This window comes from Palaemon carinicauda, unplaced genomic scaffold (assembly GCF_036898095.1).
Source record: "Palaemon carinicauda isolate YSFRI2023 unplaced genomic scaffold, ASM3689809v2 scaffold12, whole genome shotgun sequence".
NCBI lineage: Eukaryota > Metazoa > Arthropoda > Malacostraca > Decapoda > Palaemonidae > Palaemon > Palaemon carinicauda.
Window position 1 is genome coordinate 103,199 of NW_027168704.1, and position 120,493 is coordinate 223,691.

The following is a 120,493-nucleotide window of genomic DNA, read 5'->3' on the forward strand; positions in this document are numbered from 1 at the left end:
CTTCTGGTCTGCTGCTTATGCACCAGTGAAACCCTCACTGAGATAACCTAGCTTTTCTCGGACATGGTTCCTGTAGATGAGAAAGTGCTGTTCTCCCTCCTTCTGATATTCCCTTGAGGACTCTGTCATTTGGAGAGGAGCCTTAAGCTGCTTAGCCTCCTAAGGACTTTAATTAAAGCATAACATGCTTCCAGGGAGGGTAAATGGTTCCGCTTCAGTCGCTAACCCCGTCTGTTGCCACACCTGCTCCCATAGACCTTGGGCTTTGTTGCAAGACATGCAGTCCAAGCTTAGTCCTTGATAGAGGATTTTTTACGGAGAAGAACCTTCTTGCCAACAACCTTCCTACCGGTTGGTTGTACGCCCTGTTGACGCTGAGATTTCCTACTCACGTCCGCCAGTTGAGATGGTTCCTCCTCCGGTGCGACCCAGTGTGGGTTGCCAGTCGCACGTTGACGTTAAGCGACTCTCGGAGGTGGTTGTGGACGTTCAGTGTGTCACTAGGAAGACGTTCAACAACCAGCAGAGGTGACTTGTTGTGACGCAGTGCGGCAACCTCAGCAACCCCGATAAGGGGTTGTCTGCACAACCCAGACAGTCTAGACAGTTTCGGGTTGTCGCTGTACTTCCTCGCTTCCCCATGGTTGACAGTTCACAGACTGTGCAGCAGTACCATGATCTTGTGTCCGGCTCCGTCACGCATCCACCAGTGCGACCGGATTCAGCGAGTCAGACGTTGCCCACTCCGTTGCCGTTTCCTCATCAGTTTCGGATGAGGAACCCTCTGATGAGGACATGGCTGAACAAGACGATCAACCCCCAGCCCTGCTATCCATCCAGAAGATGCTGAAGAAGGAACGCGGCCCTGTCAGGCTGTGGATGAGTCTGGTTAAGACACTGTCATCCGTGGTTCAATTGGTGTCACTTGGAAGACTACACCTCCGTCCTCTTCGGTTTCATCTAGCTCTTCACTGGAAAAGGACAAGACGCTAGAAGCGGTCTAGATCCCGGTTTCCGGAAGATAAGTCTGGTCTGACTGGATGAAAGGACTTTATCAACCTTTGATAGGGTCTTCCCCTGACTGTTCAGACTCCCAACCACGTTCTCTTCTCAGACGCATCGGACGTAGGCTGGGGTGCGACCTTAGGCGGTAGGGAATGCTCGGGATTATGGAACTCGAGTCAAAGGACAATGCATTTCAACTGCAAGAAGCTTCTGGCAGTACGTCTAACCTGGAAAAGCTTCAGGTCTCTCCTTCAAGGCAAAGTAGTGGAGGTGAACACGGTCAACTCCCTGCTTTGATGTACATCTCCTAGCAAGGAGGGACCTACTCTCTGACATGGTACGAGTTTGCAAGTGACCTCCTCTCCTGTTCAACAGGTCTAGACTTTTCACTAGTAACAAGTTTCTTCCAAGGCAACTTGAATGTCTTAGCAGATTGTCTCAGTAGGAAGGGACAATAATTCCAACATATTGGACCCTCCACTAGGATGTATGCAAGAGACTTTGGGTCACCTGGGGCCAGCCAACCATAGATCTCTTCGCAACCTCGATGTCCAAGAGGCTCTCAATACTTTGTTCACCTATCCCGGACCCAGCAGTAGTTCTTTTAGATGCCTTTCTACTTGATTGGTCTCATCTAGATCTATATGCATTCCCTCCGTTCTAGATTGTCAACAAGGTACTGCAGAAGTTCGCCTCTCACGAAGGGACAAGTGGACGCTAATTGCTTCCCTCTGGCCCGCGAGAGAATAACTTACCGAGGTACTTCGATGGCTAGTAGACGTTCCCAGAACTCTTCCCCTAAGGGTGGACCTGCTACGTCTGCCACGCGTAAAGAAGGTACTCCAAGGCCTCCACGCTCTTCGTCTCACTGCCTTCAGAGTATCGAAAGACTCTCGAGAACTAGAGGTTTTTCGAAGGAGGCAACCAGAGCGATTGCTAGAGCAAGGAGAACATCCACCCTTAGAGTCTACCAATCGAAGTGGGAAATCTTTCGAAACTGGTGCAAGTCAGTATCCGTATCCTCGACCAGTACCTCTGTAACTCATATAGCTGACTTCCTCTTATATCTGAGGAAAGAGCGATCTCTTTCAGCTCCCACTCAAGGGTTACAGAAGCATGTTGGCATCAGTCTTCCGTCACAGAGGCTTAGATCTTTCCAACAATAAAGATCTACAGGACCTCCTTAAGTCTTTTGAGACCACGAAGGTTGGAATTTAGACGTGGTTCTAAGATTCCTTATGTTAGACAGGTTCGAACCACTTCAATCAGCCTCCCTGAAAGATCTCACCTTTAAGACTCTTTTCCTGATATGCTTAACCACAGCTAAAAGAGTCAGTGAGATTCATGCCTTCAGCAAGAACATCGGATTCTCATCCGAAACGGCTACATGTTCTACATCTTGGTTTTCTAGCCAAACACGAGCTTCCTTCTCGGCCTTGACCAATATCGTTCGATATTCCAAACTTATCGTATGGTTGGAAATGAACTAAAAAGAGTATTATGTCCTGTAAGAGCTCTTAAGTTCTATTTTAAAACCTTTACGAGGCTCGTCTGAAGCTTTATGGTGTTCAGTTAAGAATTCATCTTTGCCTATGTCAGAGAATTCTTTATCCTATTTTTATCAGACTGTTAATACGAGAAGCTCATTCCCTTCTGAATGAGGAAGACCAAGCTTGGCTGAAGGTAAGGACACACGAAGTTAGAGCTGTCACAACTTCCGTGGCCTTTAAACAAAATAGATCTCTGCAAAATATATTCGACGCAACCTATTGGAAAAGCAAATCAGTGTTCGCGTCTTTTATCTTAAGAATGTCCAGTCTCTTTACGAGAACTGCTACACTCTGGGACCATTCGTAGCAACGAGTGCAGTAGTGGTGGGGGCTCCACCACTACAATTCCCTAATTCCAGAACCTTTTTAATCTTTCTCTTGAAATATTTTTGGGTTGTCCGGAAGGCTAAGAAGCCTTTCGCATCCTACTTGATTTGGCGGGTGGTCAAAATCATTTCTTGAGAAGCGCCTAGATTAAAGGTTTTGATGAGGACCTTTAGTATGGGTTGCAACCCTTCATACTTCAGCTCCTAGGAGTCGCTCAGCATCCTATGAGGATCGCGAGGCTCAGTACGGAAGACGTACTTAAAAAGGCAGAGTAATTGTTCAAGTCGTCTTTCTTACCAGGTACTTATTTATTTTATGCTTGTTATTTTGAATAACTGCTAAAATAAAATACGGAATACTTAGCTCATAATGTCAACTTGTTATGCTGGTCTCTACCCACCCCCTTGGGTGTGAATCAGCTATATGATCATCGGGTAAGTTTGATATTGAAAAATGTTATTTTCCTTAGTAAAATAAATTTTTGAATATACTTACCCGATGATCATAAATTAAAGGACCCACCCTTCCTCCCCAATAGAGAACCAGTGGGACAGAGGAGAAAATTGGTTCGTTTTTGACATCGAGTACTTGAGTACCTACTTGACAGATGGCGCTGTTGATGTACACCCCCACCTGTATAGCGATCGCTGGCGTATTCCTCCCGTAGATTTTTTCTGTCGGGCAGCAGGGATGCAGCTATATGATCATCGGGTAAGTATATTCAAAAATTTATTTTACTAAGGAAAATAAAATTTTTATGATAAAACAAAGTTTTATGAATACTTACCTGGCAGTTATATATATATTCGAAGGCCCAGCCACCTCCCCTCAGGAGACAGGTGGGGCATAGATGAACTGAAGTCTTGGACACGGGAATGATTCCTTGGACCACCCTGTGACGGGTGTTACCACCTACCTCCCAACCACCACAAGGCGGTTGCCTCGTTTTGAAAAATTCTGCCGATTTAGAGATATCAGCTATATATATATATATATATATATATATATATATATATATATATATATATATATATATATATATATATATATATATATATATATATATATATATATATACAGTATATATATATATATATATATATATAACTGCCAGGTAAGTATTCATTAAACTTTGTTTTATCATAATAACTCCATATTTAGTGAGGTTTAACTACCCATTCCGCTAGTTAGCGGGCGTAGGGGGTTAGCTTGCTACCGCTCCCTCTCACTCACCGGTGATTTAATTTACTTTGCTTCTGGCTCGGATGGTAAACAGTTGTTGCTGTTTTTCATCCTCACCAAGTTATATTTTGAACTGCCATTAGTGCTTTTTGTTTATGCTTTCTCTTTAATAGTGTGTGTTTGTGTTGACTTTTGCGACCATGCATACTTGCCCTGGACTTGAAGGCCAACCCTGCCTTACCTTCATGTCAGCCATGGACACTAACTGCCACACCCTTTCTCCCACCTCCAGAGGTCAACGGTGTGATTGTGGTAATAAGTGCAATGAGCATCGGAAGTGGGCTGCCTCCCAGTGGGAAAGATTTTGGCGAGGGCGAAAGAAGAAGTCAAAGCGGGATATTTCTCTTTCGAAGGTTCCTTTGTATGAAGGGAAAATAACAAGATCTCTTCTTCTGTCTACCGAACTTCCTCCGAAGCTCCTACTCGTTCGGGTTCTTCTGAGAGACCGTCGAGCAGTAATGTAGACTTTAATTTTTGCCAATCCTCGTCCTTGAGAGAAGGTGTTGCTTCCCCTAGCGAAGTGGCCCCACGTCTCCCCCCCTGGGTAAGGCCTTGTCTATGGATTCTGTGTTACAGGTGTTGTCGTCCTTGCGGCTCCCGGGTCCGCAATGCGAGTGTGCAGCCGTCGTTGACTTCTGAGTTGGATCCTCTAATTCTTGTTGATGTTGTGGTGTCAGAGGCGTCTTCTGTGGCCGCTGTCGACGCCCCTGACCTTCTAGACTCTCCTGCTGTTGCCGACGACTACGTATCCCCTGTTCTGTCCATCCTTCGAGGGGGAAACTAAGTCCATCGTCTGTCTCTCATATGAGTGGTTCTCCCGTCGGGTGAGTTTTCTCATAGAGACTCCTCTTTGGAGGACTGCTGCTCAAGGTCAGCTTGCTGATCCCACGTCGCAGAGCTCGCCCTCTGCTTTGACCTAATGGTTGCCCTTCACCATCATTGAAAAGGCTCTTCAGCCTCGTCTTCACAGCCGTCGCCCACAAAGGAGCTGCCACCTCAGTGGTCTTCTGGCCCTCGATTTTCGCCCTTTCCTGGTCTTTCTCCTGACGACGCTGCGGCTAGTCCTCGGACTTCAGCCCTGGACTCTTCTGCATATCGTTCGCGATCGCCATTGGTGGATGTTCGCCCTTCCAAAGGGCACATCCCTGTTCCAGTTCGACATTCCAGTCGACCTCCTGACCCGTCGTTACTGTTCCCATCTCCTGTACATCCTCGGATGCTCTACCTAAGTGTAGCGGAGCGCAACTCTCTCCAGCTTGCCAGCTCCTTGCAGTGCACCTGTGCTCTCCAACAGCACGTCAGCACCAGCCTGCACTCAAAACTCTTTCCAGAAAATCTTTCTCTCCACTTAGTCAGCGCTTTCCAGAACATTGACGTTCCCTTGACCGCTAGCCTTCTCCTTCTCATCCTCAGCCCCCTCTAATGCTCCAGCGATCTCCCGATTGCCAACGCTCTCAAGCACAGCCCTGTCCTTCCAAAGAGTAGTGTTTGCCAGCTCGCCAGCACTCGCCAGTGCAACTCCACTCTCCAGCTCAAGCTCGTTAGTGCTCCCTGAGACATCAGTGCTTTCATGCTCAGCTTCGGTATCAGGCTCGCCAACGCCCTCCTGCACAAAAGTTCTCTCTTGTACGTCACCCCACTCCCAAGCGCCAGTGGTCAACTGTGCAACAGTGCTCTCCTGTGCCAAAACTCTCTCCAGCTCACCAGCACCCTTTGTCTCGCTGGCACTCTCCAGCTTGCCAGTGCTCACATGCGCGTCAGAGCTTTCCTACGAATTTACCGGAAAATGTGCGCCAGCATCCTCTTATGTGGCGTCATACTGCGCGTTCTCTAGAAACCGCACCAACATCATCCTGCTCAGCGTCTTACTGCGCGCTATTGTTCTCCTGTGTGCTCTCCGGCCCGCTAGCGCTCACTGTCCCACTTGCGCCATGGCCATGAGCAGGTTCTACAGGCTCCTAGGTTTTAAGAAACATGAGTAGACGGTTCACCATCGCATCATTCCCCTCCCTGCAAACGCATTACAGGGCGACCGCCGAGGAAAGGAGGAGGGGTTGTGGAGGATTAATTTTATTTTAATTTATTTTTTTTGTTTTGCCAAATCGAGAGAGAGAGAGAGAGAGAGAGTGAGTGTGTTTATTTACTTAAGTTTTGTCAAATCGCAAGAGAGAGGAAGTTTTTATTTGCTTAGTTTTGTGAGAGAGAGAGAGAGAGAGAGAGAAAAAGTGTTTATTTGCTTTAGTTTTGTCAAATAGAGAGAGAGAGAGAGTTATTTGCTTTAGTTTTGTCAGAGAGAGAGAGAGAATTTCATTTGCTTTAGTTTTGTTAGATCGCGCGTGCGCGAGAGAGTATGTGTGTATGTGCGTTTGTGTGTGCGTGTTTTGTGTGTCCGCGGTGCGCGCCGAAGAAAAAGGGTAATTAGCGAATGATTGGTTGTTGTTGGAAAGACTGTCGGTATATTTGAGGTTGTTTGTTTACCTTTCTAGCTAGGTTAGGGCGGTAATGAATGTCTTGGGCGAAAGCATTGGATCTCTGACTGTAGAAGGAGTCAGTTGTTATTTTTTTTTTGCTCTTCTAAAGCCGGCTGTGAAGTTTTTTTTAAATCGGAGCCGTAATTCCTCCTTTAGGCTCCTTTAGACTCCTTGGAGTTTTAGTTTGGCCTGGAAGGTGGTGTTTGCCAGCCGTGTGCTTTGTATGAATAGCTTGATGATGACGACCTGGACCGTACAATGAACATAGTCAGACTGCGGATATTTATATAAATAGAGAATTTGTGCGTAGACGACCCGGCTGGAAATAAATTTGTTGTTTACGATGATGATGACCCCTTTAATGTGATTGGACAGTTGAATTGACTGCAGGGATTTGTGGCAATTGGCTACAAGGATTGTTGCCAGTGTGTGGAGTCTGTGGACTACGGTTACCACACAACTTATATATTTAATATTTTGGCGTTCTCGCTTATGTTGGTGTTAAATGTGATTTATTTCTGGGTTGTGGTATACGATTGGGTTTAATATTAAGTGATTAATTTTAGTGTGTGGGTAAGTGTTTTTCGGTACTGTGTGTGGGTAAGTGTTTTTCGGTACTGTGTGTGGGTAAGTGTTTTTCGGTACTGTATGTGGACTGACGGTGTTGGGTTTATGTAAAGGATATTATTTTTTTCGATTATTGGTGAGTTCTGTGTACCCACACACACAGCTATAATATATGAATAGTGTTATTTTTGTCTGTTTTAGTGTTAAGTCAGTTTAATGATTTGTGTTCTGTTTTTGGTTGCGTTAATATAGTTTTAAGGCTATGTTTTGTTTTAATTTTCCTTCTGTCCAAGAGTCCAGTTTGAAGTAAAGTAAGGGGAAAGTTTGTATTGTGGGATATTTTGGAAGTAGAGTGATCAAAGGTGTGGGGGTTTGTTTTTGTTTACATCCCGCCACATAAATTTGGCTCCCGAACAGGGACGACTGTTGAAGGTGGGATTGAAACTGGACTTTTGGACAAGGGTAAATAGGTGTAGGAATTACTTGAAATATTAATGGTACTGAAATGGAGTTAATGGAGGAACAGTTGTATACGTTAAAGGAGGAATTGCGGTTGTCTAATGAGCGAGAGGAGAGGTTGTTGTTGGAGAATGCGAGGTTAAGTAGTGAGAATGAGGAGATGAAAAGGAAACTTGGGGAACTTCAGGGAACTGTAGAGAGAGTGGAAGAAGGTGTTGAGATGAGGATGCGAGAAAATGAGAAACGAATGGAAGCTATGTTAGGGCAAGTAATGGGGATGATGAAAACTGTCATGGGTGAAGGTGCAGTCGGAGGAGTGGCTTCTGCTTCTGGTAACGGGTTGATGGCGGAAGAGGATAGGGTAAGTGATAATGGGGAAGGCAGTGATAGTGATATTGAAAGTAAAGGGCCTGGACATAGTAAGATTGGAACGAAGGGTGATAGGAAGACTGAGAAGAAAGGTAAAGATAGTGTGAAGAAAGAAAAGAAGAAAGGTCAGGGTGTGAGTGAGGATGATCATGAATGGGTGAAGGTGGTAAGTAAGAAAAAGGGTAAGAAGGGAATAGTTAAAGATAGGACTTTGAGTGTAGAACTAGATTCATTGTATTCAAATGAAGAGGAAGGCAACAAGAAGGGAGTAGACAGTGAAGATAGTAGTGAGAATGAAGTAGAGGAAGTTTGTAAGACAGTGTTTATGAGAGAGGTACCTAGGTGTGAAAGTTTTAATGAACATAGCAGTAGGGATGTATATGACTTCTTTAGGGAATATGAAAAGTTTTGTCAGGCTAAGTATGGGGATAGTAAGAGAGTTTGGGCTAGGGAGTTGGGAGAATTTTTGTCAGGATATTTGTTGACGATGTATGGGGTGATAATGAGTGTAGGAGAGGTTGAGTATGAAAGTGTAAAGAAGAGGATAATTGAACAGGTAAAACGTATGAAAGGTAGTGTTAGGTATAAGCGAAAAAATGATTTTGATGAAGCACGAATGAAGGTGGGTGAAGCAGTCTCGATGTATGTATGTCGGTTAGAAACATTGGCTAGAAAGAAGTATGGGGACGAAGGAATAAATGAAAATAAGGAACTAATGAAGAAGTTTTTGAGTACAGTACCAGAGAGTGTGTGTGAGTTTATTAATTTGAAACGGAAGGAGAAAATGAGATGGACTAGAGAGAGATTGACTTGGGATGATATTTTAGAGATAGTTGAGGATTACGAGTTGGATAGGTGTATGAAAGAAAGTAAATCTGTGAGTGTAAGAACTGGAATGGAGGAATGTGTGCCAGAATTTGGTAGTTTTAGAGATGCTGTTATGAGAGGGCCAATGAGGGCAGCTGATAGTGTAGTAGATAGAAGTGTTAGGGTGAGTAATGTAGGAATACCCATGCCGAGAAATGACGGGTTTAGACAGGGAAATCAAGTTTGGAGAGATAGAAGTGCTAGTACGCAGCAAGTTAGGTTAGTTAGTGGTATCCGTGAAGAGAGGTGTTATAGGTGTGGGAAGGTAGGACATAAAAAGAACGAGTGTAGATGGGCATTAGGAGCATGTTTCGGGTGTGGAGAGACAGGGCATCGTATTAGCGACTGTAAGAAAGAGAAAGTGGTTAAGTGTTATCGGTGTGGTATGACTGGGCACATAGCCAGTGGATGCCGTAGTAATCGTATGAATGTAATTTGTGGTAATTGTGGTAAGGATGGTCATTATGCTAGAATGTGCAAGGAGCCGCGGGGTAAGTGTACTGAATGTGGTGCAGATGGGCATGTAGCTAGGGTTTGTAGAAAGAAGGGATTAAGTCAGCCAGGATGTTCGGGAAACTAATTAATCAGAGGGTTCAGCTGGGTGAGTCCTCGTGTGTGTGGGGAGTGAATGTGATGCATGTTCGTGAGGGTTTATTGCATGAAGATGTGATGGGAGAAAGAGCACATGATTGCATGAGTGTGAAAATGATTTTTAATGGTGTAGAGTTGGTTGGTTTGATTGATACTGGTTGTGGTGTCAATTTAATGTTTAGGAATGCATATGATAAGGTAAAAGAGGTTTGTGAATTTAAGGGATGTAAGGGTGAAGTAAAAGGTATTGGTAATTTGCGTATGCCTGTGCAAGGAAAGTTGCGGGAAAATGTTATGATTGGGGGGCTGATGATGGAGGATAATGATTTTTACGTGGTCGAGGGAGCGAATGAGAAATATGACGTACTGCTTGGGTATAAATTTCTGAAAAAATGTGGTATGATTGTACATCCAAGTGTGAATATGATAGAAATAAAGGTTAAAGGTAATATTTGTGGGAATTTTATTTAAAGGAAGACGGCAGAGTAAGTACGATGGTGTGGAAGGGAGTGCCGTTGGTAGCAAAGGAAAGTGTAAAGTTATCGGGTAAGAAAGGTGAGGTGATTAGTGTAAAAGTTGCATGGCCGAGCAGTCTGGGAATTTCAAATAGTGACAAGGATGAATATGTAGTGGACGGTATGGAAGCAGGTAATTTGGTGAAAACGAGTGCGTATATATATGATGGTGTTATGAATATGCAGGAACCCAAGGTGTATGTAAGGTTGTTGCCGTGTGTTAGGAGGAAGAGAGTACGTGGAATACGTGAGGGCGATTGCATGGGATGTATGGATACACTGATCAATGTAGAGGATGGAAGATATGTTAAGGCTAGACAGGTAATGGCTGGTAAGGTAAAGAACGATGACGATTGGGATTACGATACGTTGAAAGGAAGAATTAAGTTAGATGAGAGTATAAGTGAGGTCGAAAGGGAACGATTGCTTAAGATGTTATGGGATAAGCGGAGAGTTATGAGTCTCGGTGACGATAATTGTGGGGGGTCAGACCTGCCAGAATTTAAAATAGTTCTCAGTGATGATACCCCCATATTTCAGCGTCCCAGGCATTTTTCTCCGCCTATTGCCAAGGAGATAGAGGAGCAGTGTCAGGAATTAGAGCGTATGAGTGTAATAGAAAGGAGTGAGAGTGCCTGGAATAGCCCTATTGTCCCTGTACGAAAGCCTGATGGAAGTTTACGTATGTGTATTGATTATAGGAAGGTGAATGAGGTGACTGTTAAAGAACGTTTTCCAATGAATGTGGTGTCTGATTGTGTTTATAAGATGCATGGAATGAAAGTTTTTACTAAATTAGATTTGGTGCGGGGTTATTACCAGATGCCTCTGGCAGAGGGGAGCAGGCCCATTACCGCATTTTCAAGTACAAATTGTCACTTTCAATTTAAAAGGTTGAGTTTTGGTCTTGCTAATGCGCCTGCTGCCTTCCAAAGAGCGATGAATATTGTATTGGCTGCTTTCGATCGACAGAAGGTGACTGTTTTTATAGATGATATTCTGATTGCGAGCGAGACTGTTGAGGAACATGCGGTTGCTTGAGGCAGTGTTGAGGCGGTTAATTGAAGTTGGTGTGAAAATTAAGCTTGAGAAGTGTACGTGGTTGTCCAGGGAGGTGGAATTTCTTGGGCATGTAGTGGGTGAATCTGGTATAAGGAAGAGTGACAAGTTTGTGAATAAGGTGCGAGAATTTCCACGTCCCCGGACTGTGCGTGAGTTGCGAGGTTTTCTTGGTTTGGTTGAGTTTGGGCGCAAGTTTGTTAGAGATTGTTCAGGTATAGGGAAGCCTTTAAATGAATGGACGGGTAAAAGGAATGGTTCAAAATTAAAATGGGCTGATCGGATGATAGAAGCGTTTGAAAGGTTGAAGGAAGAGGCCGCGAAAGACGTCACTTTGGCATTTCCAGACTACAGTGAAAATGCGAATATGCTAGAGTTGTATACGGATGCGAGTGGGGTTAGTATGGGTGGTTGTTTGGTTCAAATGCAGAGAGTAAATGGAGAAGAGCAATTGAGAGTAATAGCGTATGTTAGTAAAGCATTTAATAAAGCTGAGAGGAAGTATTCGACGATTGACAGGGAATTGGCTGCGATACGATTTTGTGTGAAAGCATTGAAAGTATTTTTGTATGGTGTAAAATTCATTGTGCGTACTGACCATCAGCCCCTAGTGTATATGATAAGGAAAGAGTGTGTGAATGCAAGGGTTGCTAGGACCATAGAGGATTTGAATGAATTTGATTTTAGGTTAGAATATGTACCTGGAAATAAGAATGTGATAGCGGATGCGATGTCGAGGATGCATGGGAGGATGGAAGATAAAGAGAGTAATCAGAATTCTGAAAGGTTGCCTGAAGGTTTAGTTGTGGAGCAGATTTGTGAAGGGGAAGATATGGTATATAAGTGTATCCTAATGGGTTTAAGTAAGTTAATACAAGAGGGGTTAAATACGGAAATACCGGGTAGTGTAACTGAGCTTAAAAGAAGGGTGATGAATGAAGTGTCAAAAGAAATGGTGTATGAGGAGGAGAATAGTGTACTAGAAGGGGAAGTATTATCAAAGATATTAATGGTGGTAAGTATGTTGTATGGTGTAACTGTGTATTTGTATTTTGGATGGAATCGACCGATGGAATATAGGGCATGTAAGGAGAATGATAGGGAATATATCTTGAGGATGCAATGTAATGAGGAATGTTGCAAATTGTTGAGTGAGAAGGATAATGGTGCAAGTGACCTTAATCTAAGATATGATGGTATAGAGGACAGTGAATATGATGATGAACATATTGGTGAAGTGAGCGACAGAATTGAAAGGAGAGTAAATGTATGTATGCATGGTGTAAAAGGAAGGATGATGACATATGTGAATATGAATGAGAATGAATATTGTAGTTTAATTGATACGGGTGCTCAAGTGTCATTAGTAAATGAGTCGGTTATCAGGGAAATTGAGAGGTACTATTGGGAAGTGAAAAGACAGTGTACGAGTGTGAGAATTCATGGAATAGGTCAGGGAAGTTTACTTGTTTGGGAAGAAGTGAGGTTGAAGGTGAAATTAGGGAGTATGGAAGTGGAACATAATTTTATTGTGATGGGAGAGAATGAAATGCCTAGTTGTTTTTTTATGGGAATAGATTTTTTGAGGTTGCACAATGTGTCAGTTGATGTTGGTAAGGGTTTGCTTTTAAAGAATGGCTGTAAGGTAATAGTAATTGAGGATAATAGTGTATTTATGGCGAATTTTGTTGGCATGATTGATATTGCAAAAAGTGAAGAAGATTTGTTAAGCAAAGAAGAGGTGGAAGAAATGCAAGGTGAATGTTTCGAAATAAATAGGTTACGTGAATGTATTTTAAATGGTATTAGGGTGGAAGAATGGCCGTGTGATTTGGAAGCCTATAAGAAAGTTTTTAAAAGATTTATTGTTTGTAAGAATATTGTGTATTTTTTGCATAGGGGAATGGATGAAGATATATATGTTCCTGTGTTTCCAATGCATGCAGCTGTAAGTATGTGTATGGTAGTGCATGACAGGTATGGGCATATGGGGAAGAATAAATTGTGGGAATGCATGCGAGAGAGGTTGTTTACGCCTGGGTTGAGTCAAATTTGTAGGGATGTAGCGACTACTTGTGAGGATTGTCAGAAGGGAAAGTATCAGAGCATGCATGCAAGTCCGCCTGTTCTGAGGTTACGTATGAAAGAGCCATTTGAGATGTTGGTGATTGATTGTGTTTCGTTGCCTGTGACTGCGAGGAGACATGTGGGAATGATTATTATGGTCGATCATATGAGCAAGTTTGCGTATGCAGTACCCATCAAGAATAAAAGAAGTGAGACTGTAGCGAGAATGGTAAGTCAAGTGATGTTGCCGATGAGTGTGTGTAAGCTTGCAAAAATGTTAAGTGACAATGGTCCGGAGTTTGTTGGATGGGAGTTTAAGCAGATGTTAAGAGAATGGGGCATTGAACATGTGTATTCGACTCCATATATGCCAAGTGCGAATGGTTTGGCTGAAAGGATTGTAAGAACCTTGACAGAAATTTTGCGGATGATGAGTACATGTGATAATGATTGGGATTTATATGTTGGGCGTGCATTGTGGGCGTATAATGCGACTGTGCACAAGAGTACTGGTATGTCTCCGTGTAAGTTTGTGTTGAATTTTGAAAAGATAGTAAGACCGAGATTGAGTGTGTCCGAGAATGATAGAGATGTTTGGAAGAAAGCAAATGAGAGGTTTGTAAGCTACAAAGTTGGAGAGAAAGTGTTAAAAGAAGTTTTTAAATATTTAACTTAGCCGGTGAATATATAATAGCTGCAACTCTGTTGCTCGAAAGACAAAAAACAGTAAAAACTCGCCAGCGATCGCTATACAGGTTACGGGTGTGCCCACCAGCGCCAACTGTCGGCCAGATACCACTCTCGATGTAAACAAAGACTCAATTTCTTCTCTGTCGACGTGTCGACAAGACGTACTTTACTCGCTGTTGAACCTGGAGTTTTTTCACATCATATTTGGTGAAGTACTTTAATTTGGTTTGAGCTTTCGCAGTACAGGTGTTTTTAAATATTTAACTTAGCTGGTGAATATATAATAGCTGCAACTCTGTTGCTCGACAGACAAAAAACAGTAAAAACTCGCCAGCGATCGCTATACAGGTTGCGGGTGTGCCCACCAGCGCCAACTGTCGGCCAGATACCACTCTCGATGTAAACAAAGACTCAATTTCTTCTCTGTCGACGTGTCGACAAGACGTACTTTACTCGCTGTTGAACCTGGAGTTTTTTCACATCATATTTGGTGAAGTACTTTAATTTGGTTTGAGCTTTCGCAGTACAGAGAACGCTGCTCAGTCAGGCTGTGGATGAGTCTGGTAGGGACGCTGTCATCCCTGGAGCAATTTGTATCACTAGGAAGACTACACCTCCGTCCTCTTCAATTCCATCTGGCTTTTCACTGGAAAAAGGACAAGACGCTAGAGGCGGTCTCGATCCCGATTTCCGAAAAGATAAAGTCTTGTCTGACTTGGTGGAAGGACAATATCAGCCTAAGAGAGGGTCTTCCCCTGGCAGTTCAGATACCCAACCACGTTCTCTTCTCGGACGCATCGGACTTGGGCTGGGGCGCGACGCTGGACGGTCGGGAATGCTCAGGTCTATGGAACTCGAGTCAGAGGAGCATGCATATCAACTGCAAGGAGCTTTTGGCGGTTCATCTGGCCTTGAGAAGCTTCGAGTATCTCCTTCGAGGCAAAGTGGTGGAAGTAAACTCGGACAACACCACGGCCTTGGCGTACATCTCCAAACAGGGAGGTACCCACTCACTAACGTTGTACGAGATCGCAAGGGACCTGCTCATCTGGTCAAAAGATCGAGGCATCTCCCTAGTAACGAGGTTCATCCAGGGCGACTTGAACGTCCTAGCAGATTGTCTCAGTCGGAAAGGTCAAGTAATTCCAACCGAATGGACCCTCCACAAGGATGTGTGCAAGCGACTTTGGGCAACTTGGGGTCAACCCACCATAGATCTCTTTGCAACCTCGCTGACCAAGAGGCTTCCAATCTATTGCTCTCCAGTCCCGGACCCAGCAGCAATACATATAGATGCCTTCCTCCTAGATTGGTCACATCTGGATCTTTACGCATTCCCACCATTCAAGATTGTCAACAAGGTACTGCAGAAGTTCGCCTCTCACGAAGGGACAAGGTTGACGTTAGTTGCTCCCCTCTGGCCCGCGAGAGAATGGTTCACCGAGGTACTTCGATGGTTAGTAGACGTTCCCAGATGTCTTCCTCTAAGAGTAGACCTTCTACGTCAGCCACACGTAAAGAAGGTACACCAAAGCCTCCACGCTCTTCGTCTGACTGCCTTCAGACTATCGAAAGACTCTCGAGAGCTAGAGGCTTTTCGAAGGAGGCAGCCAGTGCGATTGCTAGAGCAAGGAGAGCGTCTACCATTTGAGTCTACCAATCGAAGTGGGAAGTCTTCCGAGACTGGTGCAAGTCAGTTTCTGTATCCTCGACCAGTACCTCTGTAGCCCAAATAGCTGATTTTCTCTTATACCTGAGAAAAGGACGATCCCTTTCAGCTCCCATCATCAAGGGCTACAGAAGCATGTTGGCATCGGTCTTCCGGCATAGAGGCTTAGATCTTTCCAACAACAAAGATCTGCAAGACCTCCTTAAGTCTTTCGAGACCACTAAGGAGCGTCGTTTGGCTACTCCTGGGTGGAATTTAGACGTGGTCCTAAGATTCCTCATGTCAGACAGGTTTGAGCCTTTACAGTCAGCCTCCATGAAAGATCTCACTCTTAAGACTCTTTTCCTGGTATGCTTAGCCTCGGCTAAAAGAGTCAGTGAGATTCATGCCTTCAGCAAGAACATCGGATTTTCGTCAGAAAAAGCTACTTGTTCTCTGCAACTTGGTTTTCTAGCCAAAAATTAGCTACCTTCTCGTCCTTGGCCTAAATTTTTCGATATTCCCAGCTTATCGGAGATCGTAGGCAATGAACTAGAAAGAGTCTTATGCCCTGTTAGAGCTCTTAAGTTCTACTTAGCTCGTACTAAACCTTTACGAGGCCAATCTGAAGCTTTATGGTGTTCGGTTAAGAAACCATCCTTGCCTATGTCAAAGAATGCTTTGTCATACTTTATCAGATTGTTAATACGAGAAGCTCATTCACACCTGAGTGAGGAAGACCGAGCTTTGCTTAAGGTTAAGACGCACGAGGTTAGAGCTGTAGCAACTTCCGTGGCCTTTAAGCAAAATAGATCTCTGCAAAGTATCATGGACGCAACCTATTGGAGAAGCAAGTCAGTGTTCGCGTCATTTTACTTGAAAGATGTCCAGTCTCTTTACGAGAACTGCTACACACTGGGACCATTCGTAGCAGCGAGTGCAGTAGTGGGTGAGGGCTCAACCACTACAATTCCCTAATTCCATATCCTTTTAATCTGTCTCTTGAAATGTTTTAATGTTGTTTTTATGGGTTGTCCGGAAGGCTAAGAAGCCTTTCGCATCCTGGTTGATTTGGCGGGTGGTCAAAGTCATTTCTTGAGAGCGCCCAGATTAGGGGTTTGATGAGGTCCTGTTGTATGGGTTGCAGCCCTTGATACTTCAGCTCCTGGGGGTCTGTCAGCATCCTAAGAGGATCGCTGGGCTCCGTAAGGAAGACATACTTACAAGGCAGAGTAATCGTCTAAGTCGACTTCCTTACCAGGTACCTATTTATTTTGGTTTTGTTATATTGATAACTGTCAAAATGAAATAAAAAACTCTTAGCTTATACGATGTAAACATATTTAACTGGTCTCTACCCACCTCCTTGGGTGTGAATCAGCTATTATATATTCACCGGCTAAGTTAAATATTTAAAAATGATATTTTAATTATAAAATAAATTTTTGAATATACTTACCCGGTGAATATATAAATTAAACGACCCTCCCTTCCTCCCCAATAGAGACGCAGTGGGATGAGAAGAAATTGAGTCTTTGTTTACATCGAGAGTGGTATCTGGCCGACAGTTGGCGCTGATGGGCACACCCGCAACCTGTATAGCGATCGCTGGCGAGTTTTTACTGTTTTTTGTCTGTCGAGCAACAGAGTTGCAGCTATTATATATTCACCGGGTAAGTATATTCAAAAATTTATTTTATAATTAAAATATCATAATTGAAAAAGGAAGAATGAATGTCAATAAGGTACGTGATAAGTTTGAAGGTCCTTATGAGGTGTTAGATGTTGGTTCTAGTGGGTTGAGTTATGTTTTAGGTAAAGTAAGTGTGGATGGTAGTGTGGAAAAGGTTAGGGCACACCACAATCAGTTGCGAAAATGGAAGGAGGTACCAAGATATATTCAGGAGAGTGGTATGAATAAATGGCTGAAAACGAACAAGTATGAACCGAGTATGTGTGTGGCATTAGGTTTAGAAGATAGGCAATTGGTGTTAGTAGAGTATGGAAGGAAAAAGAAGTCTGAAAATGTTACTGGGGATAAAAGAGAGGAAAATTTTGTAGTTGTTGGCGGGAATCAGAATAAGCAGGACAAGGGTGTAAATGTACAGGTGAGCACGGAAGATAAATGTATTAATACAGATGAAACTTGGATGCGTATGAATGATACTTATAGTGTGTGTGGTTTTTCGTTAGATGAGGCAAGAGAACGTATGACGAACACGAGAATGAAAGATAGGAGAATGATAAGCAGTATGAATGATTCTTTTGTTAAAGTAGAAAATGGTTTAGATGTAATGGATGAATTGTTGACAGAAATTAGTGGGATTTTCGGGCCAGATGAAACTGAGGTAGATGAAATAGTGAACGATATCTTAGACGAGCAGAACATAGACGGGAATCGTAATAGTACGTTGAATGAAAACGACATGGAAGAAGTGAATGAGAGAGTGCAGGTATATGAAGGCCCAGTTACTCGAAGCCGAGGCCCTGTTCCTGATTGCGACTGGGTAATGAGAAAATAGGTAAGTGTTGTGTGAGGATTTGGCAAAGTAAGGGGGGAGGAATGTGGAGGATTAATTTTATTTTAATTTATTTTTTTTGTTTTGCCAAATCGAGAGAGAGAGAGAGAGAGAGAGTTGTTTTAGTATTGTTAAATCGAGACATTTTATTTGCTTTAGCTTTGTCATTAGAGAGAGAGAGAGAGAGAGAGAGAGAGAGAGAGAGAGAGAGAGAGAGAGAGAGAGAGAGAGAGAGAGTGAGTGTGTTTATTTACTTAAGTTTTGTCAAACCGCAAGAGAGAGGAAGTGTTTATTTACTTAGTTTTGTGAGAGAGAGAGAGAGAGAGAGAGAAAAAGAGTGTTTATTTGCTTTAGTTTTGTCAAATAGAGAGAGAGAGAGAGAGAGTTATTTGCTTTAGTTTTGTCAGAGAGAGAGAGAATTTCATTTGCTTTAGTTTTGTTAGATCGCGCGTGCGCGAGAGAGTATGTGTGTATGTGCGTTTGTGTGTGCGTGTTTTGTGTGTCCGCGGTGCGCGCCGAAGAAAAAGGGTAATTAGCGAATGATTGGTTGTTGTTGGAAAGACTGTCGGTATATTTGAGGTTGTTTGTTTACCTTTTTAGCTAGGTTAGGGCGGTAATGAATGTCTTGGGCGAAAGCATTGGATCTCTGACTGTAGAAGGAGTCAGTTGTTATTTTTTTTTTTGCTCTTCGAAAGCCGGCTGTGAAGTTTTTTTATATCGGAGCCGTAATTCCTCCTTTAGGCTCCTTTAGACTCCTTGGAGTTTTAGTTTGGCCTGGAAGGTGGTGTTTGCCAGCCGTGTGCTTTGTATGAATAGCTTGATGATGACGACCTGGACCGTACAATGAACATAGTCAGACTGCGGATATTTATATAAATAAAGAATTTGAGCGTAGACGACCCGGCTGGAAATAAATTTTCCTTCTGTCCAAGAGTCCAGTTTGAAGTAAAGTAAGGGGAAAGTTTGTATTGTGGGATATTTTGGAAGTAGAGTGATCAAAGGTGTGGGGGTTTGTTTTTGTTTACATCCCGCCACAGGGTCTCCACAGAAGGGTTCAGGATCCCGAAGCTGCCTTCCTCGAAGGTGGATCCATCAACAGCAGAGACTCCTCTCAGGGAACTGTCGGTCCCTTTCCCTTCAGGGCCTTCAGGGGATCTGTCTGACAGTGCGTCAGTCAGTCAGCAGCCCTGGTTCAGGGCTCTGGTCAGAGCAGTGGTGCAAGCCTTCAAGCCTGCTCTGTCTGCCAGCTCTTCAGAGCATTTTACAGGTATAGCAGACCTACTGTAAGGAATCACAGCTTCTTCTCCTCTGAAGAGGAAGAAGGTCTCAGATGTGGTTACTTCCCCTAGGGTAAAGCCGACTCCTATTAGGCTATCAAGGTCTGCTCCTGCATCTTCCACCAGACACTGTCCTACCTCACCTCTGCTGAGGGGGTAATGCCAGGGAGGGGCTTCCTCTCTTCCACCTTCGGAGGAAGTTTCCCCTCGCACAGAGAGTTCACCACCGATGGAAGTCAGGAGGGACATGACAATGCAGCTTTCGATGCTTGAGCCCTTCCTCCTTCCACAAAAGAAACCGAAGGACTCCAAGACTCTTCCTAAGTCCTCTTGAAGAACCTCCAAGTCTACAGATGCAGCCTGTCACTCGAGGGATGTGCGTGACCCACCCGGAGAAGAGCTCTTGGGGGTGGAAAAAGGAGACTTCGCTGCAAGTCCAAGTCCAACGTTGGAAGGAGAGCAGAAAGAGTCGGACCATGCATTCTGTCAGGTTCTGACTCTCATCAGGATTCTCAATGGGTTTATCAACTGAGAGAGTAAAGACAAGGTGTCTTTTGCACCTAGAAGCCCTCAGAGACCAGTGCATCCTTGCCTTGGACTCAGGGCGTGAAGGGTGCCAGGGCTACGATCATCCTACAGCTCTTTGAGCTCTCATCCTCGCAACGTTCCGGCTCTACCACCAAGCTTCTCCCACCTCCTGTCTGCAGCAGAAGAGCTATTCTGAGATCTTAGACGTGCCTCGTCCAACTCCTCTTCTCCCCATACAGGCTACTTTGTGGCTTGATGTTTGGTTAGGGACCTTGGAAATCCTGGTAAGAACTGAGGATTTCTCAAAGAAATGTACCAGGGTTCTCACCATTACTCCCACCTGTACCAGGCTTCTGGGCGTCTCCTGCTTGAGGTGGACCCTTTGCTTCCTCACCTGTTCCGGCAACTAACCCCTTTAGTCTGCCAGAGACTGCAGACAGTGGACTAGGGGAGCAGTTCTTGGGTAACCTTGCCAAAGTCAGTGAGCCAGAAATGGCAGCATTTAGTTCCACTCTCCAGGCCAGCAGACGACAGTGCTAAACATCAGTTTAGGTGGTGGTAGTGGCTCTCAACAGTTCCTGTACAGGTAGTGCCACTCTACAAGAAGGGGCAGAGGCACACTCAAAGGTACTCTTCGGGACAGTAGATGGCAGTGTCCCCCTCCAGGGCAGCAGACGGCAGTGTCCCCGTCCAGGGCAGCAGACGGCAGTGTCCCCGTCCAGGGCAGCAGACGGCAGTGTCCCCGTCCAGGGCAGCAGACGGCAGTGTCCCCCTCTAGGGCAGCAGACGGCAGTGTCCCCCTCCAGGGCAGTAGACGGCAGTGTCCCCTTCCAGGGCAGCAGACTGCAATGTCCCCCTCCAGGCCAGCAGACGGCAACAAGCTTGGACCTCTTTCATGTCACAAGCTGGGTAATTTGTTTGAATACTTTGACCTAGATCGAAAAGGCTCTTTCTTGGTGTTAATTGCTAAGAAATTTGCATCATAAACCTAATGGGACTGTATTGTGAAATAGGACTTTTATATTTTATTTCTTTTTTTTGGGTGTGTGGGTGTCCTAGGAAAAAAAACCAAGTACTTGTGTTTTGTATTGATATAGGGGTGGCCAATTCGTGGGAGGCTTTCTTTTTCAGATAATTTTTCAGTCTTGTATTGTTTTTCAATTCTTATTCCATGTCATAACAATGAACTTTTGTTACTAAGTCGTCTTCCCTTCGTTCAAGTATCCCCAGTACATGACGACAGATGCCCACTTACAAGATGAGGAAGTCTTCAGGTGGACACCTCCTGCCTCTCTCTGATCTGGGCGTTTTATCAAGGCGAGGGAAACCAGTCGTCTCTCCTTGGCCCTCATCGCTCCCTTCCGGCCTCGGAAGGACTGGTTCCCAGACCTTTTTGAGGTCCTAGTGAACCCTCCTGTTAGATTGCTAAAGAGACCAGATCTACTCAAACAGCCTCACTTTCATTGTCTTCATCAGGGGCTCCACATGATTCATCTTCATGCTTGGAGCCTGTCAGGAGGTTCTCAAGGTAAAGAGGCTTTTCATCTAGTTAGCCTAAGCCATGTGATGCTCTACATGTCAAGTTTATCAAGTCAAATGGGCAGTTTTTTTTTTTTGCGCTGGTGCCAGATGAAAGGTCATTCTTCTTCCAGACCCTCTCAGCCTAAAATTGCAGAATTCCTGGTCCATCTTCACAGGGATGGAGGGTATCTGTTGTTCTTGAGAAGGCACTGAACAACACGAAGGCAACCAGAAAGAAAAAACTTGTTAGTAATGTTAATTTGCCATAACATTAGAACCAAAGCAAAGGTAGAGGGAGTGATATGGAAGAGTTTGTGGTAAATGTTCCTGTCTGTGCAGGATTGCTATAAAGCCTTTTGCTGTTCATAATTCTGGAGGAAGGCTCAGAGGTGCATAGCAGTATTAGCAAGACAATTTTGATGATGACTGGAGAGGAAGTACAGCAAAGGAAATAAGACTATGGATGAAACTGTCTTTTTGAAGAGCAAGGGGAAAACTATTTTAAGAATAGAACCAATAATGTCACAGGAGATGCTGTTGATTATAGAATCTACAGAGGATATGAGATTTTTAGATGCCTGAAATATGTAACAAGAACAGATAGAACACAGATCAATGTCTGTGGTTTGTATGTTTAGGAAAAATGTAAATTACAGTACTTTATAAATTTATTTTTATTTTTTGAAAAACTCTATTATTTTTATTGAGTTTTCCTCTTCTCTAACTGATTGTTGTTTTCTATTCTTCCAGATTTTTCTTCTCAAAGGAAGGAATCGTGCACCTCTTGCTGCTAAAGCTTGTAAGCTACTGAAGGTATATGCAAGAGACGTAAAACTGGAAAAGAAAGGGTCATGTTGGAAGATTTTGTTGTACAGTATGATGTCTGAGAATAGGAAGTTTAGTCTTAATTTCCTCTTTGAAGTCTATTAAAAATAATATTAAGGGGTTTTTCATCTTGTGATACGGAGAGGATAATGAATTCTGAACCACCTTTTGAATTTTCAATGAAAAGTGAAAATGAAGATCTATTTTCACCTGCAGTCGATCCAGAAAATAATGATACGTCTGGCAGTGTTGCTCTCTTTAATGATGGCGCTCTTTTCTTGGATCCCAAAATGGAAGTCAAAGTAGAGCCAGAAATATTTGATTCTAGCAAAAGCTACTTGAAAAATTCCTACGAGTACGATGCATCATTGAGTGAAAATGGTTCATTAAGTTGTAAAGGGGATGTCGACGAGGAGGAAAGTGTAGGCACTTACTTAAGGACAATTATGGAAGAATATAAAGGAAAAGAAAAAGAAAGACTTTCATGTGTAATCAGTGGAAGAGAATTATTACAGAAAGATGTTTTGAATCAAGAGGTGAATCAAATAAAAGAGAAGCAGATAAAAAAAAGGATCTTTGGTAATGTTAACTCCAATGCTCTAGCTAGAAAGCGATGCACATGCACTGAATGTGGGAAAGCTTTTCGTGATAGATATGGTCTGTCATTACATTTAAGAATTCACACGGGAGAGAAGCCATACACTTGTAATGTCTGTAGCAAAACATTTACTTCAAAATATAAACTCACTACACATTCAAGAATTCACATGGAAGGGAATCCATACAAATGCAATGTCTGTAGCAAAACATTTACTACAAAATCACATCTCACTGTACATGTAAGAATTCACACGGGAGAGAAGCCATACAAATGTAATATCTGTAGCAAAACATTTAATGTAAATGGAGGTCTCACTGAACATTTAAGAATTCACACGGGAGAGAAGCCATACAATTGCGATGTCTGTAGCAAAGCATTTTCTAAGAAGTACAGACTTGCTATACATTTTAGAGTTCACACGGGAGAGAAGCCATACAAGTGTGATGTCTGTAGCAAAACATTTACTTTGAAACACCATCTCACTGGACATGTAAGAATTCACATGGGAGAGAAGCCATACAAGTGCGATGTCTGTAGCAAAACATTTAATACAAAACTATCTCTCACTAAACATTTAAGAATTCACACAGGAGAGAGGCCATACAAGTGCAATTTCTGTAGCGAATTCTTTACTTCGAAATACTATCTCACTAAACATAAGAAATTACATTAGAGATCTATTCCAATGTCATGAATATGGCAAAACAAATAATTTAAAACAGACTCGATAAACATTTAAGAACTCACATGGAAGAAAAACCATTCTTGCGCACGGACTGTGGTAAGGCTTTGTGCTCTGAAGGTGTCCTCAAGAATCATCATAGGAGGTGCTATAAAATCCGATATTGTGATCTGGAATAAAGGAGAAAAAACTGCAGAGATGACAGATAAAAGTTCTCACCCTTTCTCACAATTACCCTGGCCGTTAGCTGTCAGAGTCGACAAGGGGACGTGGTGCCTCCAAACCGCTCATGCTAAGCATAGAGTAGCACCTCAGATCAGGCATTAGCCAGTTAGTTTTTCAAACTTACACCCACCTAACGGTGAGTCTCCACTGTAAAGATCGTAGGGGTATGTATATAGCGCTGTAACAAAGGACAGATTTGGAAATAATTTGTATTGTTGTTGTATCCTTGTATAATCCTGGAGCTCTTAACACATACTAGTCCTGCCATCACCTTCCCCCGGGAAGTTTTTCCGCAATTGCACAGTGACTTTCAGTTACAAGAGGTGGTGTGAGCAGCGTGGTCCGAAAATTCCACCCACGAAAATTCCACCCACGAAAATTCCACCCACCAAATTTCCACCCACCAAATTCCACCCACGAAAATTTCACCAATGTAAAATTCCACCAACGAAAGTTCCACCCATATTTTCTATATTTTTTTATTTTCTTTCATCTATTTAATCATTAGACCAAATGAAACTTTGTTTATTTCATATCAATAACTGAAGGTTTAAATGTTAACAACTTTTTTTACTATAACTATATATATATATATATATATATATATATATTATATATATATATATATATTATATATATATATATATATATATATATATATATATTTATATTTATATTTATATTTATATTTATATTTATATATATATATATATATATATATATATATATATATATATATATATATATATATATATATATATATATATATAGTGGGTGATTATCTTAAACAACTATCTTCGTTAAACAATCACCATCCTACAAACTAGTATTGAAACAGTTGTTTGTTTATTTTAAAGACCTATCTTCGTTAAACAACCACTATCCTACAGGCTATTCTTGAAACAGTTGTTTGTTTATATTAAAGAAATGTATAACAAGAAGTGTATTTCCTTTTCGGAATATTTACAGAAGCCTTTTCCTGTTAGTATATTTACTCAAGCATTTTTTACTTTGGTATATTTAGAATGTTTATTTCAATTAGGTCATTCCTGTTGGCGTAAAATTTGTGAAATAGTTAAGAAGGTTCAGTATAATACTGACCCTTCGTTTGCATTGAAAGTAAAATGTTTCAATGCTTTAGCTTTTTTACCCATCCACGATGTTGTTGATGGATTTGAACTTCTCTCTGATGATGAAGATCTACCAACAGAATTTATTACTTATTTTGAGCAGACCTATATTGGTGTCCAGCGTGGGAGAGGTGAGCGTAGACGGAGAGTTAAACCTCTTTTCCCTATCGAAATGTGGAATGTACATGAGCGTACTCTAAATAACCTACCGAGGACAAACAATCATGTGGAAAGTTTTAATAGTGCTCTAAGAACGTCGTTAACAAGTATCCAATCAAATTTATGGACACTTTGCTCATCACTCCAAAAAGAGGAAGCTCTAACCCAAACTAAAATTATTCATTTAAGACGAGGAAATGAGGCTCAGAAAAGAAAGAAATATAAGTCTACAAATGAGACTTATAAATCTTGTAGAAAATTATGAGCCATCATGCATATTAGAATTTCTAAAAGGTATAGCACATAACTTGCATGATTAAATAAATTTAATTTCTTTTGTTTTAATTTTAATTTTGCATAGGTTGCAATACGAAATGGATACAATCAATAAATATTATTTTATTTTCAATATTAAACTTACCCGATAATCATGTAGCTGTCAACTCCGTTGCCCGACAGAATTCTACGGGAGGGATACGCCAGCTATCACTATACTAGAAGGGGGTGTACTCACCAGCGCCACCTGTGGCCAGGTACTACAGTACTTCTTGTTGACACCGCCTCAATTTTTCCTCTGTCGTGCTTCCGGCAAGACGTTCTGGGATACGCTTATAATCTTGGAGTATTGTTCACGGCTTTTGGTGAAGTATTTCTCTCAGATTTCGGCTGTCGCTATACTGGAAACTTCTCTATTAGCTTAGATAGCTTTTATTTAGTTCTGTTTAATGGTTAACGATCTTTTTGCTTGATTTGGAATCCCCCTTGACTAACTCTTTGATTCAAGATGTCTGACCTTTCACAAGCCCCACCCCATAGACGATGTAGGTCTTGTAATAGGCGTATTCCGAAGGCCTCGGTAGATCCTCACACCGCTTGTTCTGACTGTAGGGAAAGACCCTGTCAGTTGGGAGATCGATGTGAGGAATGCGCCGGACTTTCGGAACTTGAATTTGTTCGATTCCTGAAATATTCAACCAAGTTAGAGAGAGAGAGAGTTAGGAGGAGTTCTTCTCGCTCTTCACTTTTTTCCTCACCTCATGATCCTCAACCTTTTCCTCCCCCTGTAGTGGCTACCCCCGAACCTACTATTTGTACTCAACCTGATATGTCCGATGTTTTGCGTGCCATTCAGGCTTTAGGTGACAAAGTGGAATCGGTGGTTAGTGACCATAAGTCTCTTATGGCAGAAGTCAAAGAACTTAAGGTCAAAAGTGCAGTGGGAGGTGATAGTGCCAGGGCTGTGACAAGTGCTAGTGTCAGTGCGGTGCCAAGTGCTAGTGTCAGTGTCAGTGTGGTGCGTGAGGGTACTTCTGTGCGTGCCAGTCGTCCTCCCAGTCCGGGACCTCTTGCAAGCTCCCAAGCCCAGGGGAGAAGCAATGTCGAAGGGCAAAAGGGTTCGGCAGGCCTTGATCGGCGCACAGAAGTATCCTCGGTGGTTGCGGGCGTGTCTTACAGAGACCGTCACTCCCACCCGCAGATGATTGAGCCCGTCTTTTACTCGTCTGCTGAAGAAATGTCAGGGAGAAAACGCTGGACTCAGGTCTCAAGACCTCTCAAACGCAAAGTCCAGACCTCAAGAGCTCTACAACCTGGTTGCAGTCATTGGATTAGCTCTGACTCTCCGCAGTCATCAGGTGACTGCACACCTCCTAAGAGGGGTAAGGTGATGCCGCAACAGACCTCATCTTCTGTTAAGGCTTTGCCTCAGCAGACCTTAGCGTCTGTCGACCCCAAGTTGACTTTGCTGCAGTCCATGCAGTCACAGCTTGCGGTCTTAATGCGTGAGTGTCAGGCTGAGAAGGTTACACCTCCTCCTGCGATCGCTCCGCCTAACCGCAGTCCAGTCTGCCAGGCGTACGAAGTTGAGGCTCCTCAGGATACCTTACCGCGTACTGAGTTGCCAGTTACCAGCGGTGTGCAGCAACCTCCGCCTTCCTTAAGGCAACCTCAGCAATGGGAGCAGGAATCTTATGCCTTACTTCCTCCGCTTCCGCTTGCGGTTCCACCAGCGAGGCAACAATCTCTTGAGGTACGACAACCTCTTCCATCCATGAGGCAGCCACCTCAGCACTCGCTGCAGCGACCTCAACCCTCCTCAAGGCGAGAGCCTCAACACCTTAGGCTAGCACCTCAGGAACCTCAACTCGCGAGACAAGAACTGCGTTCTGCGCAGCCGCTACCTCAACTCTCGCAGCTCACACCTCAGGAACCTCAACTCGTTCCTCAGGAACCTGCTACTGCGCATCCGCAACCCTTACAGCAAGCGCAACTCTTGAGACAAGAAACTCATGCCAGGAGTCAGCCACCTCAACCCATGCGCCTACCTTCCTCTACTCTTCTTGACCAGTCTTTGCAGCCTGAACCTCAGGTTTTAACTCAGCAACAGAGACTTGAGGATGAAACCACAAGCGTTTATGCACCCGCTTGTTCAGATTCTGCTGTTCAGCATACCACTGTTACATTACCTCTCACTTCGCTACACTCTGGTGATGAGGTTTCTGAGGAGGAAGCTGCGCACCTGGATCCCTCATCAGACGTGGAAGAAACCAAGTCTTCTCCTCTACCCATTGACTTTCGTAAGGTCCTGGCTCTTTTCAGAGAGGTATACCCGGACCATTTTGTTTCTGCTACCCCCCGCTCTCCTCCATCTGAGTTTTCGCTGGGCATGCAGCCTGTTAAGTCAACGTATACTAAGCTCGTCTTTGCTAGGTCCTCTAAGAGAGCTTTAAGAATATTAGGGGAGTGGTTGCAGTCTAAACAGCAACTAGGGAAGACTTCCTTTATGTTCCCACCTACTAAGCTCACTTCTAAAGCGGGCGTATGGTATGCCACAGGAGGGGAACCAGGCTTGGGAGTCCCTGCCTCTGCCCAGGCTGACTTCTCAAGTTTGGTCGACTCTCCTCGTAGAACAGCAATGAGGCGCTCTAAGGTTTGCTGGACCTTCTCCGATTTAGACCACTTCCTAAAGGGTGTATTTCGTGCCTTTGAGATGTTCAATTTTCTAGACTGGTGCCTGGGGGCCCTTAGCAAGAAGACCTCCCCTGCGGACAAGGACTCGGCCATGCTTTTAATGTCCTGCATGGATAAAGCAATTCGGGATGGATCTGGCGAGCTTGCTTCAATGTTTGTGTCAGGAGTTCTTAAGAAAAGGGAGCAACTTTGCACCTTTCTTTCTTCCAGCATCACACCTTGTCAAAGGTCTCAACTCCTTTTCGCTCCGCTTTCTAAGTTCTTGTTTCCCGAAGAGCTTATCAAGGACTTGTCTGCGGCCCTGATTCAGAAGGACACTCATGATCTTGTGGCCTCTTCAGCTCGTAAGACTAAGGTTGCTCCCTCAGTTCCCAGGACTTACCGCACCCCAGTGGCTGATACTCCTGCTACAAGGTTTATTCCGACCTTTCGTGGTAGAGCCCCCAGCCGAGGAAGCTCCCGTCCAGACTCTTCCAGGAGCAAGTCTAGGAAAGGTCCCAAGACTTCAAAAGGTAAACACTGACTCTCCTCCTCTCCAGACAGCAGTAGGAGCCAGACTCAAGATCTTCTGGCAAGCTTGGGAAAGGAGAGGTGCAGACGCCCAGTCTGTCAGGTGGCTGAGGGAGGGTTACAGGATACCATTCTGCCGCAAACCCCCTCTGACCACTTCTCCCATCAACCTCTCTCCCAACTACAAGGAAAAGGACAAGAGGCTAGCGTTGCACCAGGAGGTGTCGCTCCTGTTACAGAAGAAGGCAGTGGTTATAGTCCGGGACCATCAATCCCCGGGCTTCTACAACCGTCTCTTTCTGGTGGCCAAGAAGACAGGAGGTTGGAGACCGGTGCTGGACGTCAGCGCGCTCAATGCTTATGTCACCAAGCAGACGTTCACTATGGAGACGACGAAGTCGGTCCTAGCAGCGGTCAGGCAGGAGGACTGGATGGTCTCGTTGGATCTGAAAGACGCTTACTTTCACGTTCCTATTCATCCAGACTCCCAACCTTTCCTGAGATTCGTTTTCGGAAAGGTTGTGTACCAATTCCAAGCCCTGTGTTTTGGCCTAAGCACAGCTCCTATGGTGTTTACGCATCTGATGAGGAATATTGCAAAATTCCTCCACTTATCGGACATCAGAGCCTCCCTTTATTTAGACGACTGGCTGTTGAGAGCCTCCACGAGTCGTCGCTGTCTGGAGAGTCTCAACTGGACTTTGGACTTGATCAAGGAACTGGGTCTGTTAGTCAACTTAGAAAAGTCCCAGCTCATTCCCTCCCAATCCATTGTTTACCTGGGAATGGAGATTCGGAGTCAGGATTTTCGGGCTTTTCCATCGGCCCCAAGGATAAGCCAAGCCCTAGATTGCATCCTGATCATGCTGAAGAGGAGCAGTTGCTCGGTGAGACAGTGGATGAGTCTCACAGGGACCCTGTCATCGTTAGCCCTGTTCGTCGAGTTAGGGAGACTCCACCTCCGCCCTCTCCAATTCCATCTAGCAGCTCATTGGGACAAGGAATTGACGCTCGAAGCAGTCTCTATCCCGGTCACCAAAGAGATGAAGACCACTCTCTTATGGTGGAAGACCAACCTCCTTCTCAAGGAGGGCCTATCGTTAGCGATTCAGACCCCCAATCTTCATCTCTTCTCGGATGCATCAGACTCGGGCTGGGGCGCGACCTTGAACGGACAGGAATGCTCGGGAACGTGGAACAAGGAACAGGAAACGCTCCACATCAACTGCAAGGAGCTACTGGCAGTTCATATGGCCCTATTGAACTTCAAGTCCCTCCTGCTAGGCAAGGTGGTGGAGGTGAACTCCGACAACACCACAGCCTTGGCTTACATCTCCAAGCAGGGAGGGACCCATTCGAGGAACCTGTACGAGATAGCAAGGGACCTCCTCATTTGGTCAAGAAGTCTAAACCTCACCCTAGTAACGAGGTTCATTCAGGGCAACATGAACGTCTCAGCAGATCGCCTAAGCAGAAAAGATCAGGTCATCCCCACGGAATGGACCCTTCACAAGAGCGTGTGCAACAGACTTTGGACCTTGTGGGGTCAGCCTACAATAGATCTGTTTGCCACCTCCATGACCAAGAGGCTTCCTTTGTACTGTTCCCCAGTTCCAGACCCAGCAGCAGTTCATGTGGATGCTTTTCTGCTGAATTGGTCCCATCTCGACCTTTATGCATTCCCACCGTTCAAGATCATCAACAGAGTCATTCAGAAGTTCATCTCGCACGAAGGGACACGGCTGACGCTGGTTGCTCCCCTTTGGCCTGCAAGAGAATGGTTCACAGAGGTACTACAATGGCTGGTCGACGTCCCCAGGACTCTCCCTCTAAGAGTGGACCTTCTACGTCAACCTCACGTAGACAAGTTGCACCCAAACCTCCACGCTCTTCGGCTGACTGCCTTCAGACTGTCGAAAGATTCGCTAGAGCTAGAGGCTTTTCGAAGGAGGCAGCCAGTGCGATTGCCAGAGCAAGGAGGGTATCCACTCGTAGAGTCTACCAATCCAAGTGGGAAGTCTTCCGGAGCTGGTGTAGAGCCAATGCAGTTTCCTCTACCAATACCTCTGTAACCCAAATAGCTGACTTCCTATTACATCTAAGGACTGAGAGATCCCTTTCGGCTCCTACGATTAAAGGGTACAGAAGTATGTTGGCTTCAGTTCTCCGCCACAGAGCTTTGGACCTTTCTTCCAACAAGGACCTTCAAGACATCCTTAAGTCTTTTGAGACTTCTAAAGAACGTCGTTTACCCACTCCAGGCTGGAATCTAGACGTAGTCTTAAGGTTCCTTATGTCGCCTAGGTTCGAACCTCTCCAGTCAGCTTCCTTCAAGGACCTTACCCTCAAGACTCTTTTCCTCGTCTGCCTTGCAACAGCTAAAAGAGTCAGTGAGGTTCATGCCTTCAGCAAGAACATTGGGTTCACATCCGAATCTGCAACATGTTCTTTACAGCTCGGATTTTTAGCTAAGAATGAACTTCCTTCACGTCCTTGGCCTAGATCGTTTGAAATTTCTAGCCTTTCCAACATGGTAGGTAACGAGCTAGAAAGAGTTCTTTGCCCTGTCAGAGCTCTGAAATATTATCTTAATAGGTCAAAACCTATACGAGGACAGTCAGAAGCCTTATGGTGTGCAATCAAGAAACCTTCGATGCCCATGTCCAAAAACGGAGTTTCGTATTATATAAGGCTTCTGATTAGAGAAGCCCATTCTCACATGAAGGAGGAAGACCTTGCTTTGCTGAAGGTAAGGACCCACGAAGTGAGAGCCGTAGCCACTTCGATGGCCTTTAATAAGAACCGTTCTCTGCAGAGCATAATGGATGCAACTTATTGGAGGAGTAAGTCAGTGTTTGCATCATTTTATCTTAAAGATGTCCAGTCTCTTTACGAGAACTGCTACACCCTGGGACCATTCGTAGCAGCGAGTGCAGTAGTAGGTGAGGGCTCAGCCACTACATTCCCTTAATCCCATAACCTTTTTTAACCTTTCTCTTGAATGCTTTTATTGTTGTTTTTATGGGTTGTTACGGTAGGCTAAGAAGCCTTCCGCATCCTTTTGATTTGGCGGGTGGTCAATTCATTCTTGAGAAGCGCCTGGGTTAGAGGTTGTGTAGAGGTCCTTTAGTAGGGGTTGCAGCCCTATATACTTTAGCACCTTAGAGTTGATTCAGCCTCCTAAGAGGAACGCTGCGCTCAGTAAGGAAGACGAACTTAATAAAGGCAGAGTAACGGTTCAAGTCGACTTCCTTACCAGGTACTTATTATTTCATTGTTATTCTGAGATAACTGATTATATGAAATACGGGATACTTAGCTATCCTTTAGTCATGTACACTGGTTTTCACCCACCCCCCTGGGTGTGAATCAGCAACATGATTATCGGGTAAGTTTAATATTGAAAAATGTTATTTTCATTAGTAAAATAAATTTTTGAATATACTTACCCGATAATCATGATTTAATTGACCCACCCTTCCTCCCCATAGAGAACCAGTGGACCGAGGAAAAATTGAGGCGGTGTCAACAAGAAGTACTGTAGTACCTGGCCACAGGTGGCGCTGGTGAGTACACCCCCTTCTAGTATAGTGATAGCTGGCGTATCCCTCCCGTAGAATTCTGTCGGGCAACGGAGTTGACAGCTACATGATTATCGGGTAAGTATATTCAAAAACTTATTTTACTAATGAAAATAACATTGTATCAAAAATTGTCTGTTTCCTTTACCATATATATAACAGTAATTTCAACCTCACTTTCAATGGATACAATCAATAACTATCATTTTATGTTTTAAAAATTGTTTGTGTTTCCTTTCCCATATGAATAATAGTAATTTTAACCTCACTTTCAATGGATACAATCAATAAATATTATTTAATGTTTTAAAAATTGTCTGTGTTTCCTTTCCCACACGTATTACAGTCATTTCAACCTCACTTTTATGATTAAACATACATGAAAGACAAGATGTAGAAATTTTTTGTGGGTGGAATTTCCGTGGGTGGAACTTGACGTGGGTGAAATTTTCGTGGGTGGAATTTGGTGGGAGGAATGTTCGTGGGTGGAATTTTCGTGGGTGGAATTTACATAGCACCGTGAGCAGAGTGGTTGGTTCAACTCTTGCTTTCCCTTCGCTAACTAGCTAAAAGTTTTACAGCTAGTTCCAGCTGTTGCCAAAATGCATTTCCATTGTAAAGAGCTCCAGGTTTGTATAGTTGGGAAAAATACAAATTATTTCCAAATTTGTCATATTAGCATAATTATTACTATTAGAAGCCAAGGGGCAAAAGTGAATTGCCACTAGCCCAAGGGACCAAATAGTTGACAGTCTGGTGCAGTGAAGAAACAGGAATGTAAAGAATAAACTATATAAGAGAAGAATGAGATTATTTTAAGATAGATAACAATGTTGAATAAATAAGCATTATGAAAACTTGGAAAGGAAACATCATCAACAGAAAAACCTTTGTACTAAGTTTGAACTTGTAAATATCTGCTGATACAGTTGCAGGGGCAGTAGTTTATTGGCTTGGTCACAGCCTAAATAAAGCTTAGAAGATTTATGTGATTTTCTTGATGTAATCTCTTTTATGGTCTTAGTGATTAGTTTAGGTTTTATAAGTTTCATTGGATTGTCCTTGAGAGGAGAATCTTGATTAAAATATCTAAATATTTGGTTTTTCTTTCATTTCCACAAATGCTCTTCTCAAACATTTCAATCTGCATTGGTCTTTCTGGAGAGACAGTTTCTCATAAAATGATTTTACAGCATTCTTAGTACAGTACTGTATTCAGGTTTCACAAGAATGAAGTTAAGATTTAAAGATATTTTGTTGAGTAATATTTTAAGTCCCAGGGCTGGGTCTTGTGGGTAAAATCCATAACCCAATTTATTTAAAAATAAATTCTACAGGTTTCAGTATTAATGTGAGTTTACAAAATTGAATATGTGATGTTGTTAATTAAGTTTACAGTACTGTATATTGATTGTATTTGTGGTATAGATCAGTAATCATGTCCAGAGGCTGTCATGGTTTGTTTTTGGAAATCCCATTTGTTTGGACTCATAGCTCACCCTAATGTTAACTGTACTAAATGCAATCATTTGGGTCTAATTTTGGGTCAAGTTAGTTGTTGGTGTTTGCATATGGAAAATAGAAAACTGAAGGATTAAAAGCAATATTTTTATTTTGTAACTTTAAAGAAGTATTTGTTCCGTCATTATACCTTCGCTGTTTATAGGGATATTACTTTTGGTATACCCAGCTACTGGTATTCTGTCATTTCCTCCACCCTTCTTCATCTCTTTCTCACCATCATCATCATCATCACCACCACCAAATCCTGAGGCGATAGCACCGTGGGTGAAGGGGCAGGCCTGGATAGCTGGAAGCCCTTAGCCCACGACTGCACTCAGGCGGCGAGTCTAAGATTCAGTTGCTCTCTGGTGACGGTGCCGTGACACCAGAGTTCGGCAGCTGGACCCGTTACTGGGCTGGCCTATTGAGGACACCGCAGCCCACCCCACATGGGGAGGCCCCTAGAAATGGTGGGGTAAACATCGGACACGGCAAACCCGTCTGGTCAGCTCACCGTGGCTAGCGGACATCCCACTAATGCGGACGAAACAACAAGAAAAAAAATATTAACCTTAGGTGCGTGGAACATCCGCACCCTCCAAGACGTGACGAACACCAACCGCCCGGAACGACGTACAGCCCTCGTCTGCAAGGAGCTAGCCCGCTTTAATGTTGACGTGGCGGCTCTTAGCGAGACCAGACTACCCGAAGAGGACAACATCAGGGAAGCTGAAACAGGCTACACCATCTTCTGGAAAGGCAAGGCCCCAGAGGAGCCTCGCATCCACGGTGTCGGCTTCGCCATCCGTTCCCAGCTAGTGCAGCAGCACAACCTCGCTCCCAAGGCTATCGGTGAGCGCCTGATGACTGTCCGCATCCCCATCACGAGGGACAGACACCTCACCCTGATCTCTGTCTACGCCCCGACTATGACCTCAACCGATGATGACAAAGCTGCCTTCTATACCCAGCTCGACCGCACCATCCAGGCAGTGCCCGCCAATGACAAGCTCCTTGTGCTTGGCGACTTTAATGCCCGAGTAGGCAAATACCATCGCCTGTGGGAGGGAATCATCGGCCGCCATGGCATTGGAAATTGCAACGCCAATGGCCTACTCCTACTGGGTCTGTGTGCAGAACACCAACTTGTGGTAAGCAACACCATCTTCCATTTACCAAATCGACAAAAGACCACAGGGAGACACCCACGGTCTAAACACTGGCACACCCTGGACTACGTCCTGACCAGAGCCAGAGACCGAGGAGACGTCCGCATCACCCGATCCATGCCCAGAGCGGACGACTGCTGGACGGACCACAGACTCCTCATCTCCCGACTCTCCGTGACGACCCTACGACCACCCAGAAGGGCACCTGACAGCGTACCTCACCAACGCTTTGATTGTAGTAAGCTCCGCAACCCACAGGTGGCACAGAACTACAAGGAGGCCTGCGAACAACACCTTGCAGACCCCGTGGGTCAGGCCACTGTTGAGCACCACTGGACCACCCTCAGAAACGCCATGGCCCGTGCCGCGGAGGAAACACTAGGCTACACCACCAAGAAACGGCAGGATTGGTTTGATGAGAATGATGCTACCATCTCTCTTCTCATTGAAACCAAACGACAAGCACGCCTGACTTTGGAAAACCAACCAACAGCAGCTAACAAATGTGCTCACAAGGTGGCTGAAGCTTGTTGCCAGGAGGGATCCGTGAAGCCCAGAACACCTGGTGGCAAAGAAAAGCTGCAGAAATACAGAGTTTCGCTGACCAACGTGACCTGCGCAGCTTCTATGCAGCAACAAAGGAAATATTCGGTCCCACACTGTCATCAGTGGGCAGCCTGAAGGATGCGTATGGGGCCACGACCATCACCAAGAGCGAGGGCATCCTGGCCAGGTGGAGGTCTCACTTTGAGAACCTCCTCAATGACCAAGCAGACACCACAGACGATCTGCTGCGAATGACCCCGCAGCATCCCGTCCGTCACTGGATGGCACTACAACCCTCCATCCATGACTTCAACAAGGCCCTGCAGCGCATGAAGCCCGGCAAAGCCCCAGGGCAAGACAACATCCCGTTGGAGCTCCTCACTCATGGTGGCCCCGGTTTGAGGAACCGTTTGATGCACCTTATACTGAAAATATGGGAGACCAAGACCCTCCCCAGTGACTTCCGTGATGCAAACATTGTTACCATCTTCAAGAAGGGAGACAGGGAGAACTGTAACAACTACCGGGGAATATCACTACTAAGCATCGCGAGTAAGATTTTCGCTCGAATTCTCCTTTACCGCCTCCTTATTCTCGCAGAAGACGTCCTGCCAGAGTCCCAGTGCAGCTTTCGACCTTCCCGCGGGACCATAGACATGATCTTCTGTGCGCGTCAACTACAAGAGAAGAGCCTCGAACAACAACAGCCCATAATGTTCATCTTCTGGGATTTGAAAAAAGGCCTTCGACAAAGTACCTCGACCTGCCATGTGGGCTGTCCTCAAAAGATATTGCTGCCCACCCGATTTTGTCAAGCTGGTGCGTGCCCTCCATGACGGAATGGTTGGGAGAGTCTGCCACCAGAACTCTCTTTCAGACCCATTCCCCATCAACGGCGGCCTGAAGCAGGGCTGTGTTCTGGCCCCAACGTGTTTCTCGCTATACACCGCAGCAATGCTCAACGAGATTCCCCCAGACACACCCTCAGTCGACCTACGTTTCCGCATGGATGGAGGCGGTTTCAACCTCGCCAGACTCCGCGCCAGAACCAAGACCACCTTGTGTGCAGTGCGAGAACTGCAGTATGCTGACGACAGTGCCACCCCAGGTCAGACGGCAGAGGACCTGCAGTCGTTAGCTGATGCATACAACTCTGCCTACGAATGTTTTGGGATGCAAGTCAACACAGATAAAACCAAGACCCTCGTCCAACGTCCACCAGGACTGATGCTCCCAAACTTCAATACCACAGTGAATGACCAACCGTTAGAACAGGTGGACCAGTTCTCCTACCTAGAGAGCATCCTAACATCAGCTCCCACAAGCAAAAAGGACATGGAGAACAGGATCAGGGCAGCCCACTTCGCCTTTGGCCGACTCAACTGTCGCGTATTTAACAACCACGCACTGACAATGACCACCAAAATAATGGTGTTCAGGGCAGTAGTCCTCTCCACGCTCCTGTATGCATGTGAAACATGGACGCTATATAGAAACGATATTAAAAACCTAGAACGCTTCCAACAAATGGAACTGAGGCAGATCTTGAAAATCCCCTGGGAGAGCCACACCACCAACATTGAAGTCTTAGAACGTGCCTCGCTGACCAGCGTGGAGGCCACCATCATCCACCACCGCCTCTGCTGGATAGGACACGTGCATAGGATGGATCCATATAGGCTCCCAAAGAAAATATTCTACGGAGAACTGACCCAGGGCACCAGACCACGAGGAGCCCCGAAAATGCGCTATAAAGATCAACTAAAGCGCACCCTGGCTCTAACTGACATCGATCCTTCCTCATGGGAAGAAACAGCCAGGGACAGGAAAACCTGGAGGAGTACAGTACACCATGGCACCGTGGACTTCGAGGAGAGGAGGAGACAAAATGAGGAGGCTAGGAGGAGAAGAAGGAGAGAGCGATTAGAACAACCCCGCCCACCACCTACCCTCCCTTGTGAACACTGTCCGTGACTCTTCCACCACAGACTAGGACTTAACAGCCACATCAAACATAAGCACCCACCCCATAGATAGGAGGCTGATGGCTAATGACAGAACCCAATACTCGGACACTAGTGGGCGCCGACGACGACGACGACTTTCGGTGAGGCTGGAAGATGAGCCATAAGACTTTTAGTGAGGGATAACTACCTAAACCGCCAGTTAGCGGGAAGGTTGTGGGTAGCCGGCTACCCTGTTCACTCACACAGTGGGCTGAGCATCTACTTTGCTTTTGGCTTGGTGGAGAATGGACATTGCTGCTCTCCTGCTCCCTTCCCTTTTTGACTTGCCATTGAGTGATAGCTTTGAATTATTCTTTGTATGTGCCGTAACTGGAATATGAACTTACACTATTCAATAGGGGTATTACTTTCAGTGAAGCTGAAATGACGAGTCATTAAATTTTATGAATAGTACTTACCTGGCAGTTATATATATATATAGCTGATATCTCTAAATCGGCAGAATTTTTCAAAACGAGGCAACCGCCTTGTGGTGGTTGGGAGGTAGGTGGTAACACCCGTCACAGGGTGGTCCAAGGAATCATTCCCGTGTCCAAGACTTCAGTTCATCTCTGCCGGCTGGATCGAAAACATTGTCGGTCCAACATTGAGAGTTTTTCGAATCTTTTTCCCTTCGCTTTTTTGGACTTCGTTTGGTGAAGTACACTGATTTAGGGATTTGGCAATCGTGTTTTGTTATTTTTATTGTACTATTTACTTTGTTTATCATGAGTGAAAACTTCATTTTTGTTTGTGCACTATATTTTAGGTGCAAAGTTTTTTATCCTGATGACCGAAATACGTTCTTCCAACTCTATGACGTCACAGTCGTGTGACTTAATCTTCATTGTATGACTTGCAAATTCTCTTTATTTGTTTTTTTCATGTAAAGAATGGGAGGAATTCCACTTATATAAGTTTTTTACTTTTAATGTAAAATTTTAAAGAAATATTTGTCCATTTAGTATTCGTTCTTTAAATCATCGATCTAATTTCATAAATTAATAGAACTAGCGTATGGTTAATTTACGCTGTTAGTTCTCGTTTCTATCGATGCAGTCCCAACATGCCTTGGTAGCGTTCTTTTCGATATGGGAATTAAAGTGTTGGCTATTTACTCCAACGACAACGATATGGGAATTCTAGTTTTAGTATTTTCATTTATATGTTCCTATTGTTTACATTTATATATATAGATACGTTATTGCTATATCTGTTCTTTTTATCATTACAATTCGCTTGTTTTTGAAAACCCTTTGAATTAATTGTGGATTACATTTGTTTTCCCATTTTCTGTTCATTTTAATCTTTAACGTATAACTTTTCCGGCGTTTGTATGTAACTACCGGGTAGGTATTTATGACATTTAATTTTACCGGTGGTTATATGTAACTACCGGGTGAGTGTGTTCAACATCTATTTTTAATCTCAACTCTTGCCCGGTGGTTTTTTCTTTTTGTGACCGCCGGGTAAGTATGTTTGAAAGTTTATTTTATTATGGAAATGTCAGTTTAATATTTTATAAAAATATTTTGTTACAGTTTATATAGCAAGTACTAGAGACGATTTTGCTTTCTCGTTCAAGCCCGTGGCAGAAGAATTATTATGGTCTTTTGTGTAAGAGTTTAACCCTTTTACCCCCAAAGGACGTACTAGTACGTTTCACAAAACTCATCCCTTTACCCCCATGGACGTACCGGTACGTCCTTGCAAAAAAATGCTATAAACATTTTTTTTTTTCATATATTTGATAATTTTTTGAGAAAATTCAGGCATTTTCCAAGAGAATGAGACCAACATGTCTTCTCTATGACAAAAATTGAGGCTGTTAGAGCAATTTAAAAAGAATATACTGCAAAATTTGCTGGGGAAAAAATAACCCCTTGGGGGTTAAGGGTTGGAAATTTCCAAAGAGCCTGGGGGTAAAAGGGTTAATAGTGCAAGTTTCAGTGCTATATTAGGCATTGGATTCTTTCAGCACAGTGGACGTAGTTTTCCTAGCCTTAGACCTCTTCCAAGCTCCCCGGCCCATGGGAGAAGGAACATTGATCGGCGAAAGGAAACGAGAGGCGTTAGCTCACGAGCAAACGCCCTCGCGAGCGTTCCTGTTAACGTTCCCAAGAATGCTCGCCCTTGCCATGGGAAAGAAAAGAGCGTTGGACGTTAAGATTCTTACACTGCTTTTAGAGTTTCGCGTTGCATCACTTTTGATTTTAATGGCAATACTATAAGTCATAGATATTCGCTGATAATATCAATGCTTACAAACCATCATTGACTCGGCTTTTGTCCCAGAGCGCCAGTCGGCCTTATAAAACCCTCTGGTCGGAACCGAACGTGACGAGCGGCATAATGAATATCATTTTGCCTTAACGCTCGGCGCTAAGTCTTTCAAGACAGGACGAATGCAGCCTCGTCTTTCAGGGCGAATGCAGCCTCGTCTTTCAGGGCGAATGCTGCCTAGTCTTTCAGGGCGAATGCAGCCTCGTCTTTCAGGGCGAATGCTGCCTCGTCTTTCAGGGCGAATGCAGCCTCGTCTTTCAGGGCGAATGCAGCCTCGTCTTTCGGGTCGAATGCAGCCTCGTCCTTCGGGACGAGTGCAGCCTCGTCCTTCGGGACGAGTGCAGCCTCGTCCTTCGGGACGAGTGCAGCCTCGTCGTTCGGGGCGAGTGCAGCCTCGTCCTTCGGGACGAGTGCAGCCTCGTCGTTCGGGGCGAGTGCAGCCTCGTCTTTCGGGGCGAGGGCAGCCTCGTCTTTCGGGACGTGGGCAGCCTCGTCTTTCGGGACGAGGGCAGCCTCGTCTTTCGGGACGAGGGCAGCCTCGTCTTTCGGGACGAGGGCAGCCTCGTCTTTCGGGACGAGGGCAGCCTCGTCTTTCGGGACGAGGGCAGCCTCGTCTTTCGGGACGAGGGCAGCCTCGTCTTTCGGGACGAGGGCAGCCTCGTCTTTCGGGACGAGGGCAGCCTCGTCTTTCGGGACGAGGGCAGCCTCGTCTTTCGGGACGAGGGCAGCCTCGTCTTTCGGGACGAGGGCAGCCTCGTCTTTCGGGACGAGGGCAGCCTCGTCTTTCGGGACGAGGGCAGCCTCGCCTTTGGGGACGAGGGCAGCCTCGTCATTCGGGACGAGGGCAGCCTCGTCTTTCGGGACGAGGGCAGCCTCGTCTTTCGGGACGAGGGCAGCCTCGTCTTTCGGGATGATAGGACGATCGCCGCCTTGTTCTTTCAGGGCGACGCCACGTCTTATAAGATCTTTGTCAAGGTTGACTTTAGTGATCATTTTTTTCCTGTTGAATTATTTGAGGTTAACAGAAGGAGAAGATCCTAAGTTCTGTTGCTCTATGTTCCCCACCCTCTGAGTTTTCACGTGGACATTAATGGAGCTTTAAGAATATGTTAATTTTTATTTCTTAAAACAGAAACCTTTGATGCCAGCTTCCTTATCAGATAGGCCAGGATAGCAAGGGTGGAGGTCTAGCCACGTTTAGGTTGAAGACCTTGTGGCAGCCCCACAGAGATTTTTTACGGCCCCCTTGGTGGTTTACTGAGTCTCTTAAGGAATACAGGCAATGAGGCTGGGTAATTTTGGAATCAGAGGTCATAATTAAGGTACGTTCGTCTCCTTTTTTCTTTCTCTCCTCTCCCTTAAGAGTTGGTCAAAGACAGGTTTTGGGGTCTTCATCAGCAAGAAATTTTCTGCATGCTTTTTCTCTAACCGAACTAACAACAGTAGGAGCCAGACTTTGCTACTTCTGGCGAGCCTGGGAGTGGAGAGGAGCAGACCTTTGGTCCGTGTTTTCACTAAGGATGGATGCGAAATCTTTTTCCTAGTGAATCCTCCTTTGTTAGTTACTCTGATAAGACTTTTCTGCCTAACCGACTTTGGAACTTCAATGTCTCTCTTTTGGGAGAGGGAGTCTTTTGTCCGGTCCTGGACGTAAATACTCTTTACGCCTTCGTTCAGAAGTCAAAGTTCTCCATGGAGACATCAAAATCTTTGGAGAAGAGGGGAGCAGACCTTTTGTCAGTACTTCTTCTGAAGGAGGATTACTTTTACCTTTTATAGGGAAACCTCCTTTAGTTTTTAGCTACAACGATTCTCTCTCCCAGTTCTAGAGAGGAGTCTAAGTGGCAGGCTATGCAATCAAACTTTATCTGAGGTTTGTTTACAAGAAAGAACGGGTGTAGAATGGGTCAGTTTCGGGTCGTGTGTTTTGGTCTCAGCTCCGCCCCTCTTATGTTCACGTAACATTTGCTTAATGTAGCAGAATACTGCACTCTAGAGAAATCAGAGCTACCTGTATCTGGATTTTTAGATAACGTTGAGCCTATCAAATAATTAGGTCTTCCTGTCAACAAGAAGAGTCTCTTCTGACACCAGGACGCTCAGCACCACGTCTTTTAAAACGTTCAGCGTCTCGCTCTATCCTCTCGGCTCCACGTCTTACTGGCCCCACGTCTTACAGGACTTTTGGCACCACGTCTTACAGGACTATCGGCGCCACGTCTTACAGGACGATCGGCGCCTCGTCTTTCAGGACGCTCGACGTCGAAGTTCTAGCAGGAGGCATGACTTTGAACATGAGAATCTAGGACTTCGTGATGACACTAGTCGAATCGTGTGTCGAGATCAAGGACGCCTTCGTTCTGATCTCTTGGATCTAGAAAGGAGGTTTGTTCTAGGGCAAGAAACATCGGGGCAAACATGCTCAGCAGGAAGAGACTTGTTTTTCCCTCAGAATGGTCTCTCAACCCGCAAGTGTGTCAGCCTCTGGATGTTGTGGGGCAGGCCTGTAACAGACCTTTTTGCCTCCAACTGGAAGAAGAGGATCCCCCACTGCTGCTCCCTAGTCCCGGACGAGGAAGCTGTAGCAGTGGACTCCTTCTTGATCATCAATCTGGTCTTCAGGAAATTCGCTCTCCACGATTCGGGGCGAATGATCCTAGCGGCTCCATTCTGGCCTGCTAGGGAATGGTTTTCGGAAGTGATGGGCATGTTGATGGACTTCCCAAGAAGACTTCGGCAAGTCCAGATCTTCTCAAACAGCCCCACTTCGAGAGGTATCATCTAACCCCCATTGCTCTCAACTGACTTCCTTCAGACTGACTAGAAGCTTGTCAGATCTCGAGGCTTTTCGGCACAAGTGACGAAATCTATTGCCAGAGCAAGGAAGATCTCTTCACAAAGAGTGTACCAATCTAGGTGGGAGACCTTTAGAGCTTGGTGCAGGCGGCACAAGTTTTCCTCATCCACTACCTCTTTGAGCCAGATTGCAGACTTCTTCTTGTACCTCAGACAGGATGCTAAAGCTAGCTGTATCTACCATCAATGGATACAGCAGTATGCTCTCGGCTGTCTTTAGGCATAGAGGCCTAGAGTTGTCCCAAAATAAAGATTTGCAGGACCTCATTGGGTCTTTTCAGACGACGTAATAGGTACTCTTAAACCTGGATGTGGTGTTTAAGTTTCTGTGGCCGCAGGGGCATGAAAACAATTAGAATAGCGCCAACGTTATCCCTGCGTGTCGTAAGAGGCGACTAAAAGGGACGGGACGTGGGGGCTGGGAACCCCCTCTCCTGTGTAAAAAATCCTGTGAGACTTTATCAAAGAGATGGAGCTGGGGGGAGAGTGACTGCTCCCCGCACTCTAGTTTTGGGGTGTTTGAATGTGCGTGGATGTAGTACGATAGAGAGTAAAAGATGTGAGATTGGAAGTATGTTTAGAAGTAGAAGGATGGATATATTGGCCTTGTGTGAGACAAAGATGAATGGAAAGGGTGGAGTGATGTTTGGTGAAATGTCTGGTAGAGTGTCTGGGATTGAAAGGGGAAGAGCGAGAGAGGGTGGGGCTTTATTGCTGAGTGAATGGATGACAGGTAAAGTAGTGGAATGGAAGGAGATATCATCTAGGTTAATGTGGGTAAGGGTTAGGTTGGGTAGGGAATGTTGGGCGTTTGTCAGTGCGTATGGGCCAGGTAGTGAGAAAGGTGAAGAAGAGCGGAATGAGTTCTGGAATGAATTAACTAGGTGTGTAGAAGGAATTATGTAGTTGTCATTGGTGACTTAAATGCTAGAGTGGGCACTGGAGAGGTAGAAGGTGTCATTGGGAAGTATGGCGTACCAGGTGAAAATGAGAGTGGTGAGAGACTGGTAGATATGTGTGTTGAACAAGAGATGGTAATAAGTGCTAGCTTTTTTAAAAAGAAAGATAAAAATAAGTATATATGGGTAAGAGTGGCAAATGGAAGAGTAGTAGAAAGGGCATTGATGGATTATGTGTTGATAACTAAAAGAATGTTTGGAAGATTGAAAGACGTGCACGTGTTTAGGGGTATGGCTAACGGTATGTCTGATCATTTTTTGGTGGAAGGAAAATTAGTTTTAGCAAAAGAGTGGGGGAATAGAGTAGGTGGATGTAAAAGGGAGCTAGTGAGGGTTGAAGAGCTAATAAAACTGGGGGTAAAAAGTAAATATCAGGAAAGGTTGAAAATGGCATATGATGAGGTGAGAGTAAGAGAAACTGGTAATTTAGAGGAGGAGTGGAAGTTAGCAAAAGAAAATTTTAAATATTTAACTTAGCCGGTGAATATACTGTATAGCTGCAACTCTGTTGCTCGACAGACAAACTGTACAGAAAAAACTCGCCAGCGATCGCTATACAGGTTGCGGGTGTGCCCAACAGTGCCATATGTCGGCCAGATACCAAGCTCTATGTAAACAAAGACTCAATTTTTTCTCTGTCGACGTGTCGACAAGACGTACTTTACTCGCTGTTGAAACCTGGAGTTTTTCCCATCATCTTTGGTGAAGTACTATATTCTGGTTTGAGCTTTCGCAGTGCAGGTGTTTTATCTTCATCTTAAATCTTGAACTCGTTTTGGATAGATTTAATTATGGTGACAAAGAGAGTATGGACTTTCTTTCACTTTTTAATGGCCGACCCTTCCCTTAGATGGAAGTGTGTTTAGGCTTTTAGTAATTATCTTATCACGTTATAAATTAATTATAGATTTTCCTCTATATATTTTATATCTCTCCGCCTTTATTAGGCCTCTTCGATTAACTTTCCATTTATTATAAACATATAAAAATAAATTTTAATGTTTTGTTTATATGCGACCTTTCCTGAGAGTAGGCGGTCCTAACTTGGAAACCGAAGTTAAACAGCGTTGAGCCCTTTGCAATCGTAAATAGCTTTTAAAGAGCTAATGATTTAAAACCTTTTAAATGAATATTTTTAATAAATATTTTATGAAAGAATTTCTTTGAATAGTCTTCGTACTGTTTTCAAAGATGAACTAACGTTTAGTTTATTTATACTACGCAGTTTGCGCTCTATCGTTACGATAGAGAGAGAGAGGATCACGGTTTCACTTTGCAGAAAGAGTAAATCGATTCTGACATTTTGTTCATTATTCTTTCAAAGCTTAAATGTTTTAAATTCTTTTTTTAAAGGAACTTTTTAATTGAAAAACCTTTCAGTTTTTTCCTTTGGTCAAATAACATGTTTTTTTTGACGAAATGTAATTGGGCTCTTCTCTTAGGTGCGAAATCAAGAGAGAAAGAGAGAGAGAGATAGAGACGGAGGGAGAGAGAGGAGAGAAAACGTTCCGTTCAAGCGGGTAACATTGTTCTCGAGTTACTCTCGTCCCTAGTCTCTGTACGGGGAGAAAGGATAAAACGTTTTTAGTTTTTTATTCTCGTCCCCAGGCTATGTGCGGTGAGAGATTGAAAACGTAGTTTATATGAACTAGTGTTTAGTCTCTTCCCCAGCCACTGAATTTTTTATCTTTATATGTTTTCTGTTTTTTGCTGGTATTAATGAGCTTGCATTATACGACTGATTTCGCAATTACTACCTTTTGATGAAGGGTAGAATTGCGTGCTTCAGGTAGAAATCAGTAAAAGTTTCGATTTCAGTGAAATAAGTGCAAAACAGAAAATCGAAGTGATAAAGTGATATTGCGCAAAGTGTTACAGTGTTGCGTCCGAGGGTTCGTCTGTTCGTGCCTGTCGTTCACCTACTCCGGGACCTCTTGCAAGCTCCCAAACAGGGGAGAAGTAATGTCGAACGACTTATGGGTTCGAGAGGCCTTGATCAACGAACAGACGCTTCCCTCTATGGTATCGGGTGTATCTTACCAAGATCTCCCCTACCATAAGACGAGAGAGACGTTTTTTCTCCTCGTCATCCGAAGGCTTTTCGCATAAGAAACCTGTCACAAGGTTTCGAAGCCCTTAAGCGAAAGTCAGTCCTTTCAGGACAGATCCAGCGTCCTGGTTACAGCCATTAGGACAGCTCTGACCCTATGCAGTCATCGGATAACTGCTCGCCGCCTAACAAAAGCGTAACACAGACTCCGAGAGTCTTTTTTGTTGGCAAAGTGTTGCGGTCACAGACGTTACCCTCGTCTCTTACCACAACCATTTCCGTTGATCCTTAATGGGTTGTACGGCAAGACATGCAGAATATGCTTGCCTCCCTTATGGAAGACTATTCTGCCGATTAGTCCGTTGAGTCTAGCCGTTTATCTCATCGATATCCTGGCTTTCAGCCAACCTAACGTTCCTTTGTGCTTCCTGTTGACGTTGGCGTAGCTAAGTCACGTCAGTCAGGTTGTTTAGAACCACACTCGATGCGGTCTCGTGTGGATTTTCAGCCGCATTTGGACGTTAGGCCACTTGCTGATGCTCCTGTTGACGTTCAAGACGTTCGCTAACAATCGGAGTTGACTTGTTTTGACGCTGTGCGTCAACCTCCGCATTCTAGAGTTGTTTTGACTGCTCAGTCTAGGCAGTCAAAGCAGTCTCGAGTGGACGCTGTGCGTCCTCACGCACCTGTTGTGGTTGACAGTTCAGTTGTTGACAGTTCACAGACTGTCAAGCAGTTACATGACGTTGCGTCCTGGTCCGCTACTAATGCACCAGTGAGTGTGGACTCTGCTTGTAAAGCATTGCCACCACGGTAGGTCTCTCCCTTGCTTGAGACTCGGCTTTTATCGGACAAGGTTCCTGTAGATGAGGAAGTTGCTGTTCTCCCTCCTACTGATATTCCCTTGAGGACTCTGTCAGACGGAGAGGAGCCTAAAGCTGCTTAGCCCTCTATGGACTTTAAATAAATCATGCTGATTTTTAAGGATCTTTGTCCGGATCTTTTTGTAACTGCTGCTCCTCGTTCGCCTAAACGTCAGAGCTTACACTAGGCCTAGCTACTTCGAAGCCGTTGTTTATAAGCTAGTGCTCTCTCGCTCTCCTAGAGAGCTTTACGTTTGCTAGGCGACTGGTTTATCACCAGGAGGAGTTTGGGGGATACAGCCTTTGCTTTCCCTTCTTTTAAACTGGCTTATAGAGCGAGAGTCTGATATGACACGAGAGAAGTTCTCGGCTTGGGATTTCATGCCTCTGCCCAGATAGACTTCTCAAATCTCGTAGACTCTCCCTGGCGCCTGGCCAGGAGACGCTCCAAGTTTTTTACAGGTCAACTTCACAGCTGTTTTCGAGCCTTTGAAGTTTTGCTGTACAATTATGTCATGCATAAACAAGGCTTTCAGGGATGGAAAGCGGTACCGCCTCAGTCGCTAACCCCGTCTGTTGCCGCACCTGCTCCCGTAGACCCTAAATGGGGTTTGCTGCAAGACATGCAGTCCAAGCTTGCGTCCTTGATAGAGGACTTTAATGCGGAGAAGGTTGCTGCCGTACCTTCTGGCCAACAACCTTCCAACCGGTCGGTTGTGCGTCCTGTTGACGCTGAGGTAACCTTCTCGCGTCTGCCAGTTGAGGTGGTTCCTCCACCGATGCGACCCAGTGTGGGTTGCCAGCCGCACGTTGACGTTAAGCGACGCTCGGAGGTGGTTGTTGACGTTCAGGACGTTCAACAACCAGCAGAGGTGACTTGTTTTGACGCAGTGCGTCAACCTCAGCAACCCAGTATGGTGTTGACTGCACAACCCAGACGGTCTAGACAGTCTCGGGTGGACGCTGTGCTTCCTCGCGCACCCATGGTTGTTGACAGTTCACAGACTGTGCAGCAGTTCCATGATGTTGCGTCCGGCTCCGTCACGCATGCACCAGTGCGACCGGACTCAGCGAGCCAGACATTGCCCACTCCGTTGCCGTTTCCTCATCAGTTTTCGGATGAGGAACTATCTGATGAGGACGTTGCTGAACAACAAGACGATCAGCCCCCAGAATAGATCAAGCCCTGCTATCCAACCAGAAGATGGAACGCTGCTTAGTCAGGCTGTGGATGAGTCTGGTAGGGACGCTGTCATCCGTGGAACAATTTGTGTCACTAGGAAGACTACACCTCCGTCCTCTTCAATACCATCTAGCTTTTCACTGGAAAAAGGACAAGACGCTAGAAGCGGTCTCGATCCCGATTTCCGAAAAGATAAAGTCTTGTCTGACTTGGTGGAAGGACAATATCAACCTAAGAGAGGGTCTTCCCCTGGCTGTTCAGACTCCCAACCACGTTCTCTTCTCGGACGCATCGGACGTGGGCTGGGGCGCGACACTAGACGGTCGGGAATGCTCAGGACTGTGGAACTCGAGTCAGAGGAGCATGCATATCAACTGCAAGGAGCTGTTGGCAGTACATCTGGCCTTGAAAAGCTTCGAGTCTCTCCTTCGAGGCAAAGTGGTGGAAGTAAACTCAGACAACACCACGGCCTTGGCGTACATCTCCAAACAAGGAGGTACCCACTCACCTACGTTGTACGAGATCGCAAGGGACCTGCTCATCTGGTCAAAAGGTCAAGACATCTCCCTAGTAACGAGGTTCATCCTAGGCAACTTGAATGTCATAGCAGATTGTCTCAGTCGGAAAGGGCAAGTAATTCCAACAGAATGGACCCTCCACAAGGATGTGTGCAAGAGACTTTGGGCCACTTGGGGCCAACCAACCATAGATCTCTTTGCAACCTCGCTGACCAAGAGGCTTCCAATCTATTGCTCCCCAGTCCCGGACCCAGCAGCAATACATATAGATGCCTTCCTCCTAGATTGGTCACATCTGGATCTCTACGCATTCCCACCGTTCAAGATTGTCAACAAGGTACTGCAGAAGTTCGCCTCTCACGAAGGGACAAGGTTGACGTTAGTTGCTCCCCTCTGGCCCGCGAGAGAATGGTTCACCGAGGTACTTCGATGGCTAGTAGACGTTCCCAGAAGTCTTCCTCTAAGGGTGGACCTTCTACGTCAGCCTCACGTAAGGAAGGTACACCAAAGCCTCCTCGCTCTTCGTCCGATTGCCTTCAGACTATCGAAAGACTCTCGAGAGCTAGAGGCTTTTCGAAGGAGGCAGCCAGTGCGATTGCTAGAGCAAGGAGAGCATCCACCATTAGAGTCTACCAATCGAAGTGGGAAGTCTTCCGAGACTGGTGCAAGTCAGTTTCTGTATCCTCGACCAGTACCTCTGTAGCTCAAATAGCTGATTTTCTCTTATACCTGAGAAAAGGACGATCCCTTTCAGCTCCCACTATCAAGGGCTACAGAAGCATGTTGGCATCGGTCTTCCGGCATAGAGGCTTAGATCTTTCCAACAATAAAGATCTTCAAGACCTTAAGTCTTTTGAGACCACCAAGGAGCGTCGTTTGGCTACCCCTGGTTGGAATTTAGACGTGGTACTAAGATTCCTCATGTCAGACAGGTTTGAGCCGCTACAATCAGCCTCCCTGAAAGATCTCACTCTAAAGACTCTTCTCCTGGTATGCTTAGCCTCAGCTAAAAGAGTCAGTGAGATTCATGCCTTCAGCAAGAACATCGGATTTTTGTCAGAAAAAGCCACCTGTTCGCTACAACTTGGTTTTCTAGCCAAAAATGTGCTGCCTTCTCGGCCTTGGCCTAAATCTTTCGATATTCCCAGCTTATCGGAGATTGTAGGCAATGAACTAGAAAGAGTCTTATGCCCTGTGAGAGCTCTTAAGTTCTATTTAAAGCGTACCAAACCTTTACGAGGCCAATCTGAAGCTTTATGGTGTTCAGTTAAGAAACCATCTTTGCCTATGTCAAAGAATGCTTTATCATACTTTATCAGACTGTTAATACGAGAAGCTCATTCACATCTGAGTGAGGAAGACCGAGCTTTGCTTAAGGTGAAGACGCACGAAGTTAGAGCTGTTGCAACTTCCGTGGCCTTTAAGCAAAATAGATCTCTGCGAAGTATAATGGACGCAACCTATTGGAGAAGCATGTCAGTGTTCGCGTCTTTTTATCTAAAGGATGTCCAGTCTCTTTACGAGGATTGCTACACACTGGGACCATTCGTGGCAGCGAGTGCAGTAGTGGGTGAGGGCTCAACCACTACAATTCCCTAATTCCATATCCTTTTAATCTTCCTCTTGAAATGTTTTTTAATGTTGTTTTTATGGGTTGTCCGGAAGGCTAAGAAGCCTTTCGCATCCTGGTTGATTTGGCGGGTGGTCAAAGTCATTTCTTGAGAGCGCCTAGATTAGGGGTTTGATGAGGTCCTGTTGTATGGGTTGCAACCCTTAATACTTCAGCTCCTAGGGGTCGATCAGCATCCTAAGAGGATCGCGAGGCTCCGTAAGGAAGACGTACTTATAAGGCAGAGTAATCGTTCAAGTCGACTTCCTTACCAGGTACCTATTTATTTTGTTTTTGTTATTTTGATAACTTCTAAAATGAAATAAAAACTCTTAGCTCATAAAATGTAAACATATATTACTGGTCTCTACCCACCATCCTGGGTGTGAATCAGCTATATATTCACCGGCTAAGTTAAATATTTAAAAATGATATTTTAATTATAAAATAAATTTTTGAATATACTTACCCGGTGAATATATAAATTAAATGACCCTCCCTTCCTCCCCAATAGAGACGCAGTGGGACGAGGAGAAAATTGAGTCTTTGTTTACATAGAGCTTGGTATCTGGCTGACAGATGGCGCTGTTGGGCACACCCGCAACCTGTATAGCGATCGCTGGCGAGTTTTTTCTGTACAGTTTGTCTGTCGAGCAACAGAGTTGCAGCTATATATTCACCGGGTAAGTATATTCAAAAATTTATTTTATAATTAAAATATCATTTTTGTTGGGATTGCAAGTGATGTATGTGGCAAGAAGGTTGTTGGAGGCAGCATGAGGAAGGGCAGTGAATGGTGGAATGAAGGAGTGAAGGTAAAAGTGGAAGAGAAAAAGAGGCCTTTTGAAGAATGGCTGCAGAGTAATAGTATAGAGAAGTACGAAAAATATAGAGAGAAAAACGTGGAAGTAAAGCGCAAGGTACTTGAGGCAAAGAGGGCAGCCGACCTGAGGTGGGGTCAGGGACTGGGTCAGTCATATGAAGAGAATAAGAAGAAGTTTTGGAAAGAAGTGAAGAGAGTAAGGAAGGCTGGCGCAAGAATTGAAGAGACAGTGAAAGATGGAAATGGAAGGTTGTTAAAAGGAGAGGAGGCAAGGAAAAGGTGGGCGGAATATTTTGAAAGTTTGCTGAATGTTGAGGATAATAGGGAGGCAGATATAATTGCTGTTGCAGGTGTTGAGGTGCCAGTGATGAGAGATGAGAATGAGAGAGAGATTTCAATAGAGGAAGTGAGGAGTGCACTAGATGAAACGAGAGTAGGAAAAGCATCTGGTATGGATGGTGTGAAAGCTGAGATGTTGAAGGAAGGGGGTGTGACTGTACTTGAATGGTTGGTGAGATTGTTTAATATGTGTTTTGTGTTGTCAATGGTAGCAGTAGATTGGGTTTGTGCGTGTATTGTACCACTATCTAAGGGTAAGGGAGATGTGCATGAGTGTTGTAATTCAAGAGGTATTAGTTTGTTGAGTGTAGTTGGAAAAGTGTATGGTAGAGTAATGATTAATAGGATTAAGGATAAAACAGAGAATGCAATCTTGGAAGTACAGGGTGGTTTTAGAAGAGGTAGGGGTTGTATGAATCAGATTTTTACAGTTAGGCAGATATGCGAGAAATATTTAGCAAAAGGCAAGGAGGTGTATGTTGCGTTTATGGATCTGGAGAAAGCATATGATAGAGTTGATAGGGAAGCAATGTGGAATGTGATGAGGTTATATGGAGTTGGTGGAAGGTTGTTGCAAGCAGTGAAAAGTTTCTACAAAGGTAGTAAAGCATGTGTTAGAATAGGAAATGAAGTGAGCGATTGGTTTCCGGTGAGTGGGGCTGAGACAGGGATGTGTGATGTCGCCGTGGTTGTTTAACTTGTATGTTGATGAAGTGGTGAGAGAGGTGAATGCTCGAGTGCTTGGACAAGGATTAAAACTGGTAGGCGAGAATGATCATGAATGGGAGGTAAATCAGTTGTTGTTTGCGGATGATACTGTACTGGTAGCAGACACAGAAGAGAAGCTTGACTGACTAGTGACAGAATTTGGAAGGGTGTGTGAGAGAAGGAAGTTGAGAGTTAATGTGGGTAAGGGTAAAGTTATGAGATGTACGAGAAGGGAAGGTGGTGCAAGGTTGAATGTCATGTTGAATGGAGAGTTACTTGAGGAGGTGGATCAGTTTAAGTACTTGGGGTCTGTTGTTGCAGCAAATGGTGGAGTGGAAGCAGATGTACTTCAGAGAGTGAATGAAGGATGCAAAGTGTTGGGGGCAGTTAAGGGAGTAGTAAAAAATAGAGGGTTGGGCATGAAAGTAAAGAGATTTCTAGTTTTATATGAGAAAGTGATTGTACCAACTGTGATGTATGGATCGGAGTTGTGGGGAATGAAAGTGATGGAGGTACAGAAATTGAATGTGTTTGAGATGAAGTGTCTAAGGAGTATGGCTGGTGTATCTCGAGTAGATAGATTTAGGAACGAAGTGGTGAGGGTGAGAACGGGTGTAAGAAATGAGTTAGCGGCTAGAGTGGATATGAATGTGTTGAGGTGGTTTGGCCATGTTGAGAGAATGGAAAATGGCTGTCTGCTAAAGAAGGTGATGAATACAAGAGTTGATGGGAGAAGTACAAGAGGAAGGCCAAGGTTTGGGTGGATGGATGGTGTGAGGAAAGCTCTTTGTGATAGGAGGATAGATGTGAGAGAGGCAAGAGAGCGTGCTAGAAATAGGAATGAATGGCGAGCGATTGTGACGCAGTTCCGGTAGGCCCTGCTTCTTCCTCCGGTGCTTTAGATGACCGCGGAGGTAGCAGCAATAGGGGATTCAGCATTATGAAGCTTCATCTGTGGTGGATAATGTGGGAGGTTGGGCTGTGGCACCCTAGCAGTACCAGCTGAACTCGGCTGAGTCCCCGGTTAGGCTGGAGGAACGTAGAGAGTAGAGGTCCCCTTTTTGTTTTGTTTTTTTGTTGATGTCGGCTACCCCCCAAAATTGGGGGAAGTGCCTTTGGTATATGAATGGAAGAAATTTGAACCTATCTCGCTACCCTCTTCCTTTTCACTCTAGCGAATGCCAAAAGGCCAGCGAAGTCCAGGCGATTGGGAAGAGGGTGAGCTTCAATCAGGATAGGGCAGTTTGTGCCTTAAGGTTCATCTCTCTCGTAAAGAGCGAGAACCCTTCGTAACCCTGTCCTACGACGTTTGATGTCATTAACCTCACGAACCTAGTGGGTCGAGAGAAGGAAAGACTCCTCTGCCCAGTTAGGTCCCTCAAGTTTTTTTTTTTTTGGCTCACACTATGAACGTGAGCTGTGCATCCAACTTGTTATGGTGTTCAGTGAAGATCCGCCAAAAACCCCTGTCTAAGAATGCTTTGTCCTTTTTCCTGAGGGAGAAAATTAGGGAAGCCCACCTCTTATGTGAGGAGGAACACTTCGCCCTGTTGAAATTACGGGCTCACGAAGTGAGAGCCATTGCTACCTCTCTGGCATATCAGGAATATATGTTTGTTAGGCTATTCATGGATGCAATTTTCTTGAGGAGCAACTCTGTGTTCGCTTCTCATTAACTTAGAGAGGTGAGAGTAGACTTTGGCAAGTGCTATACCTTGGGCCCATACATAGCTGCGGTTTCTGTATTAGGCAAAGGAGTTAATAACCCCACTCAACCTTAGTTTATATGCATGTATGAGGGTTTGTGTTTTTATGATAGTCTGAGGACTTCGTCTTGTGGTGCAGTTCCCTCAGTCTAGATAGATAGTTTTTGTCTATGTTGCAGGGTTAGGTGGTCAGTTTTAGTAAGGTTGCAGTTTGTATTATATGGGGCGAAGGTAGTTTCTGAAGCCTAGTCAAGTTGTTGGTCTTATCCCTTTGACAGACTCGATTGAGTTTTTTGCAGCATTGCAGGCTTACTCCTGGATAAACACTCCTAAGGGAAAGTCACTCTAGAGGCTGTACCTTTGAAATCAGCTACCTTAGCAGGCAAGGAATCAAGGTGTTTTTATCTCCTACAACTCTTTTGTTGTTTCCCCAACGATGTTTACTGTCTTGTTTCCCTCCTCCAAATGTGTGAATCAGCTATATATATATATATATATATATATATATATATATATATATATATATATATATATATATATATATATATATATATATATATATATATATATATATATATATATATATATATATATATATATATATAACTGCCAGGTAAGTACTATTCATGAAAATGGAGTTTTTATGATAAAACAAAGTTTTATGAATACTTACCTGGCAGTTATATATATATTCGAAGGCCCACCCACCTCCCCTCAGGAGACAGGTGGGGCATAGATGAACTGAAGTCTTGGACACGGGAATGATTCCTTGGACCACCCTGTGACGAGTGTTACCACCTACCTTCCAACCACCACAAGGCGGTTGCCTCATTTTGAAAAATTCTGCCAATTTAGAGATATCAGCTATATATATAACTGCCAGGTAAGTATTCATAAAACTTTGTTTTATCATAAAAACTCCATATTTAGTGAGGTTTAACTACCCATTCCGCTAGTTAGCGGGCGTAGGGGGTTAGCTTGCTACCGCTCCCTCTCACACACCGGTGATTTAATTTACTTTGCTTCTGGCTCGGATGGTAAACAGTTGTTGCTGTTTTTCATCCTCACCAAGTTATATTTTAAACTGCCATTAGTGCTTTTTGTTTATGCTTTCTCTTTAATAGTGAGTGTTTGTGTTGACTTTTGCGACCATGCATACTTGCCCTGGACTTGAAGGCCAACCCTGCCGGACCTTCATGTCAGCCATGGACACTAACTGCCACACCCTTTCTCCCACCTGCAGAGGTCAACAGTGTGATTGTGGTAATAAGTGCAATGAGCATCGGGAGTGGTCTGCCTCCCAGTGGGAAAGATTTTGGCGAGGGCGAAGGAAGAAGTCAAATTGGGATATTTCTCTTTCGATGGTTCCTTTGTATGAAGGGAAAATAACAAGATCTCTTCTTCTGTCTACCGACCTTCCTCCGAAGCTCCTACTCGTTCGGGTTCTTCTGAGAGACCATCGAGCAGTAATGTAGACTTTAATTTTTGCCAACCCTCGTCCTTGAGAGAAGGTGTTGCTTCCCCTAGCGAAGTGGCCCCACGTCTCCCCCCCCGGGTAAGGCCTTGTCTATGGGTTCTGTGTTACAGGTGTTGTCGTCCTTGCGTTTGGGTCCGCAATGCAAGTGTGCAGCCATCGTTGACTTCTGAGTTGGATCCTCTAATTCTTGTCGATGTTGTGGTGTCAGAGGCGTCTTCTGTGGCCGCTGTCGACGCCCCTGACCCTCTAGACTCTCCTGCTGTTGCCGACGACTTCGTTTCCCCTGTTCTGTCCATCCTTCGAGGGGGAAACTAAGTCCATCGTCTGTCTCTCATATGAGTGGTTCTCCCGTCGGGTGAGTTTTCTCATAGAGACTCCTCTTCGGAGGACTGCTGCTCAAGGTCAGCTTGCTGATCCCACGTCGCAGAGCTCGCCCTCTGCTTTGACTTAAAGGTTGCCCTTCACCATCATTGAAAAGGCTCTTCAGCCTCGTCTTCACAGCCGTCGCCCACAGAGGAGCTGCCACTTCAGTGGTCTTCTGGCCCTCGATTTTCGCCCTTTCCTGTTCCTTCTCCTGACCACGCTGCGGCTAGTCCTCGGACTTCAGCCCTGGACTCTTCTGCATATCGTTCGCGATCGCCATTGGTGGATGTTCGCCCTTCCAAAGGGCACATCCCTGTTCCAGTTCGACATTCCAGTCGACCTCTTGACCTGTCGTTACTGTTTCCATCTCCTGTACATCCTCGGATGCTCTACCTAAGTGTAGCGGAGCGCAACTCTCTCCAGCTTGCCAGCTCCTTGCAGTGCACCTGTGCTCTCCAACAGCACGTCAGCGCCAGCCTGCACTCAAAACTCTTTCCAGAAAATCTTTCTCTCCACTAAGTCAGCGCTTTCCAGAACATTGACGTTCCCTTGACCGCTAGCCTTCTCCTTCTCATCCTCAGCCCCCTCCAATGCTCCAGCGATCTCCCGATTGCCAACGCTCTCCAGCACAGCCCTGTCCTTCCAAAGAGTAGTGTTTGCCAGCTCGCCAGCACTCACCAGTGCAACTCCACTCTACAGCTCAAGCTCGTTACCCTCTTAATGAGAGAATGCCTTGATGAAGTCATTGAGCTTCAGCACGGCATTTCATCCCGTGATGAAACTTGGTGACGGGCAAGAGGGCTCTCGAACTTGGGGAAATTGCTCCCCCATTTCTAATCTAAATTTCTCTCTTTTACCTTTTTCTTTTTCTCAATATTACTTCGACCTTATCCTAATTTCACAAACTTCCTTTAGTCTTGCTTTCCAAACTCTATGAGAAAAATTTCCCTCATTATATGTGTGTATATATCATGTACATATATATTTATTATTTTTCTTTTTCTTTTCTCCTATGGCTTGGATGTTTTTACATCCATTGTAGCCCCGGCGGGGATGTTCATACATCCTTTATTGCTGCCTGCTTTGATGAGTGGGAGGAGGTATCACGGTTGGGAGGTGTTTGCATTCAAAGCTATATGTGAGAGTATTGGATGATTTCAGCCATCCCGAGGATGGTTTGGACCTTTTTGGCGGAACTATTCTCAAGTGTTGGGTCTTCGGAATCCAGGGGGATCCAATGTTTGGGGTAGGACTCTCGGCTTTTTGCCGGAAGCCCGTCATTATAGATATGGGGAGGATGATTCCATAATTTCTTGGTCTCAGTCCTAACAGGCGGGTTCAGCTTACACCTCTATATCTGTTTTGATGCTATCCTTCGGGTAGGGTATGGAGTGGACCATTTGGGAAGTATACTCTCATTGTGCCGATAGTGGAGAGTGCAAATTTCCTTTCCGACGTGTGATGGCCTAACATTCTCGAGCAGGTACATCAAACTAACTCTTTTCTCTCTCTTTGGTATAATGGATTCTTTAAGGAACGAACCCCCATCCCCTGGATACGCTGACTCTCCCCCGGCACTGTTGACGACCTCTGCTAATGTGATAAGGGATAGCTCTGTTGATGACCTCGGAACGGGAAAGGACCATTCTACTGATATTTCTAAATCGAGTAATTTGGGTAACACGAGGAAACTTCGAATCCTCCATGTTACACAAATTTCAATAGAAACAAATTATGATGATCTATGTAAAGCATTTGAATGCTATGGATGCATAAAAGAAATAAGGATGAAACTTGAAGCTGAAACTTGGGATTCATGGATATCTTATAGTAGTTATGACGAAGCATTTAGTGCAATAAGTAATTTGAATAATATTAAAATTAATAACTTAAATGTCGCGGCTGCTCTCTGCGATAAGGTACCAAAAGATTTAGATGTGTACAGGCCTGCCGATTGGTTGGAAAAAGACGCAGATATAGTCATGCCCTCCCAGAGAAATCCAAAACCACCGATGTGGCTTATAGCTGAATCAAAGGGGGTTACAGGGAATTATTTTAAAATATGCAAATTGATTCAGAAAAAAGTAGGAACTATTGCACCAGGCGATACATCTCGTTTCGGAAAAAATAGTTTCCTTATCCATGCCAAATCCAGTACACAGTCGGTAATATTGTCCAATATGAAAATAAGTAACGATGACATTAAGTTAGATGTCAAACCCCACCTAAATTTTAGCTACGGAAGGGGCGTAGTTTTTAACAGAGATCTATATGATTTTACAGAGGAGGAGATACTGGCCATGTGTCCATTAAATGTTTGGAAAGTTCGTAAAGTCCCAGGTACATCAATGATAATCCTTACGTTCCAGGATGCTGATGTACCTTTTCATATTATTATCGAGAACGAAAGGATTAAAGTAAGACCCTTCAAGCAGAAGCCATTGCAATGCTTTAATTGTTTTAAATTTGGGCACCCGTCCAAAGTTTGGAAAAATGAGATGTGTGGTATTTGCTCCAAATCTTACCATGGAGAGTGTGCACTTGGAGCCAGGTGTTTAAATTGCAGCTCGAATCACAAATCCACAGACAAGATCTGCGAGCTATATAAGTTGGAGGAAGCTGCCCTCAACAAATCAAACTTAGAACACATAAGTGTGACCCATGCCAAAAGACTATTAAATAAATCAAATACATATGCTAAGGCATTAAAGTCAAACCAATCTAGCACTGCCAATAGCTCAAAAAAAAGTATACTATCTGACAAAATGTCAAATAACGAGGTAACCATATCACCTCCTGAGGCTTCACCACGGTGTATTAACACTAGGTCATTGCCCATTGCTGTACAGCCTTCAGCCGCCATTACAAAAAGTAATACAAACCTCTCTCAGGCCATATCCTTGCCTGATCTGATGGAGGTTCCACTTAAGACTAACTTACCTGATGCACCTGTTGTGGGAAAGGTGCAAAAACCTCGAATCCCACCATCTATTAATCGCAAAAGCGAGAGACCTCCATCTCTCTCTCCACCCTCCATTAGAAACGTTAAGGTTATGACATCAAATAAATTTGATGTTTTGTCTGTTGATGTTTCTAATGAACCAGAAGATGGACTGAATAAATCAGAAATTCAAGTTGAGGTCCACCATCCACCTCAACAAATAGATAAAAAGAATACAAAGAAAAACACCAACGTTAAACCCAACATAACAAGACCACCTCTGAAGAAACCTACTGGTAATAATGTTAAATTAAAAACTGCTAATGGGAAGAACTCATCCAAGATGTCTTCTAGAAATAATCCATAGTTTTCTCCGCCATTTTGCAATGGAACTGTCAGGGTTTGAGGGCGAAATATGAAGAACTTAAGCTCCTAATTCATGAGCATTCCCCCATAATTGTATGTCTACAGGAAAGTATGCTTGATTCTAACACTCCTAGTCCTCGAGAGTATGTTAGCTATAGAACACCATATAATCAACAAGCAGGGAGCCATGGCGGAAGTCTCATGTACATTCGTCGAGATGTTCCCCAAATACCCATGTCTATATGTACAACCCTGCAGGCAGTTGTTGTACAAATTGATATAGGGAGAAAATATACAATATGCTCTTTGTACTTACCTCCAAATGATAATATTTTATATGATGATTTAGCAGAGGTCATTCAACAACTCCCTCAACCTTTTCTCTTACTGAGAGATATGAATGGTAGACATCCTTTATGGGGTGATATTTTAGCAAACACAAGGGGCAATATTATCTCATCAATTGTGGAGAATGAGGATGTGGGACTCCTTAATACAGGAGAGCCCACACACTTCCATGTTCAGACAGGTACTTTGTCATGCATTGACCTTTCAATTGCAAGCTCTAACTGCCTTCTTGATTTTGATTGGAGGACATTAGATGATTGGCATACTAGTGATCATGCACCAATCATTATAAACACCAACAAGGGTCCGCCTTTGCAAAGATCGCCACGTTGGAATCTAGACAAGGCAGACTGGGTTAAATTTTCCGAGCTAAGTGAAATCGAAGGGAGAGCAGAACAGTTTGAAAGTGTTGATGATGCCATAGACCTACTGAATGGAACTCTTCATACAGCAGGAGTCAATTCAATTCCCAAAACAACAGGGTTATTCAAACGACGACCAGTCCCGTGGTGGTCTTCAGAACTAACTGCAATCCACAGAGCCACAAGAAGATCTCTAACACGATTGCGTAGACGCAGAACTGATGAGAATTTAACTATGTACAAGAAATGTAGAGCATAGTTCCGTCGTGCCATGAAAGAAGCAAGGCGCCAGTCATGGATGTCTTTTGTTTCCTCCATTAACAGTAGAACACCACCATCTTCTGTGTGGAGGAAAGTAAAAAAAGATAGCTGGCAAATTCACCCCCAACCCACCACCAGTGTTGAAGGTGAATGGCCAGTATGTAACTGAAGCAAATGAAGTTAGCAATGCCCTGGCTAATCATTTTTCAAATGTATCCAGCAAGTGTGAAGGAGCCCCTGGTCACCAGTATAGGAGCACTGAAGAAAAGAAAATTTTAAATTTTGCAACAAGTAGGGAAGAGTCGTATAATTCTCCTTTCACTGAAAGAGAATTTGATTCCGCACTTGCTCATTGCAACGATACAGCCCCTGGACCCGATGGAATTCCATATGCAATGATTAAACATGTACATTTCAATACAAAGCTATTTATTTTAAGCATTATTAATAGAATATGGCATGATCATAGTTACCCAAGTGTTTGGGAACTAGCCATTATTTTAGCCTTTTTAAAACCCGGTAAAGACAAGTTTTTAGCAGCAAACTATCGTCCTATTGCATTGACATCTTGTTTATGTAAAATCATGGAGAAGATGGTCAATGCAAGGCTGATATGGTACCTTGAAAAGAAAGGTATTTTATCACCGATTCAATGTGGATTCCGAAAAATGCACTCAACGACTGATGTGTTGATACGACTTGAGTCTTCTATTTGTGAAGCCTTTGCTTCCAAACAGCACCATGTTACAGTATTTTTTGACCTTGAAAAGGCATATGATACCACATAGAGATATGGTATTCTTAAAACCATTCATGAATTGGGATTGAGAGGAGAGCTGCCACTATTTATTCAGGCATTTCTTTCACGTAGAGTTTTTCAAGTGAGAGTGGGGGAAACTCTATCAGAGTAAGTGCCAGGAAGAAGGAGTTCCTCAGGGTATTTTGCTGAGTGTAACCCTTTTTGCACTAGCAATTAATGGGATATCCTCAGCCATTCCCCAGAATGTTCTCTCAACATTATTTGTGGATCATCTCTCAATATCATTTGTTGGCACTGGAATGGCAATGGTTGAGAGAAAAATCCAACTCTCTATTGATAAAATTATCCAGTGGGCTGACGTGAATGGATTTAAGTTCTCGACAAGTAAAACTACCATTGTCCATTTTTGTCGTATCCGGGGAGTACATCCAGACCCGGATATATACATTAAAGGTCAACGGATACCATGTGTATCGGAAACCAAATTTTTAGGTTTGATATTTGACTGTAGACTTACATGGGTTTCTCACCTAAAAGCGCTAAAAGCTAAATGTGTTGAAGCTCTGAATATCTTAAAAGTATTGTCCCATACATCATGGGGGGCAGACCGCAATACTATTTTAAAATTATACAAGGCCTTGATTTTTTCCAAAATTAGTTATGGTTGTGAGGTATATTCTTCAGCCACCCCAAGCCGGTTAAAAATATTAGACTCGATACATCATGCAGGTATTAGATTGTCTACGGGAGCTTTTAAAATCTCACCTATCCCAAGTCTCCTTGTTGATGCTGGAGAGTTACCTCTAGACCTTTACCGAATGTCTTCCATTCTTCGGTATTTGTTTAGATTGCAAAGACTCCCTAACTCTCTAGCCTTTCAGACTGCAAGCCTTGTAAGACACGCATCATACTTTGAGTTGCACCCAAAATCTCCTCAACCTTATGGCTTTCGGGTGAAACGATTATTAAATAGTCTGGATATAATTATAAATAAGGTACTTCCATTCAAGGTATCATCAACGCCTCCATGGAAGTTACCAGAGATATCTTTTTGTAAATATTTTATTGGAGATAAGAAGAATATGTCAGACCTAGAAGCCAGGTCTCTTTTTAATGAACATGTTAAAGAACATAGAGGATCAACTTTTATCTATACTGATGGCTCCAAATCTGATGCTGGCGTTGGATTTGGAGTACATAGTAATGGTTTTAATTGTAGAGGTGCACTTCCTCTGACCGCTTCCATATTTACTGCCGAACTATATGGCATATTAACCGCTATTGAGAAAATAGCGTTAGAGAAGGAGGGTAATTTTACAATTTTTAGTGATGCAAGGAGTGTCCTTCAAGCTATGGAAGTTTTTAATTCTAATAACCCTCTAGTTTTAAATATTTAACTTAGCCGGTGAATATATAATAGCTGAGCCTCCGGCGGCTCGACAGAAAAACACAAAAACTCGCGAGCGATCGCTATGAAGGTTGCGGGTGTGCCCACTAGCGCCAGCTATCAGCCAGATACCGCATATACATGTAAACAGACCCAATTCTTCTCTGTCGGTCTGATCGACAAGACGTACCATTACTAGCTGTTAACCTGGAGTTTTTCAACAGTCTTGGTGAAGTACTTCCTTTTGGTTTGAGCTTTCGCAGTGCAGGTGTTTTATCTTCAACTTAAATCTTGAACTCTTTTTTGGATAGATTTCATTGTTGATTACTTTGGATTGTTTTTTGGACTTTCTTTGACTTTTAAAAAATGGCCGACCCTTCCCTTAGTACGGAAGTGTGTTTTAGGCTTTTAGCAATTATCTTATCACGTTATAAATTGTTGTTGTTAATTATAGATTTTCCTCTATATATTTTATATCTCAACCGCCTTTATTAGGCCTCTTCGATTAGCTTTCCATTTATAATAAACATCAAGATAAATTTTAATGATTTGTTTATATGCGACCTTACCTATTCCTCCCCTATTCCGAGAGTAGGCGGTCCTAACTTGGAAACCGAAGTTAAACAACGTTGAGCCCTTTCAATCGTAAATAACTTTTACAGAGCAAATGATTTTAAACTTATTAAATGAATATTTTTTAGATATTTTATGAAAGATTTTCTTTGAATAGTCTTCGTACTGTTTCAAAGATGAACTAACGTTTGGTTTATTTATGCTACGCAGTTTGCGCTCTATCGTTACGATAGAGAGAGAGAGAATCACGGTTTCACTTTGCAGAAAGAGTAAATCGATTCTGACGTTTTGTTCATTCTTCTTTCAAACTTAAATGTTTTAAATTATAATTTAAAGGAACTTGTTAATTTTCAATTTCTTAGTCCTTTCAGTTTTTTCCTTTGGTCAAATAACCTGTTTATTGACGAAAGGTGAGTGGGCTTTTCTCTTCGGTGTGAAATCAGAGAGAGAGAGAGAGAGAGAGAGAGAGAGAGAGAGAGAGAGAGAGAGAGAGAGAGAGAGACGGAGAGAGAGAGAGGAAGAGAGAACGTTCCGATCTTTATTCTCGTCCCAAGCGAGTAACGTTGTTCTCGAGTCAGTTTTTTTTTACTCTCGTCCCAAGTCTCTGTACGGGGAGAAAGGATAAAACGTTTTTAGTTTTTATTCTCGTCCCAAGGCACTGTACGGTGAGAGATTGAAAACGTAGTTTTGAATGAACTAGTGTTTAGTCTCCTTCCCAGTCACTGATCTTTTTATCTTAATATATGTTTACTGTTTTTTGCTTGTATTAATGTGCTTACATTATACAACTTATTTCGCAATTATAACCTTTTGATGTAGGGTAGAATTGCGTGCTTCAGGTAGAAATCAGTTTTATTCATGCCTAATGTGAATTGTTGAAAAATTTCGATTTCAGTGAAGTAAGTGCAAAACAGAAAATCGTAGTGATAAAGTGATAATTGCGCAAAGTGTTATCAGTGTTGCGACCGAGGGTTCGTCTGTTCGTGCCTGTCGTTCGCCTAGTCCGAGACCTCTTGCAAGCTCCCAAGCCCTGCAGGGAGAAGTAATGTCGTACGACTTATGGGTTCGAGAGGCCTTGATCAGCGAACAGACGTTCCCTCTATGGTTTCAGGCGTGTCTCATCAAGACCGCCCCTACCATAAGACGAGCGAGACGATTTTCTCCTCATCATCCGAAGGCTTTTCGCATAAGAAACCGTGGAGCAAGGTTTCGAGGCCCTTAAAGCGAAAGTCAGTCCCTTCAGGACAGGTCCAGCGTCCTGGTTGTAGCCATTGGGACAGCTCTGACCCTATGCAGTCATCGGAAGACTGCTCGCCGCCTAAACAAAAGCGTAACACAGGCTCCGAGAGTCTTATTGTAGGCAAGGTTTTGCAGTCACAGACGTTACCCTCGTCTCTTACCGCACCCATTCCCGTTGATCCTAAATGGGTTTTACTGCAAGACATGCAGAATAAGCTTGCCTCTCTTATGGAGGACTATTCTGCTGAGCAGGTTCACGATGATCCTCGCCGCTTAGCTGATTGACATTGACGTTACAAAGTCACGTCAATCATGTTTTGTAGAGCCTCACTCGATGCAGTCCCGTGTTGACTCTCAGCCGCTTGTGGACGTTCAGCCGCTGCCGCTTGCTCTTGTTGACGTTCAGGACGTTCGCCAACCAGCATAGTTGACTTGTTTTGATGTTGAGCGTCAAGCACCGCAGTCAAGAGTTGTTTTGACTGCTCAGTCTAGGCAGTCAGGGCAGTCTCGAGTTGACGTCGAGCGTCCTCCCGCACCTGTTGTTGTTGCTGGTCAGTCCTTTAAGCAGTGACATGACATAGCGTCCTTGACTGCTACTGTTGCTCCTTTGCGTGTGGACTCTGCTTGTCAAGCATTGCCACCACGGCAGGTCTCTCCCTTGCTTGAGACTCGGCAATTGTCGGACAAGGTTCCTTCAGATGAGGAAGTTGCTGATCCCCCTCCTACTGATATTCCCTTGAGGACTCTGTCAGACGGAGAGGAGCCTAAAGCTGCTCAGCCCTCTATGGACTTTAAATAAATCATGCTGATTTTTAATGATCTTTGTCCGGATCTTTTTGTAACTGCTGCTCCTCGTTCGCCTAAACGTCAGAGTTTACACTAGGCCTAGCTACTTCGAAGCCGTTGTTTTCTAAGCTAGTGCTCTCTCGCTCTTCTAAGAGAGCTTTACGTTTGCTAGGCTACTGGTTAATCACCAGGAGGAGTTTGGGGGAGACAGCCTTTGCTTTCCCTACTTTTAAGCTGGCTTATAGAGCGAGAGTCTGGTATGACACGGGAGAAGTTCTCGGCTTGGGAGTTCCTGCCTCTGCCCAGATAGACTTCTCAAACCTCATAGACTCTCCCTGGCGCCTGGCCATGAGACGCTCCAAGATTTTATGGTCGGCTTCAGAGCTAGACCATCTCCTGTTAGGAGTTTTTTCGAGCGTTTGAAGTTTTGCTGTACAATTATGTCATGCATAAACAAGGCTATCAGGGATGGCTCCAATAATCTGACAGCCACGTTCTCTGCAGGAACAAGTCTATCAGGGATGGCTCCAATGATCTGGCAGCCACGTTCACTGCAGGAGTACGTAAGAGGCAAGTGCACTCAATGTGTTCATTGTCAAGACAAACTTCACGATGAAGTCTACCAGGCTGTCTTGACAGCATTAATGGAAGGCGACTGGATGGTCTCTCTCGACCTTCAGGATGCATACTTCCACATTCCTATACACCCGGATTCCCAACCGTTTCTGAGGTTTGTTTACAGGAATGTGGGGTACCAGTTTCGAGCCCTGTGCTTTGGCCTCAGTCCTGCTCCTCTCGTGTTTACGAGGCTCATGAGGAATGTGGCAAAATTCCTCCATCTATCGGGAATCCGAGCCTCCCTGTACTTGGACGACTGGCTTCTCAGAGCATCGTCCAGTCTTCGCTGTCTGCAGGATCTACATTGGACGTTGAGTCTGGCCAGGGAGTTGGGACTTTTGGTCAACCTAGAAAAGTCCCAACTGATCCCATCCCAGATTATTCTATATTTGGGGATGGAGATTCGCAGTCCAGTTTTTTTTTTTCGGGCTTTTCCGTCTGCCACCCGAATAGAACAAGCCCTGCTCAAAGTCCAACTAATGCTGAAAAGAGAACGTTTGTTCAGTCAGGAGTTGGAACAGTCTCGTAGGGACTCTCTCATCCCTGGAGCAGTTTGTGTCGCTAGGGAGACTACACCTTCGGCCTCCAGTTCCATCTAGCCTCTCACTGGAACAAGGACAAGACGTTAGAGACGGTATCATTCCCAGTCTCCGAACCAGTAAGGGCATGCCTGAAATGGTGGGACAGCAATATCAGTCTGAGAGAGGGACTATCCCTAGCAGTCAAGAACCCAAACCACGTGTTGTTCTCAGACGCGTCGGATTTGGGTTGGGGTGCGATCCTGGACGGTCGGGAATGCTCGGGTCTGTGGACCTCAAGTCAGAAGAGCATGCACATCAACGGCAAGGAGCTATTAGCAGTCCACTTGGCCTTGATGAAATTCGAAAGCTTTCTTCGAAACTAAGTGGTAGAGGTCAACTCAGACAACACCACAGCTTTTGCGTACATCTCCAAGCAAGGAGGCACACACTCCCTCACGCTGTACGAGATCGCAAGGGACCTTCTCATATGGTCAAGAAATCGAGGCATCTCCCTGTTGACGAGATTCATCCAGGGGGACTTGAACGTCTTGGCAGACTGTCTCAGTCGGAGGGGTCAGGTGATACCCACGGAATGGACCCTCCACAAGGACGTGGGCAAGAGTCTTTGGGCTACTTGGGGTCAACCCACCATAGACCTCTTTGCCACCTCGTTGACCAAAAGGTTACCAATCTATTGCTCACCAGTCCTAGATCCAGAAGCAATCCACATAGACGCGTTTCTACTGGATTGGTCTCATCTGGACTTATATGCATTCCCACCATTCAAGATAGTCAACAAGGTACTGCAGAAGTTCGCCTCTCACGAAGGGACAAGGTTGACGTTGGTTGCTACCCTCTGGCCCGCGAGAGAGTGGTTCACCGAGGTACTTCAATGGCTGGTAGACATTCCAAGAAGTCTTCCTCTAAGGTTAGATCTCTTACGTCAGCCCCACGTAAAGAATGTTCATCAAAGCCTCCCCACGCTTCGTCTGACTGCCTTCAGACTATCGAGAGACTCTCAAGAGCTCGAGGCTTTTCGAAGGAGGCAGCCAGTGCGATTGCGAGAGCTAGGAGAGCTTCTACCATCAGAGTATACCAGTCGAAGTGGGAAGTCTTTCGAGACTGGTGCAAGCCAGCATCTGTGTCCTCTTCCAGTACCTCTGTAGCCCAATTCGGAGATTTTCTTTTACATCTGAGAAATGTTCGCTCCCTCTCAGCTCCCACGATTAAGGGCTACAGGAGCATGTTGGCTTCGGTCTTTTGTCATAGAGGCTTAGATCTTTCCAACAATAAAGATCTCCAAGATCTCCTTAAGTCTTTCGAGACCTCTAAGGAACGTCGTTTGGCAACTCCTGGATGGAACTTAGACGTGGTCCTAAGGTTCCTCATGTCAGACAGGTTTGAGCCATTACATTCAGCCTCCCTGAAGGATCTCACCCTCAAGACGCTTTTCCTAGTGTGCTTGGCTTCGGCTAAAAGGGTCAGTGAAATTCATGCCTTCAGTAAGAACATCGGCTTTTCTACAGAAAAAGCCACATGTTCACTTCAACTTGGTTTCCTGGCCAAAAATGAACTGCCTTCTCGTCCTTGGCCTAAGTCTTTTGATATACCTTGCCTGTCAGAGATCGTAGGCAACGAACTTGAAAGAGTGCTGTGTCCAGTTAGAGCTCTTAAGTTCTACTTAGCTCGTACTAAGTCCTTACGAGGTGGATCTGAGGCATTATGGTGCTCAGTTAAGAAACCATCATTGCCTATGTCAAAGAATGCTTTGTCATATTTTATCAGATTTTTAATACGAGAGGCTCATTCTCACTTGAATAAAAAAGACCGATGCTTGCTTAAGGTTAAGACGCACGAAGTAAGAGCTATAGCAACTTCCGTGGCCTTTAAGCAAAATAAATCTCTGCAAAGTATTATGGACGCGACCGTTTGGAGAAGCAAGTCGGTATTCGCGTCATTTTACTTAAAAGATGTCCAGCTCTTTACGAGTACTGCTACACACTGGGTCCATTCGTTACAGCGAATGCAGTAGTGGGTAAGGGTTCTACCACTACATTCCCTTAATTCCAATATCCTTTTAATCTGCTCTTGAAATGTTTTTTTTTGATTGGGTTGTACGGAAGGCTAAGAAGCCTTTCGCATCCTTTTTTGATTTGGCGGGTGGTCAAATGTCATTTCTTGAGAGCGCCCAGATTAGGGGTTTGATGAGGTCCTGTTGTATGGGTTGCAGCCCTTGATACTTCAGCTCCTGGGAGTCTTTCAGCATCCTAAGAGGATCGCTGGGCTTCGTGAGGAAGACAGACTAATAAGGCAGAGTAATCGTCTAAGTCAACTTCCTTACCAGTTACCTATATATATTTGGGTTTTGTTATGATATAACTGTCAAAAACTCTAAGCATATACGCTGTAAACTTAATTAACTCTGGTCTCTACCCACCACCATGGGTGTGAATCAGCTATTATATATTCACCGGCTAAGTTAAATATTTAAAAAAGGGATTTTGACGAAGGAAAAATCTATTTCTGGGCGAGAGACCTGTGCCGCCCAGTGAAATACTCCTAGAGCACTATTTCTAAGGAATATAACTGCTATATATTACCAGAGAAAAAAAGCATAGGAATGCCAGGTTGAACCCAGCTCGCTCACCTATATAAGGTGTCGGTATAAAATACTGGGGCGTGATAATTCACAACCAGAGGTCTCGCACTATTTAGATATCTCCTCTTCAAAATCCCCGCCACAGCGAGGTGCCGTTCAACACTACTACCACTAACCCAACCCATGCCAGTGACGTCACTCCTCATAGCACCCAAGGTTTGGGGCCCATGTTGGGAGGGAAGTCAAGGGAGGGTTCACTGGGCGGCACAGGTCTCTCGCCCAGAAATAGATTTTTCCTTCGTCAAAATCCCTTTTCTGGGCTCCGACCTGTGCCGCGCAGTGAAATAGTACCAGAGAAATGGTCCCAAATCTTGGAACAATACCTGAGGAAGTAACAAAATCCAAAATAACAGGTAAGAGGATAGCAAGACATAGTTGATTAAGGTTCACTATGCTCAGGAGGAATCACATTCCCTGCTGCCACTGTAGCAAATATAAGGCTTCCAGAGGTTTTAAGCAGTGGCGTTTAAATACTGTTGGAGACTTCCGGCCTGTATATTTAGTAAGTCCAGTGAAGTTCATAGTAATTAACTGAGGTAGCTACAGCTCATATATCATGGACGTAAGGGAGTGATGTGGGAATGATTCTAGGTAGCCCGTTAATGAAATGCAGAATCTTCTGTCTGAGTCCTTTCAGGATGATGGTTCTTCACCTTCTCTAATGGGTAAGGGCCCCGAGGACTGAACGGGAGATATGTTTAAGTAGGCTTCCAGAGTGTTTACTGGACATAAAGATGGGTCCTGCGGAAGTGGGACAATCTTCCAGGGGAACCGTCTGTCCTGGGGGTCCTCATTTTCGCTAAAAATCTTTTGTCAGGGGAAAGGAGTACTTCCCCTGACGAGAGAAATTCAATATGACCTGGATCTCTAGACAAGGCTGAAAGTTCTGATATTCTGCCGCCAGAAGTCAGGTTCATTAAGAACAAGGATTTCCTAACCAATGGAATATAATGGCAAGTCTCGTTAAGAGTGTCTGAAGCCAACTTAAGTACGTCATTCAGAAACCAGGAAACTGAGCTATGGTGAGTTGATGGTTTCAATCTGGCGCAGGTTCTCGGGATGGATGAGAAGTATGAATCTGTAAGGGCAATATTAAAGCCAATTGTAAAACCTTCAAGGCTGACTTAATTTGTGGTAATAGTACAAGTCGCTAAGTCTGATTCAAATAAAATTCTGAAGAAGGTTACTGTCAGATTCATAGTCATTGTCTCAACCTTTGAGTCCCTTAAAAACTGGCAAGTTTCATAACAGCCGAATCATACTGTCGAAGGGTGGATCCCCTCTTATCTGATTCTAAAAATAACGTATTTGAGGATCAATATCTGCACCTCTTGAGCTGCAAATTTCATAAAGTCCAGAAAGGTAGGGCATTCTGAATTTGAGGAAGCTAACACACAGCGAGTTGTACTGCTTGTGTTAGTATTGGATTGGGGATCTGTCGAGGTGGAGACCCAGTTCCACCAGAAGGGGAAACCCGTTGTGCTTGGGCCAGATGGGGACTACTAGAGCAACTTGGCCTTTGAAAGTCCTGAGCTTGTCTAACACTTTCATCGACAGATTTATTGGTGGGAATAGGTAAATTCTCTCCCAAGTGTTCCAGACTAATGATAGTGCGCCTGTGGCGTAAGCCCGAGGATCCGGGCTGGGAGCTACGTAGCACTCTAGTTGTAGTTGGACTTTGTTGCAAACAGATCTATCTGGAGATCCGGAACCTGAGAAAGAATCCAACTGAAGGACATTGGGTCTAGTGACCACTCCGACTCCAGCGGAGTTGTCCTCGAAAGTGCGTCCGCCACTATCTAACTAGAAGAAACCTGATATGTTGGTTTTTGGCTGGAGCCGGTTGCTTAAGGTCAAAAATACCGCCATGGCCTCTAAAACATTGATATGAAGTTGGCGGAATATTGTCGACCATAGTCCCAGGACTTTCGTGTACTGAGAGTATCCCCCCCCCCCCACGCCTGTTAGGGAGGCGTCTGTGTAAATGACGAGCTTGGGGGTGGATATTGTAAGGAAACTGATTTGCCAGATTTTGACCTTTGTCCATGGTTGAAGTCTTTTCTTCAGAATTGGTTGGAGTCGAGCCCTTTGTCTCGATATTACTCGTTTTCCTGGAGCACCATACTCGGCTTATATCTTTCAGTCTGGCCTTCAGTAGTATATCTGTTACTGAGGCAAACTGGAGGGCACCCAGGATTCTCTCTTGATTTCTTCTGGAAGGCAATTTGTCTTTGAGAAAACGTATTGTGTTTTGCTATATCGTTCCTCTTGGCTGTTGGGAGACAGAGTGTGGGAGCATAGAACCCATTGAATCCTAACCATTGAAACTTGTCCTCGGGACCAAACGAGATTTCTCGAAGTTGATTTGGAACCAAAACTGTTGTAAGAGATTATCACTCTGTAGTTGCTGTGAGGCAGTTTGCCTAGTTGAAGCCTAGAAGATTATAAATATAAATAAAACAATTCAAAAGTAATAAAAAAAAGTAAAATAATAATAAACATATAAAATATAATTAAAATAAATAAAAAATAGAGATTAAGAGGATTTACTATAAAAAAAACCTTGATGAAACGCTAACACTGATATCATAGGATAACATAAAATTAATGCTAGATGAAAGCATAAAGACGGTGTACTATATAAATGTAAGGAAAAAACTCCTAAAAGTTCGAACAAATATTAATGACTGACGAACTAACGAGAAAAAGGGCAGAGCCGAACCATGAACGGTAAGAACGGGGACGCCGTTCATATATAAACACTTCTCCATTAATAAAAACAGAGGTTACACTGCCCAATCTCGCTAACATTCATGGATAAAGTACTTAACTTCGATGGGGTATCATGGGAATCGGCCATCGATTATAAAATAATGATAAATCCAAGGATAAACACGAGAAAAAAAACATGGACTTAATAACAACAAGTGCTATAAAGGAGTCACGTCACTGGCGTGGGTTGGGTTAGTGGTAGTAGTGTTGAACGGCACCTCGCTGTGGCGGGGATTTTGAAGAGGAGATATCTAAATAGTGCGAGACCTCTGGTTGTGAATTATCACGCCCCAGTATTTTATACCGACACCTTATATAGGTGAGCGAGCTGGGTTCAACCTGGCATTCCTATGCTTTTTTTCTCTGGTAATATATAGCAGTTATATTCCTTAGAAATAGTGCTCTAGGAGTATTTCACTGCGCGGCACAGGTTGGAGCCCAGAAATGATATTTTAATTATAAAATAAATTTTTGAATATACTTACCCGGTGAATATATAAATTAAAGGCCCCCCCTTCCTCCCCGATAGAGACCCAGCGGGATGAGAAGAATTGGGTCTGTTTACATGTATATGCGGTATCTGGCCGATAGTTGGCGCTAGTGGGCACACCCGCAACCTTCATAGCGATCGCTCGCGAGTTTTTGTGTTTTTCTGTCGAGCCGCCGGAGGCTCAGCTATTATATATTCACCGGGTAAGTATATTCAAAAATTTATTTTATAATTAAAATATCATTTTTAAAGATTTTAGAATGGCTTTTCCTTATTGGACGGAGAGGTATAACAGTTCAATTTTGTTGGGTTCCAGCACATGTAGGTGTGTTTGGGAATGAGAAGGCAGATTCACTGGCTAAGGAGGCTGCATCCGAGTTGCTGCCAAGAAGGTATCCCATTCCCTGTAATGATTTCTTACCTGAAATCAAGAAATTGGTTTGCAATAAATGGCAACAGCAATGGGATAGTCAAGATGGCAATAAAATGAGGGAAGTAACAAATGACATATCTCCTTGGAGGTATAATATGATGTCCCGAAAATGGGAGACGTCTCTTTGTCGTCTCCGTATTGGTCACACTCGGTTGACACATGAGTTCTGTTGAAGGGCCAACACCAACCGTATTGTGACAACTGTTTAGTAACTCTAACAGTAAGGCATTTGTTGACCGAATGCCCCAATTATAACAACTTGCGGAATAGATATTTGTTTGAGGCTCGAGGTGAGGGTGGCAGGTTCATCCTTGCCAAGATTCTTGGAAATGATGTGTCCTACCATGCAAGTGGCATTTTTAGATTTCTTTCAGAAGCAGGTCTTCTGAAAAATATTTAACTTTTATGACATTCAATTTTTATGATTTTAATTGAATACTCTTTAATTTTTTATTTTATTTCATTTTTTATTTTTGTATACATAAATTAAATGTTACCGGCGTCAATGACCTTATATGTCAGGATGCGTGAAAACTTTAAATCATTCATTCATTCATTCATTCAAGCTCGTTAGCGCTCCCTGAGACATCAGTGCTTTCATGCTCAGCTTCGGTATCAGGCTCGCCAACGCCCTCCTGCACAAAAGCGCTCTCTTGTACGTCACCCCACTCCCAAGCGCCAGTGGTCGACTGTGCAACAGTGCTCTCCTGTGCCAAAACTCTCTCCAGCTCACCAGCACCCTTTGGCTCGCTGGCACTCACCAGCTTGCCAGTGCTCACCTGCACGCCAGAGCTTTCCTACGAATTTACCGGAAAATGCGCGCCAGCATCCTCCTATGTGGCGTCGTACTGCGCGTTCTCTAGAAACCGCACCAGCATCATCCTGCTCAGCGTCTTACTGCGCGCTATTGTTCTCATGTGTGCTCTCCAGCCCGCTAGCGCTCACTGTCCCACTTGCGCCATGGCCATGAGCAGGTTCTACAGGCTCCTAGGTTTTAAGAAACATCGAGTAGACGGCTCACCATCGCATCATTCCCTTCCCTGCAAACGCATTACAGGGCGATCACCGAGGAAAGGAGGAGGGGTCTCCACAGAAGGGTTCAGGATCCCGAAGCTGCCTTCCTCGAAGGTGGATCCATCAACAGCAGAGACTCCTCTCAGGGAACTGTCGGTCCCTTTCCCTTCAGGGCCTTCAGGGGATCTGTCTGACAGTGCGTCAGTCAGTCAGCAGCCCTGGTTCAGGGCTATGGTCAGAGTAGTGGTGCAAGCCTTCAAGCCTGCTCTGTCTGCCAGCTCTTCAGAGCATTTTACAGGTATAGCAGACCTACTATAAGGAATCACAGCTTCTTCTCCCCTGAAGAGGAAGAAGGTCTCAGATGTGGTTACTTCCCCTAGGGTAAAGCTGACTCCTATTAGGCTATCAAGGTCTGCTCCTGCATCTTCCACCAGACACTGTCCTACCTCACCTCTGCTGAGGGGGTAATGCCAGGGAGGGGCTTCCTCTCTTCCACCTTTGGAGGAAGTTTCCCCTCGCACGGAGAGTTCACCACCTATGGAAGTCAGGAGGGACATGACAATGCAGCTTTCGATGCTTGAGCCCTTCCTCCTTCCACGAAAGAAACCGAAGGACTCCAAGACTCTTCCTAAGTCCTCTTGAAGAACCTCCAAGTCTACAGATGCAGCCTGTCACTCGAGGGATGTGCGCGACCCACCCGGAGAAGAGCTCTTGGGGGTGGAAAAAGGAGACCGCTGCAAGTCCAAGTTCAACGTTGGAAGGAGAGCAGAAAGAGTCGGACCATGCATTCTGTCAGGTTCTGACTCTCATCAGGATTCTCAATGGGTTTATCAACTGAGAGAGCAAAGACAAGGTGTCTTTTGCACCTAGAAGCCCTCAGAGACCAGTGCATCCTTGCCTTGGACTCAGGGCGTGAAGGGTGCCAGGGCTACGATCATCCTACAGCTCTTTGAGCTCTCCTCCTCGCAACGTTCCGGCTCTACCACCAAGCTTCTCCCACCTCCTGTCTGCAGCAGAAGAGCTATTCTGAGATCTTAGACGTGCCTCGTCCAACTCCTCTTCTCCCCATACAGGCTACTTTGTGGCTTGATGTTTGGTTAGGGACCTTGGAAATCCTGGGAAGAACTGAGGATTTCTCAAAGAAATGTACCAGGGTTCTCACCATTACTCCCACCTGTACCAAGCTTCTGGGCGTCTCCTGCTTGAGGTGGACCGTTTGCTTCCTCGACTGTTCCGGCATCTAACCCCTTTAGTCCGCCAGAGAATGCAGACAGTGGACTAGGGGAGCAGTTCTTGGGTAACCTTGCCAAAGTCAGTAGGCCAGTAATGACAGCATTTAGTTCCACTCTCCAGGCCAGCAGACAACAGTACTAAACATCAGTTTAGGTGGTGGTAGTGGCGCTCAGCAGTTCCTGTACAGGTAGTGCCACTCTACAAGAAGGGGCAGAGGCACACTCAAAGGTACTCTTCGGGACAGTAGATGGCAGTGTCCCCCTCCAGGGCAGCAGACGGCAGTGTCCCCGTCCAGGGCAGCAGACGGCAGTGTCCCCGTCCAGGGCAGCAGACGGCGGTGTCCCCGTCCAGGGCAGCAGACGGCAGTGTCCCCCTCCAGGGCAGCAGACGGCAGTGTCCCCCTCCAGGGCAGTAGACGGCAGTGTCCCCTTCCAGGGCAGCAGACTGCAGTGTCCCCCTCCATTCCAGCAGACGGCAACAAGCTTGGACCTTTTTCATGTCACAAGCTGGGTAATTTGTTTGAATACTTTGACCTAGATCGAAAAGGCTCTTTCTTGGTGTTAATTGCTAAGAAATTTGCATCATAAACCTAATGGGACTGTATTTTGAAATAGGACTTTTATATTTTATTTCTTTTTTTTGGGTGTGTGGGTGTCCTTGGAAAAAAACCAAGTACTTGTGTTTTGTATTGATATAGGGGTGGCCAATTCGTGGGAGGCTTTCTTTTTCAAATAATTTTTCAGTCTTATATTGTTTTTCGATTCTTATTCCATGTCATAACAATGAACTTTTGTTACTAAGTCGTCTTCCCTTCGTTCAAGTATCCCCAGTACATGACGACAGATGCCCACTTACAAGATGAGGAAGTCTTCAGGTGGACACCTCCTCCCTCTCTCTGATCTGGGCGTTTTCTCAAGGCGAGGGAAACCAGTCGTCTTTCTTTGGCCCTCATCGCTCCCTTCTGGCCTCGGAAGGACTGGTTCCCAGACCTTTTTGAGGTCCTAGTGAACCCTCCTGTTAGATTGCTAGAGAGACCAGATCTACTCAAACAGCCTCACTTTCATTGTCTTCATCGGGGGCTCCACATGATTCATCTTCATGCTTGGAGCCTGTCAGGAGGTTCTCAAGGTAAAGAGGCTTTTTATCTAGTTAGCCTAAGCCATGTGATGCTCTATATGTCAAGTTTATCAAGTCAAATGGGCAGTTTTTTTTTTTTTTTACGCTAATGCCAGATGAAAGGTCATTCTTCTTCCAGACCCTCTCAGCCTAAAATTGCAGAATTCCTGGTCCATCTTCACAGGGATGGAGGGTATCTGTTGTTCTTGAGAAGGCACTGAACAACACAAAGGCAACCAGAAAGAAAAAACTCATGTTAGTAATGTTAATTTTCCATAACATTAGAACCAAAGCAAAGGTAGAGGGAGTGATATGGAAGAGTTTGTGGTCTATTTTCGTGTATGTGCAGTATTACTATAAAGCCTTTTGCTGTTCATAATTCTGGAGGAAGGCTCAGAGGTGCATAGCAGTATTAGAAAGACAATTTTGATGATGACTGGAGAGGAAGTACAGCAAAGGAAATAAGACTTTGGATGAAACTCTGCCTTTTTGAAGAGCAAGGGAAAACTATTTTAAGAATAGAACCAATAATGTCACAGGAGATGCTGTTGATTATAGAATCTACAGAGGATATGAGATTTTTAGATGCCTGAAATATGTAACAAGAACAGATAGAACACAGATCAATGTCTGTGGTTTGTATGTTTAGGAAAAATGCAAATTACAGTACTTTATAAATTTATTTTATTTTTTAAAAAACCCCATTATTTTTATTGAGTTTTCCTCTTCTCTAACTGATTGTTGTTTTCTATTCTTCCAGATTTTTCTTCTCAAAGGAAGGAATCATCCACCTCTTGCTGCTAAAGCTTGTAAGCTACTGAAGGTATATGCAAGAGACGTAAGACTGGAAAAGAAAGGGTCATGTTGGAAGATTTTGTTGTACAGTATGATGTCTGAGAATAGGAAGTTTAGTCTTAATTTCCTCTTTGAAGTCTATTAAAAATAATATTAAGGGGTTTTTCATCTTGTGATACGGAGAGGATAATGAATTCTGAACCACCTTTTAAATTTCCAATGAAAAGTGAAATTGAAGATCTATTTTCACCTGCAGTTGATCCAAAAAATAACGATACGTCTGGCAGTGTTGCTCTCTTTAGTGATGGCGCTCTTTTCTTGGATCCAAAAATGGAAGTCAAAGTAGAGCCAGAAATATTTGATTCTAGCGAAAGCTACTTGAAAAATTCCTACGAGTACGATGCATCATTGAGTGAAAACGGTTCATTAAGTTGTAAAGGGGATGTCGACGAGGAGGAAAGTGTAGGCACTTACTTAAGGACAATTATGGAAGAAAATAAAGGAAAAGAAAAAGAAAGACTTTCATGTGTAATCAGTGGAAGAGAATTATTACAGAAAGATGTTTTGAATCAAGAGGTGAATCAAATAAATGAGAAGCAGATGAAAAAAAGGATCTTTGGTAATGTTAACTCCAACGCTCTAGCTAGAAAGCGATGCACATGCACTGAATGTGGGAAAACATTTTCTAAAAGATTTAATCTAACAGTGCATTTAAGAATTCACACGGGAGAGAGGCCATACAAATGCAATGTCTGTAGCAAAGCATTTACTAGGAAACAACATCTTACTGAACATTTAAAAATTCACACGGGAGAGAAGCCATACAAATGTAATGTCTGTAGCAAAACATTTAATGTAAATGGAGGTCTCACTGAACATTTAAGAATTCACACGGGAGAGAAGCCATACAATTGCGATGTCTGTAGAAAAGCATTTTCTAAGAAGTGCAGACTTGCTATACATTTTAGAGTTCACACGGGAGAGAAGCCATACAAGTGTGATGTATGTAGCCAAACATTTACTTTGAAACACCATCTCACTGGACATGTAAGAATTCACATGGGAGAGAAGCCATACAAGTGCGATGTCTGTAGCAAAACATTTAATACAAAACTATCTCTCACTAAACATTTAAGAATTCACACAGGAGAGAAGCCATACAAGTGCAATTTCTGTAGCAAAGCATTTATTTCGAAAAGATATCTCACTAAACATAAGAAATCACATGAGAGATCTATTCCAATGTCATGAATGTGGCAAAACATATAATTTAAAACAGACTCGATAAACATTTAAGAACTCACATGGAAGAAAAACCATTCATGCGCACGGACTGTGGTAAGGCTTTGTGCTCTGAAGGTTTACTCAAGAATCATCATAGAAGGAGCTGCTATAAAATCTGATATTGTGATCTGTAATAAAGTAGAAAAAACTGCAGAGATGACAGATAAAAGTTCTCACCCCTTCGCACAATTACCCAGGCCGTTAGCTCTCAGAGTCGACAAGGGGACGTGGTGCCTCCAAACCGCTCATGCTAAGCATAGAGTAGCACCTCAGATCAGGCACTAGCCAGTTAGTTTTTCAAACTTACACCCACCTAACGGTGAGTGTCCACTGTAAAGATCGTAGGGGTATGTATATAGCGCTGTAACAAATGACAGATTTAGAAATAATTTGTATTTTTGTTGTATCCTTGTATAATCCTGGAGCTCTTAACACATACTGGTCCTGCCATCACCTTCCCCCAGGAAGTTTTGCTGCAATTGCACAGTGACTCAGTTACAAGAGGTGTTGTGAGCTGAGTGGTTGGTCCAACTCTCGCTTTCCCTTCGCTAACTAGCTAAAAGTTTTACAGCTAGTTCCAGCTGTTGCCAAAATGCATCTCCATTGTAAAGAGCTCCAGGTTTGTATAGTTAGGAAAAATACAAATTATTTCCAAATTTGTCATATTAGCATAATTATTACTATTAGAAGCCAAGGGGCAAAAGCAAATTGCCACTAGCCCAAGGGACCAAATAGTTGACAGTCAAGTGCAGTGAAGATATAAGAATGTAAAGAATAAACTATATAAGAGAAGAAAGAGATTATTTTAAGATAGATAACAATGTTGAATAAATAAGCATTATGAAAACTAGGAAAGGAAACATCATCAACAGAAAAGCCTTTGTACTAAGTTTGAACTTGTTAAATATCTGCTGATACAGTTGCAGGGGCAGTAGTTTATTGGCTTGGTCACAGCCTAAATAAAGCTTAGAGAATAATATACAGCATTAAGCCTTTTGAAACAATGCTGGTGACATTGTCTCTTTTTGAACGTAATACTGGATGATTCTACCTGCTACTTGCACTGTCGTGAAGTTATGAAAGTTAATTGGAAGGAAGAATTAAAAGTAAGTCTACTTGTATTGGAATATGAAGCCATGCAATTATTTATAAAGTACTATAATATGGAGATAGCTTCATTTTGGGAGTTTGAATATAAGTATAGTAATAAGGTAGAATAGTATCATTATTTTTTAAGATTTATGTGATTTTCTTGATGTAATCTATTTTATGATCTTATTGATTAGTTTAGGTTATATAAGTTTCATTGGATTGTCCTTGAGAGGAGAATCTTGATTAAAATATCTAGATATTTGGTTTCTCTTTCATTTCCACAATTGCTCTTCTCAAACATTTCAATCTGCATTGGTCTTTCTGGAGAGACAGTGTCTCGTCAAATGATTTTACAGCATTCTTAGTACAGTACTGTATTCAGGTTTCACAAGAATGAAGTTAAGATTTAAAGATATTTTGCTGAGTAATATTCCCAAGTCCCAGGGCTGGGTCTTGTGGGTAAAATCCATGACCCAATTTATTTAAGAATAAGTTCTACAGGTTTCAGTATTAATGTGAGTTTACAAAATTTAATATCTGATGTTATGAATTAAGTTTAACAGTACAGTATATTGATTGTATTTGTGGTATAGAGGAGTAATCATGTCCAGAGGCTGTCATGGTTTGTTTTAGGAAATTCAATTTGTTTGGGCTCATAGCTCACTCTAATGTTAACTGTACTAAGTGAAATCAGTTGGGTTTAATTTCGGGTCAAGTTTGTTTTCGGTGTTTGCATATGAAATATAGAAGACTGAAGGATTAAAAGCAATAATTTTTATGTAACTTTTAAGAAATATTTCTTTGTTCCGTTACTTTATATAAACCTTCGCTATTTATAAGGATATTACGTTCGGTGAGGCTGGAAGATGAGCCATAAGACTTTTATCTAGGGTTAACTACCCATTCCGCTAGTTAATGGGGATAGGTGGGGTTGCTTGCTACCGCTCCCTCTCACACACCAGTGATTTAGGTCACTTTGGTTTTGGCTCGTTGTCATTCTTCATCCATCACCAAGTTATACTTTGGACTGCCATTAATGGTTTTTGTCTGTTCTTTCTCTTTAATAGTATGTGTTTGTGTTGACTTTTGCCACCATGCGTACCTGCTCTTGACCTGATGGCTGGCCCTTCGGTACCTTCATGTTGGCCGTGGACACCAACCTCCACACCCTTTGTCCCACCTGCAGAGGTCAACGGTGTGATTGTAGTAATATCTGTAATGAGTGTCGGGAGTGGTCTGCCTCCCAGTGGGAAAGGTTTGGGCGATGGCGGAAGAAGTCAAAGCAGGATATTTCAGTTTCCAAGGTTCCTTTAAAGGGAAAAAAACCACAAGACCTCTTCTTCTGCCTCCCGACCTTCCACCGTTCTGTCCATCCTTCGAGGAGGAAGATAAGTCTATCATCTGTCTCCTGTGAGTGGCTCTCACCATCGGGGGAGTTCTCTCATAGAGACTCCTCTTCGGAGGATTGCTGGTATAGGTAGTTGAGCTTGCTGTTCCCACGTCTCAGAGCTCACCCTCCGCTTCGCCTGAGAGATTGCCTTTTACCATCAGTGAAAAGGCAATTCTTTGGCCTTGTCTTTGCAGCCGTCCCCCGCTGAGGAGCTTCTGCTTTAGTCGTCTTCTGGCCTTCAACCTTCGCCCATTCCTGGTTATTATCTTGACGACGCTGCTGCTAGTCCTGTCCTTGGCCATGGACTCAACTTTGGATTTTTCGCGATCCCTATCAGTGGATGTTCGCTCTTCCAAAGGGCACTTCCCTGGTCCAGTTCGACCTTTGTGCCGACCTGCCGTCATCCTTCCTGTCTCCTGTACATCATCCGGATGTTCTTCCGAAGCGTTCAGCTGCGCGCCAACACTTTCCAGCTCGCCAGCGCCCTGCAGTGCACCAGTGCTCTTCAACAGCATGTCAGTGCCAGCCTGTATTCCAACGCTTTCAGAGTGTCTTCGCTCTCCAGTGCTTCGACATTTGCCTGACTACCAGCCTTCTCCTGCTCGTCCTCAGCACCCTCCAAGCCCCTAGCGATCTACCGATTGCTGGCGCCCATCAGCGTAGCCCCTCCATTCCAAAGAGGAGCATTTGCCATCGCTTGCCAACCAACCTACGCTCGCCAGTGCAACAGCGGTCCCCAGCTCAAGCTCGTCGGCGCTCCCCAAGACATCAGTGCTCTCCAAACCAGCGTGTGCCAACGCTCTCTACAGCTCATCAGCACCCTCCAGCTCGCCGGTGTTCTCCAACGCCCACCTGCGTGCCAGTGCTCTCCTGCGCATTCACTGGAAACTGCGCACCAGCATCCTCCTGCGCAGTGCCTTACTGCGCCCCAGCACTCTCCTGCCCGCCACCGCTCTTCTGCACACAAGATCTCTCAGGCCCACCTGTGCCTGCTATGTAACTGCGCTCACCGGCTCACTTGCACCATGGCCATGAGCAGGCTTCTACAAGCTCCTATGTTTATTGAACATCAAATTGACAGGTCACCATCGCCTCATTCCCATCCCCGCAAAGGCATTACAGTGCTACCAGCGGGGAAAGGGGAAGGGGTCTTCACAGAAGGGTTCAGGATGCTGAAGCTGCCTTCCTCAATGGTGGACCCATCAACAGCAGAGACTCTTGACAGGGAACCTTCGGTCCCTTTCCCTTCAGGGGGTCTTTCTGACAGTGCGTCAGTCAGTCAGCAGCCGTGGTTCAGTTCTATACTCAGAGTAGTGGTGCAAGCGTTCGAGCCTTCTCTGTCTGCCAGCTCTTCGGAGCAACCTTACAGCTCCAGCAGACACATTGCAAGGAACCACACTTTCTTGTTCTCCCCTGTAGAGGAAGAGAGGAGTCTCAGATGCGGCCACTTTCCTGAGGGTAAAGCTGACTCCTGTTAGGCCAACAAGGCCTGCTTTTCTGCATCTTCCACCGGACACTCTCCTACCTCACCTCTGCCGAGAGAGTTGCATGAGGGAGGGGCTTCCTCTCTTCCACCTTCGGAGGAAGTTTCCCCTCGCACGGATAGTTCTTCACCACTGTTGGAAGTCATGAGGGACATGACAATCCGGCCTTCAATGCTTGAGTCCTACCTCCTTCCTCGGAGGAACCTAAGGACTCCAAGACTCTTCCAAAGTCCTCTTCAAGGACCTCTAATTCTACAGATGCAACCAGTCACTCAAGGGATGTCCGGAACCCAACCCGAAAAGAGCTCTTGAGTGTTGAAGAAGGAGGCTATGCTGCAAGTTCAATGTCGGAAGGAGAGCAGAAAGTGTCGTAACATGCATTCTGGCAAGTTCAGACTCATGAGAGTTTTCATTTTGTTTACCAACCCAGAGATACTCCCTCGAAAGGGCAAAGACCAGTGCCGCCTTGCGTTGGTCTCAGGAGCTGAAGGGTGCCAGGGCTAAGATTGCCCTACAGTCTTCTGTGGTTGGTGTTGTGGAAGGGGTATTTCTGCTCTCGATGCCACCATTCCAGCAATAGCAGAGTTCTCCGTGTATTTGCGTGAAGAAATGCGCCAGTTAGTCATGGCTTTAAAAGGCTATCGCTCAGCCTTAAGCGTCACCTTTAGACTGAATGGAATGGTCATTTCTTAAGCCTCGCCTTTAGACTGACTGGAATGGTCATTTCTTTATCGCTAGAACTTTCCTTACTCATATGGAGTTATAAACTTACATGTCCTCTGTCTGAAGTGAGACCTCCCCCTTGGAACGTGGTTCGAGTTCTCAGGTCTCTAAAGAGACCTCCGTATAAACCATTATCACCACCTAACCTGGAAGATGATGTTCCTGATAGCTTTGGCTTCAGCCAAGCGAGTCAGTGAACTTCGTGGTCTCTCATACAACATCTCCCATTCAAGGGGAGGGGAGAGAGGTAACGTTCATCTTCGTCCCTGAGTTTGTTGCTAAGACTCAGAACCCGGGATTAGCGGATCCTCGATTCGACTCCTTCCGGATTTTGAGTCTTTTGTGACGGTGCCGAGTGAGGGTTGTGAACTCAAAGGCAGGATGCAATCAACTGAGTTTTATTAAGGAACACACTTCTTTATATACAAAACCTCAAGGCAACAGGACATAACATGTTCGAGAGACAGACAATGTTCAGAGCAAAACTGGAGACATGATCATTCAGGTTCTTTTTAGTGCGAGGGAAGAGCAGATACAAGCATAATATATACAAAATAATTATGTACAATTGTGTGACACATGGTTGGTACACTTTGTTCTGTAACAGATGACCCTGATCATCTCTTACTCCGCCCAGTGAGGAGTTTGAGGCTGTACCTTAAGAGAACAGCCACAGCCCGTCCCCATGTGCCTGCACTCTTTGTCAGAACAGGGAGGACCAAGAGGAGGGTCACCGAGAACACCATCTCAGCATGGATTTGCAAGGTCATAGACCATGCGCTGAATCCTTCACGTCGCCCCAGAGCTCATTATGTCGGGCGTAGCTACATCCCTGGCATTGAAGAGGAACTTCTCAGTGACAGGTTCTTCAGGCTGGGGTGTGGAAATGAAAGAACACTATCACAGCGCACTGCCTGCAAGATATGACCCACAGGAGGCTCGATACGTTTTCTATTGGCCCTGTGTTTGCTGCACAATAGCTGGTATAAAATGCACGCTCCTTATTGGACAAGTATCAGAAGGTTGAGGACACTGTATCCGGTTTTAGTCGGTGTGAATTCTTTTCTTCATCGTCCTCTCTCCTGGGGAATGCAGCATCCTTGGTTCTCTGCATAAGCTGACCTCAAACCACAGCAGGTAAACCATGCTCCCTTGTGTACCTAGTATAAAGCTAATACTGTTGCGTCCCCATACCCTGGTGAGGTGGTATTGGGAAAGTCTTGGTTACAACAGTTTTTACTATAAAAGACTCGGAATAACTTTTACCTGGATGGTCACACTTCTAAATATCTCAACATATAGCTTGCGTAGGGCGTGTTGTGACCGAGGCAACACCTGCCCTGAGTGTTTGGGGTGGTCTGCCTCACAGTGGAAGTGCTTTGGACATAGGTGCAAGAAGTCTAAGAGAGATTCTTTGTCTTGAGGGTGTTCCTCGAAGTCGAAGAAACTTCGGACTTCTTCACCCCCCCCCCCCCCCCGATCTCTTCCCGAATCTCCTGCTCGATCAGTCTCCCGGGGAACGGTCAAGCAGAAGCATAGACCATTTAACATTAGGTCAATTTTTGGGGTTTAAGGGACGTAACTGTTTCCCCTGGAGAAGCGGTTCTGCCCTCCCCTCGGGGAGTGGCTGGTCTTTTTCTGATAATTTACAGGTGTATCCATCAATGGGTATGGCTGGTCCCCTGTCAAACGAGGCGTTGTTGGAGCTTCTCCATCTAGGTGCTGAGAGGAAGTGGACATTGGCTTCGTCTGAGGTGGATCTGTTGCCGATGAGTGCTGTCCTTGGCTATCCTTTAGTTTCTGCCACCTTGTCCGGAGAAGAGTCTTCCCCTTTGCCTTCGCCTGCTTTGGAACTATAAAATGAGACATAATCCTTTGTGTTTCACAGTTAGGCAACCTCTTTCTTGCCAGTTATCTCTTGCTTGACCAGAGAGAATGATTGCTAAAGGCTGGATACCATTTATCATGTATTATTTCTATCTCATGATTATTCTTATCACTGACTGTCGTTTTCCCATCATAATATAATTGCCTCGTATATATTGACAGATTTTCCATGGGTAGTGTTTCACATACACGTCCCCAGAAACGAGTGACCATAAAGTGGCATAGAAAGAGCTCAGCAGCAGTCAAAGTTAAGGGTTGTCAATGTCCAAACCCTTCTGACTCCTTTAGGAGATAATGAACCACAATGTAGCGTGGTTCTTATGTAACAAGCTTGGAAATTTCTTATGTCAAAAGCTTGGAACTTTCTTATGTTCCATGCATAAAGCTTTCATATGTTGCAAGCTTGGAACTTACTTATGTCAAAAGCTTGAAACTTTCTTATGTTCCAAGCTTAAGTCTTTATGTTCCAAACTTAGGGTTTTTTATGTAACAAGCTTGGAACTTCGTTTGAATACTTTGACCTTGACCAAAAAGGCTCTTTCTTGGTGTTAATTGCTAAGAAATTTCCATCATAAACCTAATGGAACTGTATTTGAAAAGGGTCTTTTATATGTTATTTTCAGGTGTGGGGTGTCTTTAAAAAAAAAAAAAGGTACTTGTGGTTTTGTATTGACATAGGAGTGCCCAATGAGTGTGCATTTTTTTTTCTTTAATAATTTTTCTGTCTAGTTATTAATCATTGGAATAAACTTTGGTTGCCAAGTCGTCTTCTCTTCATTAAAGTATCTCCAGAAGGACAGAGCCCACTTACAAGATTGGGAAGTCTTCAGGTGTACACCTCCCCCCTCTCTCTGATCTGGGTTGCTCTTAACTTGGTGAGGGAAACCAGTCGTCTTTCCTTGGCCCTCAACGCTTCCTTCTGGCCTCGGAAGGACTGGTTCCCAGACATTTTTGAGGTCCTAGTGAACCCTCCTGTTAGATTGCTAAAGAGACCAGATCTACTCAAACAGCCTCACTTTCATTGTCTTCATCAGGGGCTCCACATGCTTCATCTTCATGCTTGGAGCCTGTCAGGAGGTTCTCAAGGTAAAGAGGCTTTTCATCTAGTTAGCCTAAGCCATGTGATGTTCTACATGTCGAGTTTATCAAGTCAAATGGGCGTCTTTTTTTTTTTTTTACGCTGGTGCCAGATGAAAGGTCATTCTTCTTCCAGACCCTCTCAGCCTAAAATTGCAGAATTCCTGGTCCATCTTCACAGGGATGGAGGGTATCTGTAGGTCTTAAGAAGGCACTGGACAACACAAAGGCAACCAGAAAGAAAAAAGTTATTTAAGTAATGTTAATTTGCCATAACAGTAGAATCAAAGCAAAGGTAGAGGGAGTGATATGGAAGAGTTTGTGGTAAATGTTCCTGTCTGTGCAGGATTACTATAAAGCATTGTGCTGTTCATTATTCTGGAGGAAGGCTCAGAGGTGCATAGCAGTATTAGCAAGACAATTTTGATGATAACTGGAGAGGAAGTATAGCAAAGGAAATAAGACTATGGATGAAACTCTGTCTTTTTGAAGAGCAAGGGGAAAACTATTTAAAGAATAAAACCAATAATGTCCTGAGAGATGCTGTAGATTATAGAATCTACAGAGGATATGAGATTTTTAGAAGCCTGAAATATGTAACAAGAACAGATAGAACACAGATCAATGTCTGTGGTTTGTATGTTCAGGAAAAAGGCAAATTACACAACTTTATGAATTTGTTTTATTTTTTAGAAAACTCCATTAATTTTATTGAGTTTTCCTCTACTCCAACTGATTTTAGTTTCCTTTTCTTCCAGACTTTTCATCTCAAAGGAAGGAATCGTCCACCTCTTGCTGCTAAAGCTTGTAAGCTACTGAAGGTATATGCAAGAGACGTAAGACTGGAAAAGAAAGGGTCATGTTGGAAGATTTTGTTGTACAGTATGATGTCTGAGAATAGGAAGTTTAGTCTTAATTTCCTCTTTGAAGTCTATTAAAAATAATATTAAGGGGTTTTTCATCTTGTGATACGGAGAGGATAATGAATTCTGAACCACCTTTTGAATTTTCAATGAAAAGTGAAATTGAAGATCTATTTTCACCCACAGTCAATCCAGAAAATAATGATACGTCTGGCAGTGTTGCTCTCTTTAATGATGGCGGTCTTTTCTTGGACCCCAAAATGGAAGTCAAAGTAGAGCCAGAAATATTTGATTCTAGCGAAAGCTACTCGAAAAATTCCTACGAGTACGATGCATCATTGAGTGAAAACGGTTCATTAAGTTGTATAGGGGATGTCGACGAGGAGGAATGTGTAGGCACTTACTTAAGGACAATTATGGAAGAAAATAAAGGAAAAGAAAAAGAAAGACTTTCATGTGTAATCAGTGGAAGAGAATTATTACAGAAAGATGTTTTGAATCAAGAGGTGAATCAAATAAATGAGGAGCAGATAAAAAAAAGGATCTTTGGTAATGTTAACTCCAATGCTCTAGCTAGAAAGCGAAGCACATGCACTGAATGTGGGAAAACATTTTCTAAAAGATTTAATCTAACAGTGCATTTAAGAATTCACACGGGAGAGAGGCCATACAATTGCGATGTCTGTAGCAAAACATTTATTACAAAATCATATCTCGCTGCACATTTAAGAATTCACACGGGAGAGAGGCCATACAAATGCAATGTCTGTAGCAAAGCATTTACTAAGAAACAACATCTCACTGAACATTTAAAAATTCACACGGGAGAGAAGCCATACAAATGTAATGTCTGTAGCAAAACATTTATTGATAAACCTAGTCTCACTAAACATTCAAGAATTCACACAGGAGAGAAGCCATACAAGTGTGATGTCTGTAGGAAAACATTCATTGATAAACCTAGTCTCACTAAACATTCAAGAATTCACACGGGAGAAAAGCCATACAATTGCGATGTCTGTAGAAAAACATTTATTACAAAATCATATCTCGCTGCACATTTAAGAATTCACACGGGAGAGAGGCCCTACAAATGCAGTGTCTGTAGCAAAGCATTTACTAGGAAACAACATCTCACTGAACATTTAAAAATTCACACGGGAGAGAAGCCATACAAATGTAATGTCTGTAGCAAAACTTTTATTGATAAACCTAGTTTCACTAAACATTCAAGAATTCACACAGGAGAGAAGCCATACAAGTGCAATGTCTGTAGCAAAACATTTATTGAAAAACATAGTCTCACTAAACATTCAAGAATTCACACGGGAGAAAAGCCATACAATTGCGATGTCTGTAGCAAAACATTCATTGATAAACCCAGTGTCACTAAACATTCAAGAATTCACACAGGAGAGAAGCCATACAAGTGCGATGTCTGTAGCAAAGCATTCATTGATAAACTTAGTCTCACTACACATTTAAGAATCCATACAGGAGAGAAGCCATACAAATGCAATGTCTGTAGCAAAGCATTTATTAGAAAAGGACATCTCACTACACATTTAAGAATCCATACAGGAGAGAAGCCATACAAATGCAGTGTCTGTAGCAAAACATTTATTACAAAATCATATCTCATTGTACATTTAAGAATTCACACAGGAGAGAAGCCATACAAATGCAATGTCTGTAGCAAAACATTTATTGAAAAACATAGTCTCACTAAACATTCAAGAATTCACACGGGATAGAAGTCATACAAATGTAATGTTTGTAGCAAAACATTTATTAGAAAAGCACATCTCACTACACATTTAAGAATCCATACAGGAGAGAAGCCATACAAATGCAATGTCTAGCAAAACATTTATTGAAAAACCTAGTCTCACTGAACATTTAAGAATTCACACGGGAGAGAAGCCATACAAATGTAATGTCTGTAGCAAAACATTTAATAGCCAATCAAATTTCACTAAACTTTCAAGAGTTCACACAGGAGAGAAACCATACAAATGCAATGTCTGTAGCAAATCATTTACTATGAAACAAAGTCTCACTGCACATTTAAGAATTCACACGGGAGAAAAGCCATACAAGTGCAATGTCTGTTCCAAATTCTTTATTTTGAAAAAATATCTCACTAAACATAAGAAATCACATGAGAGATCTATTACAATGTCATGAATGTGGTAAAACATATAATTTAAAACAGAGACTTGATAAACATTTAAGAAGAACTCACATGGAAGATTATAGATGTGAGGGTGGTTGGTCCAACTCTTGCTCTCCCTTCGCTAACTAGCTAAAAGTTTTACAGCTAGTTCCAGCTGTTGCCAAAATGCATCTCCAGTGTAAAGAGCTCCAGGTTTGTATAGTTAGGAGAAATATAAATTATTTCCAAATTTCTCATATCAGCCTAATTGTTACTATTAGAAGCCAAGGTGCAAAACGGATTTTGAGCAATGCGAAAAATCTATTTTTGGGTAAGATAGCCATGTCGTCCTGATGGAAGGTTTCTTTAAGTAGCTTCCTAGGGTATATTTGACTACAGTGATATTCCCAGAGAATTTAACTTAAGGTCTCCAGAATTCTAACTCCTGGCGCGAATATCCTGAAAGTGTTCCTTTTAGGATATCGCATAATATCAGGGGACGTATTCTTGACACGCCACATAGCAATCTGCACCCCGCATAGCGTTTACGCTTCGAGGGGGAAAAGTGGCAAAATAAAAGGGGAGCCTTTATAAGGTTCCTTTCCTCTGTTACTGTTTGAGTACTCAGATGGCGCTATAATCGCCGCCACCTTTATTCCTTGTAGCGTTAAGCCGGTACTTAAAGATACAGTATTGTTGGGAGGGATCCTGCCAAGGTCTTTCATAGAAAGGAGGGCGGGTCCATCAGGACGACATGGCTATCTCACCCAAAAATAGATTTTTCACTTCGCTCAAAATCCGTATTTTGGGCTCAGGCCATGTTGTCCTGATGGAGGTTTACCAGAGCATTAATGTATCCGTGGATTTCCCCAGTTGTGCCTTAAACCTCAAGACAATATTTCCTTGGTCATGTAGACCTAAGAGAGCTATGACATTACCGTTATATGTCATTTCATCTAATCATAGACTATGTTAGTGCTTCCTGCCCCCTACAGGGAAGAGTCAACCTAGACTCGGGAAAATTCTCGAAGTTCGCATATTTCATATGACCTACCTAGCAAGGGGCATACAGGTCTCACTGTATGCCTTTAGCCAAAGTTTGTATTTATAAACGAACACAAGTTTATGTCAACCACCATAGCTTCAGAGGTACATTAGTTGTATACCACAGAAGACAAGTTTGTATCTTGTATCGAAACAAGTGAAGTCTAGCTAGAAAGGTTTGTTTTCATATAGGAACAAAGTTAGTACCTTTGCTCAGTATTATTATGCAGAATGATAAGGAATGAAAGGAATGCTCACACATAACTTTATTACAAATGTTTAGGGCGAATTATTGTCAGACAATAAATAAAAATTCAGCATACATTTCATAATAATATAAAAATGCTTGTGATAAAGAATTTTCCAACATAGACAATATAGAAAAAATCATAAATACTTGTTTTACCTGAAAACTAAATTTTTGCCACTCAAAAATAAAAATTTTATAAGTTTTTTAATGTCTTTCTGAGAAGTCTGTCTATTTACAATTGTGTAAAAAACACACTGCACTTTGTGTTCAGTGTATGTTTCATCACCTTTGTGCACTGGAACAGTCCATAATGTCACCTTGATGACATTTCACTTATCATGTTGCACTATAACGTGTCAACATGTACACCCTTAGAATTACAGTCCCACATAATTCACTGTTCCTCGCAGCACTAAGCGACAGGTTTTAGTACACTACCTGCCGCCACCACGAATCGTTTTAATTCTTGCACTTGCTTCGCGTAGTGTTTGAAAAACACTCTGGATGACTTCCATCCAGTAAACGAGCGAAGGCTCTTGAAATCCATGAGCTGGAAAAAGTTCAACGAAGAAGCAATTTTCCTAGGATCATGACCTGCGGGTGTACTGTCAGGATCCGCTCTGCGAATGAAGTAGGTGATCTTTGCCCTTAGTTGTTTTAGGGATAAGTTTAAGCCCGATGTTTCTCCTTTAAAGAGCTGTCCTCCCCTGAAGTCTGAAGTTCTACAAAGATAGACCTTTAGACTCTCCACTGGACACAGCGAGACATCTTCCTTCAGAGGGCAGATTCTCCAGGGACCCCACATTCTTGGCGAGAAACGTTGGGTCGGGAAAGAGATTTAGCTCTCCCGTTTCAGCAAACTGGATATGGCCTTCTTCCCGAAAAAGGGCCACTATCTCACTAACTCTAGCCCCTGAGGCTAGAGCAAACAAAAATATAACTTTTTGAGTCAAATCTTTCAAAGAGCAATTATCGTTGCCCAAACTTGAAGCAAAATGTACCTTATCCAAAGACAATGAGATGGGCCTTGGAGGTGCTGTAGGCCTGAGCCTAGCACAGGCCTTAGGGATTTTGTTAAAAACCTTATTAGACAAGTCTACTTGGAAAGCATAAAGTAAGGGTCTAGTCAAGGCAGATTTACACGTAGTTATCGTGTTGGTTGCTAAACCTTGTTCATGAAGGTGAAGAAAGACAAGCAGAAATCCATCAAGATTTCCTTTGGGTTTCTTGCCTTGACAAAGGCCACCCACTTCTTCCAAGATGATTCGTATTGCCTTCTGGTAGATTTTGACTTGTATTCCTCTAAGAAGTCTATACTTTCTTTCAAGATCCCAAACCTTTTCTTTACTGCTAGGGAGAGAAAATCATGAGATGAAGGTCTTGGGTTTTCTGTAATGAAGTGAAGACAATCGACTTCTGTACTTGTTGAGACAGAACTGTGTCCGGGAGGCGAATCAGCCTCGGCTCTAATTCTAATATTAAGGGGAACCAGTTGCTCCGGGGCCACTTGGGAGCCACTAGGGCTGCTGTTTCTTGAAAAGATCTCCGCTGTTGAGGACCTTCATCATCAGGTTGAATGGAGGGAACAGGTAAATCCTGGTCCATTTGTTCCAGTCGAGGGTACATGGCGTCCACTGCTTCCGCTAGAGGGTCCTCGTACGGGGCCACGTATCGAGGAAGTTTCTTGTTGTCGCTCGTCTCGAAGAGGTCAATCTGCAGTTCCGGGACTTGATGTTAGATGAAGGAGAATGATCTTGCATCTAGGGACCATTCTGACTATTGGAGTTATCCTGGATAGAGTGTCTGCTGTCATGTTGCAGAACCCTTGAAGGTGAACTGCTGACAAGTGCTATCTCTTCTTTTCCGCTGAACGGAAGATGGCCAACATCACTTGATTGAATTGAGGTGATCTCGAACCTTGACGATTCAGACATCTCATTACCACCTCGCTGTCCAGAATCAGTCTTATGTGGACTGAAGGGCGAGGTGATAATTTCTTCAGTGTGAGGAAGACTGCCATGGCCTCCAAAATGTTGATATGGAAGGTCTTGAATAGAGAGGACCAAGTTCCTTGAACTCTCCGTTGATGAGAGTGACCTCCCCATCCTTCCAATGATGCGTCCGTGTGGATGACAACTGAGGGTGGAGGCGGTTACAGAGGTGTTGACCTCTTGAAGTTTTTGGCCTCCGACCATGGCATGAGAAGTGATCGTAGCTGAATCGGTATTGGTCTTCTTAGATCTCTTCGAACGTTTGATGCGTATCTTCTCCAGACTCCTGATGCATCCTTTAGCGGTGCTCTTAGCGCTGGATCTGTCAATGATGCAAACTGAAGTCAGCCCAGCACTCTCTCCTGTTGGCGTCTTGAAATCCTGTTGGATTTTAGAAGTCTCTTGACAGATTCCACTATCTCTCTCCTCTTTTTTAATGGAATGAAGAGGCGATGTGACTGTAAGTCCCAATGTATGCCTAGCCATTGGAATTTCTGAGCTGGAGATAGTCGAAACTTTTTGGTGTTGATCTTGAATCCTAGATGTTCCAGGAACTGGATCACTTTCTTGGATGCTTGCATGCATTTCGACTCGAATGCTGCCCACACCAGCCAATCGTCCAGATAGGATACCACCTGGACACCTTGTAGGCGTAGTTGTTGAACGACTGCTTCTGCAAGCTTCGTGATGATCCTTAGGGCTATGTTTAGTCCGAAGGGCATGGCTCTGAAAGCGTACTTTCTTTTTTGTAGCCTGAATCCTTGGTAGGAGGAGAGTTGGCGATTGATCGGAATGTGACAATAGGTATCTTCCATGTCTATGGAGACTGTGTATGCCCTTTTGGGCAACAGCGCCCTTATGTGTTGAAGGGTCAGCATCTTGAACTTGTCGTTCTCGATAAACTTGTTGAGTGGTGACAAATCCAGAATGACTTTGAGTTTGTCTGAGTCCTTCTTGGGAACAGAAAACAGTCTTCCTTGGAATTTGATGGACTTTGTCCTCTTTGTCACCCGTTTGCTCAAGAGCTCTTGGGTGTATTCTTCCAGAACGGGGGTGGAGTGTTGGAAGAATTGAGGAAATGATGGTGGAGTTGTCTTCCAGCTCCAACCTAGTCTGTTTTTGATTAGGCTGTGGGCCCAGGGATCGAAGGTCCAACGATCCCGGAAGAGTCGGAGTCTTCCCTTCTACCGGAAGCATCTCATTGCTTCTGGTTTCCGAAGGGCTTGCCTCCTTGACCGTGTGCTTCCCTACCCCCTCTTCCTCTCGAGGGACGTCTAGAGGAATCTCTACCTGACCCCTACCTTAGGGCGAAAGGTGGTGGTCTGCCTCTCATAGGCGGGAGTAAAGGCTGGTGACTGAGTCACCAGCTGCTGGGGTACCATCTGGTAGGTGGGTTGGGGCTGTGCCACCATCTGTGGCACCGCGGTCACGGGAAGTTGTTGTTGTTGTCTAGCAGGGCGAGATGGCACTCTTGGCCTCTTTGTCTTCCTCTTCGGTTGGGGACCCTCATCCAGGGAAGACTTCCTCTTAGTTAACATGCCCCACTTCTGGAGAAGATTTCTATTCTCCGTGGCGGCCTTGTCAACTATTTCTTTGACCAATTCATTTGGGAATAGGTCTTTCCCCCCAGATACTGGAAGATATCAACTTCCTGGTTTGTGTTTGACCGCAGCCGAGGCAAACACGAATTCTCTACAAGCCCTTCTCTCCCTAACAAAGCTATAAAAGTCTTTAGTTAGGATTGCCAAGTGTGTTTTGGCTATGACCATGAACATATCTGGGGATCTCTGTTCACTGGCCATTGCCTCCAGGGTCACCTGGAAGGAAAGAGAGGCAGCAAGCCTCTCCTTTGTATCCTGTTCCCTACGCAGTAGAAACTCAGACAACTTGGGGAGGTTTTCGCTGAACTGACGTCCAGCGATATCAGCCTCCAACTTCCCGACTGAGAAGGTAAGCTGAATATCCTTCCAGTCCTTGTGATGCTTTGGCAAAGCTAGGGAAAGGGGCCTACACTCCTCCAGTGTAGGGCAAGGTTTCCCAGCTTCCACTGCCTTAATCACCGCCTTAAACCCTTTTTCCGCAAAGGGGAAGGCCATAGTTGCTGGAGCAAGATAAGAGGGATGTTTCTTGTTCAGGGCTGGCACTTTAGAATTGGTGAAGCCCCTGTCCTTCAAATTGTTGGCTAGCAAAGCCTGAGCCTTCGTACGGTCAAGCACTATGACCTCCTTAGGCTCTGTCTCCTCCTTGGATACAGGTTCTGCCCTTAGAGGAACAAAGCAGTCTGGATAGGACTCAAAGCTGGGCCAGAACGCAATGTCCTCGATAAGGACAGCTCCCAGCTTCTCTGAAACAAAGATCTTACCGTTCGTAATTGGCAGGTACTCGGCATGCCTCCACGGGTTTACCTCGGAACACGAGGGAAGATCCCTATCGTTGAGTGTCCTATGAGACCCACGGGTCGCTGCGAGCTAAGGATTCTCCTTCCTTAGTGCAGCTTCCCTTTGTTCACTCTTCTTCTCAAACATCTCCATCATAGCTTTGATGGCAGACAGGGTGTTGTCCGACTTTTCGTGTTGAGGAGCGGAGGACGTAGAGGGCACCGGTTCTGGGGCAGGAACCGACGAAACAGAGACTATTTCGACTTCATCCTCTTCCGTCTCTGGAGCCAACGTTGACTCCTCATCTCGACTTTCCGCCAGAAGGTCCTTTTCGGTGTCCTCTGACACCTCTGACATCCTCTCATCATCTAGATGGATGTCCTTCATCGCATCCGAGACATCCGTATCCACGGCTATCTGGATGCAAGGGATCTCAGGGTGAGGCTGAGGAATAACAGCATCCACTGATGCTTTGGGAAATAGACAGGCCCTCATACGCTCACTAGAGATGTAAGACCCCCATGGCATTCTTTTGAAAGCCACGAACCCATCTACGCAGCTCGTCCCGAGCTGCATCCCTTGACTCCGTTGTCTTGGGATTTTCGAAAGCCTCATACACCAGGTCTTTGCCTACAGTACATAGCTGGGGGTCCCAGTATTTGAGAGGTCCCTTGGTGATGGAGCAGCGGGAGTGTGTCCTACACTCCAGGTGGCCACAGAAGTCCCTGCTACGCACGTTGCAGAAGACGCTGTTGCACTTCACATGGTCCTCCTGTAAAGAGAGGAAAATGAAATGAGTATAATGTAGTCAATCTCACTAGATAAACTAATATATATTATAATAATATTTTCCATTTTATTTTATTGCATATAGCTTAGGATAGGTAAGCTAGAAATGAAATAGGAAAGACACATACGTGTGTTTCCCGCCCAGCCAATTGCTGTGACCTCCCTCAATATTAACCCTAGGGATATCCTCCTCAGGACGCCCAGAGGAAGAGTCTAGCCTATAAGGATAGAAGAGTGTAACCAACACCCACTTCCTAAAGGATTAATAATGAGGGTCATTAATAACTGATCATCTATCAGTATATAGAAAGGGAACTCATTTCCCAATCTTATACGGTCTCAACAATAGATTGCGCCTGGACGCACAGAGTATGTTGGAAAATTTAACTACCGTATACTTTTATACCACAGTTTTCTGTCTACAGTATGCTCTATACTACAGATGTACTGGCTACTGTATATACATATACCTTAGTTGCTGCTGGCATGTAGCCGGCAAGGCTAGAACCTAAGGCACAATTCAACTGACACAATATTGATAATCTTTATGGCTGGCGGCCCACCGGATTCCAGCGTCTTTGCCTACAGTACATAGCTGGGGGTCCCAGTATTTGAGAGGTCCCTTGGTGATGGAGCAGCGGGAGTGTGTCCTACACTCCAGGTGGCCACAGAAGTCCCTGCTACGCACGTTGCAGAAGACGCTGTTGCACTTCACATGGTCCTCCTGTAAAGAGAGGAAAATGAAATGAGTATAATGTAGTCAATCTCACTAGATAAACTAATATATATTATAATAATATTTTCCATTTTATTTTATTGCATATAGCTTAGGATAGGTAAGCTAGAAATGAAATAGGAAAGACACATACGTGTGTTTCCCGCCCAGCCAATTGCTGTGACCTCCCTCAATATTAACCCTAGGGATATCCTCCTCAGGACGCCCAGAGGAAGAGTCTAGCCTATAAGGATAGAAGAGTGTAACCAACATCCACTTCCTAAAGGATTAATAATGAGGGTCATTAATAACTGATCATCTATCAGTATATAGAAAGGGAACTCATTTCCCAATCTTATACGGTCTCAACAATAGATTGCGCCTGGACACACAGAGTATGTTGGAAAATTTAACTACCGTATACTTTTATACCACAGTTTTCTGTCTACAGTATGCTCTATACTACAGATGTACTGGCTACTGTATATACATATACCTTAGTTGCTGCTGGCATGTAGCCGGCAAGGCTAGAACCTAAGGCACAATTCAACTGACACAATATTGATAATCTTTATGGCTGGCGGCCCACCGGATTCCAGCGACTTGACAGGGTAGTGGCCAGTATACCAGACTCGTCCGTCTCTTGCCGGCTAAGTCAGATGTGACAGTGAATCAATGGCTGTCGGACCACCAGTCTAGCCAGCATCTTGCCGGCAAGGTTAGTAGCCGGCTGCCACCAGTTAGGTTAGTACCTGGTGACACTTGCCAATAGTGAGAGAGAAAGCAAGGAGTGAAGGGTGATGTAAGAGCACTGTTTCACTTCCTTCCTCTGGAATGAGGGTTCTAATGGAAGGGGAGAACATAAAATAATCAAGCTTCCACCCATTCACCTCCGTGCCGGTACCTGCCGGCCATAGGATGTGAATGGCAGCCCAAGGGAGGACTGAAGAACACTCTAAAGCAAATGGGTCTTCTGCCGGCAGCTAGACCTGCCGACACAGCTATCCCGGAGCTCCATGTCCGATAGGGAAGCTATACGACTAGGCCATACAGGCAGAAGCCCAAGCCAGCCCTACAGCCAATCGGCGAGATTGTAGGACAACAGCCACAGGGATGTGATGGCTAGGCCATCACTAAAGGACAGAATGGGGTGGGGAAAGGGTCCTGTATAAGGTGTGAGAGGAGCCGGCAGCATGTTGGCCCTACCACACCTTGAGGAAACCCTGTTTCAGTATCGGCACCATCCTGGGCGAACGGAGTATCAATCCGTAGCCTAGGGTCTGCCAATACAGTAAAGGGGGCCGGCAATCATCTAGCCGCCACCCTTAACCAAAGAGAAACAGAGTTCTCATGCCAGCACCATCCTAGGCAGAAAAATAAACTCCATTCTCCAGCCTAAGGTTTGCGGGCACAGGACTAGTCGACTAAATAGCAGGGAGAAGGGGGATCACATGACCCCTTCAAGTGCAGTCTAGGGAGGCAAAGCCTCCTATGCCAACAAACAAGGCCTGAAGACGCCTCCGGTGTAGGCAGTAGCTCTGCCAAAAATTAAGTTAATTCGATTCAATTTTTTACTTTACGGCCAGAGCTAAATTTATACAGCATAAGAATCAAATACTACACTTTCCATAGGAAGAAGAGGCTGGAGATTGCATAATAAATCCAAATTACGAGAGGGCACTGGGAAAACCACCGAGCGAGACCGCTACAGAAAAAGGAATAAAGATGGCGGCGATTATAGTGCCATCTGAGTACTCAAACAGTAACGGAGGAAGGGAACCTTATAACGGCTCCTCTTTTATTTTGCCACTTTTCCCCCTCGAAGCGTAAACGCTATACGGGGTGCAGAGTGCTAAGTGGCGTGTCAAGAATACGTCCCCTGATATTATGCGATATCCTAAAAGGAAAACTTTAAGGATATTCGCGCCAGGAGTTAGAATTCTGGAGACCTTAAGTTAAATTCTCTGGGAATATCACTGTAGTCAAATATACCCTAGGAAGCTACCTAAAAGAACTCACCATCTGGATGACATGGCCTGAACCCAAAAAGGCAAATTTCTACTAGCCTAAGGGACCAAATACATGACAGCCTGGTCCAGTAAAGAAATAAGAATGTAAAGAATAAACTATATGAGAAATGAAAAATGAGATTATTTGAAAATAGATAACAATGTTGAATAAATGAGCATTATAAAAACCAGGAAATGAAACATCGTCAACAAAAAACCATTTGTATTAAGTTTAAACTTGGAAATATCCGCTGATTTAGTTTCAGGGCCAGTAGTTGATTGGCTTGGTCACAGCCTAAATAAAGCTTAAAGAATAATATACAGCATTAAGCCTTTTGAAAGGATGTTGGTGACATTGTCTCTTTTTGAAAGTAATACTGGATGATTCTACCTGCTTCTTGTACTGTAGTGAAGTTATGAATGTTAGCAGGAAGGAAGAATCAAAATCCAGTCTACTTGTATTGGAATATGAAGCCATGCAATTATTTACAAAGTACTATGGTATGGAGATAGCTTCATCTTGGGGGTTTGAATATAAGTCTAGTAATAAGGTAGAAATGTATCATTATTTTTAAGATTTATGTGATTTTCTTGATGTAATCTCTTTTATGGTTTTAGTGATTAGTTTAGGTTATATAAGTTTCATTGGATTGTCCTTGAGAGGAGAATCTTGATTAAAATATCTAAATATTTGGTTTCTCTTTCATTTCCACAAATGCTCTTCTCAAACATTTCAATCTGCATTGGTCTCTCTGGAGAGAGAGAGTTTCTCGTCAAACGATTTTACAACATTCTCAGTACAGTACTGTATTCAGGTTTCACAAGAATGAAGTTAAGATTTAAAGATATTTTGCTGAGTAATATTCCAAGTCCCAGGGCTGGGTCTTGTGGGTAAAATCCATAACCCAATTTATTTAAGAATAAATTCTACAGGTTTCAGTATTAACCCTGGATAGGTACGCTACTCAGACACCCCTTTAAGGGTATACTCGGTCGCGAGCGACCCTGACTCCAAAAAAAATTCAGGAAAAATTTAGTCATGCATCAATCTGTATTGTTTGACTTGCTAAAAATACTTCAAAGAATGCTAAAAACTACTGAAAATATAAATGATATCCATCTACAAAATAACTATTTATTGGAAATATATTAAAAATTTAAGTATACAAAAAAAAAGACGACGTAAATATTCACCAAAAATAGAAATAGCCTATACATATACACATAAATCCCTTTAGGGACACCTTTTTAGATGGCAAAGCAACAGCGTGTAATTGCTGGAAATGAGTTGGACCCATAGAAGTCAAGATCTGAAATGAGAAAAAAAGGGTAACTTTTTTTTGGCCAAAAAAATTTGTCCAAATTTCATGAATTTTTTTGGGTACCCAAATGAAATAGGAAGAGGCTAATTTTTTTATAGAATAAACTCATATTACCCTAGAACAGAAATACATAATAAAATGTGCACTAAGATGTAATTTACTGTTATAACAGGGGCGAAATCTAAAGGTCATTTTTTGACGGCCTAGTTTCACAATGTAAATTTCTCATGAAAATCATTGTATCTCCTATAAAATATGATATTTATGCATTAAAATATACCAAAATATCACGAATTCTATACAGAATAAGAATATATGGAGATATGCCAACTTACCTTTCGGGTATGTCAACAAAATGGCCGCAGACCGCAACAACTCTTACAGCCCAATCTACCACTTGAAATGAAGAATGGGGTTGCAAGCTCCATATTATCATCAACATCTCTTTTTAACTCCATTAGAAGTGTGTTGATGACATCCATGCCGAGGGAATACTGCCTGCTGACCATTATTGAAGATAAATTCAAAATAAATAGAAAAAAATCAAATTTGCAAAAAATAAAAAAAATTCAGGAATTAGCATTTGAGGGAAAATGGACCTCTTGGCAATATATGGCATCTAAGCCAAAACCAATGTCATGCAAGTGGTAGACACACCATCCACCCACACTTTCCAACTATAAAGAACCAAACAAGTATCAACACTGATCGACAATTTATAATTATGTAATAACTTTGCTGTTTGATCACTTACCCCTATAAAGGTATGTCAGGGTCGAGGTCGACCCCTGGGGGGGGGGTAAAAAAACGGGGAAGGAGGGAAGTTAGACGAAAATCAGTCCTAAAGCAGACAATGGCATGTAGACTAGTCACCCCTTGCAGGTCGATCACTTCCATATTCGAGACAGCTAATGATTTATGGGGAAAAAACAGGTTTTGAAAATGCTGTAGGGGTCGCGTACGACCCATCATACCTTTCCAGGGTTAAAGTGAGTTTACAAAATTGAATATCTGATGTTATTATTGAAGTTTACTACAGTATATTGATTGTATTTGTGGTACAGAGCAGTAATCATGTCCAGAGGCTGTCATGGTTTTTTTTTTTTTGGAAATTCAATTTGTTTGGGCTCATAGCTCACCCTGATGATAACTGTACTAAGTGCAATCATTTGGGATTAATTTTGGCTGAAGTTTGTTTTTGGTGTTTGCATATGAAAAATAGAATACTGAAGGATTAAAAGCAATATTTTTATGTAACTTTTAAAAAATATATGTTTGTTCCGTCACTTTATACAAACCGCTATTTCTGGGCTCGAACCTGTGCCGCCCAGTGAATAAGCTCCATTCAGCACTTATTCTTAGGTAATTTACTGCTAAATATACCAGAGAAAAAATGTAAAGGAGTGCTAGGTTAACTAGCTCGCTCACCTATTGGTGTCGGTATAAAATTGGGCGTATATTCCAGAGGTCCCGCACTATTTAGATTAATCCACGACAGATAACCCCAATAGAGGAGAGCCGTTCAACCTCACTCGGTACTACTAACAATGCATCCGCTCAGAACCCAACTCCTTTTAGCACGACGAGTAAAGTAACCCGCATTTTTGTTGTGCTCTCGATTTTGGTTATTTTCTATTGAATTATGGCTTCTTCGTCGGTTTCCCAGGAGACACCGTCTAAGTTAAGTACCAAGCTGGGTTTTACTGTGTTTTGAGCAACCTAGATCGTTTAATATTTATATTATAGGAGTTTATTCTCTTCGTTCATACCGATCTTGCTTGATTTCACTACAGTTGGTACTCCTGTTTTTGAGAGCTTTTAAGTTTCACTTGCGGTGTTACTATGTGTATTATTTTTATTATCAAATATTATTTGTTATTGTGAATATTCATTATTTAGCGTTTAGAATCCTCGTGGTTCAATTTTTGGGCCGATATCATTTACGTATCGTTATGGCTGCCGACCTTCGTGCTAGGCGGCAATGTTATTTTTAGCCATCAGGTGTGTCTTTTGTGATTTAATTATTATGTTACATGCCTTGCCCAAAAATTTTCTATGTGTTTACTCATACAATTTAACGCTATTATTATTATTATAATGAATATTTGTGCCATTACTCCGTTTGATCTGTCTGGTTGGGGATCGTCAGTTGGTAGCCCTGCTGCCTCGTATCACGTGATCCTCCCCCACGCTCCCCCTCTAGCTAGGTGGGCGGCTAGGCTTCTCCCCCCTCCACTAAGGGACCGTTGCCTTCCCTCCTTTTAGAGGGGGTAGTTCAGTGTTTATGGACTTTGTCCTCCGGGTGGCCCGGCGGGTTCGTCTCTGTCTAGTCTGGTTGGCCACCGGTCAACAGAGTTGGATCCCGGTGCACCCTATTTTATATTCACTTTTCATTCTGGCTTATGTTATACGAAACCCTCCGGGTTCGATTGGCGGTTCTTAGCTACAGTTCCGCCCCCCTATTATTTTATAACATTTCCTATGATGATTATATATGACAGATCACTACCCCGGAGTCCCTAAATGAATTGGTATTGGATATACTTTTATTTCCCGGCCCGGGGTCTACCCCGCCCCGGGAAATCAGACACCATGTGTCTTAATTCCTTGTTATTGCATCCTTTTTTATGCTCCCGGCTTGACCGGAATGGATTGCTATACTTTAATTTCAAGTTAGACTTATGTTTAGGCCCGGGTCCTCCGGTCCCGCCCCTATGTAAGAATATTACAGTTAAGCTCTAACCTTGCGTTAGACCTATGTTAGGCCCGGGTCCTCCAGACCCGCCCCTACTTAAAGAATAGTACAGTTAAGCTCTAATCTTGTGTTAGACCTATGTTAGGCCCGGGTCCTCCGGACCCGCCCCTACTTAAAGAATAGTACAGTTAAGCTCTATTCTTGTGTTGGACGTATGTTAGGCCCGGGTCCTCCGGACCCGCCCCTACTTAAAGAATAGTACAGTTAAGCTCTAATCTTGTGTTAGACCTATGTTAGGCCCGGGTCCTCCGGACCCACCCCTACTTAAGAGAATTACAGTTTCTCATATACTATTCTTTTTATAGATGGTGCATTGTCTGACGCCGGCCTGTGCAGCTGTTCTGCACCAGCCTTGTGGCCACTCCGTCTGCCGATCTCACGCCCCTTGTGGGGTTCAACTGGAAGACGTTGTGGTATGGCACCCGGATAACTGTGTGATTTGCTTCGACCTCATCACTACCCTTGGATCTGACTCGGTGAGTCCCGTTGGCTATATTGCCTTCTTATTTAATTTACTATTAGTAAGATATCTATGGTCTTGAAGGACCATTGGGAGTCTCCCTTTTATAATTCCCACTATTATTTCAGGCATCCCCGGAGCAAAAGTCTGCGGCTCGGGCCACACTGAAGGTGTGGGTTGGTGGGTTTGCCCGGAATGTGAAGTCTAAGCGGCCGTACGTCCTATCTGAGGACTACTGCACCATGGTTTACCCCAACGCCAAGTCTTCAGCTGCTGTGGCTAGGCATGTGGCAGCTCCCATCATTGCCCACATTGATGCCACTATAACAGGTCTCATCGACCCAGAGCAAGATCCATCGGACGCCCCCGGAGGTCTTGAGGACAATGTTGCCTCCATGAACCTGGACGTCGAACCAATGTTGCTAGACGAGCCGGATACAGGTAGGGTGGTAAGTGAGGCAGGTGTGTCCGGCGCTGAGATTCCTATCCTCAGCCCCGCTCTTTCTTCTTCTTCTGATCGCTCTTCTTTTCTTGGAGTTTCTGGGGACCGTGATTCGTCTCAACGTTCATACCCGGTTCCCCCTAAGGATAAGTCTACTTCAAGGACCTTACCCAAAGCTCGCAAGCCTCACAAGACTTCTCATGGCTCTAAACATTGTACGAACCCGTCTTCAAAGACCTCTGGTTCCTCCTCTAAGTCTCACGACCCGGGAGTTCCTTCCGCCCCTCCTGCTGCTAGCCCGGGCCTTTCCGAATCAGCCATGCTTCGCATTGTGTCGGAGATGCAGGCAAAGTTGGTTTCGGAGATGCAGTCGAGGATGGACACGATGTTCTCTAACTTCGGTCAGAGAATTGGGGCTTTAGAGCAAGGAGCTCCGGAGAGAGTCCAAAGCTCTCTCATCCCGGATGCCTCTAAGCTCCCGCCGTTTGCCAAGAACAACCCCTGGCGGATGGCTCTTCATTCCCCGTTCTCAGACGGAATGTTGACTCTGGAGGGCCTTGGCACTCGTCCTCTAGAGGACTTTGAATTCTTTCCTCCTGGTCTGGCATTTCCATTTCATGGTTATGCCAGGCTTACCGAGGAAGCTTTAGTTCGATTAGACAAGGTCCCCAAAGAGACGGTCATCTTCCCGAAGGAGCAAGCCCAATCTGTTTGGGCCAGATTTTTGAATGACATCGGCTGCACTAACACCATGCTGACGCCTTATAAAAGCTCCTTTACGATGTTCTTAATGGACAAGAACACCTTGACTCCATGCGTCAATAAGGTGGCAGAGCTTGCCTTTCAATATGCTCTGGAGGAGAAGCCCTTGCCTCCCATCCGAGAGGTGGATCCAATCTCCCTCCTTCTTCCCTCAGGTATTGAGTGTTGGGACAACGTCCATACCACCTTTACCTCCGGCAAGCTTGCAGCAGACTGTGCCTCAGTCTTGTTTAGTGAGAAGCTTCCCCGTCTCCCGGAATCCCTCATTAAACAGGAATATGATTCCCGCCTACGTGTGGGCCGTACTCTAAACCTGGCCACATCCACGGAGTCGATAGCCTTGACTTACGATACGGAGAGTATTTTTAAGTCTCTCAACAAGGCTACGTTACAGTCTTTATATTATGACTTGTATGACTTCGCTACTGCTAAACGCAGATGTCGCAAGCATGTCCTAGCTGAGGCGACGATTAGGCATGAACCTAATAAACTCATCCGGTCCTCCTGTTGGGGTTCAAATCTCTTCCCCGAGGATCTCGTAGAGGAAGTCTTGGCGGAGGCCACTAGGGTTAATCAGAGCCTTAAAGCCCGTTGGGGTTTGACCCCTAAACGCAAGTATGACCCCGCAAATTATCAAGCCCGGGGTAGGAAGAAGCTTAGACCATATACCTCCACCCAGTTCAGGCAACAACAGAGTGCTTCATCCAACTTCCGGCTGCCTCTTCCTCCATCTTCTGTTGTCCCTGCACAGCCTTCCACCTCTCGGGCTCCTTCGGATGACTATGTCACCGTTCTGCTACCTAAGAGCCAGCTTTCTGGTGCCTCCGCCACTTCCCCTGCCTTTAACCAGTCTTACGAGGCTCATAGCTCTTCCCAGAGTTATGGTAGAGGTAGAGGCTACCACCGTGGCTCTAACCTGAACAAAGGCAGGGGAAGAGCCTTTCGCAGAGGAAAGAACTTCCGAGGCGGACGTGGAGGCAACTCCTCAAACCAATACTGAGGTGCAGCAGGTAGGGGGGAGGCTCTATGCCTTCCGCAACAAATGGAGGTTCAGTCCCTGGGCGTTCAGTATCATCTCCAAGGGACTGGGGTGCAGTTGGATTCAAGGACCTCCTCCTCCGAACAAATTTCGTCAACATTCCACTCCGGACCTGGTCGAATTTGTCCAGGATCTTTTACAAAAGAACGCCATACAAGAAACGAAACATCTGAAGTTTCAAGGTCGGCTGTTCAGTGTCCCGAAGAAGGATTCAGACAAGAGAAGAGTGATTCTAGATCTATCCCTTCTCAACTTGTCCATTCAATGCGACAAGTTTCGAATGCTTACCGTCTCGCAGGTGCGGACCTTACTTCCCCGTGGGGCCGTCACCACCTCTATCGATCTTACAGACGCCTACTATCACGTCCCGATAGCGAGACACTTCCGTCCGTACCTAGGCTTTCGCTTAGGGGACAAAAGTTACTCCTTCAAGGTGATGCCTTTCGGGCTCAACATCGCCCCAAGGATCTTCACAAAGCTAGCAGAAGTTGCTGTTCAGGAACTCAGGAATCAAGGGATTCAAGTAGTAGCCTATCTGGACGACTGGCTCATTTGGTCAGACACCTCCCAAAATTGCCTAAAAGCCACTCACAAAGTCATCCATTATCTTCAATCTCTAGGCTTCCAGATCAACTTCAAGAAGTCCCGTCTTCTTCCAAAATCGAAGTTCCAATGGCTCGGCCTGCAATGGGATCTTATATCTCATACTCTGTGTCTTCCCAGACCCAAGAGGTTAGAGATTGCAAGGAACACCAAACGCTTTCTCAAAGACAAAGTAAGTTCCAGACGACTCCAAGAGAGGATTCTGGGGTCCCTTCAGTTTGCCTCAGTGACGGATCTTCTTCTGAAGGCAAAATTGAAAGATATCAATCGTGTCTGGCGTTCGAGGGCGAACCGGAAGCTCCGGGACAGGAAAGTCCGCCTTCCTCCCATTCTACGGGAAAGACTTCTTCCTTGGACAAGAGCAAACAGTCTGTCAAAGTCAGTTCCCCTTCGATTTCCGCCTCCGGAATTAATCATTCACACAGACGCATCCTTATCAGGTTGGGGCGGCTATTCTCAGCTCAAGAAAGTTCAAGGTCTTTGGACTCCCTTGTTCCGCCATTTTCACATCAATGTGCTAGAGGCCATGGCAGTTCTTCTAACCCTGAAACGTCTCGCTCTTCCCAAGAAACAACACCTTCGTCTGGTCCTCGACAGCGAAGTGGTGGTCCGCTGCCTCAACAGAGGCGGGTCAAAGTCAGGGCCTCTGAACCATGTTCTAGTAGCCATATTCTCCCTAGCAGCCTCGAACCGTTGGCATCTTTCAGCTGTCCACCTGGCGGGAGTCCGGAATGTAGTGGCAGACGCCCTGTCCCGGACCTCCCCTTTAGAATCGGAATGGTCACTCGATCTAAAGTCATTTCGGTGGATTCTCTCTCAGGTTCCCGGTCTCCAAGTGGACCTCTTCGCCACGGAATCCAACCACAAATTGAGAGTATATGTGGCTCCCAATCTAGACCCTCAGGCTTACGCCACAGACGCCATGTCACAGAATTGGGACAACTGGGAAAAGATTTATCTCTTTCCCCCGGTGAATCTTTTGCTGAAAGTTCTAGACAAACTGAGATCCTTCAAGGGACAAGTAGCCTTGGTCGCACCCAACTGGCCCAAGAGCAACTGGTATCCTCTCCTGCGGGAGTTGAGACTATACCCTCACCCGATACCCAATCCGGTTCTGTCTCAGATAGTACAAACACGCGTTGTGTACGCTTTCTCAAACATTCAGAGCGCCCTAACTTTATGGACTTTATGAAGTTTGCGGCTATGCATGGTGCCAATATTGATCCTCAAAACACCTTGTTCCTAGAATCGGATAAACGGGATTCCACCATCCGCCAGTATGACTCTGCAGTTAAAAAGTTGGCAAAATTTTTAATAGACTCAGACGTGAACTGTATGAACTTGAACCTTACAGTCACTTTCTTTAGATCTTTATTAGAATCAGGTCTGGCAGCCAATACTATCACCACTATTAAATCGGCTCTGAAAAAGATCTTCCTAGTGGGTTTTAACATAGACTTAACCGACTCTTTGTTAGCTTCAATTCCGAAAGCTTGTGCCAGACTGAAACCGGTTACTCGTCCTACCCCGGTGACCTGGTTCCTTAATGACGTACTCAAATTGGCTTCTGATACCATTAACAGTTCTTGTGATTACATGCCCCTTCTCAGGAAAACACTTTTCCTGGTGAGCTTGGCTTCCGGGGCAAGAATTTCTGAATTGGCAGCCTTGTCGAGAGACCCGGGTCATATTGACTTTCTGCCTTCAGGAGAGGTCCTTCTTTCTCCTAACAAATTCTTTTTGGCTAAGAATGAAGACCCTCAAAACAGATGGACCTCCTGGAAAATTGTTCCCCTCACGCAAGATCCGTCGCTGTGCCCTGTCACTACTCTTAGGTCTTATTTATCCCGGACCTCCTCTAACTCCTCGGGGCCTCTATTCGTTAGAGAACAAGGCGGTACCATTACTATTAAAGGGATCAGGCAACAAATTTTGTATTTTATTAAACAAGCTAACCCTGACTATTTTCCTCTTGCACATGATATCAGGGCGGTTGCCACCTCGGTGAACTTCTTTCACCACATGAATTTTACAGACCTTTCCAGGTATACAGGGTGGAAATCACCGTCAGTGTTCAAGAAACACTACCTTAAACATTTGGAAGCCCTAAAATTTTCTACAGTAGCCGCAGGGAGCGTAGTTACTCCCAAGTAACTCACAGGTTAATGCCTTGACTCTTTATCTCTCCCTCTTACCTGCCTCATTTATACCCTATTGTATTCGTTGGTCTCGCACCTGAATACTGTTATTATATTTGTAAATTTTATGCTCCTGAGTATCTGTATATATTATCACTCACGGCATTATTATACCTACATTATTGGATTTATGTTCATATTTAAGATACCCTTATAATTGTTTTTTGGTACTCATCTCTGATTAAAGCATCCTGTATTTCCCTTACGCTTATGTTTATTCCTTTATTTTGCAAGTTTGGTGACATTTTTCTCTTGTATAGATTCACTGGGCGGCACAGGTTCGAGCCCAGAAAAGGGATTTTGACGTAGGAAAAATCTATTTCTGGGCGAAGGACCTGTGCCGCCCAGTGAACCCTCCCAGCTCCTCTCCCTTGGAGTCCCCAAACTTTGGGTGCTAAGGAGTTGGGTTCTGAGCGGATGCATTGTTAGTAGTACCGAGTGAGGTTGAACGGCTCTCCTCTATTGGGGTTATCTGTCGTGGATTAATCTAAATAATGCGGGACCTCTGGAATATACGCCCAATTTTATACCGACACCAATAGGTGAGCGAGCTAGTTAACCTAGCACTCCTTTACATTTTTTCTCTGGTATATTTAGCAGTAAATTACCTAAGAATAAGTGCTGAATGGAGCTTATTCACTGGGCGGCACAGGTCCTTCGCCCAGAAATAGATTTTTCCTACGTCAAAATCCCTTTTATAAGGATATTACGTTCGGTGAGGCTGGAAGATGAGCCATAATACTTTTATCGAGGGTAATTACCTATTCCGCTAGTTAGTGGGGTTTGCTTGCTACCGCTCCCTCTCACACACCAGTGATTTAGGTCACTTTGGTTTTGGCTCGTTGTCATTCTTCATGCATCACAAAGTTATACTTTGGACTGCCATTAATGGTTTTTGCTTGTTCTTTCTCTTTAATAGTATGTGTTTGTGTTGACTTTTGCCACCATGTTTACCTGCCCTGGACTTGAAGGCTGGCCCTGCGATACCTTCATGTTGGCCGTGGACACTGACCTCCACACCCTTTGACCCACCTGGAGAGGTCAACGGTGTGATTGTGGTAATAAGTGTAATGAGTGTCGGGAGTGAGCTGGCTCCTAGTGGGAAAGGTTTGGGTGATGGCGGAAGAAGTCAAAGCGGGATAATTCTCTTTCCAAGGTTTCTTTGAAGGGAAAAAAACAGAAGACCTCTTCTTCTGCTTCCTGACCTTCCTCCGAAGCTCCTACTCATTCAGCCTCTTCGGAGAGACTGTGGAGCAATAGCGTAGACCCTTCAATTTATGGCCAACCCTTGTCCTTGAGAGATGGTGTTGTTTCCCCTAGCGAAGCGGCCCCACTTCTCCCCGTGGGTGAGGCCTTGCTTATGTCTTCTGTGTTACAGGTGTGGTCATCCTTGGGTCTCCCGGGTCTGCCCTCCAAGGACTCCTTGCTGCAACTTATCCTCTGCGTTGCGAGTGTGCAGCCGTCGTTGACTTTGGAGGAGGATCCTCTAATTCCTGTCGACGTTTTGGTGTCAGAGGTGTCTTCTGTGGCCGCTGCCGACACATCTGTCCCTCCAGACTCTCCGGTTGTTGCTGACGACTACGTTTCCCCTGTTCTGTCCATCTTTCGAGGGGAAACTGAGTCCATCGTCTGTCTCCTGTGAGTGGTTCTTCCCCTCGGAGGAGTTCTCTCATAGAGACTCCTCTTTGGAGGACTGCTGATCTAGGTGAGCTTACTGATCCCATGTCTAAGAGCTCGTCCTCCGCTTCACCTGAGAGGTTGCCCTTGACCATCGCTGAAAAGGCGCCTCTTTAGCTCTTCAGCCTTGTGTTTGCAGCTGTCCCCCGCAGAGGAGCCTCCACTTTAGTGGTCTTCTGGCCCTCAACCTTCGGCCATTCCTGGTCATTATCCTGACGAAGCTGCCTCCAGTCATCGGCCGTCGACTTCTGTGGATCGTTTGCGATCCCTATTAGTGGATGTTTGCCCTTCCAAAGGGCACATCCTTGATCCAGTTCGACCTTTCTGTCAACCTGCCGTCATTCTTCCTGTCTCCTGTACATCATCCAGATGTTCTTCCGAAGCGTTCAGCTGCGAGCCAACACTCTCCAGCTCACCAGGGCCCTGCAGTGCACCAGTGTTCTCCCACAGTATGTCAGTACTAGCCTGTATTCCAACGCTTTCCACCGATGTGAAGTTCGCCTGGCTCGTCCTCAGCACCCTCCAATGCACCAGCGATCTATCGAACGCCGGCACTCTTCAGTGTAGCCCCTCCATTCCAAAGAGCAGCGTTTGCCAGCGCTCGCCAGCCAACCTACTGTACGCTCGCCAGTGCAACTGTGCTCTCCAACTCAAGCTCTTCAGCGCTCAACAAGACATCAGTTCTCTCATGCGCAGTCTCAGTCCCCAGCTCTCCTGCACAAAAGTACTTTCCAAACCAATAGCGCTCTCCTGCGTGTCAGCACTCTCATGCTCACCAGTGCTCTCCTGTGCGCCGGTGCTCTCCTGCGCGCCAGTGCTCTCCTGCACACTCACTGGAAACTGCACACCAGCATAATCCAGTGCAGTGCTTACTGCGCCCCAGTGCTATCCCGCTCACTAGCACTCTTCAGCACACAAGCTCTCTCTGGCCCACCAGTGCTCGTCAATGCGCCAGCGCTCACCGGCGCACTTGCGCTATGGCCATGAGCAGGTTCTACAAGCTCCTATGTTTATTGAACATCAAATCGACAGGTAACCATCGCCTCATTCCCATCCCCACAAACACATTACAGTGATACCGGCGGGGAAAGGGGAAGGGGTCTTCACAGAAGGGTTTCGGATCCCGAAGCTGCTTTCCTCGAAGGTGAACTTAACAGCAGCAGAGACTCTTCAGAGGGAACGTTCGGTCCCTTTCCCTTCAGGGAATTTTTTGACAGTGCGTCAGTCAGTCAGCAGCCGTTGTTCAGTGCTATGGTCAGAGTAGTGTGGTAAGCCTTCAAGCCTTCTCTGTCTGCCTGTTCTTCGAAGCACCCTTACAGCTCCAGCAGACGTACTGCAAGGAACCACGTCTTCTTGTTCTTCCTTGTAGAGGAAGAGAGGAGTCTCGGATGCGGTCACTTCCCTAAGGGTAAAGCTGACTCCGGTTAGGCCATCAGGGCCTGCTTTTCCTGCATCCGCCACCAGACATTCTCCTACCTCACCTCTGCCGAGAGAGTCGCCTCAAGGAGGGCTTCCTCCCTTCCACCTTCAGAGGAAGTTTCCCCTCACACACAGAGTTCTCCACCACTGATGGAAGTCAGGAGGGACATGATCATCCGGCCTTAGATGCTTGAGTCCTACCTCGGAAGGAACCTAAGGACTCCAAGACTTTTCCAAAGTCCTCTTCAAGGACCTCTAATTCTACAGATGCAGCCAGTCACTCAAGGGATGTCCGCAACCCACCCCGAAAAGAGCTCTTGGGTGTTGAAGAAGGAGACTTTGCTGCAAGTTCAATGTCGGAAGGACAGCAGAAAGTGTCGGAACATGCATTCTAGCAGGTTCAGACTCTCATGAGGGTTCTCAATTTGTTTACCAACCCAGAGATATCCCCATGAGAGGGCAAAGACATGGTCTTAGACCATGTCTTTTACACCCAGAAGCCCTCAAAGACCAGTACCGCCTTGCGTTGGTCTCAGAGGGCTAAAGAGTGCCAGGGCTAAGATTGCCCTACAGTCTTCTGTGGTTGGTGTTGTGGAAGGGGTATCTCTCCTCTCGATGCCACCATTCCAGCAATAGCAGAGTTCCTCTTGTATTTTCATGAGGAATTGTGTCCGTTAGTCTTAGCGGTAAAAGGCTGTTGCTCAGCCTCAAACCTCGCCTATAGACTGAATGGAATGGACATTTCTTCATCGCTAGAACTTTCCTTACTCATACGGAGTTATGAACTTACCTGTCCTCAGTCTGAAGTGAGACCTCTCCCATGGACTGTGGTTCGAGTTCTCAGCTCTCTAAAGAGACCTCCCTATAAACCATTATTGCCACCTAATTTGGAAGACGGTGTTCCTGCTAGCTTTGGCTTTGGCCAAGCGAGTTAGTGAACGTCCTGGTCTCTCATACGACATCGCCCATTCAAGGAAATGGGGGAGAGGTAATGTTAAGCTGTCTGACTCCCAGTGGGAGAGCTTTGGACATAGGTGCAAGAAGTCTTAAGAGAGATTCTTTGCCTTCGGGGTCCTCATCGAAGTCAAAGAAACCTCTGACTTCCTAATTGACCGCCTGATCTCTTCCCAAATCTCTTACTCAATCAGTATTCCGGTGAACTTTCAAGCAGAAGCATAGACCATTTAACACCAGGTCAACTTTGGTGTTCGAGGGACAGAACTGGGGTGATATTTTACAGGTGTGGCCATCGCTGGGTAGGGCTGGTTCCCTGTCGAACAAGGCATTGTTGGAGCTTCTCCATTGAGCTTCTGAGAGAAAGTGACACTGGCTTCGTCTAAGTTGGATCTGTTGGCAATGACTGTTGTCATTGGCTACGCTGGAGTTTCTGCCACCTTGCCCACAGAGGGTGTTCCCCTTTGTCTTTGCCTGCTGTGGAACTATAAAATGAGACATAATTCTTTTGTGTTTTACAGTTAAGCAACCTTTTTCTTGCCAGTTATCACTAGCTGGACTATAGAGAATGATTGCATAGCATTCATTACCATAGTGTTTATTGATTCTGTATATTTCGCAGACCGTAAGTGGACCCTTCAGTGAAAATAGGTTAAAGGCTGGACACCATTTATCAAGTATTATTTCTATCTCATGATTATTTTTATCACTGTCAGTCGTTTTCCATCATAATATAATTGCCTCATATATATTGACAGATTTTCCATGGGTAGTGTTTCACATACACGTCCCCAGAAACAAGTGACCATTAAGTGGCATAGAAAGAGTTCAGCAGCAGTCAAGGTTAAAGGTTGTCAATGTCCAAACCCTGGTGACTCCTTTTGTAGATAATGAACCACAATGTTAAGTGGTTCTCCTTCAAGCTTGAAGCTTTCTTAAGTCACAAGCTTGGAACTTTCGTATGTCACAAGCTTAAACCTTTTTTATGCATTGGAACTTTCTTGTCAAAAGCATGAAGCTTTTTAATATCACAAACTTGGAACTTTTTTATGTTCCAAGCTTGAAGCTTTCTTATGAGACAAGCTTGGAACTTTCTTATGTCACAAGCTGGGAACTTCGTTTGAATACTTTGACCTTGACTGAAAAGGCTCTTTCTTGGTGTTAATTGCTAAGAAATTTGCATCATAAACCTAATGGGACTGTATTTTGAAAGAGAACTTTTATATCTTATATCTTATTTTTGGGTGTGTGGGTGTCCTAAGAAAAATCAGGTACTTGTGTTTTTGTATTGATATAGTGGTGCCCAATTAGTGGGAGGCTTTTTTTCTTCAAATAATTTTTTAGTCTTGTATTATTTTTCAATTCTTATTTCATGTCATAGGAATGAACTTTTGTTACTAAGTCGTCTTCCCTTCGTTCAAGTATCCCCAGTACATGAAGACAGATGCCCACTTACAAGATGAGGAAGTCTTCAGGTGTACACTGTAGTGGTTTGCGGACTGTGGCCAGAGGTAGCACCCGAACTGCCTAGTGTCCGAATGCCGACCACAACCCGATGTTCACTACACAACAAATATACAACGGTGGAATACCCAAAAAAACCTAAGTAACAGGTCAAGAGAATGGAGCTCTGGGCAACACCCCTTGATTTATACTGGGCAAGGGGACCCAGCTAGACTCTTGCTTTTTATCATATCTTTCATTGGGCTAGCTGGATTATAAATAATAATAACGGAACACACTGTGGGAGGAAAGAATTATGATAAATTACTGTACTCAAGAAATCTTAAAAAAACAGAGGCTAGGGAAGGGGGCCACATTGATGTAAGGAACTGGAATGATATGCTGTATTCATAAAAACAAAAGAGATTTATTTGAAAAAACTGTTAGGAATAGCATTATATCAATTAGAATAATCAAAGGCAAAATTAACATCCCTTTTGCATTTTGTACCAGCAAGAGAAAAAATACTAGCTACATGCAAGATATACCACTACAGTTACAAAACGGAACATTAAAATCCTAACAAAACATGACTGCAGAACCCTCAATGCCCAAATTCTTTACTGAAAACTTCCCCAATGTTAATAATCAATGGCCTTAATATTGACCAGTCATGCTCTGCCGTCAAATCTGCTTTGAAGAACGGCAGCTAAAACTGAAGAATGGCATGCCAAAATACAGCTGAGGGCCAGTGTCTATCTTCCCTCATTTCTTACAATCACATCACACAATTCATTCCTACACTAAAGTTTCTGTAAGCTTTCAGAGGTGTTGACATCACATTGATGGAAAAGTATGAAAAATATTGCACTTTACTTACTACAACACCTCAATACAGTTTTTCCCTTGATCGCAGGACTCTAACATACCATAATTTAATTCTTGTTCCACATCTCTCATATCATGAATATGGAAAACTCAGTCACCATAAACCTTTTTTTTTTAGCAGGAGTCTCAGATCTCCAATCGGCAGGATTCCCTGTCATCCCAATCTCTTTTACAAGTTGGCCCTTATCAGTCTGACGATGAAGGTATCCATGAGTCATTGCAGACCTTCAGTTATAACAGTTAAACAGACCACTACACATTAGTAACAGGCAATACCCTAATTCTCTCTCCCTTACACTCCCTACTGAGTGTAGGGGGCTGCTGTCAATACCTTGATTATGTATCTATCAATACCTGGAAATAAGATTATAACAAATACAAGCATTTTTTTTATATGGGTACAGAGGGATATATATATATATATATATATATATATATATATATATATATATATATATATATATATATATATATATATACAGGTATAAAAAAATGACTGTTTCATACAATACAAATCCACTAAGCTTTCATAGATACAAACATATTTTATTCCATTCCCCCCATTAGCACTCGAGCCCATCCAAAAAAAATGCCTCGTAACTGACAGCAACACCCCACACAAACTCTGTACATTCAAGTGAAAAAAAAAAATTACCTAGCAGAAAATAAACTCAGTAAAAAGGTAGGATGATCAACTAAAGATTTAATTCATCATCCCTTCCTTCAGTTACATATCAAATTACATGAATTTACCTTAGGTACACTAGATTTTTTTCCACAGACTCGCGATTTAACCAAAAGCAATAGGAATAGACAAACTATCAGACAATATGGAAACACAGTACTTAAAAACAAAAAATTTGATTACCGTCTATTCCTCCCAACAATGCTTCAATAACATACAATATAACAATTTCATTAAATTTACAAAAACATTTAAGTATTACAGGAATACATTCAGGATCTATCAAGAAAAAAAAAATACAGTCATTGCAGTCCAAAACCAATTTTAAAGCATACAAAACTCATTGATTTTGGGCTACAGGTATTACATGATAAAAGCAATTTATTGAATTTATTATAACTGTCACAGTCAAGGTCAATTTTCAGTACAACAATAATGCAACAATTACAGAAACCTTAACTAAATAAAGATTTCCTCACACCATGTGTCCCTTTCTCAGCCTTTCAAATACCCAATGTGGGAATTACAATATGACTAATAAGAAGAAAAAGGGTAATTATTATCAAAAGTGTCTTTAAAAACTGTGCAAAGATTAATTCAGTGGGAGATTTATAGTTCTTCTGAGTCTCAAAATTCTGTCTCGGGACATGCACCGGGATTCAGCAATCTGCTGGCGAGCCATATTAATTTCTCGCAGCACAGGAGACAGGCTAAGCCGGAGACTCTCCAGATACAGGCTGGGTGTCTTTAATCGATTGATAACCTCGCATAAGAGTTGGTATCTGCGGGTGATCGACACACTTTGAGGTAAACCAGAGACAGAATCCGTAGACTCGGAAGAGGACGTTAAAAATCCCGAAAAATCAGGCGATGACTCGAGGCAACGTTGTGTTTCGGGCGACCCAAACAGTGTTGTAACGTTCAGGTTAGATATACCTGACTGTGCCACTTCAGCCTCGAGCTCTGACCGGTGTTTTAACCTACCATCAGAATGTAGGAAAGGGTTTGTATTCTGAGGTGACTCAGGAATGGAGGATGGTTCCCTCTCTATAATATTTGTCTGGTCAGTGAGACGAGGTCTCCACTCCAGGACTCGAGGCTGAACTAAAGGTAGGTCAAGAACAGGACCTTTTGGGGGACTAAATTCACTAAAGGTGGGATCTTCAGGCGACAGTCGGTCGTCACAATCGGGTGGCAAAAAGCCGAGAAAGTCATTATCAGGATAAATAGACACTGCCGATTCAGAAACAGGGCTTTCTAAAGTAGCAGGTCTTGACCAATCTGGACTGGAACTCTTGGAAACACCAGAAGGTAGTTCCAATAATGGAATACTGGAAACTTCCCAGAATTCCCAACTCCCCGGAGGATGAACGATACCTTCCTCTTGGAAAGAAGAAGCTAAGAACTGGGGAGCAGGCAATTTAGGAACAGGACAGTGAACCACTGACTCGGGAGAAAAAATAGGAGTTTTACACATTTCAGTGGGGCTGTTCTCCCACAGTTGGAGGACCAAATGATCTCGAAACGATTCAGGCTTTAACACAGGAGTCTCATCACAATTTTCCGGTGGAAATAACCAAGCATCCAGTGCTTTCTTTCTCTCGTAAGTCCTAGCTGGCTTAAGAATGGGCTTAGGCTGAGTAATAGCTCTAGTAGGATGGTGACTTTTCCTCTGTCGTTGGAACTTGATACAATCTCGAGACAGAAGGTAGGACGCCACTACTGCAGCCACCCCATAGGAGTCGCCATCACTACTAGAACTAGAACTCTCAGAGACTTCAGAAGAAACAGGACTTTCATCCATGAGTTCTGGACTATTCAGAGTCTCTGTAACAGGATCAGGACCCTTCGGATACCAGAGAAAGTGCCTCCTAAGATAAACTGGAGGTTCAAACCAGGCCTTTAACTGGATATGGTGAGCTTTTACCAGTTCACCATCAGGCAGTCTCTGCAGCTCATAGGTGACCTTATTCTTGTGTACCTTAGTAACACGGAATACCCCCTCAAACCTAGGGATGAGCTTGTTCGTCAGAAGGTGTCCCAACAGGTGCACCTTCTTAAGCACCAGAGAACCCTCTTTAAACGGTTTGTACCGAGGATGTCCTTCAGCCCATGGGTCTCTCGTTTCTGCTGATAGCAACGGGATACTATCAACATCCTGAGCACCCTTCAGTATGTTCTCAGTTGGAGTACAGCCAATCTCAGTGTGGTGGGAATGGTTGTAGCTGAGAACTGCTCGGGATAAGAACTGGTCCCATTTCCGAGATTCCCCAGAAATCACCCTCAGTAACTCACCAATGGTACGATTCACTCGCTCCACTGCACCGTTACTAGAGTGTTTATACGGAGTTGTTTTCACATGTACAACATTATACCGTTCCAACAACTCAGTAAATTCTTGGGAAATAAACTCAGGGCCGTTATTAGTCAATATCCGGACTGGAACACGAGGAATAACAGGAAAAACTCGGTCTTCAAGCGCCTGGCATATCGTACTGCTCTTCTTATTCCTTATGGGTACTGCCGTCACCCACTTGGAATAATGGTCGACTACCATCAGACACCCAATAAAACCATTACTGGTTGTTGGGAGACTCACAAGATCCATAGCAACCAATTCAAAGGGAGAAGAGGTCACTATTTTCAAGGTCGGAGGGGCAACCACCTCCCTTGAGACCTTACAAGTCTGACATTCCCAACACGTCCGCCACATATCTCTGATTACATTAATCAAAGATCTGTGCCAGACTAGTCGACGGAGCGTTTCAATCATTTTTCCGATCCCCCAGTGAGCATTCTGGAGGTGTGTCTCGGCAACTAGGTCAATCAGGACATTGAAGGTGACTACTGGGACTACTGAGCCGTCTGGGTTCCGCTTCACTAGCAAACCCACTAAGCTTTCATAGATACAAACATATTTTATTCCAACACCTCCTCTCTCTCTCTGATCTGGGCGTTTTATCAAGGCGAGGGAAACCAGTTTTCTTTCCTTGGCCCTCATCTCTCCCTTCTGGCCTCGGAAGGACTGGTTCCCAGACCTTTTTGAGGTCCTAGTGAACCCTCCTGTTAGATTGCTAAAGAGACCAGATCTACTCAAACAGCCTCACTTTCATTGTCTTCATCAGGGGCTCCACATGCTTCATCTTTATGCTTGGAGCCTGTCAGGAGGTTCTCAAGGTAAGAAGGCTTTTCATCTTGTTAGCCTAAGCCATGTGATGCTCTACATGTCGATTTTATCAAGTCAAATGGGCAGTTTTTTTTTTACGCTGGTGCCAGATGAAAGGTCATTCTTCTTCCAGACCCTCTCAGCCTAAAATTGCAGAATTCCTGGTCCATCTTCACAGGGATGGAGGGTATCTGTTGTTCTTGAGAAGGCACTGGACAACACAAAGGCAACCAGAAAGAAAAAACTTATGTTAGTAATGTTAATTTGCCATAACAGTAGAACCAAAGCAAAGGTAGAGGGAGTGATATGGAAGAGTTTGTGGTAAATGTTCCTGTCTGTGCAGGATTACTATAAAGCCCTTTGCTGTTCATAATTCTGGAGGAAGGCTCAGAGGTGCATAGGAGTATTAGCAAGACAATTTTGATGGTGACTGGAGAGGAAGTACAGCAAAGGAAATAAGACTATGGAGAAAACTCTGTCTTTTTGAAGAGCAAGGGGAAAACTATTTAAAGAATAAAACCAATGTCACAGGAGATGCTGTAGATTATAGAATCTACAGAGGATATGAGATTTTTAGGTGCCTGAAATGTGTAACAAGAACAGAAAAAACACAGACCAATGTCTGTGGTTTGTATGGTTAGGAAAAATACAAATTACAGTACTTTATGAATTTATTTTATTTTTAGAAAACTCCATTACTTTTATTGAGTTTTTCTCTTCTTCAACTGATTATAGTTTTCTATTCTTCCAGACTTTTCATCCCAAAGGAGTGAATCATCCACCTCTTGCTGCTAAAGCTTGTAAGCTACTGAAGGTATATGCAAGAGACGTAAGACTGGAAAAGAGAGGAAAGGGTCATGTTGGAAGATTTTGTTGTACAGTATGATGTCTGAGAATAGAAAGTTTAGTTTTAATTTCATCTTTGAAGTCTATTGAAAATAATATTAAAGGGTTTGTCATCTTGTGATAGGGAGAGAATAATGAATTCTGAACCACCTTTTGAATTTTCAATGAAAAGTGAAATTGAAGATCTATTTTCACCTGCAGTCGATCCAGAAAATAATGATACATCTGGCAGTGTTGCTCTCTTTAATGATGGCGCTCTTTTCTTGGATCCAAAAATGGAAGTCAAAGTAGAGCCAGAAATATTTGATTCTAGCGAAAGCAACTTGAAAAATTCCTACGAGTACGATGCATCATCGAGTGAAAACGGTTCATTAAGTTGTAATGAGAATGTCGATGATGAGGAAAGTGTAGACACTTACTTAGGGACAGCTGTGAAAGAGGATAAAGGAAGAGAAAAGGGAAGACTTTCATGTGTAATCAGTGGAAGAGAATTATTACAGAAAGATGTTTTGAATCAAGAGGTGAATCAAATAAAAGAGAAGCAGATAAAAAAAAGGATCTTTGGTAATGTTAACTCCAATGCTCTTGCTAGAAAGCGATGCACATGCAGTGAATGTGGGAAAACTTTTTCTAATAAATTTAATCTTACAGTGCATTTAAGAATTCACACGGGAGAAAAGCCATACAAATGCGATGTCTGTAGCAAAACATTTACTTTAGAAAATAATCTTACTACACATATAAGAATTCACACGGGAGAAAAGCCATACAAGTGCGAGGTTTGTAGCAAAGCATATACTAAGGAACATAATCTCACTGCACATTTAAGAATTCACACGGGAGAAAAGCCATACAAGTGCGATGTCTGTAGCAAAACATTTACTACGAAATACAATCTCACTGTACATTCAAGATTTCACATGGGAGAAAAGCCATACAAGTGCGATGTCTGTAGCAAAACATTTACCCGGAAATACAATCTCACTATACATTCAAGAATTCACACGGGAAAGAAGCCATACAAGTGCGATGTCTGTAGCAAAACATTTACCCAGAAATACAATCTCACTAAACATTCAAGAGTTCACATAGGAGAGAAGTCATACAAGTGTGATGTCTGTAGCAAAACATTTCCTTCGAAATACAGTTTCGCTGCACATTCAACTATTCACACGGGAGAAAAGCCATACAAGTGCGATGTCTGTTGCAAAACATTTACTGCAAAAGCACATCTCACTGTACATTTAAGACTTCACACGGGAGAGAAGCCATACAAGTGCGATGTTTGTTGCAAAACATTTTCCCAGAAACACAATCTCGCTATACATTCAAGATTTCACACGGGAGAAAATCCATACAAGTGCGATGTCTGTAGCAAAATATTCAACATGAAACAAAGTCTCACTGTACATTTAAGACTTCACACAGGAGAGAAGCCATACAAGTGCGATGTCTGTAGCAAAACATTTACCCAGAAATACAATCTCACTAAACATTCAAGAATTCACTCGGGAAAGAAGCCATACAAGTGCGATGTCTGTAGCAAAACATTTACCCAAACACAAAGTCTCACTGTACATTTAAGACTTCACACAGGAGAGAAGCCATACAAGTGCGATGTCTGTAGCAAAACATTTACCCAGAAATACAATCTCACTAAACATTCAAGAGTTCACACAGGAGAGAAGCCATACAAGTGTGATGTCTGTAGCAAAACATTTACTTTGAAACAACTTCTCACTAGACATTTAAGAGTCCACCAGATCAGTTAAGTCCTAATCCTGGACCCTAGCAACCATCAAGGGAAGGAAGCCCCCCCCCCCCCCCCCAAAAAAAAAGAAGACAATTTCAAAATGTTAAATGGTCCCTTGCGGAGAAGAAAGTACTCCTTTTCAGCTTCACATACATAAGGTATGAGGTGTGGGGCAGACGTAGAAACCAAGTATCCGAGGAAAAAATTAGAGATTCTGATTTACCACCTGAGAAAATTAGTATTATAAACTGGCCACAAGGAGAGACAGGTAGCATAGATGTTAAGACCAGGAAGATTCTCACCCTGCACAAAGTCACATATAGAAACCAGTGTATGGACAGAATATAGGCCTACTTCCCACGCAGAGAAGGTGGACTAGGCTTAACTGAAATCAATCAAGCCTACAGAGCCGCAAGAGTAAGCATAGGGCAATACTTAAAAGGCTCTGAGGATGAAAACATCAAGAAGGTTGCCAAACATCAAAATGAAGCCCTGAGCCAACTAACTTCAATAACAAAGCAGGCTAAGAACTTTGCAGAATTGCTAGAAGAAACAAAGGGCACTAAACAGACTCCAGCAGCAATGATAGCCAGGAAGACCAGGCACAAATTCAGTTTCATAGAGGGAAAACTTTGAATGGAAAGGTGGAAACACCAGAATAGGAAGATTCCAAGAAGAATTAGAAAAACGTTACACAGACAAAGAAGAGTCACTCAAATGGATAAAGAATGGAAATTTAGTTTTTGATGGAGAAAGGATGATAGTAGGAGCACAAGCCTAAGGCCTCCTTACAAACGGTTTCAAGAAAATGACGGGCATATCAGGAAACGACCTGTGAAGGTTTTGTCCTGCAGCAGTTGAGAGTGTAGGTCATGTGGTTTCAGCCTGCCAGACCCTACATGCAGACGGTCACAGCTCGCCACAATAACGTATATACATTATTATTACGAATCAAACGCATAAACTACGTACTGTTTTACTACTTATATTGCAATTCAGATTTATATGTGTTACAGTACAATAATACCTTCAATTTTCCTGATGATAAAAAACCTTCATATTCTAATCGGGTCCATTACAATATTCAGGCAAATCTAAAGAACTAATATAAATGAAAAAAATTACTGCTATACATCATCAAGTTCATTCATTTTTTATTAGAGACGATATCAATACTTTATATCGTGAAATGATAAGCCATTTACATCATTCTGTGATTGAAAATGAAGTCCCTTTCTAAAATAACATTCTTTGAGTGACATGTAAACATGAGAAGGAGGCCTGGCTTGCGCTAAGCTAGACTTTTATTTCTATGTTATATATTCTATAGATAATCCTTTGGATTTAATTCATTCATTAG

General features: G+C 44.0%; 3 protein-coding genes across 3 annotated transcripts; all 3 read left to right on the forward strand.

The window, feature by feature from the left end:
• The first annotated feature begins 22,387 nt into the window (after positions 1-22,387).
• Positions 22,388-76,841, forward strand: LOC137635394 (zinc finger protein 665-like). The gene is made up of 4 exons (XM_068367873.1): positions 22,388-22,490; positions 22,701-23,315; positions 24,648-24,866; positions 76,297-76,841. The coding sequence occupies exons 1-4, from the start codon at positions 22,388-22,390 to the stop codon at positions 76,839-76,841; spliced, it is 1,482 nt and encodes a 493-aa protein (XP_068223974.1).
• An 8,518-nt stretch (positions 76,842-85,359) lies between these two features.
• Positions 85,360-87,868, forward strand: LOC137635388 (zinc finger protein 665-like). The gene has a single exon (XM_068367862.1). The coding sequence runs from the start codon at positions 85,510-85,512 to the stop codon at positions 87,142-87,144; it is 1,635 nt and encodes a 544-aa protein (XP_068223963.1). The 5' UTR covers positions 85,360-85,509; the 3' UTR covers positions 87,145-87,868.
• Positions 87,245-119,152, forward strand: LOC137635395 (zinc finger protein 665-like). The gene is made up of 4 exons (XM_068367874.1): positions 87,245-87,496; positions 87,606-87,660; positions 117,221-117,334; positions 118,032-119,152. Exons 1-4 carry the CDS (start codon positions 87,245-87,247, stop codon positions 119,150-119,152), a joined length of 1,542 nt encoding a protein of 513 aa, XP_068223975.1.
• Positions 119,153-120,493: the final 1,341 nt, after the last annotated feature.

Excerpts from the sequence above, each read along its gene's own strand:
- LOC137635394 (XM_068367873.1), top strand. The coding sequence starts at position 22,388 with ATGGAAGTCAAAGTAGAGCCAGAAATATTTGATTCTAGCAAAAGCTAC. Across the intron at positions 22,491-22,700 it reads TGAAAATGGTTCATTAAGTT|CTAGAAAGCGATGCACATGC; the intron begins GTAAAGGGGATG and ends CCAATGCTCTAG. Across the intron at positions 23,316-24,647 it reads GCCATACAAGTGCAATTTCT|GTCATTCCTGTTGGCGTAAA; the intron begins GTAGCGAATTCT and ends TATTTCAATTAG.
- LOC137635388 (XM_068367862.1), top strand. The coding sequence starts at position 85,510 with ATGAATTCTGAACCACCTTTTGAATTTTCAATGAAAAGTGAAATTGAA.
- LOC137635395 (XM_068367874.1), top strand. The coding sequence starts at position 87,245 with ATGTCTAGCAAAACATTTATTGAAAAACCTAGTCTCACTGAACATTTA. Across the intron at positions 87,661-117,220 it reads AGATTATAGATGTGAGGGTG|AAAACTCCATTACTTTTATT; the intron begins GTTGGTCCAACT and ends TTTTATTTTTAG. Across the intron at positions 117,335-118,031 it reads ACCTCTTGCTGCTAAAGCTT|TGCATTTAAGAATTCACACG; the intron begins GTAAGCTACTGA and ends TTAATCTTACAG.